Genomic DNA, 144179 nt, shown 5'->3' with positions numbered 1-144179 from the left:
TTTAAAAAAAAAGAACAAGTTAAATAAAATACATTTCTTTAGTTCACTTACCATTACTTGACCCACTCACCGACTCCCGTTTGAACAGCTTACTCTTGAACCAATCCACACACAGGAACCCATAAAATAATAAACCATAAAATAAAAAACCATAAAATAATAAACACAACAATCCACGGGTCTTCTATTTGTAATCCATCTTCATCTGTATTCTTCTTTCTTGTATCTTCTTCCGGGGTCTTCTTGTCGTCTTCGGCCACGCCCTGGACTTCTTTCTTCTCCGGAGGTCCTTCCTCCTCGGCGTCTGCCTTCAAAATGAGACGATATAGACTTTTAAAGGCTTATGACGTCACATTTTTGTCATGGTTCCCACGGCCCTGATTGGGCCGTGAAAACCATGCGTTTTTGCCGAGAAAAAAAAAATTATGACGTCATTTAAAGGCAATGAAAGCACAGACAATCAGAATGGCTTTGCTTCAATTGCCTTTAAGATGACATCATGAAAAGAAACATGGCCGGCCTCACATGGTACGGTAGCCAATCATAGCGTGGGAATTCCATCCCAACTCTGATTGGCTCCAGTACCATGTGACAGGCTTTCAAGGACGTCACATCCGTTCTCCCCCAAGCCTCTGTCACATGGTATACTAGAGCCAATCAGGCTAACCATGTGGTCTAGAGAGTTTGGATTCAGACATTGATTTGGAGTGCAGACTCTCTACTAACGGAGGCATATAGCTGTGGATGAAAGAGCTCTTCTAACACAACAGAACAAAAAGACGACACCAGCACTCCTATATACAATATCAATACGTGCAGTATAAGTAGTGAACGGTGCAGTAGGGAGAAAGAGACAAGAGGAAACTAGAAAAACTGTTAGAACAATAAACCAGAATGGGCTAATGAACAAGTAGAGCAGGGCCGCCAACAGAAATTATGGGGCCCAGGACAAATGAAAGGAGCAGCCCCCTCCCCCCAACACATAGCGCATCTGCCACGGAATTTTTTTTTTAGCGCACAACTTTTACTTAACCCCCAATATATATAAAAATACACCCCCCCCCAATAGATATAAAAATAAACCCACTCCCCCACAATATACACTGGCGACACACTTTATCGCAGTGCGGCCAGATCCGCAAGCCGGGAGATTTCCCGGCTTGCTAGTGGCCGCCCCTCGGCGTGCCGCGCGTCATAGACGCGCGGTCACGCGTCTTCGGGAGCCTGCGCCCCCTGCACACGCGTCCAGGGCTCCCCGAGGGAGCCCTGGTGTCCCGCGATCTGCGGGACGGCGGCAGGGGGTTCCGGGGGACCCGGCGGACCCGGCAGCGGGAGGGAGAGCGCCCCGATCGGAGGGCGCTCTTCCGCTGCTTCGGCGCGCGCCCGTCACACTCGGGCGCGCGCCAGGCTACTGCTGCGGCACAGAACGGGCAAATGCTCGAATAAACTGTGCCGCAGCAGTATCTAAAAATATACCCCACTCCCCCCAATACATCTAAAAATATACCCCACTCCCCCATATATCTAAAAATATACCCCACTCCCCCCATACATCTAAAAATATACCCACTCCCTCCAATACATCTAAAAATATACCCACTCCCTCCAATACATCTAAAAATATACCCCACTCCCCCAATACATCTACAAATATACCCCTTTTCCCCCAAAATACATCTACAAATATACCCCACTCCCCCCAATATATCTACAAATATATCTACTACCCCCAAAATATCTACAAATATATCCACTATCCTCAATACATCTACAAATATTCCCTACTCCCCCCAATACATCTACAAATATACCCCACTCCCCCAATACATCTACAAATATACCTCACTCCCCAATACTGTACATCTAAAAAATACCCCAATGCCCAATACATATATAAAATACCCCAAGCCCCCCAATACATATACAGTATAAAATGCCCCTGCCAATACATATATAAAATACACATCAAATACATATAAAAATCAGACTTACCTTGGGGATGATCTCAGGTCAAGCCTGTGGCTGCAGGGGGCAGTGTGCCGGTGGCTGCAGGGGAGGCAGTGTGCTGGTAGCTGCAGGGGGGTGGTATGCTGGTGGCTGCAGGGGGGGGGCAGTGTGCCAATGGCTGAAGGGGGGAGCGGTGTGCCAGTGGATGCAAGGGAGGGGGGGGACTGTGCCGGTGGCTGCAGGGGGGGAACTGGTGTGCTGGTGTCTCGAGGGGGGGGGGTGTGCCGTTGGCTGCAGGGGGGGCGGTGTGCCGGTGGCTGCAGGGGGCGGTGTGCCAATACCTGCAGTGGGGCAGGGCGGTGTGGCGGTGTGACGGTGTGACGGTGTGACGGTGTGACGGTGTGACGGTGTGACGGTGTGACGGTGTGACGGTGTGATGGTGTGACAGTGGCTGCAGGGGGGGTGTGGTGTGCCGGTGGCTCCTGTAGGAGGCGGTGTGCCCAAGACTGCAGGGGGGCAGAGTGCTGGTGGCTGTCGGGGGGGGTGATATGCCGGTGACGGATGGGGGGTGGTGTGCCGGTGGTTTCAGGGGGTGGGGGCAGTGTGCCATTGCCTGCAGGGGGGGGTGAGGTGTGCCGGTGGCTCCAGGGGGGGCGGTGTGCCCGTGGCTGCAGGGGGCAGTGTGCTGGTGGCTGTCGGGGGGGCGATGTGCCGATGGCTGCAGGGGGGGGGCAGTGTGCAGGTGGCTGCAGGGGGGTGGGGCCTGTGTCCAGTGGCTTCAGGGAGGGGGCAGTGTGCCGGTGCCTGCAGGAGGGCGGCGGTGTGCCGTGGCTACGGGGGGTAGGGGTGATACGGCGGGTGGGGAGACTGCGGAGGCCAGTGGCTGGGGGTGGCCGGGGCCCAGTGGCTAGCGGGACTGCAGGGAGCCGGTGGCTGGCGATACTGAGGGGGGAGGCAACAGGTCACAGCAATTGCCGCCGGCCCTGCCCCGCTGCAGGCACTTGTCTGTCCCATTCTGGCTGCTCACGCACATGCCGGGCCTCCCTCTTACACCTGCGTGCCGGAAGCTTAGCCTAGCTAACTTCCAGCACTGCCATCAGAGAGTCCCGGTGCCGGGTGCAGCGTTTTTTATTTTTAATTTTCTGGCCCGGACACACAGGGGGCTGCAGGGGAGGGACGGTGTGACGGTGGCTGCACGGGGGGGGGGGGGCAGTGTTCTGGTGGCTCCAGGGGGGAAGTGGTGTGCCTGTGGCTGAAGGGGGGTGGTGTGCTTGTGGCTTTCGGGGGGGGGGGGGGGCGGTGTGCCAGTGGCTTCAGGGGGGCAGTGTGCTGGTGGCTCCAGGGTGGAAGCGGTGTGCCCGTGGCTGAAGGGGGGCGGTGTGCTGGTGGCTGTCGGGGGGGGGCAGTGTGCCGGTGGCTGCCGGCGGGGCGGTGTGCTGGTGGCTGCAGGGGGTTGGGGCGGTATGCCAATTCCTGCAGGGGGGTGGGGCGGTGTACCGGTGGCTCCAGGGGGGGCAGTGTGCCCGTGGCTGCAGGGGGGGTGGTGTGCCCGTGGCTGTCGGGGGAGGGGGGGCGATGTGCCAGTGTCTGCAGGGGGGGCAGTGTGCCGGTGGCTGCTGAGGGTGGGGCCTGAGTGTCAGAGGCTCCGGGGAGGGTGGTGTGCCGGTGGCTGCTGGGGGTCAGTGTGCCGGTGCCTGCAGGAGGGCGGCGGTGTGCCGTTGGCTGGTGAGACTGCAGGGGGCCGGTGGCTGGCGTTGGTGGGGGCCCAGTGTCTGGCGGGATTGCGGGGGGGAGGCCGGTGACTGGCGGGACTGTGGGGGGCGGTGGCTGGCGGTGGCCGGGGCCCGGTTGCTGGCGTGACTGCAGGGGGCCGGTGGCTGGCAGGACTAAGGGGGGGCCAGCGACAGGTCACAGCAATTGCTGCCAGCCCTGCCCCGCTGCAGGCACCTGTCTTTCCCATGCTGGCTGCTCACGCACATGCCGAGCCTCCCTCATACACCTGCGTGCCGGAAGCTTAGCCTAGCTGACTTCCGGCACTGCCATCAGAGAGACCCGGTGCTGGGTGCAGCGTTTTTTATTTTTAATTATCTGGCCCGGACACACAGGGGGCTGCAGGGGGGGGGGCGGTGTGATGGTGGCTGCAGGGGGGGCGGTGTGCTGGTGGCTCCAGGGGGGAAGCGGTGTGCCTGTGGCTGAAGGGGGGAGGTGTGCTGGTGGCTGTCGGGGGGCGGTGTGCCGGTGGCTGCAAGGGTTGGTGGCGGGTTGCCAATGACTGCAGGGGGTGGTGTGGTGTGACGGTGACTGCAGTGGGGGCGGTGTGCTGGTGACTGTCGGGGGGGGCGATGTGCCCATGGATGCAGGGGGGTGGTGTGCTGGTGACTGTCGGGGGGGGCGATGTGCCAGTGGCTGCAGGGGGGGCAGTGTGCCAGTGGCTGCAGAGGGTGGGGCATGTATGTCAGAGGCTCCGGAGGGGGCGGTGTGACGGTGGCTGCTGGGGGGCAGTGTGCCGGTGCCTGCAGGAGGGTGGTGGTGTGCTGGTGGCTACACGGGGGTGTGGTCATGCGGTTGTTTTGTGGGCGGCGGTGATCCGGCGGCTGGCAGGACTGCAGGGGGCCAGTGGCTGGCGGTGGCAGTGCCTCAGTGGCTGGCGAGACTGCGGGGGGCCGGTGGCTGGTGTTGGTGGGGGCCCAGTGGCTGGGGGGATTGCAGGGGGGAGGCTGGTGACTGGCAGTATTGCGGGGGGCGGTGGCTGGCGGTTGCCAGGGCCCGGTTGCTGGCGGGACTGCAGGGGGTCGGTGGCTGGCAGGACTGATGGGGGGCCCGCGACAGGTCACAGCAATTGTCGCCGGCCCTGCCCCGCTGCAGGCACCTGTCTGTCCCATGCTGACTGCTCACGTGCATGCCGGACCTGCACGCCGGAAGCTTAGCCCAGCTGACTTCTGGCACTGCCATCAGAGAGATCCGGTGCCGGGAGCCGAGTTTTTTATTTTTAATTATCTGGCCTGGACGCGCAGGGGACCCGGGTGGCTGGGCCCTGTGACCCAGGGGGCTTTGGACACCAACACCGGCAGACCCCCCCTGTTGGTGGCCCTGCAGTAGAGACCCGTACATAACAGCAACAACAAAACAAAACATCCGCGATAAGCCCTGGTTCCTGGGGCGGTTGACCGCGTTCATGCTGCGCGGGGAACAGCAGAGAACTCAAAATCGGCGCCGAGATGTGTTCGAATAACGGCCGCTCCATCAGTATCATAGAATGTGGATTTTCTGAGCCTATCGTTAGTCTGTGGTTAGTTCTAAATCCACTCAGACAGGATTATGCCATGCGACTAATGTCTCTCTTTTTCAGGCATCCCAACTCTTAAAGGATCAATTGGTCTGTTAGTGGCAAAGGTTTCTTCTGTGACAGTTTTAAATAGTATTCTATTGATCTCTTGTTCTGTCAAATAAATAGTATATGCACTCTGTGACAATCTGAGAGATAAAATACAAACATTTTTCATAAATACAATATAAGTGGATCAGTAATATAGATAATTCACCAGAAAAATGGCATGACGCAGAGGAAAATAGGACAAAAAGTATATCATCATCAAGCTCTGTATTGCAAAAAATGAGTTCACTTCAAAAAATGTAGTGGAAAAATGTGTCCCTGAGGCCTCAATGTTGTGTGTACACAAAATACAAAAGAACAAGTACAGCATAATTTTTTTTAATATACTGTTTCATTAGCAGTATGTAATAATTGCATTTAATATAAGCAGAATAGGAATACTAATATAAGCAGAATAGGAAAATAAAAGATCTATATAAGTACTCGATATAAAGGAATAAAAAAATAGATGTAAATGCCAGTGTTGCTCCTGGACAGCTCCAAACGTAGAAACTGGAAGCAAGAGAGGAAAGCAAGGCACGCTGGGAGGCCGTGGAGAAGCAGGTGATGAAGGGTAACAATCTAGCCTCTCTTTTATGGATACCCACATTTAAATTATCAAACCCCTCTCATATACATACAGTCATTGTACACGTGCTGGATGTCTAGGATAATTCCGATAAAATAATTCATTTCTCCACAGGTCCCTCACTCTCCACACTTTGGAAACCGAGTTAGAGATTTTTTACATATATAGATCAAATATAACTTTTGGTCTGGAATATCTATTAATGCTAATGCATTCTTCTATCTGTACTTACAATTCAGACAAGGAAAAAACAATCAATAAACTACTTTCTGCTTTTGAAACATTTTATTGTAAATCTGAAAATAATAAATTAACCATAACTGTTCTTTCAACTACTTTCTGTAAATATTAATGGGAAAACAAAACTGTCACAGGGGACCAGTACTTTTAACACCTCTACCTTCTGGGATCAATTCACTAGGCAGGTTGTGGAATAAAATGAGGTTTATTCTGGTGAGACCAGCAGACACACAATGATACACAAAATACAAGAAATACACACTTATCTGGGTGTCTGGGGGGAGTCTCTAACCTCAACAAGGCGCAGAGTGCCTGCTTCGGAAGGCTTACCATATCCGCTCCATGTCCAGAAACTTCACGGTCCCCTTTTAAGGAAAGATACTTGGCTATACCCACTAACTGCGAGCAAGGCAAAAGCTGGAACTTGGCCGCAATCTGAGAACTTGTCCTCAGGTAAGCTAGGCTTCTTCGGCAACTCTGTGCTGAGTGCTTTGCTATTCGGAGCAAAGCACTTTTGAAAAGCCCACCAGTGCTTCACCGGACCAAGCTCAAGATCGTCTGGTTCTCTGATCGGCCAGTCCCCTTCAATAGACCTTGCTGTTCTATGTTCAACATGGAGAAGGGGCTGGCGACCAATCAGAGAACGGATCATAGATCGTCTGGCTGTACGCGTCAGAGGAGGGAATGTGTCAGGATACCGGCAAGCGGGAAATTCGAACTGCCAATAGGAATCATGCCTAGCAACAACGGATTCCCAATGCTAGCCCCATACTGCACGCTGGGTAGGCTCCACCGAGTCTGGGTGAACAAAGTGTCTTCCCTGAGGGGAGTCCTTGTTCCCAGACCCTGTACCACACCATTCCCCACTCACCAAATGTTCTGAATCCTCTTGACTTTAAGTATTTTGGTCCCCTCTCTTTTGTGGGTTTCCATGCTACAGAACTAGCACTATTTACTTCAGTGTGTGTGCGAGTAAAAGTGCTGACAAACGAAGCCGAAACGCGGCCTGATCATGGCTCTCCCACGCCAAAAGCAAGTAATTGCTTTCTAAAGGTATTAATGTAGCGGGGATCCCTGCTTCTGAATGGGACTCCCATAGAGTTAATTCTACGAGGCTGCAACCAGTCTAAGAGCTGGGCAGAGAGATAAGAGAGTAGCAGTCGCTCTCTCTTTTTTTCCCCGCACAGCTCTTACAGCATTTCAAGCTATTTGTATTATAATGTTTAGTATATTGTATTGAAGCAGGGGGTATGCAGCGCTGAACCCCATTCAATTCAGGTCCAGGGACCCCCTGGCTCCCAAGATTCAGACCTCCATAGGGGTTGCCAGTATCCTTGCAAGTTTAAATCTTCCACATCACGACCCACGTGACCAGGACATTTAAACAGACCCAAGATACTGGCACCCCTATGGAGGTCTGTATCTCAGAAAACAAAATGCTTTAATACTGTGTACTAATAATACAAATAAAAGAAAAGCTAAAAATAATAATATAACTAATATAATAATACAAAAAGATAGAATTGCGGTAAGAGTTGCTTGGGGGGACACAGAGATACTGCTTCTTTCTTATCTCTCTTCGTAGGTCTTACTGGCTGGTTGCAGCCCAGTAGGATTAATACTGCCAGAGTCCCATGCAGAAGCAGGGACCATGCTGAATTAAAAAAAGACAAAAGATTGATATCTCATTTTACTGAATATGACCTCACTTGGTCCTTCTACTAAAAAAACTAATTGATGGACTAGACAAATTATTAGATGAACTGATCATGCATTTTCTCCAAGCGGTAAATGTGTAATAGCCGTGTCTTAGCAACAAGATAAAGCACCCTCTCTTAGACAATTCGAAAAGCAAGGTGTGGGATGTGATGATCATGGAAACTTACTAGCCTACTCTGTGACACTTATTGTACCAGAGATTTATTAAAAACTAGGAACCTTCAATAAGCTATAACAGAGGGGTTGATACTATGATGGCTATTCACCTACAGTAACGTCGATAAAATCAGTGCATTGCCGATTGACTTTGCATTGTTTTATCGCGCTATAAAACATGTTGGTAAAAACGGTATTCAATGTAAAACAAGGGAAAGGGAGAGGGGGGGTAGGGGGGGTAGGGGGGAGAGAGCTCCCGCATCAGCTGAAATACAGAAATGTAGTATGAAAGTAATCAGAGATCATATCAGGTGCAAAAAGGGACAAAGGGATAATCAAACAAACAAACTAAAGATTCCCTCATGAATGCACTCGGAGATACTTAAAGGAAATGATGAAGTATATTAAAATCAATTTAATCAATAATAAAATTATAATTGTATAGAGGGGCATGGTAAGAAGGTCCAAGACCACCCCCTAATGACATACCAAAGAAACTTCCACACAAAGTCAATAGGGAAGAGAACTAGGAGAATCACTATACATAATCACACGGTATAGGGGCTACAATATATATGGATCAATTCCTGCACAAAAAAGTACTTGCATATATTGAAGCAGTACTATTATCTAAAAGACCGGCAGCCTGTTACATTATAGGGCTGCCGATACTGAGTCTGGAGGAAATTAAATCCAAATAACATAAATTGAATACCAGAGAACTGGCAGAAGTGAATTGCCAGGCTAGTCTGGTGTGATAGTGTAGGTATGTAGTCAGCGTGTAGTCACAATACAAACACACTTAAATAAATCTACATAATCAGCATAGTAAAAATGTGAGGGTAATCTAACAAAGATGTAAGACCCTAAGTAAAGCTAGCACAAAATGTGCATACATACAGTAGCGGCACAGTTTAATCTAACTCGGCCAGCAACGCATTTTAAAAAAAACGCGTGCGCCGCGCGGCTGTCTCCGGCCGAAACCTGTGTTAAATGACTCATTATGGTGACTACATCAGAGGGTCAGACATGTCCAAATAGGCAAAAATGTATATATACATAATAGTTAGCTCGTGTACAGAATTAAAGGTAAATCAACCAGGTTCATATCAATCTAATCCCTGAGTATAATACGAAAAAACCCAGGGTATGTGCTTGACGTTGGGTATAGCAGGTAGAGTATGTGGGATAAATCATCACAAAGTCGTGAACATATAAGGGGTTCAGATAAAGGGAGAGAACACAAACTCCTCATTAAGCCCCTTAGGGGTGAGTGTTTATAAAGTTTAAATCCAGCGAGACTCTCGTTTGAGAATCTCGTTGTCCCAGTCTCCCCCTCTACTGTGATTGGAAACAGCTTCAATACCAATAAACTGCAGGACAGTGGCTATGCCCTGATGATGGTTATGTACATGTACATGGTTGGCTACTGGTCGGTGATTCCGAATGTCACCGAGGTGTTCCAACACTCTATGCAGTAGTTGTTTTTTAGTTTTACCGATGTACTTTTTGTTACAGGTACATACGATCTGGTATATGACCCCAACAGTCCTGCAGTTAATAAATTGCTTTATACCAAAGCTGTGTGTATCATCCCAGATATTGAATCTTTTAGTAGGTATACAGGACGAACAGGCTCTGCAGTTATGACATTTGAAAAAGCCAATAGATCTGTTGGCCAGCCATGTACCTGCAGTTGGTCGCTGGTAGTGGCTATGGACCACAAGGTCACGAATACTAGTAGCTCTTCTGCTGACCAGAGTGGCTCTTTCGTTAATTACCTCTTTGAGGTCTTCATCGTCACGAAGAACATACCAATATTTGTTCAGAATGTTGGTTATATCTGACCATTGGTTATTGAACGTGCCGACGAAGCGTATGATCTATTTGTCACTTACGGGAGTCACTCTGTCAGCCAGGAGAGCATTCCTGTCTGTAGACCTAGCTCTTTGATAGGCCCTTTAATAGATCTATTGCTGTATCCCCTTGCTTTAAATCTGAGCTTCATGATAGAAGCTTCTTTCTCAAAGTCCTCAAAAGATGAACAGTTCCTCCTCAGGCATAGAAACTGGCCTATGGGAATACCCGTAATTTGGTGTCTAGGGTGGTGACTGTCAGCTCTGAGGAGGCTGTTAGTGGCGGTTGTTTTGCGGTGAAGGGATGTTACTAAGACGCCCTGAGGGGATCTCGTAATGGTCAGATCAAGGAACGTAATGCTTGTTTGATCAATCTCTGATGTAAGTCTGAGAATGAGAGAGTTTGTATTGTTTGTATATGTTTGTCTACAGACAGGAATACTCTCCTGGCTGACAGAGTGACTGCCGTAAGTGACAAACAGATCATACGCTTCGTCACACGTTCAATAACCAATGGTCAGATATAACCAACATTCTGAACAAATATTGGTATGTTCTTCGTGACGACGAAGACCTCAAAGAGGTACTTAACGAAAGGGCCACTCTGGTCAGCAGAAGAGCTACTAGTATTCGTGACCTTTGTGACAGAGTCACTGACTCAGTAAGCTGGAATGGAGGATGTGTGTACTTTCCAGCACTAAATCAATTAACCTACAGTTGGAGATCTGCATACACCTGCAGCCTAATTAAGCAGGAGGCCTGAGAGACTGCAGGTTTAAAAAGCAGGAAGTTTGTTACAGAAGGTGAGCTTGTTTTTCCACGTGAGAGTGGAGAGACTTCTCCCGGCTAGGAAGCCGTAGCTGCTGCTGCTGCTCTGGTCCCCCAGTCCTGCGAGGAGCTTTGCTGCTGGGACCAGCTGGGACCCCAACCCAGGGTAAAGATAAAGATACAGATTGCTGCGAGGCTGGACACAGCTTGCTCCCCGGAACCGTGTTCCTATTTGCTGTTGGAGCTGCATTACAGATAAGACTTTATTATTATGCTTATTGGTTATCCTTTGTGTAGCATCTGTTTTGGGCATGACCAGATTAGCTGGCTGTCCTGTTAGTAAGGGCTCAAGAAGTGAGTTAGTTTCCCTAACGGGAACAGGCTTTAATTTCTAGAAAGTAGTTTTAAAGGGACAGTGCACCCGTACTTTATTTTGGTTGTGGCTAATAAACCACTATAGTTGAGCGTTTCCCATCATGTCTAGCGTCTTACTGACCCCGCCGCGAGGCCGTCCTGCCACAGGTAGTGTCTAAAGTGGGATTGTTATGCCTCAGGGAGTCAGTAGATGAAGATGTGTTGAGACACTGAACTCAAGCGAAAAAAAAAAAAAAAAAATGGATTTTTGCAAAAAAGTTGCCCTAAGAAGAACCCAAAAGGTTCAAATATTGTAAAGCAACTACAACTTATGTGTGTTGTGCAAAGTCTGCCTCATCGGGTGTGAAAACCCCCCCCCCAAAAAACGGGGTTTTAAAATGGCCGCCGTCAAGTGTCAATTTTTCAATGTACATAACCATACAAAACAGTGTCCCTTCAGGCCATATGATGATTATGATGATGACGCACATGTGGCCCCGAGAAGAGAGACGTACCCGCAGATGAAAGCTGCAAAAGTGACCAGTGTATGTGTGCCCCGTACCACTGATGTCTCTGGAACTAATAAAACAAAGAGAAAAAAGAAAAATATTTTTCAAGTCACAGAGGAAGTGACCGAACCACTTGAGCCTGCGATATCAGGACAACAGGCGTCAGCAAGCCACCGAGATGTGCTGCAGACTGGAGTGATGGGCAGAATTGTCACAGGAACGGTGGCAAAGGAAAAGGAGGAGCAAAGGGAAGCTGAATCCTTGATCCAGGTAAAAGAGGCCTTCATTTCTGCACTCCAAACTGCCCACCGTGATTATGATGTCTTGCAGGAACAATTGAATAGGGAGCGAGAAGCAAACGCCGAGGTACAGAGGTGTATACTCCCAGCTATACTTGAGTATGAGGCGTTAAAAAAAACAGAGCGTCTCTTACCGAGTGAGTTGGAGGAGCTGAAGACAAGTTTGGATAAGGCCAACACCGCAATTGCTAACATGGAATCAGAGAGAACAAGTCCTGACTGGAGACTCTGCTATCAGATGTCCCAGAGAGATGTGCAAAACTTCATCAAAGACTTAGAAGTTTCTCACCAAAAAGCTAGCGCGCTCAAAACAGAGCTGGAACTCTCACACCAGGAGGGCCACTGTCTAACTACAGAGCTGGGTACTTTGAAGAAAGCCAATGAGACGGTCCTAAGGGATATAGAGACTGTGAAAATGGAGAATATAAACCTGAAAGAAAAGGTTTTAAACCTGACTGGTCAGGTCAATGATGGGACTGAGAAGCTTCACCAAGCACAGAAAGTGAAGACGCAATTGGCGCAAGAAAAATTAGAAGTACAGGCTGCTCTGCAGAATGCAGAGAAAATGCTGGAAAAAGAATGCCTCGCTCTGGAGCAGCTGACGGTCACGTTGAGCACCACAAGAGCATCGCTGGAGGCGGAGCTTAGAAGCCAGGTGACTCTGTGTGAGAGGGAACATGAGAAGGTCCAAAGACTGAAGCAAGAGCTGGAGAAGAAGAGAGGCAACGCCATCCCAATGAGTCAGTGTCACGAGAGACTCCTGTGGCGGGTAGGATCTCGGTGGCCGGAGCAGCAGGAGGCGTAGTAGGGGTCACAATCAGAGGGTCAGAGGCAGGCGGCAGACAGCACAGTCAGGAACAAGCAGAGGTCCTTAGAAACCTTAGAACCAATCATATGAAAAACTATAGATGCAAGAAAATCAAAGCATGCAGCAACAAAATAATGGGAGCACTTTTGTCTTTTGAAATGGGGACCCTGTGAACAGCAGTGGTCCAACCAGGGAAAGCAGTAAATCAAGGTAACCGTCTTAAATAGAAATGTGAGTCTGAAAATCTGCAATGGCCCACCCACAATGCAGAGACAATTCTTGTCCAGGTAATGAAAGTCTGAAAATGGCAAAAACAGGTACTGCAGGGAGGGTTTTTTTTTCTTCAGAATCCCAACTGGGATTTCAAAAAACAAAAACAAAAAAGTACTTATCTTCCTCCAAGCAGATGGGGTCTGCTGAAGCAGGAAGGCAGAGAATCTGTTCCAGCGAGATCCAGAAGTGGCCTTTGCTTTCTGTCACGAGAGACTCCTGTGGCGAGTAGGATCTCGGTGGCTGGAACAGCAGGAAACGTAGTAGGGTTCACAATCAGAGGGTCCAAGGCAGGCAGCAGACAGCACAGTCAGGAAACAAGCAGAGGTCCGAGGCAGGCGGCAGGTAGCGACGTCAGGTAACAAGCAGAGGTCCGAGGCAGGCGGCAGGTAGCGAAGTCAGGAAACAAGCAGAGGTCGGCAACAGGACAGGGGAGCAAGGACAGGTCTGGGGGCAGGGACTGAGAACAGGAACAAACAGGGACAAGCCAGATTACCAGCAAGGGCTTTTACTGTGAACAGACTTCTATGGTACAGGTACAGAAAACAGATCAGGATATCAGAAGCATGTGCATCAGGAATCTGACTTCAAGCAAAGGCAAAAGCAACAGACAGGAAGCAAGCTATAAGGACAGAGACAGGAGCAACAAGAAGACAGACAGACAGAGGAACCCAGAGCCAACAGAAGGCAGCAGCACACCCAGTGGACAAGGAAGCTATGGCTAGGCAGGAGGTCTAGGCGACCCTGACATTACTCCCCCCTCTCGAGAGCGTTCTCCGGACGTTCCTCCAGGCTCTTCCCGGAGGCCTTGATGAAAAGTGGACTCAAGGTGACCCACCTCTGGTGGTTTGTCAGCGGGCAGAGAGTACTCTACAGGTACAGACTGAAAAAGTCCATCAGAAAGCCGACAGAGGAATTCAATTCTCTCTCGGAACAGTTGAATGTCAGGATGCATCAACCCAAATGCCAGAGAATCTGTGAGCAGTAAGCTTGACTTTGCAGAGTAGGTCACAGGCTCAGCAGAGGACGCATCAGATATTCGTAGATAAACGGAAGAACGTGCGCTTGTCTTCACAGCAGGAGCAGAGGAGCCAGTAGATCCTCCTGACAACCCTCCAGGTTTAGCAAGGTGTCCCTGATGGAAGGCCGACTCACGATGGCCTTCGGACAACACTCCATGTTTTGCAAGAACATAGGGATCAGCAACAACTCCGGACAACCCTCCAGGCTCTTCAGGGAAATCTTGATGGAAGGCCAACTTAATGTGTACGTCGGTGGTTTGGGGCATGCGTCCCAATAACAGTGCTCAATCCAATTCTGAACTTCAATAATTTGAACAGTTTAAGTCCATAAGTATAGGAAGCCAGTATAACCATACAGTGAGGTATTGGACCCAGTGCTTAATTGATGCAGCAGAACAACAAACACTAACCAATGAGATAGTCCATGTGTCAGAATGAAAGAGTGAGGGTTAACATACCATTGATGTGTAGGACTGCGCCGTACAGGACCCTTATGCTGCAGCACTGTTGCCAGTCATCAAGTCTCCAAGTGAGGGAGAAAAACAATACTCACGGATATCTGCTTCCTTGGTTGCATGCATCACGCTCCATATTCAAAGTAGTGGTAGAAATCCCGGGATTCCAGCGGTGCACAGCCGAGTAGAATAGGAGACCAGCAAGGTGTAGGTTAAAAATATATATTTATTAACAAAACATGGTATGGGGGACACACTTTGACGCGTTTCGGACTAGCATAGTCCTTAACTATAGTCCTTAAACTATGCTAGTCCGAAACGCGTCCGGCCTCATAGCGCTGTGTCAGGCCAGCCACTTGACAGACGGACACCTTCTCTCTCTCCTCCTTTTTGGCAAGCTGTGTCTTGAGCTCAGCGATCTGCGCCTGCAGCGCTGTGAGCTGCTGAGATGTGTGTTCAGCTGCTAGCTTTAGCTCTTCCTCCAGCGAGACTCTGGTTATGCTCAGTGTGGCCTTCAGCTCCTCATGCTGTTCTTTGGGGACACACTGGGTACTCAAATAATCTTGCAGCATCCTTATTTTGTAGGCAGTCTGGAAACTTTCTTCCTGCAGAACTCGCTGCTTTTCTTCAGCATTCACCCAATTCTCCTTGGTGTCCTGCAGATGTGTATGCAGTTCTCGCAGCTGACTCTGCAGCATATTTTCTGCTTGTGTGCGCCGCTCCAGGGAGACACGTTCTTCTTGCAGCACTCTCTCTGCATTCTGCAGTGCTGTCTGCACGTCTAACTTTTCCTGGGCCAACTGTTTCTTCTCCTCTCCTAATTCATGGAGTTTCTTATCTCCTTCACTGACTTGGACATAGAGATTCTTGCACTCTTGGGTTACAGTTTCAAAACTGATATTTAACCCTTCGAAGATTTCTCTCATAGAACGTATCTCTGTTGTCAAGTAGCATCTCTCCTCCCGATCCACTTCCATCTCTTTTTTGAAGTAGCAAATATCCTCATGGGAGACTTTAAGCTCTGTATTAAGCCTGTCAATTTCCTTCATAGAGATTTCCAGGAATTCGTTACTTTAAAAGTGTGGCGCCGATTCTCAGCAGCATCAGCATATGCCTTCTCCAGCTCACCTGACATGACATCCAGGTCACTCTCCAACTGGTGCTTTTCTTTTTCCTGGAGAACACACTTAGCAATTGCTGAGGATAGACCGCTCTGTAGTGCAGCCTTAGCTTCTTGCGCTTTATCTAAACGTCCATGAAGACAATCAATCTCTTTTCGTGCAGCTTGAAGCGTCTGAGTAGGAGCATCTTTCTTCTCTTCCACTATTCTTGGGATACGTCTGTGAGTTGCCTTAAGCTGCAGCATATCTCTTTCATCAAATGCAGACTCTGAGGTTAAATTTTCATTCTTAATTCCTTCTGCAACTTCCACAGTAATGCCTCCCTTCTTTTTCTTCTTCTTCCTTGCTTTGAGAAGTTCTGAAGAATCAGTGGTACTGTGTTCACATTTACTGCTCAAGACTGTTTGAGTGGGAGCCATAATTAAACCACACTTCCCAAGAAACCAGTAAAGAGGAAATGTGTTTTTAAAACAGAAGCATTAGATTGAACAACAGGAATATTAGACACAGAGAGACACAAGAGAGACACAAGATAGGAGAGCTGACCCTTTGAGACTTTAGCATCAGTCACAGAGATTTATAAATGCAAGGAAAAAAAACATAGACAGAGAAACCTGTAGTTATATCTGAAACTTTAGAAATCAGGGGTAGGGATATCATACAGACAGAGAGAACCTGCAGTTACATCTGAATCGTTAGGCATCAGGCGTAGGGATATCATATAGACAAAGAAAACCTGCAGTTGAATCTGAAACTTGAAATATCAGGCATAGAAATATCATAGACAGCAGGAAACTAATACAGAGAAAACTTGTAGCTAGATCTGAAACTTTTGACATCGGACATAGGAATATCAGACAGAGAACCCTGCAGTCAAATCTGAAACCTTTGATATCAGACGTAGGGATATCATATGTTGCAGAGAAACAAACTTTAGGGGAACTTGCAGGTAAACCTGAAACCTTAGAACCAATCATATGAAAAACTATAGATGCAAGAAAATCAAAGCATGCAGCAACAAAATAATGGGAGCACTTTTGTCTTTTGAAATGGGGACTCTGTGAACAGCAGTGGTCCAACCAGGGAAAGCAGTAAATCAAGGTAACCGTCTTAAATAGAAATGTGAGTCTGAAAATCTGCAATGGCCCACCCACAATGCAGAGACAATTCTTGTCCAGGTAATGAAAGTCTGAAAATGGCAAAAACAGAGAATCTGTTCCAGCGAGATCCAGAAGTGGCCTTTGCTTTCTGTCACGAGAGACTCCTGTGGCGGGTAGGATCTCGGTGGCTGGAACAGCAGGAAGCGTAGTAGGGGTCACAATCAGAGGGTCCAAGGCAGGCAGCAGACAGCACAGTCAGGAAACAAGCAGAGGTCCGAGGCAGGCGGCAGGTAGCGACGTCAGGTAACAAGCAGAGGTCCGAGGCAGGCGGCAGGTAGCGAAGTCAGGAAACAAGCAGAGGTCGGCAACGAGGAGACTGGAACAGGACAGGGGAGCAAGGACAGGTCTGGGGGCAGGGACTGAGAACAGGAACAAACAGGGACAAGCCAGATTACCAGCAAGGGCTTTTACTGTGAACAGACTTCTATGGTACAGGTACAGAAAACAGATCAGGATATCAGAAGCATGTGCATCAGGAATCTGACTTCAAGCAAAGGCAAAAGCAACAGACAGGAAGCAAGCTATAAGGACAGAGACAGGAGCAACAAGAAGACAGACCGACAGAGGAACCCAGAGCCAACAGAAGGCAGCAGCACACACAGTGGACAAGGAAGCTATGGCTAGGCAGGAGGTCTAGGCGACCCTGACAGTCAGTATAGAAAGGAGAAAGAGGCCTGGAAAACAGAAGCAGCAGCGATCCTAGCAACAAGAACTGCAGAGCTCCAAAAGATGAAGGAGGCACTGATGCAAACCCAGAGTAAGCACCGGGAAGAGGTGAAGGCCCTGAGAGGGGACTGGCAGCATCAGATTGAAGAGTTTCAGGTGCAGATGGCTGAGCACAAGATGCAGCGCGCTAAGAGGGAGGAGGTGTCCGTCTGTCAGGTGGCCTGCCTGATGTTGCACCATGAAACCGAGATGGCTGATATCCACAAGCGGCATGACTACATGACCAATGAGGGAGCCCGGCTACAGCTGGAGATGGACAAGGTCCGGGAGGAGCACCAGCAGCTGCAGGTCCAGAATAAAGAAACAGAGACTGATTTAAGCCTTGCTCTGAGTCTGCTAGGAGACGTAGAATCGCGACTTAATTCTAACGGAGATGAACTAGCAGCCGCACTGAGTGAAAGAAGAAAGGCAGAAGGACTGCTTCAAGACCTGAGGAAGGACCTGGAGTCTGAGTGTGCTGGCCGAAAGATAGCGGAGAAACAAAAGTGTGACCTAGTCAAGGAGCTTGAGGCTCTGAAGACTGAGCAGGACGCTACGGCTGCCCAGCAGGAGGTTTCTCAGATGAAGCTGGAGGAAAAGCTTAGAACCCCAAGACAGACGTTTGGGTCACTGAAGCAGTCCAAGGAAAAGGTGGCGGTAGAGATAAAACAAGGAAGGCACTCCAGGAAGCATGACCGTGATACCGTTGCAGAACTACAGTCTACTTTCCACAAGGCACGGAATGCGAAGGCCAAATTGCGATGCACTAGCACAGTAAGAATCCAATCAAACTACAGTGCCCAGGGGACACAAAGTGGATTCCTTACCATGAGGGCAGCCACTGTGAAGAGACAGCCGTGAATGAGATGGAAGTGTGCCCGGGATCATAAGGGGAGAAAGACCGCACAGATTTTAACTTACTCTGTTGAGAGAGTCGCTGGAAAGAGTCAAGACAGAAAGGCCCAAGCCTATGAGTCTGCTGATGGTAAAAGAGAGGTGCCATGGGGTGCACTTCGGGTTAATAAGAATCCCGACTCAGTTGAAGTACTAAAGATAAATATTGTGGAACCCAACACTGAAGGTATGCTGACGGAGGAAGGTCCAAAAACCATCACTGCTAAAACAGAGTTACAGTCTTCACAAGAGAAGGCCAAACAGTCACTGGCGAGTTTATGCAATGAGCTGACCGAGGTCAAGGCTCTTCTACAGGGTTAAGGAGACTCTGGACACAAGGAGATAGTGAGGTACCAGTCCTCAGGCCCAGATGGCCTGGTAATTACCCCAAAAAGAAAATGCCTAAATTGGAAGGCAAGAAAAAAAAAAGGGGGAGGGTAGGGCCGACGTCGGACATTTTCGCCAAAGATGCTGGTGCACGGGAATGGTGCACGAGCCGCTCCACAAGACAATGTTTCGCTGGGGAGAGGGATATGTGACAGAGTCACTGACTCAGTAAGCTGGAATGGAGGATGTGTGTACTTTCCAGCACTAAACCAGTTAACCTACAGTTGGAGATCTGCATACACCTGCAGCATAATTAAGCAGGAGGCCTGAGAGACTGCAGGTTTAAAAATCAGGAAGTTGGTTACAGAAGGTGAGCTTGTTTTTCCACGTGAGGGTGGAGAGACTTCTCCCGGCTAGGAAGCCGTAGCTGCTGCTTCTGCTCTGGTCCCCCAGTCCTGCGAGGAGCTTTGCTGCTGGGACCAGCTGGGACCCCAACCCAGGGTAAAGATAAAGATACAGATTGCTGCGTTGCTGGACACAGCTTGCTCCCCGGAACCGTGTTCCTGTTTGCTGTTGGAGCTGCATTACAGATAAGACTTTATTATTATGCTTATTGGTTATCCTTTGTGTAGCATATGTTTTGGGCATGATTAGCTGGCTGTCCTGTTAGTAAGGGCTCAAGAAGTGAGTTAGTTTCCCTAACGGGAACAGGCTTTAATTTCTAGAAAGTAGTTTTAAAGGGACAGTGCACCCGTACTTTATTTTGGTTGTGGCTAATAAACCACTATAGTTGAACGTTTCCCATCATGTCTAGCGTCTTACTGACCCCGCCGTGAGGCCGTCCTTGTGGTCCATAGCCACTACCAGCGACCAACTGCAGGTACATGGCTGGCCAACAAATCTATTGGCTTTTTCAAATGTCATAACTGCAGAGCCTGTTCATCATGTATACCTACTAAAAGATTCAATAACTTGGACGATACACACAGCTTTGGTATGAAGTAATTTATTAACTGCAGGACTGTTGGGGTCATATACCAGATCGTATGTACCTGTAACAAAAAGTACATCTGTAAAACTAAAAGACAACTACGGCATAGAGTGTTGGAACACCTCGGTGACATTCGGAATCACTGCGACACTCCAGTATCCAACCATGTACATAACCATCATCAGGGTTGGCCACTGTCCTGCAGTTTATTGGTATTGAAGCTGTTTCCAATCACAGTAGAGGGGGAGACTGGGACAACGAGATTCTCAAACGAGAGGCCCGCTGGATTTACACTTTAGGAACACTCACCCCTAAGGGGCTTAATGAGGAGTTCGTGTTCTCTCCCTTTATCTTAACCCCTTATATGTTCACAGCTTTGTGATGATTTATCCCACATTCTCTGTCTACCTGCTATACCCAACGTCAAGCACATACCCTGGGTTTTTTCGTATTATACTCAGGGATTAGATTGATATGAACCTGGTTGATTTACCTTTAATTCTGTACACGAGCTAACTATTATGTATATATACATTTTTGCCTATTTGGACATGTCTGACCCTCTGATGTAGTCACCATAATGAGTCATTTAATGTCTTAATTTGTTTCTCTACACTAGGATTCATATGACTCTTTAATTTGTACTTTCCACTGTGTAGTTATCTGTTGACATGTTTCTCTTTATTATAGGGCACTTGTACACTCTCAAGTTGATTCCAAATTTGACTAGACTGTATAAGTTTGCTACCTTGACTCACCACTGCACTACTGCTAATACTTAGTAAGCTGTCCTTCAGTCCGTGTAAACACTCTACAATATACACTGACATCCTCTGGCAATGTGACACGCTACTTAGCGGCAGCGCAGGGGTTAAATTCCCCGTGCCTGCCATGACAACCATACGCTATAAATTGCACATGTCTACACCGTGCACTCACCTTTGAGAAAGCGCGTCCTCGCGCGAAACGTACGTCAGGTGACCGAACGGCGTGACGTCACTTCGCAGCACCGATCATACGGATACACGCGCCAGTTACACTGTTGCTCGAGCTCCTGTTCCCCTCCTTCCTATGGGCTGTACGATCCAGCGTCCAAGCTTCAAACGAAGCTAAGTGTATCGTTTTTGAGCTCTCTCCTGGTAACATTATGCCAGTATATGCCTTGAGGGGATATTTAGGAACTTATTGTGTCTCCGTGTTACACAGGCAGTTGCTATTCACTGAGATCACTGCAATGTGTGCTTTTTCTATACTCACTATAAGTGTTATCTGAATATAATATCTGCATATTATCAGCATCTGTATTTACACTATACTTTTATCAAGTGTTTTATTGTGAGGAATTTAATTTGATAATCACTACACCACATTTGTTTTGATCTACCATATCATCATTTATACATTTACTTTTCATACAATGGTGAGTGTTTATGAGGTTTATGGTTTAAGAGGCTATAACTGGAACAGTCGGTGAACCGTGCCTCTGGGCTATATGTATGCACATTTTGTGCTAGCCCTACTTAGGGTCTGACATCTTTGTTAGATTACCCTCACATTTTTACTATTCTGATTATGTAGATTTATTTAAGTGTGTTTGTATTGTGACTACACGCTGACTACATATCTACACTATCACACCAGACTAGCCTGGCAATTCTCTTCTGCCAGTTCTCTGGTATTCAATTTATGTTATTTGGATTTAATTTCCTCCAGACTCAGTATCGGCAGCCCTATAATGTTACAGACTGCCAGTCTTTTAGATAATAGTACTGTTTCAATATATGCAAGTACTTTTTTCTGCAAGAATTGATCCATGTATATTGTAGCCCCTATACCGTGTGATTATGTATTGTGATTCTCCTAGTTCTCTTCCCTATTGACTTTGTGTGGAAGTTTCTTTGGTATGTCATTAGGGGGTGGTCTTGGACCTTCTTACCATGCCCCTCTATACAATTATAATTTTTATTATTGATTACATTGATTTTAATATACTTCATCATTTCCATTAGATCTATCCGAGTGCATTCATGAGGGAATCTTTAGTTTGTTTGTTTGAAAAATGGTATTCACTAATGTTGCAGGGTACATGCAACTACACACGTGGGTTTCTTGACAAGGCTGTTTTATTTTTGCCTTGAAAAATATACAGCACACAAAACAGAAATAGCTCTTTTTCAGCAACAAACGAAAATGGCTTTTCCTTCAGCAAACCGAACAAAACAGTTTCTCTTTAGCTGACAGTTTATATATATATGCAGCTACCCTTTTTCTATGCAGGGGACAGACTGTTCACAGTTTCACTACTGTACTTTGCTACTCAGACCTTGTTTTCAGGAATCACGTTAGCAGCTTACTCCTCTCTCATCAACAGCAAGCTCCATGTGTCTACAACCTGGGTTTTAACACACCTTGATTAGGCAGCTGGGATCCAACTAATTGTCCTGAGGTTCCCAGCTGAAGTGTAACCTAGTCAGTGCTGCACTGCAGACTAGACATATGTTTTCCAGGCATATAACTGGTGGCTTTTATTTACCCTGTCACATTACTCCCCTGTTAGTGTGTGGCTGGGGCTACGCACGGCTGAAGCGCGACCATCCACCCCTTCTCTAGAAAAGATGTCAGCATTTGCGTTCTCTTTTTCCGGCCTATGCTGAATCTCAAATGAGAAGGGTTGGAGTGTCATATACCCCCTAGTCAATCTACCATTGGAATCCTTCATGCTATTTAACCATTTCAGTGGAGCATGATCCGTCACCAAAGTAAAATGGACTCCTGCCAGGTAATGCCTCAAAGCCTCGATTGCCCACTTTACTGCGAGGCACTCTTTCTGAATCACTGAGTAATTTTTTTTCCCCTTGGGAACAATTTCCTACTCAGGAATAGGATAGGATGTTCAACTCCCTCAAACTGTTTTGACAACACTGCCCCTAGCCCTATCTCTGATGCATCTGTTTGCACTATAAAAGGGCTGTTGAAGTCTGGGCTTCTAAGGATGGGACCCTCTGATAGACACCTTTTTATGTCCTCAAAGGCTCTCTGACAATCCCTTGACCACACCACTTGAGTAGGGGCACACTTTTTTGTGAGGTCCGTTAAAGGGGCTGCCACTTCCGAATAGTTGGGGATGAACCGCCGGTAGTACCCTGCTAAACCCAGCAGAGAGCGTACCTGCATTTTTGTTTGGGGGGTCGGAACTTCTTTCAGGGCAGCTACCTTGTCGGCTAGTGGCCATACTTTTCCACCTCCCACTGCATACCCTAAATATTTGGTTTCCGCTTTACCCAAGGCACATTTCTTAGGGTTGGCTGTGAGCCCTGCCTCTCTTAGAGATTTGAGGACCGCTTTCAGCCTATTTAGATGGGCCCGCCAGTGTTTACCATAAATGACAATGTCATCTAGGTAGGCTGCGGCATAAGTCCTATGGGGCCTCAGTACCTTATCCATGAGTCTCTGAAATGTGGCTGGGGCTCCATGCAGTCCAAATGGCTTTGTCACAAAATGGTATAAACCCATGGGAGTGGCAAAGGCTGTTTTGCATTTGGACTTTTCCTCTAAGGGTATTTGACAGTATCCTTTTGTCAAGTCCAACGTGGATATATATTCCGTGTAACCAAGGGCGTCAATTAATTCGTCCACCCTTGGCATTGGAAATGCGTCAAACTTGGATACCGCATTGACCTTTCGGAGGTCCACACAAAATCTTACCTTCCCATCGGGTTTAGGGACCATAACTAGTGGACTACACCACTCACTGCATGATTCCTCAATCACTCCTAAGTGTAACATTTCTTGTACCTCCTTCTCTACCAGAGCCCTACGACTTTCTGGCAACCTATAAGGACGGGAATGTACTTTTACCCCAGGTGCTGTCTCGATTGCATGGGAAATTAAGTTAGTTTGTCCTGGTAAGTCAGAAAAAACATCCTGGAATTGTGTAATTATTGCTAACAAGTCCCCTTTTTGTTCAGAGGACAACTGTTTACCCATTGGGATTTTATCGTCACTCACGATGTTCTCCCGTGGAGGCTGAGGACCCAAGTCCGTTTCCTCCTCCACCGGGTGGATGAATAGAGACCGCTGCATCTTCCAGGGTTTCAGCAAGTTCACATGGTAAATTTGTTTAACCTTCCTGGACCCTGGTTGAGCGATCTCGTAATCCACATCACCCGTACGGCGGAGTACTTCGAATGGGCCCTGCCATTTGGCCAGGAGTTTACTCTCGCAACTGGGTAATAATAACATCACCTGGTCTCCTGGGTGAAACACTCTCATGCGAGCATTCTGATTGTAATGTCTCTCCTGACTGTCCTGGGCTGATCTAAGATTCTCCCTGGCAAAATGGCCGACTACATCTAGGCGCTTCCTAAGGTCTAGTACATATTGCAGGGTATTCTTAGAAGGGGACTGCTGTTCCTCCCAGGACTCCTTTAGGAGGTCTAGGATACTCCGTGGTTGGCGGCCATAGAGCAATTCAAATGGAGAGAATCCCGTGGAGGCCTGGGGTACTTCCCGCACTGCAAACAGCAGAAAAGGGAGAAGTTCATCCCAGGCTCTATTCTCTGAATCTACAAATTTCCTCAGCATCCCTTTTAGAGTTCGGTTAAATCTTTCCACCAATCCGTCAGTCTGTGGATGGTAGACCGATGTCGGAACAGACATAACCTCTAGTAATTTTAAGACATCCTGCATCAGTTTAGCCATAAAAGTTGTACCTTGGTCTGTCAACATAACCTGGGGAAGTCCAACCCGTGAGAACAGTTCCAACAACTTGTTGGCTACTTGCTTCGCCATGGCTGTTCTCAGGGGGAACGCCTCAGGATACCTTGTTGCATAGTCCACTATTACAAGGATAAACTTGTGTCCTTTCGCAGAAGGTTCTAGAGATCCTACCAAGTCTACCCCAATCCTCTCAAGGGGAACTGACACCAAGGGTAGAGGAACCAAAGGGGCTGTATTTTTGTCCTTTTGGACTAGTTAGCTGGCACTCAGAACATGATGCACATAGCTTAGCAATATCACTATGCATCCCTGGCCAATAGAATCGGGATGAAATACGGTCCAATGTTTTTTCCCTGCCCAGGTGACCACCCCAAGGGACAGTATGGGCTAGAGTGAACACAGATTTAACAAACGCCTTGGGAACCAATATCTGTCTGGTGACCTCCCCTGTTTGTGTCTGCCTATTCACCCTATATAGGATATCCTTTGATAGCTCAAAATGGGGGAATATTATCACCCCGTGTGCATCTAAAATCTGTTCATCAATTTTCACCACCTTGTCATACTGTCTCGCAAGGACTGGGTCTTCCCTTTGCTTCTGGCGAAAGTCAGGGAGGTACAGGTCTGGTAAATCTCCACACTCCTGCTTGCCAGCACTGCAGCTTCAATGATGCTGCTTTCTGCTTCACTTGACTGACACTTCTTACAACCAGTGTAACTCCAAGGCACCGTGACCTTTGACCCTACGCGTTTCGTGACTGACGTCACTTCCTCAGGGAGCCCCTGAGGACCCAAACTGCTGCAGGCATCTGCCCCACTTGTCTACACATGCTTGTTATTCCAGTCCTGCTGTAAGTAGGGTTTTGGGTTTTAACCCCTTGATGACCCTCTGCAACAGACTCTGTTCTTTTTATTAAATAGTTATTTTTCTTTCAGCTTTATTGTTTTATGTTTATCTTCTGTTAAGTGTTTCATGTTGCTTGTCCCATTTTAACATTACGTATTACACTATTATTTTTCTTTGTTTCTGTCCCTATGTCACGGACCCCCGATTTGAGATTTTACAGTGATTGGAGCATTTGGATATCTTCCCTTCCATCTGTTTGGACTCTATTAGGGATGTTGGACTCTTTTTGGGTGCTGGTCTGTATATGTTCTTCACACACAATGAATTAACTGTGTGTGAGTAAAATGTACTTTGCCAACTTCTGTCTCTTAGTAATTGTTACTGTATTCTAATAAATAGACTGATTATTGTACACTAATGGTTAATGTTATCTAAATTATATATCCCATAGTAGGCCACACAAACATATCCTACATTCCCTTTAATCATTAAAAACTATAGTACAGTTTATTACTTGAAAATAACACAATCAGATTCATCTGTAGATATATATTATGGGACATATTGCATTTCAACAACATGTCTGGTGATCGGGTTATATTCAGCTCTGATAAGTATCAGAGGTATTGTATCGAGATTACCATAAATCATTATATATATATGTAGCCCTTTTTGTGAACCGGCCGACCCACCCAATCTCACATTGGCCCCTCGTGGTCTAACCGGTTCCTTTCCCCGCAACACACCTGCTCTAAGGGACTACTGGTAACTGCATAACACCTGTGGCTCCAGGAGATCTGAGCCTCCGCTAGCTGGGAGCCTGGGGAAACCCTTACCATTACCTGGTGCAGCGCCTCCACTTACCCAGGATCCCCGTTATGAAAGATAGCCCTGGGTAAGAAATACAATAACACTCATAGATAAAATACTAACACTTTACTAACATGACATGTCACACATCACATAACATAACATAACATAACCTGATGCTCTATCCGCATCACCTCAGCCCAATGTCTGGTGTTCCCACCCAGTGTCCTGTGATCCCCCACACCCAATGTCCCGTAATCCTACGGAGGTCGTGGGTGACTGCGCAGTCACTAAATTAAGCTAGGGCCCAGTTGGTGCACTTATAATACTGAAGTACCTTCCGAGCACTCCGATGCTCGGGACCGCAACACACTTCTCAAAGGGTCAGACGTCCGTCTGATCCTTTCCAGGTACTTCTGCCGTGGACCCCAACGAGGGTCCCACCGCTTCCCGGGAACAGCAACCGGATCACGGCAACACCAACCGCATGGGAACAGCAACCGCCGCTATCCCTAACTAACCCTATCAGGACAGGAACCCTAACCTAGGGCCTGTCCCTGATGAACCGCAACCTGGGATGGCTTGGGGAAAACTCCTAGGGCCTGTGGAACAATAACCTGCCCCCTCCCCTAGCTACCCAGTCCTATCTGTATCTACTAATCCTAACAGCCTGCAGCAGACACACAGCTCTCTGTCAGCCTGCAGACTTCACACACGCTGCACACACTGCGCCCAGCACATGCAGCGACACACACACACGCAGCTGCACTCACACACAGCCACCTGAATCCCGCAGCAAATCCACTGCTCGCACGCTGTGCCTATTTGCCAGTGCCCACAGCCCTCTCCGCTGTGGCACTGCCAAACCTGCACCTTCCGCACCTAAGGGTGACCTCCCTAGCTAGGGCCGTCCCTCTTCAGTTACCCCCTGCCCTTACCGGGAATTGGGGCCTGCCTGGGGATCTAGGGAGAACCCTTACCTGGTACAGGAGCCACGCGCTCCCTGCACCCTTCCTACACCTTCCTTCTCCTCTGTCTGACTCACTCTGCAAAGCCCGGGAAATGTATCTATATTCCCGGGCTGAGCTTCCTCCAGCCCTATTGGCCGCAATAGAACACCTGACCTCTGTCTCCCTAAGCCTCCTGGGGGTTGTAGTCCCCAGGGGCTGCCTAAAGCATTGGGGCCGCGTGCGCACTTGCCCTGCGCATGCGCGAACCCCTAATGACCGCCTCAATCTCCCTCTACACTTCCCTACTCTAGCTCGATCTCTCCCTATCCCTGGAGTCCTATCGCGCGCTTGCCGCCTCCTGCGCATGCGCGAACTAACGCGCAATGGCGGCGCACTCTCCTCCAGCCGCCGAGCCGGTGGCAACGCGATCGCGGCCCTAGCGACGGCTCGATCGCGTCCCCGGCAACCAGCTTCCACCGCAGGACAACGCGCTACTCCCTGCACTGGCCCCCACCCTCGCGAAGTGCCGACGGGTCCACCGCTGCCTCCGGCGGCACCCGCGACCCCAGGGCACTCGCGGAGAGAGGTCAGGGAGTTTAAATTTACCTCGGGGCTACATTATATATATATATATATATATATATATATATATATATATGTAAGGTAGTTTTCTTACTACAGTATGTAACAAATTGTGGTCACACTGTCTTGATTATTTAATGAGGGTCTATTGCTCTGTGTTAGTACTATGTGCTGATGATTTGCACATTAGATACCTTTAGGGGACACAACTTTGACATTTATATTTCTAAAAGTATTCATGTGTTTGCAGGACTCTTTACACTCTTTCTGTCTCCCCTATTCTATTCGTATTAGCCTTGGAGGGTTGTAGTTAAACGCATCTTTGACAGATACTACAGATGTAACCAAATTCAACTTCACCCTGCACCTTACTTGGAGTGGGTGGAACGGTGCCCATGTGCATACTAATCGCAGCCAAGTGCAGCGCATAGGGAAGTTACCATAAGGATTAACACAGGGGAGGTCCCTGCTACTGAGTGGTACTCCCTAATACTGTACCTTAATCTTAACGGACCCCCGCCAGTCTGGAAGAACTGTGCACAGAGAAGCATTCACTCTCTCTGTCACCCTACACAGTGCTGTTTTTATTTTTATTAAAGGGGATTTAAGCAGGGGGTCTTCAGAGATGAACCACAGTAATTTCAGGTTCCTGACCGTGACATTTCAATGTGCAGGAGATACTGGCACCTCATACTGAGGCCTGTACCTCAGGAAGCAAGTTGTCCCCGAACATGAAAGTAATGTCATTTACCTCCAAAGACCACCTGCTTCAATACTATGTAATAAAAATAAAATTAAAAAAGATTCATTACTGTAGTGGCTTGCCACTAAGGTTATGAAAGGGTTAAACATCAGTACCAGGTTTGTTGGTGATAGAGCATTCCTGTGTGTGTTTTTGGGAGTACCCCCTTTACCTCCAACACCACACACAGGAATGTGCAATAGCTGTAAATGTTGGTGCCAGTGAAGAGGATGAGGATGGCCCTTCATCCTGGCAATGGTAAGTACTACTTTTATTTACTACTGCACCGACACACTTTATTCGAGCAAATACCCAGTATGTACCTGGCAGATACCTGGAATGCGCCGCTCCTCACCTCTGACAAGCCCCGTTGCGTTTGCCTTCCCAGCCTGGGTTCATGCCTGGCTGACGGGCGACTGATCTGTTAAATGATAATGATTAGGATTTAATAGGCTGCAATGCTTCGCGTGTCTACCAGATGGCATAAATTCATGAATTGTAATGCAGTATATATATATATATACTGTGCAGTATTGCAGCCAGCGGGAATAAAATGCTTCAATCCCTGCCTGGAAAATACCTCAATGCACTCGGGCAGAAAACAGTCACAAACCTCAATACACCCGGGTATACCCGAATTCGTGGGACTAGCCGAGCTCGAATAAAGTGTGTCGCCAGTGTATATAGGTGGCTGGCTATAGATTGTTTTTGATTTGGCAAAGCGTTATTTGTATGTATGTATGTATAGAAATACAAATAAGACTGCGCCTTGTGATGTGAACCAATCCCCAGCTGAATGGTGTATCAGCCAACAAATATATAAACCAATTAATGTGGGGTGTGTTGGATACCAATCAGATGATGTGACAAGAAAGATTCCCATTGGCAAGTTCGAATTTGCCGCTTGGCAGCAGCTCTGTCATCGAGGAGCCGTCCTGAGTACTTAACCTGGCCTCATCCTCTGATTGGTGCAGCCAAACGATCCCTTGTCATCTGATTTGCTGTACCGTCATGATCCGCGCTCTAATTGGCCGCTGGCTCCTGCTCCATGTTAAGGATAGCAACCGAGGGCTATGTAAGGAGTGTGGCCAATCAGAGAACCAGTACAATGAAGAAGCAGTCACACAGTCTTAATCAAAGGAGGTTTAATATGCCATAGAGACCAACGTTTCGGCGGTCTAATACTGCCTTTCTCAAGGTGAAGGCAATCAGAGAACCAGAACATCTTTGGAGACAATCGGAGACCTGGCTGGCAGGAGATTCAAAAGTGTTCTGTGTGAAATAGCACTGAGAAAGCACTGAGAAGCCGGGGAAGAAGATGCACAGGGCAAGCCGACTGAAGTTGGCCTCTGCACCTAGTTGAGGCTAGTTTCTTGCCCCCAGTTGGTGAGTGTTTCACTGTGTTTATGTATTTTGTGTGTTTGCTGGCTTGCCAGAATACATTTTCGTTTATTCAATTATTGTGTCATGTCTGGTGATAGTGAACCCGGTGGTTTAGGTGTTAAAAGTGCTGGTCCCCCGTGACACTTGAAACTTAATTTCACTCTAGTCCTATTCAAACTAAATACATTTGCGAGTAATTAAAAAAAAAATAATATGCAGAAATTGCGACCTACATTCATCTTGTTTACATGTATGTCTAATCATTTCAAACAGTTTTTTGCTTGGAGAGATATTTTTGCCTGCAAACAAAAGATGCAAATTAGAAAAATGGGGCTTGGGACTGCTTGATAGATTACTGCAGACTACTTAAATATTATTCTAGACAGACAATACTTTCACTTGCTCTAACATTTCTGAAGAATGTAGTCTTATTACAATCGAATTTACCTCTGTCACGTGATAATAAGCATGCAATTGTTTGAAAATTATAACAATTAAACCAGAACATGTACTGTATCTTCAGCATTTGATGGGAGTTGATTATTTTCTGCTTCAAAGTTAAATGGGTGAAAGAACAAATGCAAGGATCAATCACTGACTCATTGCTGTATTTTTTAGAAATAAATTGTATCTATTGTGGAAACTTCATAAATTAAGATCTTCTTTTGATATTTACTGCAAAGAAAAATACCAGAAGATTAAAAAAGTAATCTTTCATTTTCAGACTACAGTATATGAAAAGGCAATTTGCAAACAGCTGGGCATGATTTGCAAATATTACATTATAAGCTTTTATTTTCCAGAAGAATACACTGAAAGATCAGTGATGATACAGTATGTATTCATATGTAACATCTGTACTTTCCTTCTTAAAGAAATTAGGTTAGTTGCATGCAGTATATGCTTGCTTTTTTACAACTTCCTATTTGAACAAATGAATATTATATTATTCAGACAACTTTTATTTTTAAATGTTAAAAATAAGTGTTTTTCCAAAACTGTACCAGGTTCTGAACAACAGTGGAAGGCAATCCATAAAACCTTAAAACCTTCTTAATTTTAGGTAATTACAGGGTGCTTTCAACTGGCATTTCTGGTTTACTGCATGCAAATTTTGGTTCATATTGTTTGTCTGTGGTTTGCATTAGTTCTATGCAAAGTTACTTGAGAAATAATGCAAGGCAGTATTTTAATGAGTTGCCTGTAGCTTCACGTTTCCTTACATTATACTCTCTCCCAGCCAGAGCAGTCATATTGAACATGATCCCTTACGTGTACAGTATTACTTATTACAAAAATTATTCATGCCATCGCTAGCTCATTTGTATTCAAAATCTGTTTCCCCATTTCCTATTGATGTTTTTGGCATATTGTACTGATCTCTCAATATCACTGTTAAGCAAAATGTGTTTAGATTTGTTTTTTTTAAATATTAAGCTTTGTTTTTCTTCACTAATTGCTTTGCTATATTTTTAAACTGCAAGACATACAGTATTATTTTTTATGGTTCAAATTATAAACAAATCTAAATCTGATAATGCCACCAGAATTATATCTGCACTGCATTTTTCTTAAATTACCTACTGTATTTATCAATGAGATTTGTTTCAAATTATTATACAATTAATATTTTTAGATACTGTGCATCACACTTATTTCTGATATGTTGTATGCTAAACACGAAAATTTGATTTGTCCATTGGTTATTTTATCTTTTTTAGCCGTCTCTTTCAACATTACTGCTTGCAATGTACTGTTTCTTTTTTTTAAAATATTATTCCAGACAAAGTAAGAGACTAGATCCACAGAAGTCCATAAAATGTTGCATACTAACGTGATGTTACCTAAATAGGTCATGTCTCTTAGTTTTACTCAATTTAACAGGTGCTCAAAGTTAATGATATGCGAAGTTAAAGGCCAAACTGTTTGAAATTCCGGGCATTATTGAAATCTCTGCTCTCTGATCAGAATTTCGGGCATTATTCATTCAGTAATGGCCCAGAATTGTTTGCACCTTGGCAAGTTTTCATTTAACAACCAATCAGGAATGACTGAGTGCAGCTCTCAACAAGAGAGGTTGATAGTTGAGTGGATAGGATGCAGCAGCAAGGAACTGACTCCTCCCCCTCCTGCCTGCAGAGAGCTCTGCACAGGAGACAGTGAGGAGGAAGGAGAGTTACTTTCTGTGTGAGTATAGAGCCAGGGGGGTAGGGTATGTATCTGTGTATTGTGTGCAGCGGCAGATTTGAAAATCCACCACCCCAAGGCACTTAGCTGTTGCGGATGCCTCCTTGCAGCCATCCCCCTCCTCCTTCTGAACTGCAGCGTCAAATGATGCCACGGGCATTACCAACGTGATGTCGCACGGCATGAGACATTGGTGATGGTTGGTGACGTCCGCGGCATCATTTGAAGCTGCAGTTCAGAAGGAGAAAGAGGGCAGCAGGTAAGGAGATGGTCACAACAGCTACTGTAAGTGACTTCCCATTAGGCCCGATAGGCACGAGAGAGCGGCAAATGTATAAGGCGGCGGACATTTATGCTAACCCAAAATGTTGCTGCCTGAGCCTAAAAAGCTTAATGGGAAATCCGCCACTGAGTGTAAGTGTGTGTGTGTGTGTGTGTGTATCTGTGTGAAGATAGAGGGATCTGAAGATTGTGTGTTTGTGTGTAAGGGGGGAACTGCAATGTGTGTGTGTGTGTGTTTGTGGGTATTCAGTAGGGCTATAGTGTGTTTGTGTGTATTTGTGTAGCCCTTGTACCCCTGGGGTACTATACTACTGATGCTGCTGTCACCTGTGAGGCTAACAAGAGGCCTGAGCCTCCGCCACTGGGAGCCTGGGGTATACTTACACTCGGTGCAGCGCTTCCACTGATGAGGGATCCCAACGTGGTGGGAGTGTTCCCTTATCAGGACCAACATATACAATAACCACACGCAATTGGATATAACAGTATTTACTAAGCAGAATAATAATAACCTTTGCATAACCCTTAATACTTAAACAGCATGGCATTCCTCTGCATGCACAGCATCACATCAACACACATATGTAAATGATTGCATCACTTTAGTGTCAGTCCTGGTATCACCTTTGTCCTCGGTGTACGAATGTGCCAGGGCACTTAACCTCTCAGTGTTCACCAGCTATGAAGTTAGTGTAAGTGTGAGGGACAGCGCTTCCCTGTGTTGGGGCCCGTTGGTGCACTTATTATACTACCTCCCTGATCACTGCTCATGATCAGGATAATCCTTGGAACTTAGCAACACAGCACAGTGATCCCACGCCGCACTGTGCTGCTCTCTGCAGGAATGGATACACACGCTGACTCCACAGGGGAGGGATCCCCAGCCGGATGATCCTTTGCAAACTGTCTCTGCTATGGAGTCAGATACTCTCTTAGCACTCAGGCTGCACTGGCATTCACGCAATGTCCTGCAGCATATCTCTCTCTAATGCTATATGAAAGGGTCCCTGCATTAAGGCCTTCCCTATAGCAAGCACTCAGAACACATCTACAGTGACTCAGGGGACTAACTGGGCCCTGGGGAATTAATCTCTGGCCTAGTCCCTGGAGCAGTGCTCCATGGACCAACCTGCAGCTTCAGGCTCATGGTCCTCACTGGCTGCTTCCTGTTCCAGCATGCAGTAGTCTTTCCTGCTATTCCAGCAGAATCCTGCAGCCCTACTGGCTTCCTGGTGTCAGGTGGTGTCACTGCCCCTGAGCATCATGGGGCTTGTAGTTCTGTCTGCAGCCTTTAACATAGGGAGCCTCATGCTCTCCCTCTAATGGCTGCTACTCTGCACCTTGCACTCGTGCGCCCCCTGAAATGGCCGCCGCAGAGTTGCCCTGCTCATGTGCAACGTCCCAGACACTCGGGCAGCTCCTCGCCACTTTCCCGCATGCGCAACTCTCGCGCGTGCGCATACACCAAACATGGCGGCGCCCTGCGGAGGGAACCGTCAGTGACTCAGTCACCCTGCTGCACATCTCTGAGGGTAAGGAGAGGGGGGGGGGGGAAACGAGAGCGCGGGGAGACCGGAGGGTACCTGGCTACATATGTACAGTAGAGAGGCCTGCTGCAGAGTGTGTTTGTGTGTATATATGAGGGGCTGCAGAGTGTGTATATTTGTGTGTATATAGAGGGGGTGCAGTGTATGTATATAGATAGGGGCTTAAGTGTATTTACAATTTTATTTTAGTAAACAAGTACAAACAACTAGCACAAAAAAAATGTTGAATATGTTTATAAAAATCAATATAATTATACAAGAGAGTCAATATTATTTATTTAAAAAAGCATGCAATTAGCCTATACAGGCATACCCCGGTTTACGTACACTCGCAAGTATGTACATTTATTTTTAGTTGCACCATACCCCAGTGTACATACGCATGCTTCGTGAGTAGGGATACCAGGAGGCGGCGTGCGCATGCAGCGGTGGCGGCGTGCGCTCCTCAACAATGCCGCAACTCCTTCATGCTTGTCCCTATTATGGTGCGTGTAGGAGGACATGCGCAGAGGTATGCAATGGAGACTTTTTTAAGGTGAAATTAAATAAGGCTTTTATTGCGCCTGTTTCTTTAACATAAGAAAATCATCCAATTGTAGCCATGCTGTAAAATGGTCTGCAGTTGTCTCTCCTGCTGGCAGTAAACCTGGTAAGTTACAGGGATGCCAGCAGTAATCATGGAGGTTTGCCCTCACACCCTGGTGAGGTGCCCTATGTATGGATGGGAGTGGCTACATGCTCTGAGTCCACAGTTAGTGACATCAGAGATGTGCCTGTTTCCTGAGGTATATAAGGCACAGCACTGCCCAAAGTTAGTGTGTTGGAGGGAGAGCGGTGGAGAGAGTTGAAGGAATAAGTCTGTGTTGAGACTTGGGAAATGAAGGGCTCACTAGTGCAGTAACTAGTGGCCCGTTTCTACATCAAGTAGCATCAAGCCTGACAAGGCCACACTGTGTCCAGGGACCTGGAACAGGGGTGATCTCCCTGCGGGGAGAGGGGATCACACTCCATTGGGAGGGTGTACCTTTTCAAGGGACACTACGGCGAGATGTGCGGCTGAGCTAACCGCTGCAAGGGGCAGTCTGTCCATACCATCATCAATAAAGATGCCCTGTTCAAAGACAACCCCACTGTGTGAGTGTGAAGTTACTCTCCAGAGGAAGTCAGCACCAAGAAGGAGTTCCTCATCAGACCCATCTCCCTGCGGACACAGAGATCCTGATGAGGTGGAGGCACTGCACGTGATATAGGTAGGACTCACACACACTACCTCAGCTACCTGTCTGGATTGACAATCCCCGCGTACCATCATGCGGGAGACTCAGGAGTCCTGTGGCCGACAGGTGCACCACCAGACACAACAATGTAATGGGGGCTGGATAGACGACAGGGGCCAATATGAGATTGGGTGGGTCATACTAGAGGGAATACCCGTTACACAAACATATGCAAATAAGAGGTCAAACAAAGCTTCTGTTCCACTTGGGAGTATTTCTACTGAAACCTATGCAGTCCACAACTCCCTTTAGATTAGCATGTCTCCCAGCCCCAAACATATATCTTAATATGTGCAAATATACAAAAAGTCTTATAAAGGAAAGTCTTATCTGTTTCTTGTAGTTGGAGGGGAAGTCTTCTCTGTTCCTGGGTTGCTGCCTTTTCCTCAGACTATATCAGCATTCAGGTTTAGAGGTACTTTCCCCTATGTCTTGTTGGCAGTGTGCAGGCTCAAGACATCTGTTCCTATGGTCAGTCTCACAACTTGTGAGACTCGGGAAAAATCTCACTTCCTGTCTCAAAGGCAGGCTTTTCTAACAAACCTAATCAGCAAGATAGGTGTTGGTTAATTGACTACCAGCAGTTAACCACCACACTGCTGGATTAGAGGCACATTTCCAGAACAGGGATAAATCCCCTGTTACATACCTCCCCTGTTTGTGGGAAGCTCAGGCTTGCCACGGCCAAAGCCCATCCTTCCACTCTCATTCGCGATATCTCTGTGACTTGAATGAGAGTGGATGGAGGAAGAGAACCCTCAGTCCCACTGGATTGGAGCCCTTTCTCCAGTTTTTTCGTGTCTCCTCCCGAAGGTGCTTGAGATCAGCACTACTCAGTCGCTCGAGGAGGACTTTTTCCAAGTATAGTTTTTTTAGTGCGTGCGCGGTCATGAGATTTCCCTCGCGTCGGGTGCTCGTCTTATTGTAGGCAGACTGTATGGCAACAGTTGCAGAGCGTTTTAAAACAGCCCTTTGAATTTTCCACTCTTGAAGCTGTCACACTGAACTTTTTCCACTCCATGGAGTTGCTAGTTCAGCTTATTTGGGATTGAGTTGCAATTCCACATCCACTTCCAGAGAATGTCCCATCTTTTCAGCTTCATCAGCTAAGGATTCTTCTGGTTTTGATTCAGCACGTGTACCTTCTTTTGTTGCCTGTTGAGTGGCTGAAGGTTTTGCTAGTGCTTGTTTAGGTGGTTCAAATTTTGCAACCTTGTTTTTCAGACGAGCGGTATTCCCAGCTCTCACTGTACCCTTGTCTTCATGGGTTTTTGTGGCTGTGGGATACTGATGCTTGGTCAGGGTCAATACTTGTCCTTGTAGAACTGTAATTTTATCCGCGAGAGATCCCTGTTTGTTTGAGTGCGTCTTGCAAGTCTCATCTCAGGGAATTTATCAATTGCATCAATTTTCACACTTTTCTGCATATACTCCATTCACAGCTGGTAGTCCTATGCGGTGTGGCAGCCTTTACTTGCAGAATCAGTACCGCTCGAGGTTCACCATCTGTATTCACTGCTTCAGCGAAACATTTGAAAACAACAAACACCTATCACTTTTAAGGGCTAACTTACTTCTTGAACCCTGACTACAGATGGAAGGCAAAACCCCTATTTCAATGACCATATTACACTTTATTGTGATAGGCAAGTAAGGTTTACCTGCTTCAGCAGTCTCTCTCTCTATCCTCTTGGGATTGGGGAAAAGAGTCCGTCTGTGGTTTTGTGGCTTCCCAGCCCCAAACATATATCTTGATATGCGCAAATATACAAAAAGTCTTATAAAGGAAAGTCTTATCTGTTTCTTGTAGTTGAAGGGGAAGTCTTCTCTGTTCCTGGGTTGCTGCCTTTTCCTCAGACTATATCAGCATTCAGGTTTAGAGGTACTTTCCCCTGTGTCTTGCTGGCAGCGTGCAGGCTCAAGACATCTGTTCCTATGGTCAGTCCCACAACTTGTGAGACTCGGGAAAAATCTCACTTCCTGTCTCAAAGGCAGGCTTTTCTAACAAACTTAATCAGCCAGGTGGTGTTGGTTAATTGACTACCAGCAGTTAACCACCACACTGCTGGATTAGAGGCACATTTCCAGAACAAGGATAAATCCCCTGTTACAGTGCGCCCGATCTCCCCATTCTCTCTGCCCTCCCCCTCCCATCTGTCTCCGTTCCCCCTGCACTTCCGCTCCATAAATCAGCAGCTAAACCAGTGATTCCACCCGCACTCACTGCAGCCCCTGGCTCTGCTCCCTCCGCTTTCCTCCTCTCCCCTCCTCCCCCCTCTTCCCTCCTCAGAGCTCGCTCTTGCCTGCTGCGAAAATTTGCATGTGAACTTTGGATCTACGTGTGTGTGTGTGTGTGTGTGTGTGTGTGTGTGTGTGTGTGTGTGTGTGTGTGTGTGACTGAGTGTGTGTGACTGTGTGTGTGTGACTGTGTGTGTGTGTGTGACTGACAGAGAGAAGGAGAGAGAGACTGCGAGAAGGAGAGACTGCGAGAAGGAGAGACTGCGAGAAGGAGAGAGAGAGGAGAGAGCTGCTATACTGTACTGACCCGCGTGCGCGCCTCTCACCTCCTTGCTTGCTCCCATTCATTTTATTTGAATAAAGCCTACTGTATTTATTTTGGTTACAAATGAATTATTTACATCAGTTATGCACATATATGATGTTTGCAGTACAGTACATGCATTGTAAAGTGAAAAAAAGGTAGTGCTTCACTTTAAGTACATTTTCACTTTACATACATGCTCCGGTCCCATTGCGTATGTTACAGCGGGGTATGCCTGTAATAATAATCCCCGCAGATGACGGCATTACTGGCCAATAATGGCCTGTTCTTCTGGGATTATTACTTAAACAATGGCTGTTCACAAAAACTAGCATTGTTACGTTACCTGTATCAACGGGGATTACCGTTGTGCTGAGATGCATTAAACAATACACTGCCCATGCACAGAGCAAAAATATATCATGCATTTCAATTAACGTACATGCGTTCCATTCGCGTTACACATGTGCATAGCATAGCATAATGCCCATGAGCGTGTTGCAATTTCAAATAAATACACATTACATACCGTAATGAATTACTCAGCCATATCAGATAGACAGTTAAATATTTGATATGGCTGAGCAAGCATAAACCTCTGCTGTTTTAACCAGTGCTCAGGTTTCTGATGCTGTGAATTCAGATACCTCATGTTCACTGGTGAGAAACTTGAGATTCTGATTAATGGGGTCTTCATGCTCATGCACTAGCACTTCATAAAAGCAGGGGATTTGTTGCAGGATTCTCACCAAAATCAATGCCCTGTGAAATATAGTTTGCACAGTAGACATGCTAAAAAACTGCTGGCTTTAGAAGTGGGGGTGTGGCTGGATGCTGAATAGAGCATACATGCTACTGAGCTTGGGGCCAATGTTTTATAATTTAAGCCATTCTTCCTTCCAAAAATGTTGGATCAAATTTTAAAAGTAAAATTCAGCCAATCCAATAGTAGCGGACCACCCCTGCCATGTCATTTTTTACAATGAAGGGGGGAAACTACTATTGTACCCCCCCATAACAGCAACCACGAGTTGCTGAGTTCGGGACTGCAAAAAATATAATGGTGCCGATCAGCGCCAAATCTTTAGCCTAGAATCCCTGGGGATGACGGTCATCTGAACTCATTCAAGATTCAACATTTCAGTAGATTATCTAATTCACTGCACTGTTCTTTGGTGTACCCCCCTCAGAATGCAAATGGCTTTACAACTATAATTCCCCACACTTTTTATAGTTTGCCCTTTACTTTTTTCATTGTCATCGGTCTTTCTTTTAGACCATTGCCTCCCACTCAAGTTCGTTCTTCCTACCAGTGCAGATATTTTGCAGCCCAGGGCGTACTTAGGTGGGTCCACCCAAGCAATGTTTAGAAATCAAGCTCCTCCCCCCATTCCCTAGTTACCACCTGAGCTCTAACTCATCTACCCTTTTTCCATCCTCAATATCCCATGCAGTTGTCACCATTGTTTATTAATTAAATCACCAAAGTGTCTTCAATGTGTGATACAGATGCAGCCATCAGTATTAGAACTCGTGCCTTTGGAGATTCTGGGGCAGGCTCACAGTAAAAGCCTCAACATTGCCTCAACATTTCTGTGAGATTCATAATGGCCCATCGGATTAACACAGCAGGGGTCCCTGCAGTCCCATTCAGTTTGAATGGGACCACTGTGTTAATCTGATGGGCCATTAAGAATTTCACAGAAATGTTGAGGCAATTTTGATGCATGTTGAAGCATTTATTGTGAGACTGCCCCAGAATCTCCCAGAATTTCCCAGGTGGCTACATCTGTATATTCCACTACTTTTTTTATAATATGAATGCATTAACATCTTGTTCATATATGCTATACTTTATTGAGTTGCTATCATCGTAAATTATTATAATGTCTCAAAATTCCAAGGGCCTAAATTCCTCTCAAAATAGACAAATAGCTCTATCAAAAGCTAACATGTTAATGGAAATCAAACATTATTTGGTAAAGATTATCCTTCGATTTACCATTCATCATCCCCTCCAAGAAAATTGGAGTGGCCCCAGTCTTCCAAATTTTTTTTAATTTTGTTTAAGTGAATAAAGTCAAAACCGACTCCTCAGGCAGAATTTCAATTACAGGCTCCTTAGATTCCAATAATTTCACAATTGCAAATACCTATGCCTCTAAAGATAACCGAGTCCTTGTCCCAGGAATTATCAGATTTTGTACAATCTGTACAGCACGGTCTCCTAATTCTACCCAAGGACCTAAATGCAATTACTGATCCACATTTAGATAAATCCCCCTGTCCCTCTCCATCGCAAACTATTCTCCCCTCCTCTCTGTGACGGGGCTCATCTCCGATCAGGAAGTGGACATGCAGGGCTGAGGTAGGGAAGCAAATAACCTACTAGAGCCAAGGGACAGAGTCCTGTTAGAGTATCTTTTGTCAGTAAGTAGGCAAGAGGTCAAGGCTGGTGGCAGTGGTGCAAAGTCCATGCAACACGCAAAGGGTCAGGGCAGGCGGCAGGCAATGAGGTCGGGGTCATGTCTGGGGTCAGAAACGGATTCCAAATGAACAGGCTAGCCACAGCAACAGGATAGCTTCTGGAACAGGGAAGCCACAGAGATGGCTCACGAACAAGGAAGGCTCAGCAACAGGGAAGGCTCATGGACAAGGAAGGCTCAGCTACTAGAACCCATGGTGGCCAGGATCACAGGGAAAAATATGCAATGCTCAGGCAGGGGCTGGAAGTCACTGTCTGCTATTTAAGCCCTTGAACAGGTGCAGCCATTATAGGCTCCCAGTAATTTAAATGTCCACAGCAGCCAGGTAAGGGCAGGTTCCAGCCAAAGCATGGACAGGAGCTCTTACACTCTCAAGGTTTAATCTCCTTATCACAAAAACTGATGCTTGTAAATACTTAGAGATTAATTAATACCAATTTGAAAGTTTACTTTATACTCTCATATGAGTTACTCGACTATATATTTTTTGACCACCAAATCAGTGACAATATCTGCCAAACCATCATTGCCCTTCCGCTTTGTTTGACCATTCTACAATAATAGCCAAGCTAGAGGACCTTATAATAAAACACAAAACAAGGCTGTGGTCTTTAAAGGAATATTTATTAATCAATCTCACATTAAAAAAGTTATGGTGGGTAAAAGAAAGTGACAAAAGACATCCACAATACAGTAAATAAAAATACCACGTGTTATGCATTTGCTTGTCTCAGACAGGTCTTAAACCCTGTATTTCCCCATTATTGCTTTGCAAACAGTGCTTACATTGCAGCCAGGGATTCTGAGTAATGACATGCAAATAAGCACACAGTGTCTTACTCTTTACTTCTTATCCATTTTAACATGGAAACCTATAAACTTTTCCCTACCATATTAATAAATCCCAAACCCTGCAATTAGTAGCTGAAGAGCTAACCCAATTTTTCGAGCTGAACGATTCTCCAGAGGGGTCCTTTTTCACGCTCTGGGTGGTACACAAGTCGGTGATCAGGGGCAGGCTGATTGCATTGGCATCTTGGGGGGAAAAAAGAGAAAACACAACAAATGAATACATTAATCTGGAAAATAGCCAAATTATAATCTATCCACAAACTCTGAAAAATGACAGGTAAATAATTTACAGTAAGTAACAGACAAATAGAATCTTTTGCTAGTGACATATGAAGAAAAGGCCATACGATGGACTCAATGATGAATTCTATGAAAAAAACACAAACAGAGTACTCGACTGCAAATTAAAAGAAAAACCAGTGAATGCCAAATTCATAGTATACACAAAAATGTACATATAACAAAAAATAATGCCGCTCTCCACCTATGAAAGATATTGTAGAGGATAGGGTGCATACAGGATATGAACATACATGTATAGAGGGGGATGGGGTACAAAGAGAGTAACCCAGCAAGAACCTATTTGCACTCGCTTATCTCAAACAAATGGTTAGGAATAATTTAATCCTTGGGTGGAGCCCATACACCATTTAGTAATACATATAAAACATTTTATTAACATCTATGCAAAGACACTTAACAGCTAATGGTTAAAAATGATCAGGGGGTAGGTGGGGACAGAGGATAGCGTATATGGTGCCTCCTGTGTATATATAGATACATAGATAGGTGGGATACGTTGTTAAGCTGTACCTGTGTGCGATCGAGCCTATTGTGAGCCCTCACTGTATTAGGGTTTTTCACTATATACATTGGTTGACGCAGCAGGCTGCTTATACCCGTTTGAATCGATCGTTTGTGTCAGCCGCTGAGTGCACTTAGTGCTATACTCATCTTCATACACACGTGTTACAGAACACTGGTTGATACGTTGTGAAGCAGGTCGAGTGTTTTTCTGTGCAGTATATGTATTAAGCTGCTATATACAACCCACTTAGGGAATAGATAAAGCAGTATATCGATCAGACCAATCCATTGGTGCTAGAGAAATACCTGTGTGATACTAGTATATATATACACAGGAGGCACCATATACGCTATCCTCTGTCCCCACCTACCCCTGATCATTTTTAACCATTAGCTGTTAAGTGTCTTTGCATAGATGTTAATAAAATGTTTTATATGTATTACTAAATGGTGTATGGGCTCCACCCAAGGATTAAATTATTCTAAACCATTTGTTTGAGATAAGCGAGTGCAAATAGGTTCTTGCTGGGTTACTCTCTTTGTACCCCATCCCCCTCTATATATACACAAAAATGGCCTGATCTCAACAGTAACCCCAAAACCATTTCTAACACATTCAGAGAATATTATGCATCGCTTTACAATCTACCCGGCCCAGTAGGGGAATCAGCTAAATACAAGAGAGCACAAAAACTCAGAAATTTCTTGGCAAAATGCCAACTCCCACACTGTTCATCTGTGTCGCCCCAAAGGAAGACTCTTGATGGGGCTCTCCTCTGCACAGGATCAGCGTGCTAAGGGTTAAAATGTGCTTGTACTACTGTATGTGGAAAGTCAACCCCACCAACTGGAAAGTTAATGAGCCAAGAGGGCAAACGACTTTGAATTAACAGCTGCATTCAATCTGGACCACTTCAGTGTACATCTGCTTCATCGAAAGGCACAATTAAAAAAAACAAACAGCAAAAAAACACAATTAGAAAAAGCAAACATAAAAGAAAAAACAAATTAGAAAAAGCAAGCATCTAAATAACCCAATTAGTAAAAGCAAGCATAAAAATTGAAGTTTTCACATGGTTTACTGGGGATCATTGCGTCGAGTGTCAAGAGGTTCCTGCTGTTGCTGATGTACTCGGAATTAGATACATATACAAAATACTAAATCCCCGGCGCTAGTGAGTTAAAGTCCACAGTACCATGATCCAATAGACAGTCCTTGATGGAAAAGGCAGTGCTGGCAATGGGTGGATTAACCAATAAAGTTCTGAATAGCTTGGATGATCTTCAGAATGTGATCCAGATGTTCTCTGTAATGAAACAACAAAGACACACCAATTGCGCAGTATATAAGGAACAACAGCCCTAACTAAGATGGGAAAAACCCAAACTTACAAGATAGAATCTTGTTTGTTCAAGGGAGAGAATCTGTGCTGCGCTGCTAGTTCACCTCGATATCCCCGAATCCCACGTGGTTAAACGGGGTGATTTCTCTTGTGCTTGATGGCGCCCTCACGGATCCAGCATAAGCTGCCGCAGCAAGCGTGCAGAGAAATAAAACACAGCCTAGTGTAATACGTAATTACACTTTATTACATTTAAAAACAAACATACTACCAACACTTACAATTTGCATTGGTAGAAGGTACAGCCAACGGATGCCGTCTGCAGCCTGCTTCCACTCTGGTTAAGCGAGGGAGCCACACAGTCGTGCACAACTCGCCGATTGATGACGTCAGCAGCGTGGGTCACTCACGAGCGCCGGATGGGCTCAGCAGTGAATTAGCACACACGTGGGATACTAAGCTCCTCCTTCCTATGCATTTTGTGACGTTATGTCACTTCCTCAGGGGAAGTAGGAGCTTAGTGAATGAACTATTTAAATACAAGTTATAATTGATAGACTCGCCCACTAATGGGTGTGTATGCCATGATTGACAGATCACTAAGGACACAAGCTAGCTAACGACATAACAAGAAAGCTGCTGGGGTTAGGTGTACCTCAGCTGACATACCTGTCATTAAAAATTCCATAAAACAAATAAAAAACAATAAAAAGATAATGTGGTGCTTACTAAACCCAGTATAGATGAAAAATTAAAGTATTCAAAACCAGACTACCAGACTACCCTGATTACTTTAAGGATCTTTCAAAAAAGCTACCAAATCGAAGTCTATATTGAGGCAAAGGGGAGACAGAGTTTTAAGGACATACATCCAATCACTTTCTTGCTTGGATATAATGCCAAGTCTGTCTCCCCCACGCCAATTAGACTTCGGATTGTCAATGCCCATACAGATTAGACCCTCAGGACTCTGGTTGTGTTTTAATCTAAAATTATTAGAGACGCTATGGGTCTCGAGACCCCTTTTAATATTATATATATGCTCAGCGAAATGCCATTTTAGAGGTCTCCCAGTGCGGCCAACATACTGCAACCCGCATGGGCATTGTAATAGATACACGCAGAAATCAGTCTTGCAATTAATAAAGGTCTCTATATCATAGCTGATTCCAGTGACGTTGGATTTAAATCATTTGGTTTTGACGCTATGTTTACATCCAACACACTTTGAACAAACATAATACCCCTTTAGGCCACTAAGCCAGGTGACATGGCGGTTTCTAAGATTATCAAAAGGGCAACTAGGGGACAGCCGGGATTTTAAATTCCTGGCCCGTTTGTAGACTATTTTGGGTTTGTCTGGAAGGTAATTTTTGAGAATTGGGTCCCTTTGAAGGATACCCCAATGCTTCTTAAAAACCTGTGATATGATGGGAGCCAAGCCACTGTACTGGGTGACAAACATAGGGAATTGGTCTCGTTCTTGGGGTTTAGATCTCCCTAAATCCTTGCAAACAAGAGTTTTCCTATCTATTTGTCTACCTCAGAGATAGCGAAATCTATATCTCGCTTCTTGTAATCTCGCTCTAAGAATCTGTCCCTAAGGGCATTGACCTGTTGCTTATATACCTTATCATTCGAGCAATTCCGCTTGATTCTTAGGGCTTGGCCCTTAGGAATGTTGTGTAGCCACTTGGGGTGATGGTGGCTAGACGCCAATAAATAAGTATTGGCGTCTACTTCCTAATGATAAGTTTTAGTTTGAATCATATTTTTATCAATATAGAGGGAAAGATCAAGGAAGTTAATGTTAGTTTTATCATGACTAAAGGTGAACCTCAGATTTAATTCATTATCATTAAGATAGTCCTTGAAACATTGAAGTTCCTCTGACGACCCCTTCCAGACACACAGCACGTCATCAATGTATCTTTTCTTATCTATATTGATAAAAATACGATTCAAACTAAAACTTATCAATATAGATAAGAAAAGATACATTGATGACGTGCTGTGTGTCTGGAAGGGGTCGTCAGAGGAACTTCAATGTTTCAAGGACTATCTTAATGATAATGAATTAAATCTGAGGTTCACCTTTAGTCATGATAAAACTAACATTAACTTCCTTGATCTTTCCCTCTATATTGATAAAAATATGATTCAAACTAAAACTTATCATTAGGAAGTAGACGCCAATACTTATTTATTGGTGTCTAGCCACCATCACCCCAAGTGGCTACACAACATTCCTAAGGGCCAAGCCCTAAGAATCAAGCGGAATTGCTCGAATGATAAGGTATATAAGCAACAGGTCAATGCCCTTAGGGACAGATTCTTAGAGCGAGATTACAAGAAGCGAGATATAGAGTTCGCTATCTCTGAGGTAGACAAAATAGATAGGAAAACTCTTGTTTGCAAGGATTTAGGGAGATCTAAACCCCAAGAATGAGACCAATTCCCTATGTTTGTCACCCAGTACAGTGGTTTGGCTCCCATCATATCACAGGTTTTTAAGAAGCATTGGGGTATCCTTCAAAGGGACCCAATTCTCAAAAATTAACTTCCAGACAAACCCAAAATAGTCTACAAACGGGCCAGGAATTTAAAATCCCGGCTGTCCCCTAGTTGCCCTTTTGATAATCTTAGAGACCACCATGTCACGTGGCTTAGTACTTAGTGGCCTAAAGGGGTATTATGTTTGTTCAAAGTGTGTTGGATGTAAACATAGCGTCAAAAGCAAATGATTTAAATCCAACGTCACTGGAATCAGCTATGATATAGAGACCTTTATTAATTGCAAGACTGATTTCTGCGTGTATCTATTACAATGCCCATGCGGGTTGCAGTATGTTGGCCGCACTGGGAGACCTCTAAAATGGCGTTTCGCTGAGCATATATATAATATTAAAAGGGGTCTCGAGACCCATAGCGTCTCTAATAATTTTAGATTAAAACACAACCAGAGTCCTGAGGGTCTAATCTGTATGGGCATTGACAATCCCAAGTCTAATTGGCGTGGGGGAGACAGACTTGGCATTATATCCAAGCGAGAAAGTTATTGGATATATGTCCTTAAAACTCTGTCTCCCCTTTGCCTCAATATAGACTTCGATTTGGCAGCTTTTTTGAAAGATCCTTAAAGTAATCAGGGTGTCTGGTTTTGAATACTTTAATTTTTCATCTACAGTATACTGGGTTTAGTAAGCACCACATTATCTTTCTATTGTTTTTTATTTGTTTTATGGAATTTTTAATGACAGGTATGTCAGCTGAGGTACACCTAACCCCAGCAGATTTCTTGTTATGTGTTAGCTAGCTTGTGTCCTTAGTGATCTGTCAATCATGGCATACACGCCCATTAGTGGGCGAGTCTATCAATTATACCTTGTATTTAAATAGTTCATTCACTAAGCTCCTACTTCCCTTGAGGAAGTGACATAACGTCACGAAACGCGTAGGGAGGAGGAGCTTAGTATACCACGTGTGTGCCAATCCACTGCTGAGCCCATCCGTCGCCCGTGAGTGACCCGCGCTGCTGACGTCATCAATCGGCAAGTTGTGCACGACTGTGTGGGTCCCTCGCTTAGCCAGAGTGGAAGCAGGCTGCGGACAGCATCCGTTGGCTGTACCTTCTACCAATACAAATTGTAAGTGTTGGTAGTATGTTTGTTTTTAAATGTAATAAAGTGTAATTACGTATTACACTAGGCTGTGTTTTATTTCTCTGCACGCTTGCTGCGGCAGCTTATGCTGGATCCGTGAGGGCGCCATCAAGCACAAGAGAAATCACCCCGTTTAACCACGTGGGGTTCGTGGATATCGAGGAGGACACACAGCGCAGCACAGATTCTCTCCCTTGAACAAACAAGATTCTATCTTGTAAGTTTGGGTTTTTCCCATCTTAGTTAGGGCTGCTGTTCCTTATATACAGCGCAATTGGTGTGTCTTTGTTGTTTCATTACAGAGAACATCTGGATCACATTCTGAAGATCATTTAAGCTATTCAGAACTTTATTGGTTAATCCACCCATTGCCAGGACTTCAGGGGTACATCAATTGTAAAACGGATTTTGTCATCTACCTTTTAGAGTGTCCTTGCGGTCTCCAATATTTAGGACGTACCTCAAGACCTCTAAAAGTACGGATTTTAGAGCACCTTTTAAACATTAAGAAGGGTATTTTAACACACAATGTCTCCAAACATTTTCATATGTGTCATCAATCAAATCCCAATTTGGTAACATTTAAAGGTATTGAACATGTCCCAATACACTGGAGGGGGGGCAATAGATTAAACACATTAGCAAAAAGGGAAACCTTTTGGATTCATAAGCTACAAACCCTCAGTCCAAAGGGTTTGAATGTTGACATAGACATTGGTGCCTTCTTAATATAATGGTTTGAACATACGTTCTTAATTATATTATTGTTCTTAAAATATTGTCTTTTATAATATTGTTCTTATATAATATGTGTTTTTTTACTACAATATGGTGTCTTTAGTATGGTAATTTTAATATCAAAGTTCTTAACACAATTTTTTTAAGAAAATATGATATTTGTATTTTAGAAAGTATTTGCTTCTAATTTTGTTTATCTTCCTCATCCTATTTAGAACTCCATCACTCATTGCGTCGTTCTTAATATATTTTTCATATATTCTTTTATATACTCCTTTTTACATCATCTTTTGTTTTAAATATTATGAATTAAAATTAACTGTTTTACTTGTTGTAATAGAAATTGTATTAATTGTATTAGAGAATATGAAATTCTTATATTGTATGCACTGTTTAACTGTCACACATCTCCATTACCAATGATATGCTATATTACAATCAGCTGATAGGACCCCCTGATTAGCTCTATGTCAATTTATGATGGACTATATATATAAGGGAGGACCTATGGGGTTAACCTATTCGATTCCTGAAGAAGCCACAGCGAAACGCGTAGAATCGATCCGCTGTGGGAGGTGATTGTGCTGAGGAAACCGTGAGACAACTGCTGGCAAGCTAACAGGAGACGGATACACCAGGCAGCCTCTTCCGCCCTGACCTACGATAACACAGGACGTGACGAAGGCACCAGTGACGTATGCGGAAGGGCTCCTCCGCTCCAGGAACAACCGGCGTTCTCCATCCACAGCTGTCCTCTCCCACGAACCATATTGTATTACAAAATGTGAGTGTATTACACATATATTTGTTGATTGCTGCCAATACAATTTTAGACTGTACTACTCTATCGTGTGTTCTCTCTTTCACTTTACATACCCCTGGGAGAATTATTGAACCACTCTATTACAAGCTTCCGTTATCCACACACCACTCTGAGGGATTTCCATCAAAGGGCTCCCATCAGAGAGAGAAGGGTCTCTGATACGCTTATATTTGATAGTGCAATCTGTGAGTACCACTACTACAGAGAACATTTTAATTATATTATTATTCCAATACCATCTGCACTATTGTATTTATTTTTCTTTTTCATAATCCTGAGTCACCCAGCGCTCCGCTCCAATTTGAAAATCTGCACAAGAACCATCTGGACATGAACAGTCCGTCCTAAGGGTGTAGAGCTGCTTTTTTATTTATTGTATTGCACTTTTTTATTTATATAATTTTTCACACATTGGTGAAGGTCACTAAACACAATTTGTGCACTGATTATTAATTGAATCACACTGTCACGTATATTGTATAATTATTTAATTATTTAATATTCACTTATTTTTGAGAAGCGCCCGGTTTTTATTTTTTGTTTTTGCATTGCCAGGACTGCCTTTTCCATCAAGGACTGTCTATTGGATCATGGTACTAAGAACTTTAACTCACTAGAACCGGGGATTTAGCATTTTGTATATGTATATGTTTTGTTAGATTTGGAACCGTCTATTGTTTGCTGTCCCCTTGGCAGCTGTTTTTCACCATTTGTTACACGACGCACAAAATTATTTCGTGTTAAATATCACATCACGTTCGCCTATTGGATCAAGCGCTGATAGAGAGGGTTATTAGTTAGTTTGTAGTTTACTCGGAATTAGATGGTGAAGACATCAAAAGTAAGAAAAACATTGATTGAATTTATTTTCATTGCGTTTTTTTGATGCTCGATTTTTTTAATGGTTGTTTTTGCTGCTTGCTTTTTTTAATTGTGTTTTTTCAATGCTTTCTTTTCCTAATTGTGTTTTTATCTGCTTGCTTTTTCTAATTGTGTTTTTTTGCTGCTTGCTTTCTCTAATTGTGTTTTTTTGATGGTTGGTTTTTCTAATTGTGTTCTTTTTGATGCTTGCTTTTTCTAATTGGGTTTTTTAGATGCTTGCATTTTCTTATTGGGTATTTTTATGCTTGCTATTTCTAATTGTGTTTTTTTTCTTGATTTTTTTAATTGTGTTTTTTGATTCTTGTTTTTTTCTTGTGTTTTTTGCTGATTGATTTTTGCGATTGTGTTTTTTTGTGGCAAAAAGGGGGGTGATAGACAGAACTCTGACCAGGAAACTAAGCAGGTTTGCAGGGTGCACGGAACAGGAAGGGACACTTATTCCCCTCACAAGTACTAACAAACCAAAAGTAGTACCAGCACTCTCTGTCTCTTAGCTAACGATACTACAAAATACCGATGGAGTGAATGAATATGAATAATTTTAAAAAACTGAAATTCTAACAACAGTAGCCAATATGCCAATGAAAAAATCAATATCACCATGGGAAAAGTCAAAATGTAGGGGGTAAAGGGGAAAGAAGAGAAGGGAAAAAAACAATATAAACAAAAGGAAAAAAAACACAAAATGGAAAAAGGAAAGCAAACTAGGGGGGCGACGTTTCGAGGGGTGACCTCTTCATCTGGCCCATTCCCCCTGGTCCCAAAGGGTCCCAGAGTTACTTCCCTAAGCCTTCCCTCCCCACTGTCAAAAATCCCACACTCAATAAGCACACAATACTGTATATGTCATGAACCGTGAAGCGGACCGAGTGCAAATGTAAACAACAGATATCAATCACTAAACAAGAGATCATGAATTGTGCAAAAGCAAAGTGTAAATGCAGATATCTGTTGTCAAACAGTAAATGATATAGAGCAAACCCTCTGTCCTCTGCTCCTCGTGGCCTGTGGAGTGGTTGGGGATTTTTAATGTTTTTTTGCGGATTGATTTGTTTAATTGGCTTTTTTTTTATTCCTGTTTTTTTTTTAATTGGGGTTTTTTTGGTTCGTAATTTTTTTTAATTGTGTTATGGCTGATTATTTTTTGTTATTGTTGGGTTTTATTGCTGATTGTTTTTTTTGTGTTGTATTTTTAGTGCTGGTATTATTTTTAGGTTTTCCATTGACTGCCATAGTGGCGAATCATGCCCATATTATATGGACATGATGTACAACTGTGCTAATCAATGGGTAGATTCGGGTGTAGTTGCCCTGGGGAAGGTAGTTATGCCTCCCGGGTGGGTAGTGGGAGGCGGGGTTAATCCCTTAATTACCATAGTGGTTAATAACCGCTAAGGTAATTAAGGAATAAGTGGGCAGTAGTTATTTTTTTTTTTTGGGTGCCAGAAGAAGAAGAAGACGATTAGGACTAAGACAGCCTTCAACCTGGAAGGGGTGAGTAGAACTTTAATTTACTATATGCTGCTGGTTAATGTTTTGGTTATGTTTTATTTTTTTTTATGGGAAAATGTGATATTAACCATATGGATAATAGGGATTTTGTCCATTACTGTGCTGTATGTGTCATGGAGGGGGGGGTGCTGTATTGGTGATTGTATTGTAATGTTTATTGGGTGTAGAGCCGCATGGTGGATTGTTAGGCTTCAGGTGGGTATTGGGAGTCATTAACCCCTTCATTACCATAGTGGACTATTGCTGCTGAGGTAATGAAGCTGTTCACCCCTCCCGCAACCTTTCCAGTAGGCCTAACAACCCACACTGGTACAATTACCCCCTTCACTCACCCCCTCTGCCCCAATAAACTAGGTAATGTTGTTTAACCCCTTCATTGTCTTAGCAGTTTGCCCCATGGTAATGAAGCTGCTTTTATTTTAATAATACAGTGTTGTAGCTTGGGGTCTCCATAGCTGAATTGCTTTAATTTCAGGTCCGGGGACCCCCTGCTTCCCGAGTTACGGCCCCGTTAGGGGGTGGCTGTATCCCTCTTGTTTGTTTAAATCCCACAATCATGTGGGCCGTGACGCGGGAGAATTTAAACATGGTTGCTGGGATACCGGCATCCCATAAGCCTGTAACTGGGGCAGCAGGGGGTCAACGGACCTGAAATCAATGTGGTACAGTTCCGGAGACCCCATGCTACAATACTGTTTTATTAAAGTAAAATAAAAGCCCTGCGATCGGCTGTTAGAGGCACGCAGGTAAAGTGACTTTTTCAGTCTATCTCTTACTGCGCGTCTTATTCAGACAGGTGAAACCCGGTAGGATTCACACAACGCGAGTCCCATTCAAAAGAAGGGGCCCATGCTGTGTTAATTCAATGGTCCATTACAGCCTCCTGTGGACCATCATGCTACATTTTCTCCAAATTGACCGGGGTATTGTCCCGTGATGCGGTGGACACACGTCAGTTGTATCGGTATATTTATATGTTTTTCCAATACATTTTCTGATTTCATCATCCTATCTTACTTTGGGCACTCCTTGAACTCCAGTCAAGCAATGGTTATTTCTGTAATGCTGGTGCTGCCTGCAGATCAGACCCATCCCTTATACGGAGGTGGGGACGTATATGTGCACGCACCCACAGCAGAAGAAGCGTGTCTGGAGTGTGGTGTTTTGGCATTGCCAGGCCAGGTGGGAATAGCTGTTGCAATACTTGCTGGTACCGGTAAAAGTAGAGACGTAGTCGCTGCCGTTAGCCAAGGTCTGGGAGAGGAGAGATCCGGAAGGTCGGGGTCCAAGCTGGGATCGAGGGGCGTGAGAAACAGCGAGGTCAAATGGGAGCTGGGGTCCAGAGCCAGAGAGTGAAGTCCGTCAAGTCGGGTCATAACCTGAATAAATGAAGACAAGAAGGAGAGCCAGAATAGACATTCGCAAGTAGAGACTATGTAGAGCAATGTGGGAATGGCAAGACAGGCATAAAATAGTGCGGCTGTGAATAGGAAGAGGGCGCAGACCTGGAGGAGTGCATGGAGCTGTCCTGGATAAGCTGCCTTGAGCAGAATGCAGGTGAGAAGCTTTGGGGAATGATTGTGAACTGTGTGTGAGCTGGGATCATGGCTTCACTGCAGGAGCAGTGAATAAATTAACTCCGTAACGAGGGGGGAGCACGTGCCCAGGAGAGGTAGCAGCTGCCAGAGTCCCCGCCACCCACGGAACAGCGACTGCCTGCCGGGGATGAGCGGGGAGTCCCCCAACCACGGGGATCAGATGGGACCGGCGAGGGAGACGTCCCGCAGCAGCGGGAGCAACGAGAGGTGAGGGGAGGTCACGCTGCGACCATCGTGACCCCCGAATCCTCACAGTACCCCCCCCTTCAGGGTCGGCCTCAGGACGATCCTCCCACGGTTTGGATGGGAACTTTTTTTGGAAGCGTTTGAGAAGTCCTGGTGCATGAATATCTTTAAGAGGTACCCAAGACCTTTCTTCGGGTCCAAAGCCCTTCCAATGGAACAAGAAATGGACCTTACACCTCGAGAGACGGGAATCTAGTATAGCTTCGACCTCATACTCTTCGTTGCCCTGTATGATCACTGGATTTGGTTTAAGAGCGTGGTCCGAAAAGAGGGGACTGGAGATGAACGGCTTGAGAAGTGATGTGTGAAAAACATTAGGAATTCTCATGCTTTGAGGTAACTGAAGACGGAAGGCCACCGGGTTTACCTGCTCTATGATAGGAAATGGGCCCAGAAACCTAGGAGCCAATTTAGGGGAAGGGGTTTTGAGGTGGATATTCTTGGTAGACAACCAAACCGTATCCCCTGGCTTGTAATTGGGTGCAGGTCAGCAACGACGGTGAGCCTGGATTTTCAAAGTCAGGAAGGCCTTTTGAAGTGCCAATTGAATTCTAGCCCAAGAGTTCTGTAGGAGGGAGATGTGTTCATCCACGGTTGGTACTCCAGAGGAGATATTGGAAATAGGCAGGGCGAGCTGGGTGGGATCCGTAATTAATAAAGAAAGGCATCTCACGAGTGGATTCGTTCCTGGAGGAATTAAAGGCATACTCAGCCCAAGGAAGTAATTCCGCCCAGTCATCTTGGGAGTCAGAGACGAAGCACCTAAAATACTTCTTGAGAGATTGATTAACCCTCTCGGTCTGCGTATTAGATTGAGGATGATATCCTGAAGAAAAAGAAGAAGAAATGCCCAGTCTTCTGGTGAAGGCCCTCCAGAATCTGGAAACAAATTGAGAGCTTCGATCCGATACGATGGATGTTGTAATGCCATGGATCCGGAAAATCTCTTTGGAGAAAATATCGGCTAGAGCGGGTGAGGAGAGTAATCCTTTGAGAGGAACGAAATGTGCCATCTTGGAAAACCGATCCACCACTACTAGAATGGTGTTCATGTCATTCGACCTAGTCAATTCGACAATAAAGTCTATGGATATGTGGGAGCAGGGGCGCTCCGGGATGGGTAAAGGCAAAAGAAGATCATGGGGTCTCTGATGAGGAATCTTGTTTCGTGCACAAACCGGACAGGCCCGAGTAAATTCAAGGATGGTCTTGGCCATATTGGGCCACCAGAAGGTGCAACGGATGAGGTCCAATGTTTTTTGGAATCCCGGATGTCCTGCCGAACTGGAAGCGTGCCCCCAATCCAGAATCTCAGGAATAAACGTGGGCACAAAGTATCCTTCCGTACCTCGAGATTACTAGGAAGGTGTTTTTGAGATTTGATGATTTTTTCAAGATTCTTGAATGCAGCAGCCACGAGGATCTTTTGCTTGGGAAGGATGGACTCGGTAGTTTTCTCTGGTCTCTTTTCAGAAGAATATTGTCTAGAGAGGGCATCTGCCTTGACGTTCTTGGTGCTGGGAATGTAGGACAAAATAAAATTAAACCTGGAGAAAAATAACGACCAGTGGGCTTGGCGGGGGCCTAAGCGGCAGGCATTCTCGATGTATAAAAGATTTTTTTGGTCCGTGAGAATAGTGAACGGCTCTTTTGACCCCTCCAACAGATGCCTCCATTCCTGAAGGGCCTACTTGACGGTCAAAAGTTCTCTATTGCCCACATCATAGTTCCTCTCAGCTGGGGAAAACTTCTTCGAGAAAAAACCACAAGGGTGAAGTTTATCCTGGGGAGAAAACCTTTGGAATAGGACTGCGCCGGCCCCGCAGTCCAAAGCGTCTACCTCTAGGGTAAATGGAAAAAATTTGAAAGCCGTGACTGCCTCAGATGACCAAGATGAAGGATCAGCTCCTTCTTGGGTCAGTGCCGTGATCAGAGCGATGGAAGATGGAAAAGTTGCGAATAAATTTCCGATAATAATTGGAAAACCCAAGAAACCGCTGAATAGACTTGAGGGAATCAGGTTGAGGCCAATCCACTACGGCTTTAAGTTTCTCTGGGTCCATGACCAATCCCCTGTTGGAAATAATATACCCAAGAAAGGAGGTGGTAGACTGGTGAAAAAGGCACTTCTCCACCTTGGCAAACAAGCGGTTCTCTCGGAGACAGGAGAGCACAAACTTCCTATGGATGATATGATCCTGTAGATTTTTAGAAAAGATAAGAATGTCGTCTAGATAAACAATTACAAAACAGTTAAAGACATCCTTAAAAATGTCATTGATGAAGTCCTGAAAGACCGGCTGAGCATTGCATAAGCCGAAGGGCATCACGAGATATTCGTAGTGACCGCTACGGGTATTGAAGGCGGTCTTCCATTCGTCGCCCTCCCGGATGCGAATGAGATTATATGCCCTGCGAAGGTCTAGCTTGGAAAACAGGTTAGCACCTTGAAGTCTGTCAAAGAGTTCAGAGATGAGTTGGAGTGGGTAATGGTTCTTCACCGTAATGTGGTTCAGACCCCGGTAGTCTATACACGGTCTGAGAGTACCGTCTTTCTTTTTAACGAAAAATAATCCAGCCCCCGTGGGCGAGTTGGAATGCCGTATAAAGCCCCGCTTCAAGTTTCGCGAATATATTCGTCCATGGCTTCCGTCTCAGGCAGAGAGAGGGGGCAGGATTTAGATTTGGGCAATGTATTTCCAGGTACCAAGTCAATCGGATAATCGTATCATCTATGAGGGAGTAGTAGCTCGGATTGAGTCTTGCTGAAGACATCCAGAAAATCTGCGTACGGGGCAGGTAAGTCTCCCTTAGGGTTGGATGTATTAGCCAGCAGTTGAGGTGGAAGTACAGCTGGTGGGGAAGACTCCTCTGACCTTGACCTCCAGACAATGGGATCTTGGGATGTCCAATTGATGTGCGGGTTGTGCTTCTACAACCAAGGTAAGCCAAGGGTGACCGGTGTTCCAGGAGCATGGATTACATCAAAGGCCAGGGTCTCCTTGTGGGAATGAGAAGAAAGGGTGAGGGGGCAAGTCTCCAAGGAGATGTATGCCGGGGTGAGCGGATGGCCGTCGATCCTGACCAAGGCAACGGGAGACTTCTTCCTAATGAGTGGAATCTGGTTCTGTTCAGAGAAGGTCTGGTCCATGAAATATCCTCCCGCGCCGGAATCGTTAAAAGCCGCTGTGGAGGTGCGGAAGGTAGGACCAGAGAGGGAAACGGGAATAGTCAACTTTTTGGGAAGTTCATTCCTGGAAAGGGGACAAGGAGATTTAGCACCAGGGAGAGGCCCTTCATACTCACTGGGCTTGGTCGTTTCCCGGACATAGTGGACATTCGCGGATCAGATGCTCAGAAGATCCGCAGTAGTAACATAACCCACCGGCTTGGAGAAATTGTCGTATCAGTGCCCGAGGACGCTGGACTCCGAGTTGCATTGGCTCCGGAGCCTCCAGAATGGGCAGCATGGAGACGGCAGGTCCCGTGGTTGAAGAGAACCTTGGAAAAGGGGCACAGAAAAGCACGTTGATCCACTCGAATGGCCTGGGTTTTGAGGCGAGTTCGTTCTTCACAGAATCCGTTAAGCCTCGCCAGAAGACTGAGACTAAGGCCTCTTGGTCCCATCGTGTCTCGGTTGCTATGGTCCTGAACTCCAAGGTGTACTGGGCCACGAACCGACGTCCCTGTGAAAGCTGAAGCAAAGAGTCAGAGGCAGTTTCTTGGTGTGCGGGGGTATCGAAGACCTGTCGAAAGTCTCGTCTAAAGGCAGCGTAATCTCCGGTGATTTCGGGACATAGTTCCCAAATCGGGGAGGCCCATGCCAGCGCTTTTCCCGTGAGTAGGCTGTAAACACATGCCACTTTCTTACGACCAGTGGAATACTGCTGCGGGGCCATCTCAAACTGGATCTCGCATTGATTGAGAAATCCACGACAGGCGTGCGGATCCCCCATGTACGGCTTAGGCGCTGGAATCTTCATGCCTGGGGTCGCGGCGGACACCGGTTCTACCTGCGCCGGCAGTGTGGCCACAGGTGGTGCCTGAAATGAAAGGTCCTGTACCTGTTGAGTGAGGAGAGCCATCTGATCAGTTAAGGCATGGATTTATTGATACATGGCCGTCATCATAGAGAACAAATCAGTCTGGTCTGCGTCTTGTGGACTCGACATAATGTTATGCCGGTGCTGCCCGCAGACCAGACCTGTCCCTTATACTGAGGTGGGGATGTATATGTGCATGCACCCGCAGCAGGAGTGTGTCCGGAGTGTGGTGTTTTGGCGATGCCAGGCCAGGTGGGAATAGCTGTTGCAATAATTGCCGGTACCGGTAAAAGAAGAGACATAGTCGTTGCCGTTAGCCAAGGTCTGGGAGAGGAGCGATCCAGAAGGTCGGGGTCCAGGCTGGGATCGAGGGGCATGAGAAGCAGCGAGGTCAAGTGGGAGCCGGGGTACAGAGCCAGAGAGTGAAGTCCGCCATCCGGGTCGTAACCTGAATAAACAAAGATGAGAGAGAGCCAGAATAGAACTCCGCAAGTAGAGACTATGTCGAGCGATGTTGGAATTGCAAGACAGGCATTATATAGTGCGGCTGGCGAATAGGAAGAAGGGGCAGACCTGGAGTCGTCCTGGATAGGCTGCCTTGAGGAGAATGCAGGTGAGCAGCTTTGGGGAATGATTGCAGTCTGTGCGTGAGCTGGGGGCATGGCTTCACTGCAGGAGCAGTGAATAAATTAACTTGGTCCGGCGCACACTCCGTAACGAGGGGACGCACATGCCCAGGAGAGGTAGCAGCCGCCAGAGTCCCCGCCGCCCGCGGAACAGCGACCGCCCACCGGGGACGAGGGGGGAGTCCCCCAACTATGGGGATCGGACGGGACCGGCGAGAGAGACGTCCCGCAGCAGCGGGAGCAACAAGAGGTGAGGGGAGGTCACTCTGCGACCATCATGACCCCCGAACCCTCACAATTTCTCCTTGTGATATATCCAGCCCACTGCCAGTTAATATCGTCACTGTGGTAAAGATGTCACAGACTTTTGTTTGCTCTCAAACCCATTTATTTTTGTCCCATCTATTGAATTTCTCCATACTTCTGTGAGTTTTATGAAGCTTCTAAATTGTTTTCACATTTAGGGTCCAAATTTCACATTGTTATTATTAATGTTTATTTTGAAAGTGCCAACATATTCTACAGCGCAGTGTAATTTGTGTATAGAGTGCTATAGTTACATAATCATACAGTAACATACTGTACAGTACAAATAAGGACAAACAAGCGCAAACCGATACAAAAGGGCCCTGCTCATGAGAGCTTACAATGTATATGTGAGCAAAGACAGGATACGCTGGTTGAACATTTTCCTTTTCAGTCACAGTGGAATGTTCCCTCGCAAGATTGTCTTGTCTTTTTCCATATCCACTCCATCCCATCTTCATCTTACTATTGATTTCATTTGAAAGGTTCCCATTCATTGATACTTGCTGGCACTGTAGACATATTCTTCGACCTTCTATTTCTATTCATTTTATCTCGACGTTTGCAGAGTTGACACATTTGTTAAACATAATTTTGGTCAAATTTGTTGATGGAGGTCTTTTTGTGTATTCGGTTTATGTGATTCCTTTTTTTTACCAATGAATGGGGCCTATGTCTCAAGGCAAAAGTGGCCCAATTCTGTAGCAAAACAATGCCCCCATGTGTATCAGAAAATAAAATATTCATTTTAATGGGATTTTTTTTTTTTGGTACATATGATATAGATTATTTGCTGTACATTTTCACCAGACTTTCCCCACTTGTGCTTTGATACTGTTACGCCGGTGCTGCCCGCAGACCAGACCCGTCCCTTCTACTGAGGTGAGGAACTTTTACAGTGGCGGCAGAGTTTATTTGAGCTCGGCCGTAGCCGCGGTGTGGGGTAACCGACGGCAAGCCGGCGGCTCGTTTGGGGCTTTCCCTGGTGCGTGCCGCGCATCACTCTGGCGCCGGTCACACGGTCCAGGGTTCCCCATCATCCCCGAAGGCTGCAGGGGTAAGGGGGACGCGGGGGACGCTGCGCGCAGCTTTGCGCAAGCCAATGGGAGCAGCCAGGGGTTCGGGGAAGGGGAGGGGAAGGGGAGGGGGGCATTTTAATTAAACGCGCGGGAAGGGGAAGATGCGGCAAGATGCGGCTCGCTCGCGGCTCCGTTTTGGCACCAGCCGGAATAAGCCCCGTTCATAAGGGGCACAAAACGGGCAAATGGTAGAATAAACTGTGTCGGGCCTGTATGGGCATGCACCCGCAGCAAAAGGAGCGTGTCCGGAGTGTGATGATTTAGGCGTTGCCAGGCCAGGTGACGTTTAGCTAGCAATACTTGCCGGTACCGGTGAAGAAGTGCCGTCGTCATTGCCATTTTAGCCAAGGTCAGGGATTGGAGAATTCCGGAAGGTCGTTGTCAAAGCAGGGGTCGAGAGCCAGAGATAGACGTCCGCCAAGCCAAGTCGTAACCTGAGAGAATAAGAGAGAGAATGCTAGAGTAGTATCCTAGTGGAAACTATGTCGAGCAATGAGTGAGTGGGAGGACAGGCATTATAAAGTGCGGCTGACCAATCAGAGGTGGAGGCAGACCTGGAGGAGTGCGTGGAGCTATCCTGGATAGGTCCACTTGATTGGCAGGCAGGTGAGGACTCTTATTCTGGCAGAAGGTCCTGTTAGTCTGCTGGGGGCGTGGTTTCACTGCTAGAGCAGTGAATAAATTATCTTTACCTGGTGCGCGCTGTTCACGCGCGCAGCCGGGACACATGGCAGCCACATGGGAGAGGGAAGAGCTAGCAGGAACGAGAGACCGTCTGGGATGGCGGGGAACCCCCAGAGCAGCAGGAGGTAAGTGGCGCTAGCAAGGGGCACGCACCTCGGCAGCGGGGGTTAACAAAGGTGAGGAGGGGCCAGGGCGCGGGCGCCGCAATCCCAGACTCCTCACAGTACCCCCCCCCTCCCTCAGGATCGGCCTCAGGACGATCCTTCCATGGTTTTGATGGAAACTTCTTTCGACAGCGTTTGAGGAGTCCGGGGCATGAATGTCTTTAAGGGGTACCCACGACCTCTCTTCGGGTTCAAAACCCTTCCAATGGACCAAGAAGTGGACTTTACCTCTCGAAAGGCGGGAATCCAGTAAAGCCTGGATCTCATACTCTTCGTTACCCTGTACCATCACAGGGTCTGGTTTAGAAGTGTGGTCCGGAAAGAGGCTACTGGAGATGAAGGGCTTGAGAAGCGAGGTGTGAAAGACATTCGGGATTCTCATACTTTGAGGTAGTTGGAGTCGGAAGGAAACCAGATTTACTTGCTCCATGATGGAAAAGGGACCCAGAAACCTAGGTGCCCATTTGGGGGATGGAGTCTTGAGATGGATGTTCTTGGAGGATAGCCAAACCTTGTCCCCGGGTTTGTAGTTGGGTGCCGGACGGCGGTGACGATCAGCCTGGGTTTTAGATGTCAAGGAGGCTTTTTGTAGTGCAGATTGAATTCTGGACCAAGAGTCCGGAAGGAGGGCGATATGCTCGTCCACGGCTGGTACTCCAGAGGAGTTTTTAGAAATAGGTAGGCGAGCCGGATGGAATCCGTAGTTAATAAAGAAGGGGGTCTCACGGGTACACTCATTCCTGGAAGAATTAAAGGCATACTCAGCCCAGATAAGTAATTCTGCCCAGTCATCCTGAGAGTTAGAGACGAAGCACCTTAAGTATTTCTTGAGGGATTGATTAACCCTCTCGGTCTGTCCGTTTGATTGAGGGTGATATCCAGAAGAAAAGGAACATGAGATGCCCAGTCTCTTGGTGAAATTCCTCCAGAATTTGGAGACGAATTGAGAGCCCCGATCAGATACGATGGATGTGGGAATCCCATGGATGCGGAAAATCTCTTTGGAGAAAATATCAGCTAGGGCGGGTGAGGAGGGTAAACCTTTAAGAGGGATAAAATGTGCCATCTTGGAACTACTACAAGAAGTGAGTAAAAAAACGAGTGACGCCACGGTCACGACTCCTCTAGACAGCCAAACGCATGTAGAAAAATAAAAAACTTTATTGATCAAACAAGTGAACAACAGCCATAGTCATCCTCTGACGCCTTTCGTCCGGGTCACGGACTTTATCAAAGAGTAACTCCCTATGCCTGGGATGATCTTTATATAGAGTATACTGCACTATGATTGGTCATATTGACGTGGAGGGTAAACCCCCTTCACCTGCAGAATAATGGGTATTGACTAACTCCATATACTCCCATACAAAGACCATCACCTATTAGGCACGAAACCAAGTGTAAAAATACATACAAAATCCAAAAAAAAATGGTTAAAAAACAAGAGTTAAAAACAAAGACTGCTGATTCATCCCAGTAGATATTGTATAAGGAGAAATACATGTAAGGAAAGCATATAACGTATACATGTGTGGACTTCTAATAAATGCATATAACTTTAGATATAGTCCAACTCACTACATTGAATGGTAGGTAATTCATATTAAGTAATCAGATAACATGATGATCATTAGGCTATAATAACTGTGTGGACTTCTAATAAATGCATATAACCTTAGATATAGTCCAACTCACTACATTGAATGGTAGGTAATTCATATTAAGAAATCAGATAACATGATGATCATTAGGCTATAATAACAGGGTATAAATACTATAAGTACTATCACATTAATACCATTGCTAATAGAAAAGTATACAAAAGTATACAAAATCAGAAGTTCCCTAAGCCACCCATCAGGATGAAACAGAGAGATATATATACACCCTGGAGGATATTCACAGGGATATATATGGGATTGTAAATTATGTCAGAAAATGTTTTAACTCCCATTCTTGATTTATACCAGATGGATAAAGGGTACCTAAGGAGTAGATCCAAAACATTTCACGTTTATTCAATATATTCTCTCGGTCTCCCCCTCTGATATGGCTAGGGATGTGTTCCAAAGCTGCGTATGAGAAATTAGTAATTCCCCCTCTAGGACACAAGGAAAAATGTCTAGGTACAGGATGTGCTAAATCCTTCTTTTTAATTAATCTGACATGTTCTGCAATACGTACTTTCAGAGGTCTAATCGTACGCCCGATATACCGCTGGTCACATCCACAGAACAAAATGTAAATAACAAAACTGGAATTACAGTTTATAAAGCTGTTTACATAAAAACTCTTTTTACCAGCATTCATCGATTTCATCGGTTTAACATACTTGCACATGGAGCAAACACCACAAGAGAAAAAACCCTTTGGTATTCCCTGTATATGTGCTTTTCCTGCTTGTGATTTAAACAGACTAGGCGACAGATATGTCTAGAGGAGTTGTGACCGCGGCGTCACTCGTTTTTTTACTCACCTCTTCCATTTCCGGATGGAGCACACGAGGACATCACCACACAGCAGACCGCTGGGCAACTTTCAAACCAGCATTTTGGCAGATCACAAAGGAGTCGTGAGTACTGACCGCTGGGTTTATTCCGGGACACAGGGCGTGGGTGAGGCGTCCTGCTACCGGTTCATTAGGGATTTATTTTCGGGCATTTCCCTGGACGTGCCCGCTGGTATTTCCCCCGGTCTAGGCCCCCCGCCCTGTCTTAGTCTGTACGGCTATATCCTGGTTGCCTATTGTCTTTATAATTTCATGGATGTCTACCTCTTGCTACCACGGACTTGCATAAATAGACCACCACGGTTTTGGTAGCCACGGTATTCCGAGGGGTTTACCCCCCTATATTCTGCCCACTACTACAAGAATGGTGTTCATGCCATTCGACCTAGGCAACTCCACAATAAAATCCATCGATATGTGTGACCAGGGACGTTCCGGAATAGGTAAGGGTAAGAGAAGGCCCTGAGGTTTCTGACGAGGAATCTTGTTACGTGCACATACCGGACAGGACGTGTAAATTCAAGAATGGTTTTGGCCATATTGGGCCACCAGAAGGTGCGACGGATGAGATCCAACGTTTTCTTGAATCCTGGATGCCCTGCCGAACGGGCAGCATGTCCCCAGTCCAGTACCTCAGGAACGAATTTGGGCTCTACGTACAAAGTGTCTTTCGAAACCTCAAGACCGGTCGGATGATGTTTTTGTGATTTGATGATCTTCTCAAGATTCTTGAACGCCGCAGCTGCTATGATCCTTTGTTTAGGAAGGATGGACTCGGTGGTCTTTTCCGGTCTCTCTTCAGAAGAGTATTGCCTGGAGAGGGCATCCGCCTTGACGTTTTTTGTGCCGGGAATATATGAGAGAACAAAATTAAATCTGGAGAAAAATAACGACCAGCGGGCTTGGCGAGGACCTAACCAGCGGACATTCTCAATGTAGAACAGGTTTTTATGGTCCGTGAGAATCGTGAATGGCTCTTTTGACCCCTCCAGAAGGTGCATCCATTCTTGAAGAGCCAGATTGACAGCCAAAAGTTCCCTATTGCCCACGTCATAACTTCTCTCCGCTGGAGAATTTTTTTTAGAGAAAAACCCGCAAGGGTGAAATTTGTCCTGGGGAGAAAATTTCTGAGACAGAACCGCACCAGCCCCACAGTCAGAAGCATCAACCTCTAGGGTGAATGGGAAATTAGTGTTCGGATGTCGAAGGATGGGAGCAGAGAAAGGCTTGTTTCAGCGTTTTGAAAGCCGTGACTGCCTCGGGTGACCAAGATGAAGGATCTGCACCTTTTTGGGTCAGTGCCGTGATAGGAGCGATGATGGTGGAAAAGTTACGAATAAACTTCCGGTAATAGTTGGAAAAACCTAAAAATCGCTGAACAGATTTGAGGGAATTGGGTTGCGGCCAATCCACGACGGCTTTCAGTTTCTCTGGGTCCATGGCCAAGCCTCTGTTGGAGATAATGTACCCAAGAAAGGAAGTGGTAGACTGGTGAAAAAGGCATTTCTCCATTTTAGCAAACAACCGGTTCTCTCGGAGGCGTGAAAGCACAAACTTCGTGTGGATGATATGATCCTGTAAGTTTTGGGAAAATATAAGGATGTCATCCAGGTAGACAATCACAAAGCGATTAAGGACATCCCGAAATATGTCACTGATAAAGTCCTGAAAAACTGCTGGTGCATTGCACAACCCGAAGGGCATCACTAGGTATTCGTAGTGCCCACTACGGGTGTTGAAGGCAGTTTTCCATTCATCGCCCTCTCGGATACGGATGAGGATGTATGCCCCACGGAGGTCAAGTTTGGTAAAGAGGTTGGCCCCCTGAAGATGGTGGATTGTCACGGGTACGCTGCTCAGAAGATCCGCAATGATGGAACGACTTTCCGGATGAGCGAAATTGTCGTAAGGGTGCCCGAGGTTGCTGGACTCCGAGTTGCATCGGCTCTGAGGCTTCCAGCGCAGGCAGCGGGGAGAAGACGGGTCTCCAGGTAGTAGAGAACCTGGAGAAGGGAGCAAGGAAAGGTGTAGACCGGGGTTGCTGACGCTGAGCACGGCGTACCTGAAGACGCTGGTCCATACGAATGGCCAGGGTGATGAGGTCCTCCAGCAGTCCTGGCCTGGGTTGAGAAGCAAGTTCATCCTTCAGGGAGTCCGATAGGCCTTTCCAGAAGACGTAGACTAAGGCCTCCTGACCCCAACGAGTCTCAGCTGCTATGGTCCTGAATTCCAAGGCGTATCGGGCCACAGGCCGACGTCCCTGTGTAAGCTGCAGCAGGGAATCAGAAGCAGTCTCTTGTCGTGCAGGGGTATCGAAGACCTGTCGAAAGTCTCGTCTGAAGGCTGCGTAATCTCGGGTAATATCAGGACACAGTTCCCAGATTGGAGAGGCCCATGCCAGTGCATTACCTGTGAGCAGACTGTATACATAAGCTACCTTTTTCCGGCCAGTAGAATACAGCTGCGGAGCCATCTCGAACTGGATCTCACACTGGTTGAGAAAGCCACGACAAGCGTGGGGGTCCCCTGCGTAGGGCTTCGGAGCCGGAATCTTGGATGTTGAATCTGACTGCACCAGCGGTGCAGCCGCAGGTGGTGCCTGTAGAGAAAGGTCCTGTACCTGTTGGGAGAGGAGAGTCACTTGATCCGTTAAGGCCTGGATTTGTTGGTACATGGCCGTCATCATAGAGTCCACATCAGTCTGGTCTGCATTTGTGGGCTCGACATAATGTTACGCCGGTGCTGCCCGCAGACTAGACCCGTCCCTTCTACTGAGGTGAGGAACGTATATGGGCACGCACTCGCAGCAAAAGGAGCGTGTCCGGAGTGTGGTGATTTAGGCGTTGCCAGGCCAGGTGACGTTTAGCTAGCAATACTTGCCGGTACCGGTGAAGAAGTGCCGTCGTCGTTGCCGTTTTAGCCAAGGTCAGGGATTGGAGAATTTCGGAAAGTCATTGTCAAAGCAGGGGTCGAGAGCCAGAGATAGACATCCGCCAAGCCAAGTCGTAACCTGAGAGAATAAGAGAGAGAATGCCAGAGTAGAATCCTAGTGGAAACTATGTCGAGCAATGAGTGAGTGGGAGGACAGGCATTATAAAGTGCGGCTGACCAACCAGAGGTGGAGGCAGACCTGGAGGAGTGCGTGGAGCTATCCTGGATAGGTCCACTTGATTGGCAGGCAGGTGAGGACTCTTATTCTGGCAGGAGGTCCTATTAGTCTGCTGGGGGCGTGGTTTTACTGCTAGAGCAGTGAATAAATTATCTTCACCCGGCACGCGCTGTTCACACGCGCGGCCGGGACACATGGCAGCCGCATGGGAGAGGGAAGAGCTAGCAGGAACGAGAGACCGTCGAGGACGGTGGGGAACCCCCAGAGCAGCAGGAGGTAAGTGGCACCAGCGAGGGCACGCACCTCTGCAGCGGGGGTTAACGAAGGTGAGGAGGGGCCAGGGCGCGGGCGCCGCGATCCCAGACTCCTTACAGATACATATACCCCAATGTATTAAATAAGTCTTCAAGTGTAGATGTGAAAAGCTTTGAAGACGTGGTGTCTCCCTGTCGCCATCCTGTGCTGATCCTTATCTTGCTATTGTCTTCAGGTGATCTAATGCTTGCTGTGGCAATCTCGTAAATATTCCTTAGATTATCAATGAACATTTCTTCAATATTTTTTTCTTAACGTCTTTAAGTACATGGAGACAAATGCTTTTTATAATCTATGACTCCTAATATGAGTGGTAGATCATATTCATTACTTTGGGAAATCACTTCTTGTACAACTTTGATGTTGTCCATTGTGTTGAATCCACTGCAAAATCCTGTGTGTTCTCTACGCTGCACAAACTCAATGAAAGATAAATCAGGCTACATCTGTGTGTAGTAAAGTGATAGAAATGCAAGTGACAGTTCTGGCTAATGATATGGGGGATCTACTCATATGTTTTTTTCATTCCTGTACTATTGAGGCACATGTTCTACCTACTATAACCTTATTGTGTAATGTATGTAATGTTATTTAAATAAATAAATACAATTATAGTATTTTATTAATAATATGTGTAATACTCTGCATATATTTAACTTATCTGTTGTCAGTGACGTTGTATGCCCTGAATTTTCTAGAAACAACTGCACATTTGCGGTCTTTAGCTATAGTTTTAGTTGAAATATTAATGCAATATACCGTAGTACTGCATATTCCTTTTTGTGTGTGATAAATTCAAGAAAATGTGTACACATTCTGGTTCTACCTTTCTGTGAGTACAGATAAGGTTTATTCCACACATACATTCTGAATGTCAGAATGAATACAATAAAATGTAATTTATAATAAATGAATTTCCATTAACTTCTGTACCTCTATATCAAACTGAATGGTGCAATGAATGCATTTGATTTGTTTTATCAGGTGGTGCTTCATATACTGTACCTTACATTTTTCAAATTTTTGCACATATTCATTATTTTTATGTTCTTAAAAATACAATGCAACTGCACAGTGTTTTATATTTGTAGTTTTGTAGTTAGCACAGCATCTAGAATCAATATAGCTGCATCAGTAGATTACATTTTTTAGACTCTTTACATTATATGTTAAGTTAAAAATGGTTATTTCTCAGACAGAAAATATAACACTAAGACAGAGGCTTACTGTTATCATTTCATATGATTTGCAGAAAATAAAATCTATCACCTGTTTGCAATTGCAAAAAAAAGGAAGTTTAGGATGTGTTTATTGTGAAATGCTAATTTCTTGCCAAATCTTCATTAGCAAAACAAGATGATCAAGCTCCAAGTAGACTCTTCCGGAGCACTTCAGATTGATTAAAGTACTGTATTGAAGCAAGCCACCTTTTCTTATGGGTAGAGCTGGGGAAATTATTTACCAACATTTGAATTCGACCAGACCCCAAAAATGGGTTTTGAAGGAGAGAGAGTTTATATTCCAATGAGTTACGTTTGCATATTTCCTCAGGTGTGCTCCTTTTTGTGCACAGGTGTCTCTCCGTGTGTTGTACTGTTGCGGCCACGTTTAATCTACCACTTACCCGGAATTGTTCGGGGCTGTTTTATTTTGCAGCCGAACTTGGCCGCGCGCCAGCCCATCTCCCGTTCAGAGCTAGTGGCGCTGAACAATGAAGCCGGTGCGCTGAACAATGAAGCAGGCGCGCTGAACAATGAAGCAGGCGCGCTGAAAAATGGAGCGCCTGCGGCGCCAAAACTAGCACCAAAAGTAAAAAAAAAAAAAAACCCGCGTCTGCACGCGGTTTAAAAATTCCCGCGGAGAAAGCCGCATTAGGTTAAAGGCGGCCGCCACTGTATAAAGATGTGTTTGAGGCAATTGAGACTCAAACTAATGTAAGAAGTTAAGAAGTTAGAGAGACTCTCCCTCGAATATAAACAAAAGTGTATTAAAATATTTGCTGGTTGAATTTTTAGACATTTGCCATCTCTATTTGTGGGTGCATTACAGCTCTTGCATTATGTGCAATATAAATCTAGAATCCGCAATGTAAATAGTATACTCCTACAGTATGACAATATAGAGATGGGTTAAACCTAATGCATGAAATCAGAACCTACTAGAACCTTACATTCCAAAACCAAAATTGTGCTTAATTATTCTAAGTGTTTCAGTTATATTACAAATTATTTTTACATGCATTATTGAGCTTTTTTAGCCATTTTGCAGCTTATGGTGGATTTTTTTCCATAATTAGTTAAAAATACAAAACCAAACAAATAGAATTACTCTATTATGAGAATAAGGAAATGTATGTTTTTTATTCACTCACTTACAGCAAAGAAAATTTTATGCTACTGAATATAATATACTGTAAAATGGCATAAAATGTTTTCGTATAAAATATGATAGTAAATACTGTATGTTAGTAAATCACATTCAGAATTTTTACACAGCATTAAAAAACTCAATAGTTACTGTAAAAAGATTGTATAACAAAACAAAGCTAAAAAAATCATGAGAATAGGATTCCGTAAATTAAATAGAGTTCATATTGCATCCATGGAGTGATGCTTTAAACTCAGAATTATATCTGGGAAGTGGCACAAATATAAACAAGGAAATATATTGATTTTACCATGCTTTGAGGAATGGTTTACAGAAGGCACACTGATTCCATATTTCCAAAAACTCAGTGCCTAAGGCACAACATTAAAAGCAAAAAGCTATTACTACTGTACATTTCAAGTGTAGCTAATGTTTTACCAGAAGAAAATAAATGTAGTTCATATGATTCTTAGGCCCAGATACATCAAGCTGCGATAACCTAAAAATACAGTATTATCACAAAAAATTGTGTTCTTTTTTCAGTGCAATACATCAACATTTCATTGTAACAAAAAAACACACTTTTTAACAGATCCTTCAAAAATATTTTTTGCTATTAATGGCTATTCATTATATTCTGATATTTATCAGAACAGAATGAATACAAGAAATACTGCAAACATTTTAGCACCTAAAGTACTCCAGGATGGCGTTAGCCCTATCTTTTCTATGTAAACAACGGCCAATATATTGCCCATTATATACATACTGTAGGCAAGATAAGCTAAACCAATCTGAAACAGGTGATAAAATAGTTACTAAAATACATTAAAGTAAATATTAACCCCCTTAGTAAACCAAGGATAAACTAGTCATGGGTTTCCATGACCAGCTTACCATAAAGGTCTGAAAAGGGTTTAATATATCCATAAAACTACACTACCTACCCCTCTTTGCCACCTTAGTGGCAAGTAAAGTATTGCCATGTAATCCTTTACTAATCGCTAATACAAATCGAGGGGTTTGCCCATGCTGCTACCGCCCCCTTTGGCAAGATAAAACACTCAGCATGTGGGCCACTAAACCCTTTACTTACACAAAGAAAAACAGAGAGGCACACTAAGCATAGGCAATATAAATTTATATCATAAAAATATTCCACAAATGTGGATAACAAAAGTTACAATAATCAAATATAAAGAAAAATTAACTTACAATCTAGCTAAAAGGCTGATGAGTATGTTTTTCCTCAGAAAAGAAAACTTTGTCATCTCATGCGGAAAATGGCAAATGGAGGGATTTCGATGGATAATATCGCTTTGTGTAAAAAAAACACGTACTGGAGTCAACAGTTTAGTGGCCGTTGTTATTGATTAGGATAAAAAACTGTAACTGAGAGCTTCATAGAAAACCTGAAACAGTATGCTGTTGTTTTCAGACCGTATACAATTCTTTTATATATATATATATATATATATATATATATATATATATATATATATATATATATATATATATATATATATATATATATATTTACTGTATAATAAACCCGAAATATAAAAAGTATGCATTTATTCTACATGTATTCCAGTACATATGTGTATTCTATACCCGTACAGCATGTATTGTTTTAATACTCTTGTGATGTACAGTACTGAGCATGCCTACAGTATAAAATGAGACAATGGAACAATTTAAAACAAATTAACATTTTTTTTTATTGGTGGAGTAAGTACAAAAACATTTATTTACAAATACAATTTAAAAGCATTTAAAGTGTACAGCAATTCAAAACATTAACAGGTGTATGGTTAACTGCTAGTGACAACATTTATGTACAGAAAGTTAAAACATTTACAGTAGGATGGTGTACAGTACAGTCAGTCAGGCCTGCACAACTACAGTCCTCGAGGGGTTGGAATTGTGCAGGTCTTGTGTACAGTAAGTAAAAACATTTCTTTATTAATACAAGTTAAAACACGCAACATCTCCTTTATTAAAGTACAGAAAGTCAAACCATGTACAGCACAACATTATGGTGTTACTAAAAAAAATTCTTTATTCATAAAATTTAAAACATGCAACATCTCCTTTATTAAAGTACAGAAAGTCAAAACATTTACAGTAGGATGGTGTACAGAACAGTCAGTCAGGCATGCACAAGTCCAGTCCTCGAGGGCCGCAAACAGGCCCGGTTTTAACGATAACCTTGAAAACAGGGCCTGTTTGCGGCACTCCAAGACTGGAATTGTGCAGGTCTTGTGTACAGTAAGTAAAAACATTTTCCCCCTCCAATGACAGATCGCCAGACTTCAATCCTATCGAAATGGTCTGGCATCAGCTGAAGGACCATATCCGAAAAGTCGTGAAACCCTCCAAAAAGGATGAGTTGGCGCAAGGCATAATGAGTTTTTGGTTTTTGGAACGATGTGCTCACCGTGGAACGGTGCAATAAATATATAGACCATATTGCGACTGTGTTGCCCATTGTGATCGCGCGTAATGGGCAAGCATCAGGAAGGTCGTATGGTATAGTACTGTACTATGGTAAGTACAGGCACACCAAGTACAGTACAGTATGATACAGGTAAGTATGGCACAGATTTTTTCTTTCCTGAGAGAGCAGCACTAGCCATCTGGTTATAAAGTATTCAACAGTAGTCACAGTATACAGTAGTTCCAGTATAGACTAGTTTGACAGTACTAACTGCATACTGCAGTCCAATATGGAGTAGCTATACAGTACACAATGCCATAATATGCACCTACTGTAACTGCTCAATTTTTTTCTTTCCTGAGAGAGCAGCACTAACCATCTGGTTGCAAAGTATTTAACAGAAGTTACAGTATACAGTAGTTCCAGTATAGACTAGTTTGACAGTACTATACAGCACATAATGCCATAATACAGTATGCACATAGCTGCACTAATTTTTTGTTTTCTTGTCTTTTCAGAAAAAAAAGGATGGACTGGGGGAGAGGGGGGGTATCATGTGTAAAGTTTGTGAACTGTTTGTACAGTTAAGTGTATCTAAACTGCAGTCATGATTTACACAAAGCCTCCCCTCTCTCAATGAACTACTGTACACAGAATGAGGAAGAAGATAGACGGAAAAAATGATATTATACATATATTATTTTATATATTATTAATTAATATTATTATCAATGTGCATTATTCATGATTATCCACCGGCCCTCAATTTTCAACTGACAGAAGAACTGAATAAAGACTGCATTTTGTATTATTCATGATTATTTGTATTTTTTGTTCCTGATAAATTTATATTATTTTTTCTTTAAATTCATGATAATCATAATCATTGACCCCCCCTACACCAAAGAAAAAGAAAGAATGACAAAAAGTGGTAACTTACTGCATCAAAAACATGAATCAAATTATGTTTTTTTTAACTCTCAATTTCACAGTGCTGTGCAAATCAGATTTACATATCAAATTCGAGAAGGGATTATCACAAGCGTTACCGTAAACAAAGCATCAAAGGTTTGGGGGTTTTGAGTCATGCACAGTAATCATCAACTTGCTCCCTTCCCAAAGAGGATTACAGAGAGGTGACTCAAAGCCAACAATAGGAAAATTAATGAATGGTTTTGAGGATTACCCGCAGACGCAGAGAGGTTTTTTTTTTTTAGTCACTCACTCTTGAACTTCGCAAGCAAGCAGTGGTGAAGTTATAGAAGCATGCGCAGTAATCATCAGCTATGTAGCTCCCATCCCAAAGAGGATTACACGCAGGCGCGGAGAGGTGATGCTCGGCTAGGGACGATTAAAAGCACAATGACAAGCTTTAGAAACGGAATGGTTCAGGAGAGGTGTCGATAAGAGGTTCAAATCCTTGAGCGAGACTTGTGTGTGCGCGTGGGGGAGGGGGGTAAAGGGTACAGCTGCATGAAGGATTAGTTGTACTGTAGTTCAAAGAAATTACATAATTTCAAAAGGCAGGTCATCACAATAATTTGATCCCCACACCCACCAAATACATAAAAACCACACAAATCAACCATGTGCAGTCAAACGCACAGTGTCACAGTCAAAAGCTACAGCACAGATTGAATATCGTAATATCAAGATGGTTTAGGCAGGCTTGTGAAGAAAATAAAAATAAAAAAGGACGAGAATTTTTTTTTTTTGGTCACTCACTCTTGAACTTCGCAAGCAAGCAGTGGTGAAGTTATAGACGCATGCGCAGTAATCATCAGCTAGCAAGTGGGAATGTGATTGAAACCAGAAAGACACACATTCAAAGGAATGGTGTGGGAGAGGTGTACTGTACTGTAGATAAGATAGGAAGTTGAAATAAATAAATTAGCCTGTGTGTGAGCGAGGGCGAGCGAGGGGAGAGTGCTGTATATGCCGAAATGTGATACTGTTACAGTACACGCCTATGCGTTTCAACAATGTTCAAATGAGACATACAGCACTGCACATTCATGTATAAATATGCAAATTTACAATGACTGCATGCGCACACGCAGATTGTGTACTGACGTACTGTAGGTTGAACTGCTAACGTATTAGACTTTGAAGACAACAGCTCGCGAACACCCCCCTGAGTTTTTAGACGGTTTTGCAGTATTGCTGACAGCGCTAATAAAATGCTAATATTACAAGCGCTAAAATACCGCAACATAATCCGAAAAAAAAAATGCATCTGCCCGCGGTTTATCAGAGTTGCGCCGCTACGGCCGCACTAGGATAAAAGCGGCCGCAGCTGTATGTGCTGTATGAAGTTCATGCCCACCACATCCATTCAAAATAAAATCTGGAAATATATTTGCTCATTACAAAACTGCATGTCCAGATATAGTAAGTGATAAACAGCATAAGTTCAAAAGCATTTCTACCAGGGCTTGGAAGTGACCAACCAGATGGTGAAGGGGCTCTACCCCAGTGTTTTGCACACTCAAGTTAAAGCCAGCAGGTTGACAGCCCAACTTCTTGCTGGCCATCTGGATGGGGCCTATTCCATCATTGGCTGAAAATCTCCACAATTCCATGCCCACATTCCCCAGATAAGGCCTGGGGGTGTAAGAGACAAGGGGGAAAGCGAGAGAGAGTGAGAGAGGGTGAGAGAGTGAGAGAGAGGTGGGTATAGTGTGAGCAAAGGGGGGGGGGAGTTAGAGAGAGTGAGAGAGGGGTGACAGAGAGGGAAACATTTAGAGAGAGGAGGGAGAAGAGGGAGTGAGTGACCAGGGGGTAAAGACTGATAGATAGACTGATAGATAGAAGAGGGGCATGTAGGGTAGAAGCAGGTGTAATGAAAGTATGTAATGTTGAGTAAGGGAGCATGCGAGGAAAAAGAAGGGGAGGAGGGGAGCATGTGGAATCCTGAAATATTGTTCCCACTGTCACATTGCAGTGGGACACACTGAACACACCAATAGGAGCAGACATCATTGAAAATGAATTATCCCCATACAAAAATGGTGTGAAGCTAATGCGTTATTTTATCCACTGGCACATGACAGCAGGTGCAATAACGTCTGTTACATCTGTAGTTATCCATGCAATAACTTCGTTTCCAGCTTGGGCCCATAATTGGTGAAGGAGGGGGAACGTGAGGTGGACATAAAAGGGGAGAGATGGCTGCATAGGGTTTCAATACACCAAAAATTATGAAGTTTTTCCATTGAATTTATCACCAGAGTAAACTGACACAGGAGAAAGTTGTATCACCTTGATACTTATTTACAAAATCATGGTACTATTTAGATTAATGTCGTAAAAGGATTATTTTCAATATACACATGGGACAAACATCACCTGCATGGGATATTTCACAGTTTAGAAAAGTTTATTTTACCATAGTAGACCCTGGTGATCAGTAGATGCTAATTTAATTTACATATCAATAACATTCGTAAGAGCATGTAAAAAGAGTTTATTGCATTTTCATGATTCTGAAGAAAGTATTATAGATTTTAATGGACCAACAAACAGTATCAACCATACAAGGTTTTCTTGTGTATAATTTTTCAAGACTACAGCAGTCTCTTCATTTGATGTGATATCTAAACCTGGGATAGTAGGCTTAAATACATAGCACATGAGGTTATACTTATCCTCTCAACACCTGATCCATAAATGAATACACCAGAAGACAATACCCCAGCTACAGTATGCTAATATTCTCAACACCTCATTTACAGTCCAAGACCCCTGCTGTGATGAAAATCCTGCACTGTGTATTTAAGATTCAAATTTCCAGTTTAGTGATCACATCTGATAAAGAGATCTACTGTATGCAATCTTAAAAGCTTAGTAACAAGAAAACCTTCTAATGTTGCTACCGTATGTTATTTCATAAAAAGGTATTACAACCTACTGTATTGTATGAAGTATCCCACTCCTTTTGTGACCAATATGACTATTGACTCCCACTACTTATGATTCTGGACAACTGCTAATCATGGAGCATACAACGCTTTTTGGTAAAATACAAATATTGATTTTACTAAATAATCAAAGGTTTTGTCATATTTTTGGTAAGTTTGAAAGCATATGTTTTAATTAACGTACAATAAAGAAGAATACAACATGTCTTGACATAGATGCACTTTACATTAACATGTAATAATAGGTATATGCGCATGCAGCTGGTTGATTCTATGTAAATTGTGTGCTCCACTAGGTGCCTCACTGACAGGCAGTAGTTAAGATGCTCTTTTCTTTCCCCTCTATGTCAGGAATAATAATACTGTGCTTCTTTCCAGCTTTCACTATGTATTGACAGCATTGCTGTTTTTGTGTTGTCTGGGTTTTTCTATTTTCTTCAGTTATTTATCAAATGTCATTTTTCTGATTTTTGTAATTTATTACATTTCAGGCTATGTGTGCTTAATCTTAGATTAATTTGAATAGTTATGTTTCCTGGAGGCAAACACATTTTATGGATTACACGTCTCCGAAATGTATTTAAACCACTCATTCACAATAATGTACATTTATGTACTAATCTATACAGATTTTGGTGACGCTGTATACATGGATACATGCACCTTTGTGCCATTTTTCACTTTCTGCATATCTGAACATGTATGTATATCTTTATATAGTGCCATCAATGTACATAGAGTTTTACAGAAGTAATACAAATGACATATTAGGAATAAGTGCTTCATACATTACTAAAAGGAGTAGGGAGAATATGCAGAGACAAAAGGGTATTATGGTAAGTGCATCTGCAAGGGGTTATGGTAAATACATATGGGAAGTATAGTATCAGTCAACGGAGCTACAGTATGCCAAATGCTTCATTAATGCAACATATTTCTCTAAGCTTCAATTCGGTCTGAGGTAGGTTTATTTATCTAGCAATATGGCATCAGACATAGTGTGGCCTGTTCTATTAACTTCGATAACCAACTCATCAAGGATTTTGAGCTGTTTTTGCAAAATTTTGCTAGCTATTCAGAAAGCCTCAATGATGTGGTTAATTCATGCAGGGAAAGCATTTTCTCGCGATTTCTGGCTCCTTGCCAAACACATCGTGCGTGAACCGGCGAGAAGCCCAAACTCGCAATTTTTATAAAATCATGAATCTAGTAGCCTCGATAATCTCATCAGGGCTTTAGAATTGCGATTTTATCAAAGATTCTTCTCGACAGCAAAAGCTGTCGAGAAGGGATGTGAGATAGGAACTAGGATAAAAATGCATTTTCGGATTGATGTCGGGGGTCTCAGGAGCTGATAACTTACAGAGATCATGAAGCAGCAATATGCAGCTAGTTATAACTTCACAATGAACTCTCGGTACAGTATACTACTTAAAAAAGGATGGACTGCCTTCTTCAGATTTCAGCATTATTTATGCTATAGTTTCTTTAATATTACCATGGAATTAAAATATGCATGAAGAGCTACGATACTGTGAACATCATTACCGTGGCGAAGTGAAAAACGTAATGCCATTTTACTTGATAATGTTATTCATTATATGTGTATTTGCTCAACAGTTGAGGCTTTAATTACATTTTGCCATTTGGTATCATTAGATGTACAGTACAGTATAATCTTCATAGATTTTCAATGACATCTCTAAGGAGAATATTAGCATTTTATTTTAGTTTGCATATGTAAAGAATATTAGTATAGATACAAACCAATGAAGAAATATGCATAATTAATTGAATATTTTTATTTTATTGCTACAAATGGGTTTATTTGTAATTAAAAGAAGAGTCAATTCCTACTTAATCTTCGCCTTTTCTTTATAAATATTTTCTTTAATTTCCATTTTTTCATACTTATTAATATGCAAGTACTGTACAGATACAGGTACATCTTATTATTTATTAATAGACAAATAAGGAAATTATTCAATATTATCTGATAAAACTGTTTTACTTAAACAAAAAAAAATACATACTGTATAAATTGTTAAAAAAAAGGTGTTCACATTTTTTATGGTATTTGCAGAAGAGGTGAAATGTTAACCAAATGCTAGCAATAACATTAATAGGGCAATAAAGGGTTAAAAATACTTCTTACCCCTTTAAAAGATATTTAAGAAGTCCATACACTGTGGCTATTAGTTTGCCACAAAGACAGTCAATGGGTGGGCAAACTAAAAATTAAACAACCACCACAAATACAAATACAAAATTAAATCAAAGCAATCACCAAAAGAAGCACAACAATTAAATAAACCAAGCACCAAAAATAAAACAGAATTAAAACAAGCAAACACCAAAAAAAGTGCGAATTAAGGGTGTGGGGCGCTAATGTGAATTATAATTAATGTGAAAAGTGTATAACGTACAGATGCAGCGGCCTAGATTTTACCACATCTCGTGCTCAATTTATGGCCAATTCATCAAATACCCGAGGAGATGGGCCATAGCAGACTAATGGCCCATCGGATTACCACAGCGGGGGTCCCTGCTGTGTGAATCCTACTGGGTTCTGTAAGATACGCGCAGTAATAGATAGACTGAGTCAGTCACTCTACCTGAGCGCCTCTAACAGCTGATCGCAGGGTTTTTATTTTATTATTACAGTACTGTAGCAGGGGGTCTCCGGATCTGAACTGCCGTGATTTCAGGTCCCGGGACCCCCGGCTTCCCAAGTTACAGGCCCTGTTATGGGGCGTTGGTATCCCGGCAGCCATGTTTAAATTCTCTCACGTCACAGCCCACGTGGTAGACTCACAATCCCATTGGTTGCTGTACATGTGATGACCAGAGAAGAGTGGTGAGTGCATAAAACAAAAGTAAACAGGATAAGTGTTAACCACAGATATTGCCATACACACGGGGGGATGGCAGGGTGCAATAAAACAGAAATCTAATAGCGGCTCAACTCACACGGGCATGTGTGTGCAACTCCTATCACAGTTTCTCTCAGCTCTTGCCTCCAAACGATCCCTGTTACATCTAGGATCAACTTTTGGAGGTGGAGTGGTATCAACAGCTGATTCTCACAGTTGGTCGCTCTCGTAATGTTCCAAACAAGGGGCAACATCCACAAAGGTTTATGTGAAAAACGATAGTTTATTAAGAATACAAGTAAGCATGCAAAACTAACATATGGGTACAACACTGTCAGCCTCTGTGTCCTCTATGTAAGCTCCGCCAGGAATCTCCCTGTTCATGCGTCCGGTCGCAGGGCCTGTGACGCGAGCTTTCCTCATGAACTACATTGGCCTCGAGTGTCCAAACTCAGTAGTACAGCTCCACAAACACAGGATTACGCGTTTCGCCACTGTAGTTCCTGAGGAAAGCTTGCGTCACAGGCCCTGCGACCGGGTGTGTGAACAGGAAGATTCGTGGTGGAGCTTACACAGAGTACACGGATATTTTATCAGAGTTGATCCAAGAAGGATCAGAAAGGTTCCCCATATTATTAGCACTCCATGCTGGATAATAGTAGATGGACAATAATAGCCCAACAGTACATTACTGTAGGTCAGGTCTGTTGACCCAGAAGAACCCGAATGACCAAAATAATACAATTTTATTCATTTCATTTGAAATTAAACATAATTTTAATTATTTTGCTGTTTTAGTGATAGATTAATTTTATTGAAGTGTACTACAGTATTAGGCTTTTTATTTATTTTATTGTTTGGGTGTTTAGGTGATTGCGTATACTGTATCTTTTATTATTGTTTATTTTTGGCTTTCATGATTTATTATTAGGTTGACCATTGACAGCTATAGTATTGTATTGTAATGTATGTCTTTATTTATATAGCGCCATTAATGTACATAGCGCTTCACAGTAGTAATACATGTGGTAATCGAATAAATAACAGATAATATAAATAACAGATCATGGGAATAAGTGCTTTAGACAAACATAACATTAAGGAAGAGGAGTCCCTGCCCCGAGGAGCTTACAATCTAAATGGTAGGTTGGGAGAACGTACAGAGACAGTAGGAGGGAGTTCTGGTAAGTGCGTCTGCAGGGGGCCAAGCTTTATGTATCATGTGTTCAGAATGTTCACAGTGCTATTCGTATGCTTCTTTAAGCAAGTGTGTCTTAAGGTGGGTCTTAAAGGTGGCTAGAGAGGGTGCTAGTCGGGTTCTGAGGGGAAGGGCATTCCAGAGTTGTGGGGCAGTCAGTGAAAAAGGTTTAAGGCGGGAGAGGGCTTTAGATAAAAAGGGGGTAGAAAGAAGACATCCTTGAGCAGAACGCAAGAGTCTGGGTGGTGCATAGCGAGAAATTAGGGCTGAGATGTAAGGAGGGGCAGAAGAGTGTAAAGCTTTAAAAGTGAGGAGAAGAATGGAGTGTGAGATGCGGGATTTGATCGGAAGCCAGGAGAGGGATTTCAGGAGGGGAGATGCTGAGACAGATCTAGGAAAGAGTAGAGAGAATGAGGGCCTGAGTCAGATTTTTAGCAGTCGAGCAACAGAGGAAAGGGCGTATCTTTGTTATATTGCGGAGGAAAAAGCGACAAGTTTTACAAATGTTTTGAATGTGAGGGGCGAATGTGAGAGAGTCGTCGAGTGTGACCCCTAGGCAGCGTGCTTGGGCTACTGGGTGGATGATCGTAGTTCCAACAGTAATGTGGAAGGAGGTAGTAGGGCCAGGTTTGGGAGGAAGTATGAGGAGCTCTGTTTTAGCCATGTTGAGTTTAAGGCGACGGAGGGCCATCCAGGATGATATAGCAGAGAGACATTCAGAAACTTTAGTCTGTATAGCAGGTGTAATGTCAGGTGTTGAAAAGTATATTTGTGTGTCGTCAGCATAGAGGTGATATTTAAACCCAAAAGATGTTATTAGGTCACCTAGAGAGAGTGTGTACAGAGAAAAGAGAAGAGGTCCCAGGACAGAGCCCTGGGGTACCCCCACAGAGAGATCAATAGAGGAGGAGGAGGTGTTAGCAGAAGAGACACTGAAAGTACGATGGGAGAGATAGGATGAGATCCAGGATAGAGCTTTGTTCCGAATACCAAGAGTATGGAGAATGTGAAGGAGAAGAGGGTGGTCCACGGTGTCAAATGCTGCAGAGAGGTCAAGTAATATGAGCAGAGTGTAATGACCTCTGTCTTTGGCAGCATGGAGGTCGTCATTTATTTTAGTGAGGGCTGTTTCCGTGGAGTGAGCAGTGCGGAAGCCAGATTGTAGAGGGTCTAGGAGAGAATAGGTGTTGAGAAAATTGAGCAAGCGAGAGAATACAAGACGTTCAAGGAGTTTAGAGGCAAAAGGAGACAGGTCGATAGTTAGAAAGACAGGTAGGGTCAAGCTTGCTGTTTGAGTAATGGTATGACTGTTGCATGTTTGAAGGAGGATGGAAAGGTTCCAGAGCAGAGGGATGAGTTAAAAATGTGTGTGAGCGTAGGGATTATAGTAGGAGCAAGAGGTTTTAGGAGATGGGAGGGAATGGGGTCAAGAGGGCAAGTGGCAGAGGGAGAAGTGGCGATCAACAGCGACACATCCTCCTCTGAGACAGTGGAAAAAGAGTCAAGGAAGGCAGGAGGAGAGTTAGGAAGAGGTGTAGGATGGGAAGAAGAAACAGAGGGGATGTTCTGACGTATGGATTCCACCTTTTCCTTAAAATAGTCAGCAAAGTCCTGAGCGGAGATGGAGGAAGGAGAGGCAGCCGAGGGTGGTTTGAGTAGAGTATCAAAGACAGAGAACAGTCGGCGTGGGTTAGACTTGTGCATGTTGATTAGTGCAGAAATGTAGGCTTGTTTAGCTTGTGAGAGGGCAGAGTTGAAACAGGATAGCATAAATTTGTAGTGAAGGAAGTCTGCTAGAGTGTGAGACTTCCTCCAGAGGCGTTCAGAGGAACGAGTGGAGGAACGCAGCATGCGTGTGTGGGAATTTAGCCAGGGTCTAGGGTTAGAAGGGCGAGTGCGGCAGAGAGAAAGTGGGGCATGTAGATCAAGAGAGGAGGACAAGACAGAGTTGTAGTTCCTGACCAGGTTGTCGGGGTCTGTAGCAGAGCTGAGAGAGGAGAGGGAGGAGCGTAAAGTGGACTCAAAGTCAGGTAAGTGAATAGAGCGCAGGTTTCTGCAGAACCGGGGTGTAGATGGAGGTGGAGAAAGGGAGAAGCGAGATAGAGAGAATGAGATGAGATGATGGTCAGAGAGGAAAAGGGGAAATGGAGAAATCGGAGAGAGAGAAGTTCTTAGTGAAAACCAGGTCTAAGTAGTGGCCATCCTTGTGGGTGGTGGCTGCAGTCCACTGTTGAAGGCCAAAAGAAGAGGTTAGAGAAAGAAAGCGGGAAGCCCAAGGGAGAGAGGGGTCATCAATGTGGCAATTAAAGTCCCCAAGGAGAAGAACAGGGGAGTCTGTGGAGAGGAAGAAAGAGAGCCAGGATTCAAAGTGAGAGAGAAAGGCAGAAGGGGGATGAGTAGAGGTAGGTGGGCGATAGATGACCACCACATGAACAGGGAGAGGAGGGAAAATCTGGACAGTGTGAGCCTCAAAGGAGGGAAAAGCAAGAGAGGGAGGAATAGGAAGGGTTCAGTAACGACAGAGAGAGGAGAGCAGGAGCCCCACGCCTCCACCCCTGCCATCAGTGCGCAGTGTGGGAGAAGGAAAGGCCACCGTAGGAGAGGGCAGCTTCCAGAGCAGAGTCAGACTGAGTGAGCCAGGTCTCAGTTATAGCAAAGAGAAGCAGGGAGTGAGAGAGAAAGAAGTCATGCACAGAGAGGAACTTGTTAGAGAGGGAGCGAGCATTCCAAAGGGCACAGGAGAAAGGGAGAGAGGAGGGAGGGTGGCAGGGGGTGGGTATGAGGTTGGAGGGGTTAACAGCAGAAGGAGTAGAGGTTGCAGTTGGCAGGCGAGGACGAGCGCATGTAGGAATAAGACAGGGACCAGGATTGGGAGAGATATCCCCAGAAGCAAGGAGGAGAAGCATGGTTAGAAAGATGATGTGTGAGGATGATTTATAGGGGTGTTTTTTAGTGCAGGGGATATAGCTGTGTGGTGTCAGAGGACGCAGGTAAGAAAGGAGTTCATGTGAACAGAGAAGTGGTGAAGGAAGGAGAGATGGAGATATATGAATGGAGTTAGAGACATACTGAGGCTGGTAAAAAGAAGTGCATAATTTGAGAAGAAGTGAAGTCACAGCAAATATAAATGGTAAAGGCAGCATCACAGCAGTAATGATGCAGTCTGGTATTGATGATATCCTCCTTTCCAGCGTAGTTCAAATGCAGGAATCAGGGCCAGATGGGGTGTCCACTTCTTCCTCACTTCTTTTGAACTTCCTTTTAAACTTCAGTTGTTCAGTAGTCATGCCACTTATAATGGGCCACTTGGATATGGGCTACAGGCAGACGAGCTGTTCTGACTGGGTTTATATAGGCCTAAGAAGTAACCTGACAGTGTGGTTCTGTCTGCTTAATTAGCACATCTGAGGCACATTCAAACAAATGGTTTTCTACACAGGGTGTTCCCTGCCTAGGTGGCAACACTTAAGTTGATTAGGGGTAGACAGAAAACAGCATTCAAATATGGTTTTTACCTAGCATTGGATCACTTGCATATACTATATAATACACACAGCAAAGGCTTCAATGATGATTTAGAGATAGTTTTTACCTAGCATTGGATCACTTGCATATACTATATAATACACACAGCAAAGGCTTCAATGATGATTTAGAGATGGTTTTTACCTAGCATTGGATCACTTGCATATACTATATAATACACACAGCAAAGGCTTCAATGATGATTTAGAGATGGTTTTTACCTGAGGAGAGAAGAAGGATAAGATCCATTAGGGTAAGAGTTCCTTCCTTTTAAACTTCAGTTGTTCAGTAGTCATGCCACTTATAATGGGCCACTTGGATATGGGCTGCAGTGGCTTATTATGCCCATATTATATTGGCATGATGTACCACTATGCCAATCAATGGTAGAGGGTGGGATATAGTGGGCCTAGGTTGGGTGTTTAGGCCTCCCAGGTGGGTAGCGGGGGAGGGATGGTTAACCCCTTAATTACTTTAGCGTTTATTAATCGCTAAGGTGATTAATGGGTTAGGAGCCATTAGATTGTATTTTTTCATTTATTCTTGCTAGCAATGGAGAACATGGACCGATGCCGACGAGGATGTCCTTCATGATGGCATGGGTACGTATAAAGTTTTCTTTACTTTATTTACGCTGGCTAATGTTTGATTTTATAATGAGCAAATGAGCTATTATCCATATCTGGATAATAGTAATTTTGCCCATTAATGTACTGTATGTATAGTGGGTGGTTGCTGTGGGTAGAGGAGGTGGGTATTAGTGTTGTTATGTTTTTAATGTTTATTATGGGTAGCGAGGATGGGTGAAGTTGGCATTTGGCCCTTGGTGGGTGTTTATACCTACCGGGTGAGTAGCCGGAGGAGTTAACCCCTTCCTTATTTTAGCGGTAATAAGCTTATCGCTGCTCACCCGGCGATGTGTTTTGGATGGCAGAAACATTTGGCGATTCATGCCTTTATCGCCCACCTATCGAGGCTTACTGGATAGCAGTAGGCATTTTGGCTGAAAACGCCTCGATAAATGGCTTATTGAGGTTTATAGAATAGGCCCCTAAGTGTCTATTCACTATTTCAAGTACAGACATACCCCACATTAACGTACGCAATGAGACCGGAGCATGTATGTAAAGCGAAAATGTACATAAAGTGAAGCACTACCCTTTTCCCACTTATCGATGCATGTACTGTACTGCAATCGTCATACACGTGCATAACTGATGTAAATAACGCATTTGTAACAAGCTCAATAGTCTCCCCGCTTGCGCACAGCTTTGGTACAGGTAGGGAGCCGGTATTGCTGTTCAGGACGTGCTGCCAGACGCATGCGTGAGCTGCCGTTTGCCTGTTGAGTGAGATGTACTTACTCGCGAGTGTACTTAAAGTGAGTGTACTTAAACCGGGGTATGCCTGTAGTAGAATATTTTTGCCAATTATTTAAATGCCAAAAATCACCATATTTGTATTGTATTGTATGTCTTTATTTATATAGCGCCATTAATGTACATAGCGCTTCACAGTAGTAATACATGTGGTAATCAAATAAACAGATAATATAAATAATAGATCATGGGAATAAGTGCTTTAGACATAAAAGTAGCATTAAGGAAGAGGAGTGCCTGATATTTGAATGCTACATGGTTTTCTTAACAATTGGTCATGATAATCTTATGATTTTTCATGAAAAAATATACTGGTATGAATCTCTTGAAATTTTTACATGAAAATTAATGTTTTAATTTAACTCTTTAAATTATATAAAGCTTTAAAGTAATTAGATCATGTTTTAGTATTATCCTTCTTCTATAGAGAGATGGCATAAAATCCATCTTTGGTTCACTGATATTACGAAATCAGTATATTAATACAATGCTTTTAAATTGGCCTTGATTGAATCAAGAACCATATGTACAGTTTTAAAGTAATACAGTAATTCACAAAGTGAAGAATAACTTCAACATGCATCTTCTGTTAGGTACAGTACTGTTCTTCGAATCCCCCATTTTTTTCTCCTGTTTGTATTCATTGTCACCTTTACAGAACTCTACACAGGGGAAACAACACAGTACAGATGTTTTGTCCAAAAGTGGTTGCAAATATTTGTTTTTGCAGTTATAAGGAAAATTATATGATTAATGAACATTCATGGCCATGGACAAAAACCTATATGTGGTAGTCAAATAATCAGTAGAAAGATACTGAACACTAGACAAAGGATTTGCGTACATTGGAAAATGGTTATTTTTTTTCACCGAGCTCAATGCATTTTATATGCTGCAGTCTGCAAGACTAATAATAATTAATGATGAAATGTCATGGGTAGTAGGGACCAGCTGTTAGTATAATACAGTTGTCCTAGTTTAAATCCTATCAAATCAGCTTTTCTTATAAAAATTAAAATAAAAAAGTATTTAATTGCAATTACAAGAAACACCTGGCTTCTCATATTTCGTATTTTCAACTTAAATGTTAAATGCAGTTTTTGGTCTGGACTGATTTAATTGTAATCCCTGGTCCCTCTAGTGCAAAATGATATATTTAATGGTGCTGATGGTAAAATCCACAGAGACTTCAAAGTAAAAGCAACCTATAATTGTAACCAATGTTTGCATAATATCTACAGACAATAGAATAACAGTAATCCTTGATTCTTTATGACTGTGTATTAATAGCACATATTTTAAGTCTCCAGTTAAAGAGCACAAAGGCTATGTACAGTAATGTACAATGGGGTACAAAATATGTTATATTCAATAAATCCTGTGAAATGATAAGTTGGTTTTGATCATTTTGGTGCTGTGGACCCTCAGGCACTCAAAGTGGTCAGTTTAACAGTCACATTCACTAGTTTTGGTTAAAATTAAGTTTGGCAATTTGCACACAGTTACAGAAACTAGCGTATACTAGATTAGCCAAATACTGTATCTCTTGTTGTTTAGTTTACCAAAATAACATTGTGACTAATTAACAGTAACATAAGGTTTATAGTTTTTTCTGCATTAAAGCTTTTTGTTTTACAAATGTTTAACATTTTACAATTCTTCATCAACATTTGTAACAATTGTGAATCATTGTCAAAAGATAATTTTTGGTATTTGTTGGTACATTGGGTCAGGCTCAGAGAACATGTCAAGGGAAGATTCATACCCTGTCCTTACAGATGCCTCTCCCTACAAATGTAGGGTAATTTACATTTGTGGGGGTGGCGTGAGGAGCGGTACGAGCACTTTATTGTCCACACCTCATCTGTGGCTGAGCCATGCTGACCCGCGTGGGCCTCATCCGCTGTCAGACGGAATTATTTGTGCCATTACTGCACCGACACACTTTATTCGAGCAAATACCCAGTATGTACCTGGCAGATACCTGGAATGCGCCACTCCTCACCTCTGACAAGACCCGTTGCATTTGCCTTCCCAGCCTGGGTTCATGCCTGGCTGATGGGCGGCTGATCTGTTAAATGATAATGATTAGGATTTAATAGGCTGCAATGCTTTGCGTGTCTACCAGATGGCATAAATTCATGAATTGTAATGCAGTATATATATATATACTGTGCAGTATTGCAGCCAGCGGGAATAAAATGCTTCAATCCCTGCTTGGAAAATAACTCAATGCACTCGGGCAGAAAACAGTCACAAACCTCAATACACCCGGGTATACCCGAATTCGTGGGACTAGCCAAGCTCGAATAAAGTGTGTCGCCAGTGTATTTATGTTGTTGCAGTTCAGTGCCTCACCGGCAGGTGGAGCACGGAATATCTTCACCTATGATACTCTGAATGCTACAGTACCTTGCAGGTGTCTGAATTCAACATAAAATGTACAAGGCTCTTTGTCTAATGACCTTGTACACCTCTACTGTTGCAGTTTAACACATTATTAAAAAAAAACACTATTCTTTCCTATGATCGACAGCCATTATCAACAGGCACAACCATCGAACTGGCTAACCTCATCAGTATGAAATTAGTGGGTGCTCTAACAGTCCTGAAATTATTAATTATTTTCCATAAATGAATCCTAGAGATGTGGCTTTTCTATGGAGTGGGTACACTACTAGGTGAGTTACTAGAGTAATTTCTTAAGCCTCCTGAAGGTAACAGAAAGGATGATAATACTCTCACTTCGCTGCACCTCATTGGAGACAATTGTGTAATAAAGTCCAGAAATACTCACCAAAGCTTGTAGTAATTCTTGTAGTCCATTGAGTGAAATAATTCTTCAGAATATCTTACTCACTCCTATAGCCAACTGGATTCTTTGGAGGCGTGTCTAGCTGCAGATACAGGTCCAAGCAGCAACAAGAAATGCAAAAAATGTATAGAGCAGTGCACTACCCAGGGAGATCGTGGTAAAAAATGACAAATATTTATAGTCTGACCAACATTGCAAAGAAGGAGGTGTGAAAACTCCTACACGTTTCACACAATATGGTGCTTTATCAAGGAGTATGGTACTGTGAGCACGCACGTCCCAACAGCACCATAATCTCTCGTCGGAGAACCACCCCCGCCCTCCGGTGACTATAAGAGGGTTGGGCATTGACGTCATTGGGGGCAGTGCTCCGATAGGAGATCATGGGGCTGTTGGGATGCACGTGCTCACGGGAGTGTGCATGGGCCCATGGTGAAGTCATGCACACCCATTTTTTGGCATGAAATTTGATTAATTTAAAGCTTTACTACACAGTATTTAAGGGGGTCCCAAGTACACAGTACCATACTCCTTGATAAAGCATGGTGTTGTGTGAAACACGTAGGAGGGTTCACATCTCCTTCTTTGTAATGTTGGTTAGACAATAAATATTTAAAAAAATTTACCACCTGTCTCCCTTGTCAGTGCGCTGCTCTGTGCATTTTTTTGCATTTCTTGTAACATTTGTAATATGTAGCATATACAGCTGCTACTGATCAAAGTTAAACTATTATATATAAAAAGAGTATAATTAATTATATAGTCTTACAGTAAGTACTGAGACTACAGATAATGTTATGTTAATATACTTGACAATATTAACAACTGTCTTCTCTGAAATTTACATAGTGGCCCATGCATCCCCCATCGGCAAACAGGTGGCAACACCTACATCCCAAGTGTCATCACCATTAATGGAAGGTGGGGCCATGAAGTTTGTACAATATTATGTGTCAATTTATATGCCACAACTCATACACTACCGACACACTTTATTAAAGTGTGGCCGGTACCGCAAGCCGGGAGATTTCCCGGCTTGCTAGTGGCCGCCCCTCGGCGTGCCGCGCGTCATAGACGCGCGATCACGCGTCTTCGGGAGCGTGCGCCCCCTGTACGCGCGTACAGGGGCTCCCCGAGGGAGCCCTGTGTCCCTCGATCGCGGGACAGCGGCAGGGGGTTCCGGGGGACCCGGCGGACCCGGCAGCGGTAGGGAGAGCGCCCCGATCGGAGGGCGCTCTTCCGCTGCTTCGGCGCGCGCCCGTCACTCTCGGGCGCGCGCCAGGCTACTGCTGCGGCCAAGAACGGGCAAATGCTCGAATAAACTTGGCCGCAGCAGTATGAAAATAGGAAAGTTGCAAATGTGAGTGACATCGGCAGAGTTAGTTAATAAAAGTTATCACATCTGATGTTGCAGTCACATAAATGTAGTTATTGAGTTGTCCAATCAACAGAATTATTTATTGTGGTGGTGAAGGGGTTAACCAGGTCAATACTAAAGGTATTTAAAACCAGAGACAGAACATAAAACACAGACAAAGCTCAGCTTTAGCACATCCAGTGAAACTCATACACGGTACAGTGCCTAAATATATATGTATAAATATCTATTAAGTAAAATGGTCTTTTAGTTTGACATTTTTGGCCAAAATTGTTGTAAGCCCCTGAGCCAACTTCACGGCAGACCACAATTCAGTGGTCCCTAACGCCAATATAAATTCTTAATAACCTGTGTAATAACAGGAAGAATGATTTATAGTAAATCTGTCAATATTAGTTGCAAAGTTCTAAGTCTGATTGAAGCCTTTATTAACCTGTACATTACCAGGAAAAGCACTCTGTATTAGAGTTGTCACAACCATCCTGCAAGCAAAACTAAATGTCAAACTAAAAGACCATTTTACTTAATAGATATTTATACATATATATTTAGGCACTGTACCGTGTATGAGTTTCACTGGATGTGCTAAAACTGAACTTTGTCTGTGTTTTATGTTCTGTCTCTGGTTTTAAATATATATTGCCATGCTCAGTATGCTTGGCATACTCTGTGACACTCATATGCTTATATATATGTTGTGGTTATTTTGGGGGTTCTATAGGAGCTTGTTAGGTGTCCAGTATATTTTACAAATGTGTTTCAGCTAGTCTTGGCTGATTGGAGGGTGGCAACCTCCTACTTAATTGAAGCTCACCCCCTCCCACATTTAAATGGTTAAGGGCTCACTCCATAGCATCTTCCACACAGGGGAACTTGTTTGCTTGCAGGATGGTTGTGACAACTCTAATACAGAGTGCTTTTCCTGGTAATGTACAGGTTAATAAAGGCTTCAATCAGACTTAGAACTTTGCAACTAATATTGACAGATTTACTATAAATCATTCTTCCTGTTATTACACAGGTTATTAAGAATTTATATTAGCGTTAGGGACCCCTGAATTGTGGTCTGCCGTGAAGTTGGCTCAGGGGCTTACAACAATTTTGGCCAAAAATTTCAAACTAAAAGACCATTTTACTTAATAGATATTTATACATATATATTTAGGCACTGTACCGTGTATGAGTTTCACTGGATGTGCTAAAACTGAGCTTTGTCTGTGTTTTATGTTCTGTCTCTGGTTTTAAATATATATTGCCATGCTCAGTAGCACTCCTCTGTGACACTCATATGCTTATATATATGTTGTGGTTATTTTGGGGGTTCTATAGGAGCTTGTTAGGTGTCCAGTATATTTTACAATTGTGTTTCAGCTAGTCTTGGCTGATTGGAGGGTGGCAACCTCCTACTTAATTGAAGCTCACCCCCTCCCACATTTAAATGGTTAAGGGCTCACTCCATAGCATCTTCCACACAGGGGAACTTGTTTGCTTGCAGGATGGTTGTGACAACTCTAATACAGAGTGCTTTTCCTGGTAATGTACAGGTTAATAAAGGCTTCAATCAGACTTAGAACTTTGCAACTAATATTGACAGATTTACTATAAATCATTCTTCCTGTTATTACACAGGTTATTAAGAATTTATATTAGCGTTAGGGACCCCTGAATTGTGGTCTGCCGTGAAGTTGGCTCAGGGGCTTACAACAATTTTGGCCAAAAATGTCAAACTAAAAGACCATTTTACTTAATAGATATTTATACATATATATTTAGGCACTGTACCATGTATGAGTTTCACTGGATGTGCTAAAACTGAGCTTTGTCTGTGTTTTATGTTCTGTCTCTGGTTTTAAATATATATTGCCATGCTCAGTAGCACTCCTCTGTGACACTCATATGCTAATATATATATGTTGTGGTTATTTTGGGGGTTCAATAGGAGCTTGTTAGGTGTCCAGTATATTTTACAATACTAAAGGTATTATGCCCAGCTGGTTACCCTAAACCTTGTTGGGGGTGAAGGGGTTAATTGTATGGTCATCACAATGCCATGTTGCCCCTATATATCATCTGTTATGTCCCCTTGGTCGAACTGGGAAAATCGAATGTCAGTTCTGCAGCTCGGGAACTAGCTGCAGTCCTATTAATGTATGCTGTATGTGCAAAATGTGTCCGCTACACAAGGGGGAGCTCCTAGCGCTGTACAAAGCGTTAATTGAATAAGCGTGTCTGTGGTAAGCGGCTTCATTGAATCCCTGTTTCACTTCCTAAACCGCAAACCCTTCGGGGGAGTCTTAACCACAAACTCAAGTGGATAAGTGGCTTGCGGTCTAGTTGAAGTGGCGGAATGCAACAATGTATCCTGCGTGTCTTGTTAACCAATTATGGTCAATTGGTGGAGTGCTTCTGCGGTTACCGATCCCGGCAAGCAGTGATACATTGTATGCCATGAGTCAAACTGCAAACCACATCACAGAGCCTATTCAATTAAGTAGCTAACATTTGTTAGGAGAGAGCTTGCACTCTAATTTTTGAAATTCAGATAGTTAGGAATTTATGCTACACTTGCATGTTATTGTATCACTTACCTGGGAAATTCTGGGAGATTCTGTGGCAGTCTCATAGTAAATGCCTCAACATTGTCTGAACATTGCATCAACATTTCTGTGAGATTCCTAATGGCCCATCGGATTAACACAGCAGGGGTCCTTGCAGTCCCATTCAGTTTGAATGGGACTGCAGGGACCCCCCATTGTGCAAGTGTAGGATAAATGCAAGTGTAGGATAAATTCCGATATAGCTGTAGTTCAAAAATTAGAATGCAAGCTCTCTCCTAACAAATGTTAGCTACTTAATTGAATAGGCTCTGTGATGTGGTTTGCAGTTTGACTCATGGCATACAATGTATCACTGCTTGCCGGGATCGGTAACCGCAGAAGCACTCCACCAATTGACCATAAGACTCTCCCAGAATTTCCCAGGTAAGTGTTACAATAACATGCAAGTGTAGGATAAATTCCTAACTAGCTGTAGTTCAAAAATTAATCCTACACTTACATGTTATTGTAACACTTACCTGGGAAATTTTGGGAGATTCTGGGGCAGTCTCACAGTAAATGCCTCAACATTGTCTGAACATTACATCAACATTTCTGTGAGATTCCTAATGGCATATCGGATTAACACAACGGGGGGGTCCCTGCAGTACCGTTCAAACTGAACGAGACTGCAAGGACCCCTGCTGTGTTAATCCGATGGGCCATTAGGAATCTCACAGAAATGTTGAGGCAATGTTCAGACAATGTTGCGGCATTTACTGTGAGACTGCCCCAGAACTCTCCCAGGCAAGAGTTCTAATACTCGTGGCTGCATCTGTAGATATATGATATTTCAAGCTATAGAATTTCAGGACGATAAGAGAGCTACAGTCCGTTAAATTTATGAGTATATCATACAGAAATACCCATACTACAAAGATGCAACTCATCCAAAGAATTGTAAAAATTCCATCTGCCACAACTTATCCATTCATGAATGCTTTATTCGAGTAATACCATGGCCAGGACAGAGGTACTGTTGCTGGAAAGTACTTCAATCATGTAAGCTTATGTTTGATCAGGGTACATATCTGCTTATAGTCAGTTATCCCCGTAATAATTGATGTTCACAGAGTGGTGTCACTACAGTATCACGCTATGTATTTGTATTCGTTTTTATTCCATGTCTGATAACTCACCGATTGGAGTACATCATTGGATCTGACACAGTCATCAACACTGGTTGTATATATCCTTTTTATCACGTTACTTACATGTGTAGGGCGCCAGAGATATAACATCTTTTCCACATGTCCTTCCTCTGACCTGGGGTCAAAGTTATATCACAGGCAATAATTTTCTGATTTTTGTCTTTTTGATACTTGCATCGCCGTGATGCGCATGCGCAGTGATTAGCACTGCGTGTATACGTCATGGGGATGTTTATTGCATTCAGTGGGTCTGTGATACTCTATTGCTTGCCCTTAACCAATATGGCCACACTGCCCGTGGGTCTTCTTTTGCCCTTAGAATGGCACTGGGTCGCTCTGCGCATGCGCGATGACGCGCGTAGCGTCATGACGTCATCAGGTTCCGTTTTTTGGTGCGAAACGGCCCACAGGTAAGAGGGTATTTAATGGATGTTATTACATTGCGTTTTATCCTTGAAAAAGAACGCTGTGACGTTCGAAACGCGTTGGATGGATCTCTTGTCACATTAAAGTGCCCTTTTAATCATTTTTAAGTTTTGGGTCCTTCCTGCTCCGTTTTTGCTGGTGCGCTTTTTGGTCTCCCTTTTCCTGTTATATCACAGGCAGACAGCCTTTATTCTCATTATAGAATAAAAGGTTATTGCAAATCACACTAGATACTAAAGCCACATATTTTGAGAGTTAGCGCTACCTATATTTGTTTTTCTGCCATACTACAAAGAAGCAACTCATCCAAAGAATTGTGAAAATTCCATCTGCCACAACTTATCCATTCATGAATGCTTTATTCGAGTAATACCATGGTCAGGACAGAGGTTCTGTTGCTGAAAAGTACTTCAATCGTGTAAGCTTATGTTTGATCATGGTACTGTGAGGACTCTGGGATCGCGGCACCCGCGCCCTGGTCCCTCCTCACCTTCATTAACCCCCGCTGCCGTGACGCACGCCCCTCGCTGGCGTCCCTTACTTCCGGCGGCTCTGGGGGTTCCCTGCCGTCCTCTGCGTTCTCACGCTCCTGCGGGATCTTCCTCCTTTCATGCGGCTGCCATATGTCCCTGCCGCGTGCCTGAACAGCGCGCGCCGGGTGAAGATAATTTATTCACTGCTCTAGCAGTGAAAACCCGCCCCCAGCACACTAATAGGACCTCCTGCCAAAACAAGAGTCCTCACCTGCCTGCCAATCCAGTGGACATATAATGGATGCCTCCACACACTCCACCGGGCCTGCCTCCACCTCTGATTGGTCAGCCACACTTTATAATGCCTGTCCTTCCTCTCACTCATTGCTCGACATAGTTTCCACTTGGATTACTACTCTTGCATTCTCTCTCTCTCTCATTAACTCAGGTTACGACTTGGATTGGCGGACGTCTTTCTCTGGCTCCCGACCCCTGTTTGGACAAACGACCTTCCGGAATTCTCCAATCCCTGACCTAGGCTAACGGCAACGATGACGGCACTTCTTCACCGGTACCGGCAAGTATTGCTAGCTAACATCACCTGGCCTGGCAACGCCAGAATTACCACACTCCGGACACGCTCCTTTTGCTGCGGGTGCGTGCCCTTATACGTTCCTCACATCAGTAGAAGGGACGGGTCTGGTCTGCTGGCAGTACCGGCGTAACATTATGTCGAGCCCACAAGACGCAGACCAGACTGATGTGGACTCTATGATGACGGCCATATATCAACAAATCCAGGCCTTAACGGATCAAGCGGTTCTCCTCTCCCAACAGGTACAGGACCTCTCTCTACAGGCACCACCTGCGTCTACGCCGCCGGCGCAATCCGATTCTACATCCACTTTGTCCTCAGCTCCAAAGATTCCGGCTCCGAAGCCCTACGCAGGGGATCCCCACGCTTGCCGCGGCTTTCTCAACCAGTGTAAGACCCAGTTCGAGATGGCTCCGCAGCTGTATTCTACTGGCCGGAAAAAGGTAGCTTATGTATACAGTCTGCTCACAGGTAACGCACTGGCATGGGCTTCTCCGATCTGGGAACTGCGACCTGATATTACCCGATATTACGCAGCCTTCAGGCAAGACTTTCGACAGGTCTTCGATACCCCCGCACGACAAGAAACTGCTTCTGATTCCTTGCTGCACCTTACACAGGGACGTCGGCCTGTGGCCCAATACGCCTTTGAATTCAGGACCATAGCAGCTGAGACTCGTTGGGGTCAGGAGGCTTTAGTCTCCATCTTCTGGAATGGCCTATCAGATTCCCTGAAGGATGAACTTGCTTCTCAACCCAGGCCAGAACTGCTGGAGGATCTCATCACCCTGGCCAATCGTATGGACCAGCGTCTTCAGGTACGCCGTGCTCAGCGTCAGCAATCCCGGTCTATGCCTTTCCGTACTTCCTTCTCCAGGTTTTCTACTACCTCGAGACCCGTCCTCTCTCCGCTGCCTGCGCTGGAAGCCCCAGGGCCGATGCAACTCGGAGTCCAGCAACCCCAGGCTCCCTTACAACAATTTCGCTCAACCGGAGAGTCGTGCCATCATTGCGGATCTTCCCAACAGCGTACTCACGACAATCCACCATCTTCGGGAAACAACCAAACCCAGTGAGTACGAAGGGGCGCTCCCTGGGTGCTAAATCTTCTGCCCCCCTACTCAGAAGGGAACTCCCCAAAAGATTGACCATTCCCGTTTCCCTTTCTGGTCCTACCTTCTCACCTCCACAGCTGCATTTATTGATTCCGGCGCAGGAGGGAACTTCATGGATCAGACCTTTTCTGAACAAAATCAGATTCCACTTTCCAGGAATAACTCCCCCGTTGCCTTGGTCGGGATTGATAATCGGCCTCTCACTCTGACATATATCTCCTTGGAGACCGGACCAATCACCCTTTCTACTCATTCTCATAAAGAGACCCTGGGCTTTGACGTGATTCATGCCCCGGGTACACCAATCACGCTCGGCTTGCCCTGGTTACAGAAGCACAATCCGCTCATCGATTGGGTATCCCCTAACCCCATTGACTGGAGGTCAAGATCAGCAGATTCTTCTTTGTCTGCCGAGCGACCATCCTTTCTATTAGCTAACACATCCAGTCCTCAGAGGGAGTTACCTTCCCCGTACGCAGAATTTCTGGACGTTTTCAGCAAGACACAGTCTGAGCTCCTAACCCCTCATCGTCCCTACAATTGTCCGATTGACCTGGTACCTGGATATACCTTGCCAAAGGCCAAATTTTACCCTCTCTCGTTGCCCGAGACAGAAGCCATGGACGAATATATTCGTGAGAACCTCAAGCGGGGCTTTATACGTCATTCCAACTCTCCTGCAGGGGCCGGATTCTTCTTCGTCAAGAAGAAGGATGGGACTCTCAGACCATGTATTGATTACCGGGGTCTGAACCATATTACAGTGAAGAATCGTTATCCACTCCCACTCATCTCCGAACTCTTCGACAGACTTCAGGGGGCTAACCTCTTTACCAAACTTGATCTTCGTGGGGCATACAACCTCATCCGCATCCGTGAGGGCGATGAATGGAAGACTGCCTTCAACACTCGTAGCGGGCACTACGAATACCTAGTGATGCCCTTCGGTTTGTGCAATGCACCAGCAGTTTTTCAGGACTTTATCAATTACTTTTTTCGGGACATCCTCAATCGCTTTGTCATTGTCTACCTGGATGACATTCTTATTTTCTCCCAAAACTTACAGGACCATATCATCCACACGAAGTTTGTGCTTTCACACCTCCGAGAGAACCGGTTGTTTGCTAAAATGGAGAAATGCATTTTTCACCAGTCTACCACTTCCTTTCTTGGGTATATCATCTCCAACAGAGGCTTGGCCATGGACCCAGAGAAACTGAAAGCCGTCGTGGATTGGCCGCAACCCAATTCCCTCAAATCTATTCAACGATTTTTAGGTTTTTCCAACTATTACCGGACGTTTATCCGTAACTTTTCTACTATCGTCGCTCCTATCACGGCACTGACCCAAAAAGGTGCAGATCCTTCATCTTGGTCTCCGGAGGCAGTCACGGCTTTCAAAACGCTGAAACAAGCCTTTGTCTCTGCTCCCATCCTTCGACATCCGAACACTAATTTCCCATTCACTCTAGAGGTTGATGCTTCGGACTGTGGGGCGGGTGCGGTTCTGTCTCAGAAATTTTCTTCCCAGGATAAACTTCACCCTTGCGGGTTTTTCTCCAAAAAGTTTTCTTCTGCAGAAAGAAATTATGACGTGGGCAATAGGGAACTTTTGGCCGTCAAGTTGGCTCTTCAAGAATGGAGGCATCTTCTGGAGGGGTCTAAAGAGCCATTCACTATTCTCACGGACCATAAAAACTTATTGTACATTGAGAATGCCCGTCGTTTAGGTCCTCGCCAAGCCCACTGGTCGTTATTTTTCTCCAGATTTTATTTTGTTCTCTCATATATTCCCGGCACTAAGAACGTCAAGGCGGATGCCCTCTCCAGGCAACACTCCTCTGAAGAGTGACCGGAAAAGTCCACCGAGTCCATCCTTCCTTAACAAAGAATCTTAGCGGCTGCGGCGTTCAAGAATCTTGAGAAAATCATCAAATCACAAAAACATCTTCCGACCGGTCTTGAGGTTCCAAAAGACTCTTTGTACGTAGAACCCAAATTCGTTTCTGAAATACTGGACTGGGGACATGCCGCCCGTTCGGCAGGGCATTCAGGTTTCAAGAAGACGTTGGATCTCATCCGTCGCACTTTCTGGTGGCCCAATATGGTTAAAACCATTATTAAATTTACACGATCCTGTCCGGTATGTGCGCGTAACAAGATTCCTCGTCAGAAACCTCAGGGTCTTCTCTTACCCTTACCTATTCCGGAGCGTCCCTGGTCCCACATATCGATGGATTTTATTGTGGAGTTGCCTAGGTCGAATGGCATGAACACCATTCTTGTGGTAGTAGACCGGTTTTCCAAGATGGCACATTTTATCCTTCTCAAAGGATTACCCTTCTCACCCGCCCTAGCTAATATTTTCTCCAAAGAGATTTCCCGTATTCATGGGATTCCCACTTCCATCGTATCTGATCGGGGCTCCCAATTCGTCTCCAAATTCTGGAGGAATTTCACCAAGAGACTGGGCATCTCATCTTCCTTTTCTTCTGGATATCACCCTCAATCTAACGGACAGACCGAGAGGGTTAATCAATCCCTCAAGAAATACTTAAGGTGCTTCGTCTCTAACTCTCAGGATGACTGGGCAGAATTACTTATCTGGGCTGAGTATGCCTTTAATTCTTCCAGGAATGAGTGTACCCATGAGACCCCCTTCTTTATTAACTACGGATTCCATCCGGCTCGCCTACCAATTTCTAAAGACTCCTCTGGAGTACCAGCCGTGGACGAGCATATTGCCCTCCTTCCGGACTCTTGGTCCAGAATCCAATCTGCATTACAAAAAGCATCCTTGACATCTAAAACCCAGGTTGATCGTCACCGTCGTCCGGCACCCAACTACAAACCCGGGGACAAGGTTTGGCTATCATCCAAGAACATCCATCTCAAAACTCCTTCCCTCAAATTGGCTCCTAGGTCCCTTTTCCATCATGGAGCAGGTGAATCCGGTTTCCTTCCGACTCCAACTTCCTCAAAGCATGAGAATTCCGAATGTCTTTCACACCTCGCTTCTCAAGCCATTCATCTCCAGTAGCCTTTTTCCGGACCACACTTCTAAACCAGATCCTGTGATGGTACAGGGTAACGAAGAGTACGAGATACAGGCTTTACTGGATTCCCGTCTTTCGAGAGGTAAAGTCCACCTAGCATCAGCCCTTTGAGAAAGTCGCCCTCTGGTGATGAAACGCAGTTTTATTGCGCAATTACGTCATCACGATGCTGCGCACGCGCACAAGGCAGCACTGAAGCGCGAGATTCACTTTGCGGTCATTCAATTGGAAGAGGCGATTTACGGTCTGAATCTTTGTTGGCGAACTACACCACTGGCTTCCTGTGAACAGTATCATCTCCACGCAGCCCTGAGGGAGCCAAGATCTGTGGACGTTTGAAGTGCAGAGACCGGATGGTGGTGAATTATTCACATAATGTTTTAATTGAATTTTACTCTTGTGAGTGCATTTCTTCCCCCCCCCCTTCCTTTCCCTTTTTATATTAAATCAGCAGTATTATGCTATGGGGCGTACGCTCTCTCTTCTTTTTATATATATATATATATATATATATATATATATATATATATATATATATATTAGCTGATATACCCGGCGTTGCCCGGGCATGGAAGAGCAGGGGGCATGGAGTAGAAGGGCGGGGGGGGGCGTCGAAAGGCAGGGGGAGGGGCGTCGAAGGGCAGGGGGGGGCAAGGGGCGTAGAAGGGTGGGGAGGGCAAAGGGCAGGGGGGCAAAAAGCAGGGAGGGGCGGGGGGGGCAAAGGGCAGGGAGGGGTGGGGGGGGGCAAAGGGCAGGGAGGGGCAAGTGGGGCAAAGGGCAGGGAGTGGCGGGGGGGGGTTGCAGGGAGGGGCGGGTTGGGAAGGGAGGGGCATGGAGGGGAGGGAGGAGCAGGGAAAAGGGCAGTGAGGGGCAAAGGTCAGGGAGTGGCGGGGCAAAGGGCAGGGAGGGGCAAAGGGCTGGGGGGCACGGGGCAAAGGGCTGGGGGGCAGGGGGCAAAGGGCGGGTGTTAGCAGGTGGAGGGTGGCAGGGGAAAAAGGGCAGGGGGAGGGAGGGCAGGGGGCAAAGGGCAGGAGGGCAGGGGGCAAAGGGCAGGGGGAGGGAGGGCAGGGGGCAAAGAAGCAGGGGAGGGAGGTCAGGGGGCAAAGGGCAGGGGGAGGGAGGGCAGGAGGCAAAGGGCAGGGGGAGGGAGGGCAGGGGGCAAAGGGCTGGGGGGGCAGGGGGCAAAGGACTGGAGGGCACGGGGGCACGGGGCAAAGGGCTGGGGGGGCAGGTGGAGGGTGGCAGGTGACAAAGGGCAGGGGGAGGGAGGGCAGGGGGCAAAGGGCAGGAGGGCAGGGGGCAAAGGGCAGGGGGAGGGAGGGGGCAAAGGGCAGGGGGAGGGAGGGGGCAAAGGGCAGGGGGAGGGAGGGCAGGGGGCAATGGGCAGGGGAGGGAGGGCAGGGGGCAAAGGGCAGTGGGAGGGCAGGGGGAAAAGGGCAGGGGGAGGGGAGGGGGCAGGGGGCAAAGGGCAGAGGGGTCAGGGGGCAAAGGGCTGGGGGGTAGGGGGCAAAGACCTGGGGGGGCAGGGGAATGAGGGGCAGGTGGAGGGTGGCAGGGGACAAAGGGCAGGGGGAGGGAGGTTAGGGGGCAAAGGGCAGGAGAGGGAGGGCAGGGGGCAAAGGCCAGGGGGAGGGAGGGCAGGGGGCAAATGCCAGGGGGAGGGAGGGCATGGACAAAGGCCAGGGGGAGGGAGGGCAGGGGGAGGGAGGGCAGGGGGCAAAGGGCAGGGGGATGGATGGCAGGGGGCAAAGGGCAGGGGGAGGGAGGGAAGGGGGCAAAGGGCAGAGAGGGCAGGGGGCAAAGGGCACGGTGGGCAGGGTGGGCAGGGGGCAAGGGGCAGGTGGGCAGGGGGGCAGGGAGGGTAGGGGGGGGCAGAGAGGGTAGGGGTGGGGCAAAGGGCAGGGGGAGTCAGGGAATTGGTAAATAACCCATTCCCATGCGTTTACTCACCTTGCACACGGCCACGCTCCTGTTTGTCCGGGTACCAGCCGCCCTCCTCCTCCACCTCAGGCTCCTCAGTGGAGAGGCTGAGACGCTCTGGTGAGGAGGTGCTGTGCCTCTCACTGGGAGAGGCGGAGACAGCCGGAGGAGCAGCCTCTGGGATGGGGAGCGGCCTGTGTGAGGGAAGAGCCGCAGAGAGCTCTGTGTGTGTGGGAGGCGGGATAAGCGGGGGGATAAACGGGGGGGGTGAGCGGGGGGGAGAGTGGGGGGGAGAGTGGGGGAGAGCAGGGGGAGGGGGGGGTGAGCGGGTGGGGGGTGAGGGAGAGCGCTGGGTGAGGGAGTGGCCTATGGGTGGTGAGAGCCATGGGGAGCGCTCTCGGGGATGGTCAGCTGGGGGAGCGGCCTATGTGAGGGGAGAGCCGCAGAGAGCGTGGGGGAGGGAGGGGGGGTGATGTGTGTGTGTGTGTGTGTGTCTCTCCGTCAGCCCGTCACTCCGCCTCAGGCCAATGAGAGGTGTGCGGGGGCGGGCGGGCCAAGGGAGCAATCTCATTGGCCTGGCCCAAGGTCCAATGGGATTGCCGCTAGGGACACAGGGAGGGACACAGGGAGACACATACAGACACGGAAACATATGACGCTTTCAGAAATATATAGTAAGATATATATATATATCTATATACAGTATATATTACAAGGTACTCAGAGGCAACATTACATTCTTACAAAACATTTCATATAATTAATATGATTATGTAAAATTAGAAACAATACTAGTCCTATATTTGTTAGGGAATTATTAGTAATTAGACACGGACAACAATATATAACGGATTTTTATCAAATAATTCAGTAGTAATAATTCATACTCACTCTTTTAACACTGCAACCTCTTGGTTACAAAGAAGATATTGTTTAACGTGACTTCAAACATCCTGAAAGAGAATAATTTTCACAATTTATATAGTTAAGCTTAGTTAATAATAAGCATATACAGACACTGGACAAAAATTGACATATTGTGCTATGCAAGTGACGGTGTGAAAAAATTGTGCTAAGTGCTGTACTGGATGCGCTTTCAGAGTGTTCCCTTTGCGTATGTGCATGAGTTTACTGTGAAAACTGCTCATGCGTACGCGGCATCCAATGTCAGAAAGAACAATTCAAAACAGTGTACCTCTCCCCCGCCAAGAGAACGGACACACAAGACTAATGGACAGTGACAACGCCACTAAAGTTTTAATTAAGACATTTTAATACATTATACTCAAACAATACCTATAACGGTCTATGCCCGTGTTCATCATCAGATCACAAATAGGGATTTGCATGTTCTTTTTGCCAACAAGAATGCTGCCCTTTCTCATTGAGAAGGAACATACATCTCATTAATTCTCAGTACTTTATACTGTATATAATTTAAACGTACATATGAAAATATTGTTTTTATATTGAAAGAGTTAGAAAAATATACTACAGCATGTTATCAAAACTAGATACAATGCTATACTTTTATGTCCCTAAGTTTTGTAAGATGACTTCACATATGAATTGTGAAATATGAATCATCTGAGATAAGGATCACATTAGTTTCACACATAGACAACCCAAAAAAAATCAATAACATTTGTACAGCAGAGACTGTGACTATTCTAACACAAACCAGTGGCAATCGACAAAAAGACCCTGGTACACCCAGGTACATTTTGGATACATTCCTTAAACTTGCCTTAAACTAGCCCCAGCATTTCTGCATTGATTAATGGCCCATCAGATTAGCAGCGGGGGTCCCTGGCAGTCCCATTCAAACAGAATGGGACTGCCAGGGACCCCTGCTGTGTTAATCCTATGGGTCATTAGTCAATTCAGAAATGCCTTAAACTTGCCTTAAACTAGCCCAGCACATACCCAGCACATACCCAGAATGTAACTGGGCTAGTTTAAGGGGAAGGGCAGTGGGAACAGCGCTAATGCAATAAAATTACAAAAATTAGTGACAATTAGACAACTAATATATATAAATGCACCCCTGAAATGTAGAAGTGAAGGCTGCCAGGAAAAATAGATGACACAAACCAAAGAACACAATTAAAACAAATAAACCGGCGCCTAAAAAAATTAATAAAAAATCTGACCAAATGTAGTCCAATTCAAAAGGTTGGGCTAGTTTAAGGCAAGCTTTAGAATAGTCGTGGTCTCTCTGTACATACACAACACTGTCCGCTCATGCACATATGATACACATTTTAGGCCATGTTTTTATCAAAGGTGTTTGAGCTTACCATACCATAGCCAGATGTGAATGTACACACAGTAGAACTTGTACATAGACGATGGGGACAGCCATCACTATCCTATGATGATAACATTTTAACACATGTAATTGTAAAAACAAGAAGGACTGTATATATTCATATTAATATATACTTTGTTGCTTACCTGAGAAATAAGTGGCGATCACATTCAGACGTGTCTCCAGCCCACTGGCTGTCTGCTCATTGTCCCCTACAGCATGGACAGGAGGGTCCTCCTCCAGACCCTCCCATATGTTGCCTTGAAGATTGTGACGGAGTGCAATATTATGTAGAATGCCGCAACAAATCTCTGTCAGACAACTTTTCAGGCTTGTACTGTAGAGCACCGCCTGATCTGTCCAGACATCTTAAACAACTTTTCAACAGTCCAAATGTCCGCTCTATAACAACCTAGTGGATATGTGTGCAGCATTATATCTTTCCTCTGCAGAGGTTTGAGGGTTAGCCAGTGGGGCTAAGAGCCACAGTCTGATCCCGTACACTGAATCACCTATAATACACTGTAACAAATTATTTTTATACATTTTACAATTTACTAATGTACACAAATATATATTGTTATTTGCAACAATTATGACAGATGTAAAACAAATTCTATAGATCACATGTAAGGTGTTTATCCATATATGAGAGGCTAATCAAACATGCAGATATCTGTATTTTAAACATTAGGACAAACTTGTATTGGTCAATCATAAATGTCTTGATTTGATGTTAGCTATGTTGTATGTAAATATGGATAATCATATGTTTTACATAACAGCTGCATTGTATGTAAAATGTGTTGTGTGTGTGTTTGTATATATGTGATACAATCAATACACATGGACATTTGTCTTAGCAACAATCTATTGAATATTATATCAATTAACTTCAAGTATTTATAAATAAAAATGTGAGTATATGAAAAACTAAATATGTCATAATAATAAGAATTTTCGATCAAAAATAAATACACATACATTTTTTTGATTTTACCACTTAAGTGAATTATATGTACTCACCCACCAGCCAACCATGCCCAAAATGACCCATTTCAAAATCATGGAAGACTGATGAGTTTCTCAGGATAGAGGAATCGTGGCTGGAACCTGAGAACTTCGCTACCAGATTAATAATCTTCATATTGGCATCGCATATCGCATATCACCTGCATATTTATGGAATTAAAGTGTTTGCGGTTACGGTAAGGATGATCATTCAGACTAGGTAGTATCAAGGCAACATGGGTGCAATCGATTGCACCCATCACATATGGTAGCCCGGCTATGGTATAAAAACCATTTCTAATTTCCAGCCACTCTGTTTGCTCTCTAGGAAAATGAATATAAATCCTAGCGCGTCTAGTCAGTGCACATAGAAACTGGCTATAGGCCAACGAGAATGCAGAATGTGAGACCCTGCCTACTATGCCTACAGTTGTCTAAAAAGACGCAGAAGCAAGAAAATGTAATGAACACAGCATTTTAACAAGCCCAGGGATTGCTCGACCTCTCGCTGTTATGAAATCTAAATCTTCTATTAACTCTTCATAAAGAGCTAAGATTGCTGCTGAACTCAAGCGATATCTGCTAATAACTTCATCCTCAGTAATCCCCTCCAAATGTGTGCGCTCACGATATAAAAGTGGACGGGGCACCACCTCTCTCCTCTCCCCTCTCCCTCTCGTTCGCCCTCTCCTCTCTACTCTGTCTCTCCTTCAAAGCCAGTCTTTTCTTTCTCATCATAATACAGTATATCTAATCTCCATCTCCATCTCTTCATCTGCCATCTCTTCCTTGACAGTAAATGTTCAATTTTCTCCCTTTAAGTAGCTATGTCATTATGGCAACTGACTAATAAATGAAAGGTGTTAAAAAAAAATTAAGTAATAAACTCCATGTGTGTCTACAAAAAATGAATATATGTTAATTAGCAATTCTAAATCTATGCAACAGTCAGCAATATGAGTTGCATTTTGCAGTTAAGGATAATTGGTACTAAATCATTGAAGCATGTTGACATGTAAAGCTGCATTTCAAGTCAACATTTTTAAAAGAAACAACATTTGTTTTTTCAATTCATTATGTGCATCAATACAATCTGCACAATGACACGTGATTAGCTAAGCTCAAGATCGATCCGTTCTCTTGTAATCGATTGCTTGATCAGGGTTCTTACATTCACTTATTGCACAGCATTGTGGGCAATATAGTCCTGGAATCTGATTGTGTGGAGTTACTAGATACAATTTCTGTACTGCTAGAGAGAAGGTGGTGCTTTTTTATTAGGGTGACCATTGACTGCTATGGTGGCTTATCATAACCATATTATATGGGTATGGTGTACCACTATATCAATCTATGGGTACAGGGTGGGGGTATAGTGGTCCCGGGGTGGGTGGTTAGGACTCCTGGGTGGGTAGCTTTGGAGGGTGGGTAAACCCCTTAATTACTATAGTGGTTATTAACCGCTAAGGTGATTAAGTGTTTTGGCACCATTAGATTGTATTTTTTCATGTATTCTTGCTGGCATCGGAGGACATAAATCGGCAGTATGCTGTCGAGGACGTCCTTCATGATGGCAGGGGTAAGTAGAAAGGTTTTTTTACTTTATTTATGCTGACTGGCTAATATTTTATTTTATAATGGGCAAATGCACTATTGTTTATATCGGGATAATAGTTATTTTGTCCTTTACTGTACTGTATGTATTGGGGGGGAGGGGGAACGGAATGTATTTATTTCAATGTATAGCACTTTTTTTGCCACAGGATTGGTGCCACAGTCCAGCGGGGACCCGCGGGCACCACCCGAGGACTCCTGGGCACCACCGGACACCACCTGTGGACCCCCAAACACCCACAGGGACCACCCGTGGGACCACTTGAGGGCCCCAGACAACCGCAGGGACCGTCCAAGGCCCCACAGATACCCGCTGGGACCACCTGAGGACCCCCAGACAACCCCAGGGACCACCTGAGGACCCCCAGACACCTGTGCAAACCACCTGAGGACCCCTGGATACCTAAGCAAAGGAATGGAAGCAGGCACACGGTCTTTCTAAAGGTGCAGTTTATTGTGCCACCAAAGGTCCAACGTTTCGGCAAATAGATTGCCTTTATCAAGGAGAGGGCTACAGAACATGTTAAACATACCACAATATATACACAAATGGGTACTCACCCCCCCACGATCACTGCTGCCTTGCTCCTGGATGTCAACGCCCCCCATCGTGACGTCAGGGCGCCAGCGCGACGCAGCGTGATGACGTCATGCACCACCAGGGGAGGAGGAGACAGCCTCCCCAATGCCTGTAACAGGCTAAGATGGCTGTCCTGCAGGAAGCTGGAAACTCAGGGAGCCGCCCCCTCACTGGCAGCAGAGGCTCCCCTGGTGACGTCATCACGCCCTCACGGGGGAGGAGGGGGGGGCGGGCCTCAGGCATCAGACCTGCCCTGGAGTGAAAAAAAGACAGCCTGATGCCCAAGGAGGACTGAATGATCGTGCTGGGGTGAGAGCCCTTACATAAACAATCAAGTGTAATGTGACTACAGTTTTATTAAATAAAATAATCAAATAAAGTGTACAAACTAATAGTATAACCACAGTGTCATCTAATGCAGTGTATAAAAAATGGTGGAGGCTGTATTTATGCTAGCAGCATTACATATAGAATTAGAACCTGAAAGGATACATGATACATATAGATAAATGCATATACAGCAATCCTTAGAGGAGCATAATGTACATAATGGGTCGCAGGGGTCCACGGCGAGACGCACAGAGCCTTACAGAGTCCTTCTGCTACCTCCTGTTGAGAAAGCATTTGAAATTTTGTTGTTCATTCATTACACAATCTCCCTTCTCCTGTACAGCTTACTAATGTCTGGAGCTCTAAGCAATTATCCTTTCTAGACGTCCTGATTTCCCAAGAAAATGGTGAGTTCCACACAGACCTTTACAGGAAAGATACTGGGTTTCTGCGACCCATTATGTACATTATGCTCCTCTAAGGATTGCTGTATATGCATTTATCTATATGTATCATGTATCCTTTCAGGTTCTAATTCTATATGTAATGCTGCTAGCATAAATACAGCCTCCACCATTTTTTATACACTGCATTAGATGACACTGTGGTTATACTATTAGTTTGTACACTTTATTTGATTATTTTATTTAATAAAACTGTAGTCACATTACACTTGATTGTTTATGTAAGGGCTCTCACCCCAGCACGATCATTCAGTCCTCCTTGGGCATCAGGCTGTCTTTTTTTCACTCCAGGGCAGGTCTGATGCCTGAGGCCCGCCCCCTCCTCCTCCCCCGTGAGGGCGTGATGACGTCACCAGGGGAGCCTCTGCTGCCAGTGAGGGGGCGGCTCCCTGAGTTTCCAGCTTCCTGCAGGACAGCCATCTTAGCCTGTTACAGGCATTGGGGAGGCTGTCTCCTCCTCCCCTGGTGGTGCATGACGTCATCACGCTGCGTCGCGCTGGCGCCCTGACGTCACGATGGGGGGCGTTGACATCCAGGAGCAAGGCAGCAGTGATCGTGGGGGGGTGAGTACCCATTTGTGTATATATTGTGGTATGTTTAACATGTTCTGTAGCCCTCTCCTTGATAAAGGCAATCTATTTGCCGAAACGTTGGACCTTTGGTGGCACAATAAACTGCACCTTTAGAAAGACCGTGTGCCTGCTTCCATTCCTTTGCTTAAGTACCTCTGGGATGTCTGGACCTCCCTGGATACAGTGCACCGGCAGATAAGTACCCCCCTCCAGCACCTACCAGCGGTGTGCATGTGCTTCTACATATGACCCCTGGATACCCACAGCCTCAGGCATCAATCATGTGGTGGTAGAGGAGGTGGGTATTAGTGTTGTTGTGGTTTTAATTTTTATTGTGAGTAGCAGGTGTTTTAATATAACATTTAATTCAACTGTAGATGAACAGGGGTTCTCCGGAGCAGAACCGCAGTGATTTGAGGTCCGGGGACCCCCTGCTTCCTGAGATACAGTATGTCCTATGCATTTAAATGTCCCGCATCAAGTGGTCATGGGAATAAAATGCATAGGAGATACCGGCACCTGTACCTTGGGAAGCAGGGCATCCCAAGACCTGAAATAAACACAGTTATGCTCAGGAGACCCCCTGCTCATCTACACTAGTAGAGGCGATCTTCACGTCACCGGCTACTCGCCCGTTTTTGGAATTTTGCTATCACAGGCAATCGAGGCTTTCTGAATACCGTGATAGTAGTGCTCAAAAAACAGACAAATTAAATTTCTATACTATACCTGATAATGTAACTGGTGAATGTACCCAGACCACAGTACTCTATAACATTATACGGAACTCTAAGAGTCTAAGCATATTTCTCAGGCGGATCTTGGAGCTATAAGTGGCTCATTTCGATCTATTGAATTAAATATCCCGGCGATTTTTTTTATGAATGCTTATAGCATTGCCCCCATAATCTTTATTACATTTTCCAATAGTAACTATGCATTATATTTGCATGTGGTGTTGAATTTTTGGCATTAAATAGAAAAACATGATAATGACAATAGTGGTCCTCCTGCATTATCTCCAAATACCCATACGCAAATGGATAACACACAGTAATCTGCCATAAGTTATTTTAGTGAATATATTGTTAATTTGGTTACAACTATCCTACATTGCTTCCTTTTCACACTTAGTATTATCAACAATTTAATGACCTTTAGTGTATTTTTATCTTTCTGCTGTGTTATTTGACAGGATTATACATTTTCAAGTTGTTCAGTACTGTGTTATGTAAATTTAACATGATTAAGATGTGTCATGCAAATGGTACCTACATATTAAAATGTCACAGGCACTTATTCAATATGTTGGAAAGCTGGTTCCATGTCCTGAGAATATGTTAGTCTCATTCATTTTGATCTGATCTCTTCTGCAGTGTGAGGAAGTGGCTGCACAGCATATTGAATAAGGACCATAATGTACCTTGGTGTGTGTCAGAAAATTTGCATTACCTTATGCCACAGGCTTTCCGGCTTTCTGATCATATGGTCACTAGTATATTGATCAGAAAACCAGGATTTTTCCTGACGTCAGGAAGGGAGGATGACATCCTGTTAATCTTCCATTCCAATTCTAATCTCAAGTCACTAATACCTTAGGTTGCAATTTTCCCTAGTAAAGTGAAAAACATCAATGCCAATGGGGCAATGTCAAAAGGGCCATTTAAGGGTGCCATTTAATATGATGTTACCCCAAATTCATGGGGTACTCACATGGCAACTTGTATTTAATGATTATTGATGAGCTACATTAGATTCAATTTGAATTATACTTTAACTACAGTAAATACTGTATATGAAGTTTCAAACAATATCTATGTTTGTAATTCTGATTGGTTGGTTGTCTATTTTAATAGTTCACTCTTTTTAAACTGGAATTGAACTCCCATGACACAAATACAATTGTGGCAAAAAATAAGCGATTAAAAAAAGAAAAGAAAAAAAAGACTGTTTTTAGTGCTTTTAACAATGTGACTTTAGGTATTGATTTACAGCCTGCTATAGTGCTTTCAGTGCATAGGGAACTGTGGTAATTAAGTTAGTATCTAAGCTTTCTAAAATAGTGCTGAGTTGCAACAAAAGACAGATCCTTTTTTCCACCTCTCTTTCTCTCACTGAATGTACAGTAGATACAGACAATGACTTCAAACCCATCTCTGATTTTTTAGCTCCAGCTGTTATTTTTCTCTTTTTGTCCCATTTGGATGGGGATAGACTGTGCATAAATCATGCATTTTTACATTCAAATATATTTTCGATTATCATTAAAAGACATTTAAACATAATTTATCACCACAAATATACAGTATGTAATTTATTACATGTACCAAACATTAAAGAAAAAAAAATATATATTTTGTTATTTTGTCCAGTTTTTGTTAGGAACAAAACTTGGCACTCATAGGGAGATCCCAGTTTTTGTTAGGGACGGGTACTTTCACTGGTGGTTTGGTTTTGGTTCTAAAAATATTACATCAAACTCCACTAAAATTGAGCTAATATCGCACCCTGTCAAAACCCATTAACAGCATTATTAGAGCAAGTTAGAGCTGGTATTTACTAACATTGCTGTAAGAATTTACAGGGTGCGATATTCAGGCCAAAATCACATGCGGGAATTAACGTGACCGTTAATAATGTTTTAATTATCGCATCATAATTATATTTCTATAATAAGCTTCTGTAATAATAGATATTCGAGAAGCCTATGATCAAAATAATATTAACCCATATGATTCCTGGGGTTACTAAGGTATACAACAGGCAACAAAAAGGTTAATATATATTAATAAAAATACACTACCTAATCCCATTGGCCACCTTGGCCGCTAGTAAAATATTGCCATGTAATGCTTTACTAAATGCTAAGGCTACCATGGGGTTAACCCCTCCCCCCTAACTAAGGATTAACCACCCTACCCGGGGGGAATCTACTCCTTTCACCCACCAGCCCCACCCCCCCATATAAACCAACCCCTCCTCCCCCATCTAGACTAATGCCCATTATCCCTTTGTGGCTCATAGTGGTTTGGGGCATAATCTGAAAACATTTGTAGAAGAGAAAGATCCCATATGATGCACTCGCCTCCACTAGTGATAAGATAACATTTTATTGATAATATAGAAAATACACACAAATGTAAAACCTAAATAATAGCGCTAGCCATGCTAAGCTACAGAGTTAAACTTAACTCATATAATAGGAAAACACACTGACGTAAATCCCATGTATGGTCTCTTAAGGCAGACTATACTGAAGGCATCAGTAAATTTATTTGGCCGGAAGCAGGCTTTACAGAAAATGTTCATTATAATGGCTTATTTCTGGTAGTTAGATTTGTATGATGGTGGTTACTTCGAAGTAGAATTATTTTCTCAATGGTTTGGATTTAGGAATTGAATAGTGAATTGTATAATTGATTTGGATTGTATTGTAATTGATTTAGGAAATTGATTAATCGATTGGTAAATTTATTTATGTTTACTTGCTTAGTTTCTATTTGATTTTGTGTATGGCATTGCATGTTGTTGTTCATAGTGTATTTTATTTTGAAATTGATTTTGCATAGTTTTACATGATGCACAGATTAATTGCATCATGTACACACTCCAATGCAATTGTTTGACATTTGATATATATTTGTCTAGCTGTTGGTTTGTTGGGAGAGGAGATATCATTTATTTTTAAAAGTGCTGCTGGATTAATTTTAAGATGCAATGTGCTGCTGGTTTAATTTTATTATGTGATAATTATGAGATTCAGATTTGATGTTTTTATTTATATATGTTTATGTAATCCTTAATCATTTATTTGTATATTGGTGTTATATATGTATATATATATATATAACCCACTGTACAAATGAATGGGGGCAGGGTGGATTAAACCCTTAATTACTGTCGCGGTTATTATCCGCTAAATTGATTAAGGGGTTAACTGGCATTTGCAAATATTTGCTATGGTTTTTTTTTGCCAACGGTGGCCATTTGATGACTGGATGCCCACCATTGCCAGGGGGTAAGTAGAACTCAATTTATTTATGCAGATTTATGTGTTTAATCATGGGAGAATAATAGTTATTTTGCCCATTACTGTACTGTATGTGTGTGTGTGTTGGGGGGGGGGGGGGGGGGGTGGTGTGGTATTTATTTATTTCAATGTGTAGGACAGGTTTTTTTTTTTTTACATACAGAGTTGGTTCCTTAGGTCTGTGGGGACCTCTGGAGACCACCTGAGGTCTCCTCGGACACTCACAGGTACCAGGCTGGCGTGTCCACGGGGACACCTGCGGGAAAGAACCGGTGGCCCCACATCTGCTGTTGGGGCACCGCGTACCCGCAGGGACCGCCCGAGGGCCACCAGACCCCCGTGGGAACCACCCGAGGCCCCTCAGACACCTGTGGGTCTGACCCGGGGTCCCCCAGACACCCGCGGGCTTACCTGTGGAGACCCCATTGCAGCCCACAGTTACCCACAGAGACCACCTGGTGGACCATGGCGCCTGGCGGGGACCACCCGTAGGCCTCCAGACCCTGTTTGAAACCTTTTGCTGGGCCACTGTGAGGCTTACAGACACCCGTAAGGGCCACCAGGGACTCCCGTGGGCCTGGGGTATTAACCCTGTATGTAAAAGAATAAGTCAGGTGTTTATGGTGGGGGCACAGGGTGTGGGTTATGTAGTGTTTATTTAATAGAGTGCTGTTTATTGTGGTTAACGGGGGTGTGGGAAGTGGGTATTATCCCCAAGCCAGGTTGGGTAGGCCTCCTTGTAGGTAGTGGGTGGTTAGGCCTCACGGGGTGGGTATTGGGGGAGGGCGTTTATGCCTCCCGAGTGGTGGGTGAGGGTGGGTTAACCCCTTAATGACTATAGCGGTTAATGACCGCTAAGGTGATTAAGGGGTTAGGGGACATTACATTGGCTATTTTGATTGTTTTGTATGTTTTGCAGCACCGGAGGGACATGGGCAGGATGAAGATGAGGATGAAGATGGCCTTCATCTTGGGTGCCTGGAAAAGGTAAGTGTAATATGTATTTACTGTATTTATTGTGATTTATATGTATTTTAAATGGGCAAATGCATTATTATTCTTATGTGGATAATAGTAATTTTGCCTATTACTGTATTGTATGTGTTATGGGGCGGGGGGAGGGGGGTGTATTTAGTTAGAATTATTGTTTATTTTTTTGGAGGCACAACATTGGTACCGCAGGCCCACGGGGACTCCAATAACCCCCGTGGGGACCCCGGATTGGCCGCGGGGACCCCCGGACTCCCGCGGGGACCCCGGCTTGGTGAGCCGGGGACACCCACTTCACGTTCTAAGAGCACTTTGCGCTCTTAAAATGACTTATCACAGCTTAGTGCATAGCCCCCATAGTCATTACCAAAGCCGCCAATCAACAACTTGGCTCAACAACAAAAAGACAACAGGAACATACAGGTGTGGCACCTGTAAAGCCTCTAAGTTTATGAATCACTCTAAAAAGTTTACTAACACTGATAACACCAAGCAATACACTATGAGAAACTTCATCAATTGCAAGACAGATTAAATTGTAATTTATTTGGCAACCTGTAGATGCGGTCTGAAATATGTCGGTAAGACGTCAAGAGAATTAATTCTATTAAGACTCTGAAAGACACTGCGGTTGCTAGACACATAAATAAGGTACATAGGGGTGATGCAACATATCTGTCTTTTCAGGGCATTGACTTCTTGACTTTAGGAGCACGCAAAGGGGACCTAGATGTTGCGCTACTGAAAAAAGAAACAAAATGGATCTACTGTACATTCTGGGAACCTTTTCGCCCAAGGGGTTCAATGAAGGGTTTGTTTACTCTGCCTTTGAGAATAGACGTCTAGATGTGTTATGTAATTCGGATGGTCTTACACAGCGCTACCACACCTTTATTGCTATGGAGGAAAGAGAAATATATTCAGGGATCTCCTTTATCGTTTTCCCTGTATTATAAATCTGTAGTTGCCCAGTACATGGGTCATGTCTATTACTCAATAGTCAGAATGATAGCTTTAACTCTGATTAACTCTCAGAGTTTATGGAGTTCTAGTGACAGCTCACAGGAACTAACATTATACTGGTACTTGCTACTATTGTTGCACATATGAGATATATGCAACAAGCTACAGTTGCAGAGAAATAGCTTTCACTTGTTACATTGGGGGCTATGCACTAAGCAGTGATAACTGCTTTTTAGTGAGATAAATGGCTTTTACGACTGATACTGCCTGCTGTGCGATTCACTAAGCAGTGATAACAGTGCATTATCTCCTTATACAGCATTTTTTTCACCCAAAAGGGTTTTATAAGCCTGTGACGTCACATTTGAGTACAAATGGTTCACATGCCATCTGATTGGCCTGTGAAAACCATGTGCCTTTTTTTTGGTGACGTCATGTAAAGTGAGTGAAGCCAGACAATCAAAATGACTGTGCTTCCTTTCCCTTTAACATGACGTCACAAAAATCAACATGGCTGTCCGTCACATGGTTCTTCAGCTAATCTGATTGGATAATGTCACATCCTTTCCCAAAAATTACTCTGTCATATGGTCTACTACAATAGTCAGATTGGGGATTTACATCTCCCATTTGGATTGGCTGAAGTACCATGTGACAGCAGCCATGCTGCTTTTTGTTACGTCATGTTAAAGGGAAAGGAAGCATAGCCATTCTGATTGGCTGGCTTCACTCCCTTTGCATGATGTAAGAAAAAAAGGCACATGGTTTTCTCAGGCCAATCAGATGGAGTGTGAACCATTTGCACTCAAATGTGATGTCACAGGGCTATAAAAGCCTGTGCACCCTCATTTTACAGCATAAAGATGAGGAGGGAGGACCTCGTCCACCAATATGATTACAAGGCGTTCAAGATGAAGATGAAGATGGATGAAGAAGAAGATATAGATGAAGAAGAAGAATCTAGAAAACCCCAAAAGACCCTGTAGATGGACGTTCACAGAGGTACACAATTGGAGGCTTTTATTGGGTGAAATTTTAATCAGGCTTTATTGTGCCTTTTCCTTTTTTTCAGGAAATCATCCAAACACAGGGGGGGGTGGGAACAAAGCTTCTATTCACTTGGGAGTATTTCTAGTGAAATCCTATGCAATTAATTCACATCTCCGTTAGTTAAGCATTTCTCCCAGCCCCAAACATATAGCATGAAATAAGCAGATATAAGCAGTCTCTTAATTATGAAAGTATTATCTGTTTCTTGCTGTAGAGTAAGCTTCTCTGCTCTCCTGGAACCGCACCCGTGTGTGCACAGAAAATATCAGCATCCAGGTTTAGAAGTCTTATTTGGTGTCTTGCAATCAGCTATGCTGGGCAGAGCTCAAGACCGGTCAGCTCCAGAGATGTGTGTTCTTTTGGTCAGTCTCTCCTGGGAGTCTCAAGAACACTCCTCTGTCTCTCCATAGGTCAGCTCTCATTTAGAGCTAAGGAGTCACTTCCAGTCTCAACAGACAGGCTTTTGTAAGCAAACTAGATCAGGCAGGTGGTGTTTATTAATTGACTACCAGCAGTTAACCCCCACACTGCTAGATTAAAGGCACATTACTTGAACAGGGATTACTCCCCTGTTACAGACCCCAACATGGATTACAGTTAAGAGATGAAGTTAAAGAAAGAAGAAAAGGACTTTGGATTTTACCTGTGGCCTGTTGCTATTTGGGATCGTGTTTATAGTGTTTAGCTGCTTAGGAATTTAGGTGCTCCATCACCATTAATGTCATATATATTTTTTTATGTCATTTTATGTCCCAGTATGTATGTATGTCCCTATGGATATACATACATACAGGGACACTCAATGGTTGTATTGTATTTTAATTTTTGATGTAATTGAATTGTTTTTTTATGTCCATTTCTTGTCCGTTTGTATGTATGTCTACAGTATATAGATATACATAAATACATACACGGATAATGTATGCTTGTTTTATATGATAATTTTGAATGTAATTTAATTGTTTTTATGCTCATTTTTTGCCCCTGTATGTATGTACTGTATGTATGTCTATATGGATATACATACAGGGATAATAAATGGATATTTTGCAAATGTTCGGCTGTCTTGTTTAGAACTATTTAAAATGTATTTGGCTGCTTTGTTTAGAAATGTGTGTGTAATGTAATTTTTATTTAGTTAGATGTAATTTTTGGTGGTGTTTGCAATAGTTTATTTCGGGGGGGATTGCTTTTTAATAGTGGCTTATTTTTGGTAGTTAGATTTTGGATGATGATGGTTACTTTGAACTTGAAATGTTTTCACAATGTTTTTGTTTTAGGAATTGAATAGTGAATTGTGTAATTGATTTGGATTTGATTGTAATTGATTTTGGATTGGATTAATTGATTGATGGTCATTTTTTCCTGTTTAGTTCTTGCTTTGTTTTTATTTTATTGTTTGGATGGCATTATTTCCTGTTTGTAATTGTTTCTTTTACTTTGAACATTGATTTGGCATAGTGTTACATAATGCACAGATTAATTGCATTATGTACACAGTGTACAATTTAATTGTTTGATTGGCATTTGGTATACATTTATTTGGCTAGGTGCTGTGTTTTCTTGGGAGTTGAAATTTATTTTCTTTTGCTAGATGCTGATTTTTATTTGAGATGCTTTATGCTGTTTATAATTTGAGTTGATATGTGATTTGATATTGAGATGTGCTGTTTCTTTTGTTGTATGTATATATATATATGTAACATCGCCGGAAGAAGAGATCAGTGTATCTCGAAAGCTCGCACAAATAAAAGCATTTCGTTAGCCACAGAACGGTATCGTCTATTTATTTTTTATTTTATATATATATATATATATATATATATATATATATATATATATATATATATATATATAAAATAAAAAATAAATAGACGATACCGTTCTGTGGCTAACGAAATGCTTTTATTTGTGCGAGCTTTCGAGATACACTGATCTCTTCTTCCGGCGATGTTACAATGAATGAAGCAAGCAAAGGGTATACTTAAAAACAGTGTCTCTTGGAACAATGAATGAAGCAAGCAAAGGGTATACTTAAAAACAGTGTCTCTTGGAATGTTATCTGTGCTCGTCCCTCCCCCGTGTGTGGATGTGATTTATGGCTACAGGTGTTAAATGGTTCCTGAAAGTTAGTGATGTAAGAGTGTGTGTGTGTATCTGTGTGAATATAAATGAATGGAGAGCCCACAGTGTATACAGTGCTTTACAAAAGATGTGTGTTTACCTTTTGTAAAGCACTGTATACACTGTGGGCTCTCCAATCATTTATATTCACACAGATACACACAAACACTCTTACATCACTAACTTTCAGGAACCATTTAACACCTCTAGCCATAAATCACATCCACACATGGGGGAGGGACGAGCACAGATAACATTCCAAGAGACACTGTTTTTAAGTTTACCCTTTGCTTGCTTCATTCATTGTAACATCGCCGGAAGAAGAGATCAGTGTATCTGGAAAGCTCGCACAAATAAAAGCATTTCGTTAGCCACAGAACGGTATTGTCTATTTATTTTTTGATTATTGAAGCTCGGCTAACACGGTACTGATACGTCTACATATATATATATATATATATATATATATATATATATATAATGAAGCCACTGTACAAATGAATAGGTGAAGGGTGTGGGTACTTGCCTGGGGAGGGTGGTTAGGCCTTGTGGATGGGTAGTGGTTGGGGTTAGCCCCTTAATGACTTTCGCGGTTATTAACCGCTAAAGTGATTAAGGGGTTAGGGGATATTAGAATGTATTTGCTACAGTATGTATTTTCAAGCAACAGGAGGACAGAGGGACCTTGCAGTTTCAAGAGAAGGATGACCATCATTTTTGCTATCGTCAGTAGAACTTTATTTATTAACTTTATTTATGCATGCTAATGTTGGGTTTAATAATGGGCAAATAATCTATTATCCATATCTGGATAATAGTTATTTTCCCCATTACTGTACTGTATGTGTTTGGTGTGGGGGTGTGGGGGGGATTGATTTATATAAATGTATATGAGATGTTTATTTATTTTTTAACATACAGGGTTGGTTTCTAAGGTCTGTGGGGACCTCTGGAGACCACCTGGGGACCCTAGGATCCCCACGGGTACCACCTGCAGACCAACACACGGGGGATACCTATGGGGAAGTACAGGGGGCCCCACAGCTGTGGGGCCCAGCGGACCCACAGGGACCACCCAAGGGCCCAACACCCCCATGGGAAAAACCCAAGGGTGACCAGGCACCTGTGGGGCTGACCTGGGGACCTCCAGACACCCGCGGGCCCATCCGTGGACCCCATTTGGGGACCACAGTGACCCACGGGGACAACCTTGAGGCCCATGCCCCGTGCTGGAACCACCTGAGACCCCAGACCCTGGGATACTGGTGCACTGTGGAGCCTGCGGACACCCGTCAGGAACACTGGGGACTCCCGTAGTTCTGGGTAATTAACCCTGTATGTAAAATAATAAATCATGTTCATATGGGGGGCATGGGGGTGGGTTATGTATTGTTTATTAAATATAGTAATGTTTTTTGTGGGGCTGTTTCTGTATTGTTGTTATTGTGTTTAGTGTTGGTGGGGGAAGGGGGTATTGCCCCCAAGGGTGGGTGGGTAGGCCTCTCAGGTGGGTAATGGGGGAGGGTGGTTAGGCCTCATGGGTGGATAGTGGGAGAGGTTGTTTAGGCCTCCCGAGTGAGTGGTTGGGGAGGGTGGGTTACTAACCGCTAAGGTAATTAAGGGGTTAGGGTACATTATAATGGCTGTTTTTATTCTTGTGAATGTTTAGCAGCATCGGAGAGGGACATGGACGGTGATGAGGATGCAGCCGGGCAAGGGTGAGTGCAAGATGTATTTATTTTATTTATTGTGATAAATGTATTTGAAATGGGCAAATGCATTATTATACATATGTGGATAATAGTAATTTTGCCCATTTCTGTAGTGTATGTGTTAGGGTGCGAGGGGGGGGGGGGTTATTTATTTATAAGTATTGATTTATTTTTGGAGGGCACAGAACTGGTACTGCAGGCAAACGGGGAACCCGGGCACTTGCGAGGAACAGCCGAGGGCCACCGCCGGCCTATAGTATCATTCCTGTGCATCCAAAAAATAAATATATGTACTGTATGTTAGGGGGTATATGGGTTGTTGGGAGCACAGGGGGTGGGTGGGTAGTGCATTATATATAGTAATGTTTATAGAGGGCCTAGGATGTGTAGTAGGGCTGTAGTGTGTATTTTTATTATGGGTAGCGGGGGTGGGTGAAGGGAATATTAGCCCCAAAGATGGGTGTTTAGGCCTTGCGGGTGGGTTGCAGCAGGGGTTAACCCCTTCATTACCGTAGCGATATTAACCGCTAAGGTAATGAAGGGGTTACGTCCACCCGCAACCCCCCCCCCCACAAGGCCTAAACACCCACCAAGGGCCAAATACCCCCTTCACCCACCCCCGCTAGCCACAATAAGCCTGGCATGAGTGGTTAACCCCTTCATTGTCTTAGTGGTTAGCCGCTACAGTAATGAAGTTGACTGTAAATGCATTTTTCATGCATCGGATGCATGCCGGGGGTCTCCGGTGCTGGTATTAATGGGTATCAGCTCCAGAACACCCGGCATCAATCTGAGCCAGGAGAAATGCCTGATTTTTTCAAAGTGCCGTCTTGCCACTCATCCGCTGCCTCTCCCCATCAACTTGCCAACTTTTTCTTGCGTGACGGATTGAACAATGGCTTGATCCAGCTTCCATGGATGTAAGAACTCGCTTGCTACTGCTGTTCCAGCCAAAATCCTGCGAAAGCGAATGATGCTATTAGCCATATTTGACTACTAGTGCTTTTGCCCATTTGTATGTGTGGTGATGGGGGTAGAGGGGATGGGGGTAGTTGCCAGGGGGAGGGTAATTAGGCCTCCTGGGTGAATCGCAGAAGGGGGGTTACCTCTTAATTACCATAGTGGTTAATAACCACTAAGGTGACAAAGGGGTTACAGGCCAGTTGTTCATTTTTATTTTCCTTCCAGTGCCCACTGAAGATGTTGTGGACCAGAAGGACGAGGATGGCTTTCATCCTAGCAGGGGTAAGTACAACTTTTATTTATTATATGCTGACTGGGTAATGTTTTATTTTGAATGAGCAAATGCGCTATTATCCAGACCTGGATAATAGGGCTTTTGCCCATTGCTGTACTGTATGTATTGTATGTATGTATGTCAGTTTTTGGAGTATGGAAGGGGTGGGTGAAGGGGGTAGTTGCCTCGGGGTGGGCGGTTAGGCCTATTAACCTTTTAACCTATCAATATACTTATTATTCTTAAGGTTAATACTCATTCCTATAGTTATTTACTTTATTTTAACATTTATTATTTTATTTTAGCTAGTTTTAATGTACTTTTTTGTGGAGTAGTTGCCCCAGGGTGGGTGGTTAGGCCTCTTGGATGGTTAGCGAGATGGGTTAACTGCTAAGTTAATGAAGGTGTTACACCATTCCGTAACCTTAATAGTTGGCCTAACCACCCACCCTGGGGCAACTATGGACTATCACATCGGGAGTCCCTTTCAAAATCAGAGACCCCCATTGTTTTAATTCTGAAAAACCAACTGGCTGCATCTGTACACTCTACTGATTCAACAATCCACTGGTGAATTTTTAAGAATCCGCCAATGAGTTGCTGAATCCGCAAATTGGATTCTACAAATCCATCCATGGATTACAACCAACGGCGTTTTTTTATGAATCTGTGTGGATTACATTTAACCAAATCCGTTTGGGATTTTACACCGTGAATCGGATTTTGAGGGAAAATGCACGTACATCCAGGAAAATTATTTGGGCGGATTCGCCCATCTCTAATATCAAGTAATTTTCAGGTTTCACACCAATGTAACCCAAAAGTTTTCAAAGGCATTGGTATTGAACTAGTGAATACAAATTGGAGAGGAGGAGATACTACCAGGAAAATAGCCCAGAGATAAGCATACTGGATATATACTTTAAAAAACCCTGGCCCCTCTGGGTCTTTATATTGACATAGGCCGAGTCTCATTTCTATCATTCTGTTTCTAATACATACACATTAATGGCGTCTCCTCTTCTCTACAGTATATCAACCTATGAGACCTCTAAAAAATGTAAAAATATGTGAAAATATATAGAGTAAGTGTTTGTGACCTGTATTTTTCAAGGTTGAAATTGATGTTTCTCCATTTTCAAACTACTCCTCAATACATAAACCTTACAGTATTTATTAATATATTCAATTTGGACAGCTTACCGTATAATTCTAAAATGATATAAATCCTATATGTTGGATGTAAAACTGTCGTCTGAATAAATATCACATGAAATTATTTTATTAGCATGGTCTCTATCATCTCAATGGAGTAGATATAGGTACTCCTCTCGATACTATATGAGTACCTGTATATTTCTTTTCACCATCAGAGACATTAATCTTTTGACAGATTAAAATGATGGAAATATACAAATCCTAGATCGTATGTTACAATTAATAGTCTGATTAAAAACTACTGTACATTCAGCACACATTCAATTATCTGATGATATATTCTCTATAATCTTAATGGAATAGCTATAGTTTGACGAACATATATACTGTATGTGTGAATTTTTCTCCACTAAAGAGATATTATTCTTATAAACATAGGGTTTAAATATTGTGATTCATCAATCAGGGAGCCTAACCCTGTCTATATGTATCCACTATTAAAAAGCAGATACATATTTAACATAACGTGTTAAATTATCGAAATGTAAGTAGTAATTCTTATAAAATATATCTCAGATATGTGAGGATACTTTGTAAACATTTAATGTGTCCTAGTTTCTTAAACAATTGACAAAATTACACTAAATATAGTTTAACAGGTCAGATTAACCAAATTTACTACAATATCAAAATCTACTAGTATATTGAATAATTTCTATTTCTAACCATAGATATCTCTAGATAAATCATTCCGTTTCGCTCTTGAAAGGAAACATGAATACAATTCAACTTAATACTGCCATATCTAAACTGGATTTTCTTCTTATGCAATTTATTTTAAATGCATTTATTATTTTTAAAACATATATATATATATATATATATATATATATATATATAGATCTTTTGGGTTTAATTATCACCTCTATGCTGACGACACACAAATATACTTTTCAACACCCGACCTTACACCTGCTGTACAAACCAAAGTTTCTGAATGTCTCTCTGCTATATCATCCTGGATGGCCCTCCGCCGCCTTAAACTCAACATGGCTAAAACAGAGCTCTTCATACTTCCTCCCAAACCTGGCCCTACTCCCTCCTTCCACATTACTGTTGGAACTACGATCATTCACCCAGTAGCACAAGCACGCTGCCTAGGGGTCACACTCGACTCCTCTCTCACATTCGCCCCTCACATTCAAAACATTTCTAAAACTTGTCGCTTTTTCCTCTGCAATATAACAAAGATATGTCCTTTCCTCTGTTGCTCGACTGCTAAAACTCTGACACAGGCCCTCATTCTCTCCCGTCTTGATTTCTGTAATCTCCTGCTGTCCGGCCTTCCTGCCTCTCACCTGTCTCCCCTACAATCTATCCTAAACGCTGCTGCCAGAATCACTCGACTCTTTCCTAGATCTGTCTCCGCATCTCCCCTCATGAAATCCCTCTCCTGGCTTCCGATCAAATCCCGCATCTCACACTCCATTCTTTTCCTCACGTTTAAAGCTTTACACTCTTCTGCCCCTCCTTACATCTCTTCCCTAATTTCTCGTTATGCACCATCCAGACTCTTGCGTTCTTCTCAAGGATGTCTTCTTTCTAGCCCCTTTGTATCTAAAGCCCTCTCCCGCCTTTAACCTTTTTCACTGACTGCCCCACACCTCTTGAATGCCCTTCCCCTTAGTACCCGACTAGCACCCTCTCTATCCACCTTTAAGACCCACCTTAAGACACACTTGCTTAAAGAAGCATATGAATAGCACTGTGGATATTCTGAACACATGATACATAAAGCTTCGCCCCCTGCAGACGCACTTACCAGCACTCCCTCCTACTGTCTCTGTATGTTCTCCCTACCTACCAATTAGACTGTAAGTTCCTCGTAACAAGAACTCCTCTTCCTTAATGTTACTTTTATGTCTAAAGCACTTATTCCCATGATCTGTTATTTATATTATCTGTTATTTATTTGATTACCACATGTATTATTACTGTGAAGCGCTATGTACATTAATGGCGCTATATAAATAAAGACATACAATACAATATATATATATATATATATATATATATATATATATATATATATATAAACAAAGAGCAGCCTGCTACTGACCTATGTACAGTAAATAATACAAACCTAAATCAGTAAGAAAATAAACCCTGAAATAATGGGCTACTGACGGTGCTGGGGATGGTAATGTACAGTATGTAAACAAAAATGAACAGAAAAATACAGCAAAAAGCACTCAGGTGTACAAAAAATATATAACAAATTTATTAAAGAACATGTCGCAAAAAATACAAAATTAAAACAATCTCATAATCCTCAAAAGTAGATGTGCCCTGGCATGATATAATATAATCCCTGCTAGTAAAGGCCATAACATAGGTGGGAGGCATATTTATGCTTCACCCATCTGTTGGTATAGTGTTTCTACCATATTCATTATATCTTATGTTCTGGCCTTTACTAGCAGGGATTATATTATGCCAGGGAACATCTACTTTTGAGGGTTATGAGACTGTTTTAATTTTGTATTTTTTGTGACATGTTCTTTAATAAATTTGTTATATATTTTTTGTACACCTGAGTGCTTTTTGGGGGATTTTTCTGATATATATATACATATACATATACATATACATATACATATACATATACATATACATATACATATACATATACATATATATATACATATATATATATATATATATATATATATATATATATATATATATATATATATATATATACCACAATTATTAAGGTTATGGTGGGTAAAAAATTGACAAAACCCTCCACAGGAAAGCATAAAGCAACTGTAAATATTACTGTATGTTCGTTTGCATGTCTTAGACAGGTCTGCAACCATGTCTCTCCCCATTATCGCCCAGCACACAGCATTTCCACTGCAGCAAGGGATTCTGGGAAATGACATGCAAATGAGTACACAGTGCAACCTTTTGTCTCAAGCTCATATTACACAAGCAAATCCTCAAGCCAATGCATACTGTTTTAAACACAGCTTTTAGACAAAGGCTGGGATGAGATGCAAAGCCAGTAAACCCACTCACATACATGTTTCAACCTTGATGGGTAGCATCAATGTTAGGTTGGTTACTAGATATGCTGGTTGAGACTAGACTAGGTATTCACCTCAATTATTAAGGTTATGGTGGGTAAAAAAAGTGACAAAAACCCTCCACAGTAAAGCATAAAGCAACTGTAAATATTACTGTACTGTATGTTCGTTTGCATGTCTTAGACAGGTCTGCAACCCTGTCTCTCCCCATTATCGCCCAGCACACAGCATTCTTATTTATTTTATTTATTATTTAATTTATTTTTTTGTACATTAGTACACCACGTTGACCATTGTATGTATGGGTACACTCTACCCAGTCTGGACAGTCTAGATACATAGCTAGTCTTGATCTATACACGTACTCGCTCTGCTCATTCTCACCGGTGTAATGGCTTCCACATCGGCGTCTTGCACATCCACATGATCAATAAGGAGTCGCGGATTGATTCTTAGACTTGGCGGCACGGTTTCCTTGAAGGGTAAATCAGTACGCTGATGGATCCAAGACTAGCTATGTATACAGACTGTCTTGAGTGGGTAGAGCATACCCGTATCACACTCATTACGTTATTGTACCTGGGAAAGTGTGAGTTTATTAACCCCCCCACCCCTTGTACAATTACCCTTTTAGTAAACCATGTTATGCCAGGATATTTTTGTGTTTTCTTTGTGAGGACAAATTCAGCATGAAGTCATTTCCAGGATTCATGCCCATCTGACATTGAAGTATTCATACTGGATTTACTGTGATTGCTTAATTTGTTTTTTGAGCTCTTTATTCACTATTGCTGTTTTACAACATAATTATCACTTCACTCATGTGCTCTATTTTGTACCTTTCACATTTTATGTATATGGTTCGATAGACCTGTCATAAGAGCAACACTGAGGTGTGAATCACTTAATGTAAATAGATTAATTATTTATTGTGAGTTTTGTTTGTGCTTTTTATTGTTTCTATTTCTGTAAATAACATTGTATTATATACCCTAATTCATGAGGATTTGGATTGTACAGTATCTCCAGCTGTTCTTCTAAGTCAAACACTACAAGCAATTATTTTTTTATCTCTTTTTGGTATTGCTTATGGAAAACATGACTCAAATGAAAAAGAGGTAAGTTTTCTTCTTCCATCACTTTTCATCATTTTCATTCAGCTGCACGAAGTAAACTTATACTTAGTAATTTATTTCCAGATGTGAGCAATCCCAGCTTGTCATGTAGTGCAAAATAACACCTTCTATAGCCACCTATTCTAAAATTGGAGGAGTGCCCTTGATTTGTGTGAAAGGTTTCTCTGGCTTATGTAATGTTCACATGTATGGTAGAATGCTCTAAATTAGAATTACATGACAGGATTCAAATAACAAACCCCTGGGCATTGCTAGCTTTCCAACAAATGAAGCATAACCATTTTAATTTTAAGTGGGGCTAAAGGCCACATTTCAGCCCAATAGTGTAAGTGGTTCTTTGTGTTCTATAAGTGCAGATCAGCAAAAAGAGTGATGACTTTAAACTCAAAATTAACATTTGTTTTGATTTTTTATAAACTGCAGTACACAAACAGGTCACCAAGCAATTCATGCTAACACTGTAGCATTTTTAGTCTGGAAAAAACACATCTGTAACCTCTGATCTTTCTAAAATCTGTCCAACTGAGAGGAACAAGTAAAATGTTGTTCATTCCTCAGTCACAGATTTATTTACCAAGACATCAGACTGTACTTCATAGGGTCATTTCTAGAAAGTAATAATAAAATAGCTTTTTAAAGTAGCAATTCATGGCTTATGCTTTGTTTGCATTGTTTTGTGGTCCTCCAGATGGAAACCGCATTACTGTGAGTTGCAGGGATATGTATTATGAAATCGTTTAGACAAGAATACATATCCTGGAGAAATAAAGTGACCATCAGGGTCAGCTGCAGTGATGCCGCCATAGAAGGAAATCTGCAACGTAAGGTGATGACATTGATCTAGAGCCATCAATCTCTATTAAAACTTAGTTAATATCACACCTTGGGAAATAAAAAATTGGGTCTTATTACTGCAATTTTATGACCTGTCATAAACCATTAACCATTGTGGTTAAAATTTTGCGGGTGTGATATTTTTATACTATTCGCGATGCTGTAATTACCAGATCCATTAATAACGTGTTAATTATCAGATCACAAATGTATGGGGTAGGGTATAGTAATCCTTCTACCATAGAGTTCTGTAATATCAACTATTACAGAACCCTATAGTAGAAATTAAATTAACTCCTTTAATGCCTGTGGCTACCAAGGTATGCCACAAGCATCAAGTGGGTTAATAATAGTAAAACTACACTGTTACCACATGTGACTACATTAGTGGCTATAAAATGCTTGGCCAAATCTGTGATGTAATAACTAATGGTGGCAATCACATGGTGCGCAACCAATCTGATTGGTTGCTCTACCATGTGATGCAATGATAAGTCTTCTGTGGCCCTATTCCCCCAGATAAAGGACAGGGTTCTCACAGAAGACTATAAATTGCAGCTGTGGCCACATATGGTGGCTGAAAAAGAAGAAGGAATAACACAAGGGGAACAGAAAAAGACAGAAGAAAAGAAGAATTTACCAGATAAACTTACAAATGAAGAAACTTAAAGCAATAGAGGACCAATGTTGTTGGTCAAATGAGGATCCCTCTGCCAGGCCATGGATTGTGGTGGATTATAAAGAGGCCATAGTGCCTGTAATTATTTTACTTTTTGATCTTATTTTTTGGGCTGCTTTTGTGATTTTTACATTTATTATGGTTTTTATCCAGTGTGATGTTGAAATGTTTTTTTTTTTTTTTGGGCATTGGCCTTTTTGCGGAGATTAGTTGTGGGGTGTACGCCCTGAAGATGGAGACCTTCAACTTGGATAGGGTGTCAAATATTTATTTCAGGTACTCATTGAGTGCCATTGAGACTAACCCCCACTAGCCCCACTGATACTCAATTTGTTATTTGTAACCATTTAACATAACCATTTAACATTTTTTTCAATGTGCATGTGTATATTTACCTGTATCATTACAGGAAGAATGATCGCATTGGATCTGTCGTAACCTGGCAAAATGAAACTAACCTGCCAACTTGGAGAGTGGGGTGGGGCAAGCTTAAACCTTGGGGGGGGAGGGGCCAATACCCTCACATAAGCAGCTGAGACCAGCTGCACACAGTTAACAAAATACACAGATTCCCAACACGCTCTGAGAAACCCCAACCATTACCACATAATATATATATATATACATATAAGTGTCAAAAGGAGTGCTTGTGGGCGTGGCTAAATGTATACAACAAAAAAACAAACAAAGATGCCCAAAGCTACTTCCAATGTGACAAAAATACACAGTGCAATACCTATATATCTCTTGTAAAAAGCGTCATTTAGTTTAACCCTTTGGCCAAAGCGTCTTAAGCCTGCTGCCACTTACAAGGCATGACCGAAGCAGGTCCTAAAACTCACCTGGGTTAAAATTCTTATTTACCTGTATAATTACCTGTATAATTACAGGAAGAATGATCATATTGGATCTGTCGTAACATGGTAAAATGAAATAACCTGCCTTTTACAAGAGATATATAGGTATTGTACTGTGTATTTTTGTCACATTGGAAGTAGCTTTGGGCCTTTGTTTGTTTTTTGTTGTATACATTTAGCCACGGCCACTAGCACTCCTTTTGACACATATGCATGTAGCCCTTGTTCCCCTGGGGTACTTCAACTACGCGTGCTGCTGTCACCTGTGAGGCTAACAAGAGGCCTGAGTCTCCGCCACTGGGAGCCTGGGATATACTTATACACAGTGCAACGCCTCCACTGGTGAGGAATCCCAACGTGGTGGGAGTGTTCCCTCACCAGAACCAACATACATAGTACATACACTCACAGTTGAATAAGAACAATATTTACTAAGCATAATAATAATAACCTCTTTACATAGACATCAGTGCATCATTTCCCTTGTTCATCATGGTACCACCCCACATGTCAATCATGCAATATTCTCAGTCCGTTCTGTAGCAATGTGCTTGGGCACTTAACCCCTGAGTGTCCACAAACAATAGTGTATGTGTGAGGGATAGCTCTTCCCTGTGTTGGGGCCCGGTGGTGCACTTAATATACCTCCCTGGTCATAGTCCTGATCAGGATAATCCTCAGTAATCAGCAACTCTGCAACATGGTCCCGTGGCGCGATGCGCTGCTCCTTGCAGAAATGATTCCACCGTCTGACTCCTCTGGGGAGGGATCCCCAGCCAGATGTTCCTTTGACAACAGTCTCTGCTGTTGAGTTCAGATCTCTTTTCAGCTATCAAGCTGCACTGGCATTCAGGCAATGTCCTGCAGCATATCTCTCTCTATTGCTACAGTGGAAAGAGTTGTTGTCATAAGGCCTTTCCCTATGTCAAGCACATAAAACACTTCTACAGTGGCTCAGGGAACTAACTGGGCCCTGGGGGATAACCTCTGGCCTAGTCCCTGGAGAATAAAATAAGGGGAGAGGGGGAAGGGAGGGGAAGAGAAAGGGAAAAGGGGAAAGCTCCCACATCTGCTGAAGTACATAGAGTAATAAGTAAGTAGATAGTCAGAGATCGTTTCTGGTGCAAAAGGGGACAAAGAGATATGCAAAAAAACAAACGAAAGGTTCCCCCTTGAATGCACTCAGATCGATCTAATTGATATGATGTAGCAAATTAAAATAATTTAATGTATCAATAGTAAATATAAAATAGTAGTTGTACAAGTCCAGGGCCACCCCCGAATTACATACCAAATATGTTACCGTATTACGTACATATACGGAAAGAAGGTAAGGAGAAAAACACTACACCTAAACACACTGGTATATAGCCTGAGTCTATATAGATCAACTCCTGCAGAACTAAGTGCAAACCTATAATAAGGCAGCGCTTATATCTACTGTAATAAACCGGCAGTCTCAAGTGGTGTAAAACTGTCGATACTAAATCTGGAGGAGATGATTTCTTGAAGGGTAATCTTAAAATACCGATAGGTACTGGCAGCAGTAGATAGCCAGACCAGTGAAGTGTGATGGTGTAGGTGCAGAAATCACCGTGAAATCACAGTATCAACACACCCAATTCAATCTGTATGGTCAACATGATGAAGTGGGAGAAACAACTAGCAGAAGTGTAAAGTCCTAGAAAGGGCTAGCACAAAATGTGCAAATGTATAGCCCTGAGGCACGGTTCACTGACCGTATCAAGTTATAGCCTTATAACTAGGAAATCTTTATTAGACATTAACTTTTGTATTACAAGAAATGTCTCAATAGTGATAGAATAAAATCACAACACGTATGGTATATATAGCTAGTGTCAGTTACCACATTACAGTTCTCACCCTGAAACACATAGTGAAAGTTTCATGGGAACACACATGCTGATGATAAACAGAAAGATCTACTTCGATACTGCTCCTGATTAGTATAAACACAGCACATATTGCAGCACTCTCAGTGAGCAGGAAAAAACGCTACACATATTGCATAAGTCTCAATAAGTAGCGACTGCCCAATTAATGTGTAGATACAATTAAATCCTAAGATACCCCTCATAGTGCATACTAGCAAGATCGTAGCAAGGAAAGGCTATAAACACGATATACTTAGCTTGGTTGGTAGTACTCCATGCTGGATCGTGTAGCCCATAAGGAGGAGGTAAACGGGAGCCAGCGCTACAATGTAGCTGGAGCATGTATCAGTGTGGACCGTGCTGTGGGGTGACGTCACGCTGTATGGTCACCTGACGTACGTTTCGCGCAGGTTCGCGCTTTCTCAAAGGAGAGAGCACGCTGTAAGATAACGAGTCCTAGTGCCAGAAGCTAACCGTTTGTTACACAGTGCTCTAACTACGTCCCAGCTTCTTAAAGGGGTAGAGCTGTGGGGTGGCTAAATGACCAACATACATGACCTGTTGAATCCAGAGTCAAATGTTAATGTCTACGCATCCCATACTAGAGGGATTTGGCAACTACTGATGGACAGTAGACTAAAAGTAGCTATCCTGTTATGCCAAGTCAGGAATAGTGGCATATATTGTATTATGCAGTCTCAAACCTATAGAGATTATGTATATGTCCCCTGTCTGTGGAATCACATATCAATAAGTGGCCACATAGATTAAGCTGCATATAATTGAGTCATATGGTCCCAACTTGAGAACAGTAGGTGACCACAAATTACAGAACAGAATTAAACATCTGTAATTTGTGGTCACCTACTGTTCTCAAGTCTGCAAAATGTGACGTCACTGCATCCAGAGCTGGTTCTACGGATCGTCTCCAAGACCAAAATTGGTACCAACAGAGCTCATGAATGTATTAACCTGTCATCAATTCCCTTAAATAAATAGGGCCAGTACTAGCACCTTTTGTAGTTTATATTCTCTTTTTACCTCCCATTCATATTATGAATTTTTCATTTTTTATGCATTGTGCATTCGTTATGCCTGCATTTGCCAAACATCAGTTATTATGAGCATCTACCTGGTGACATGTTATAAAACCCACTAAGGGTTGAATTGTTATTCTATATTGTCAAACACATTGTATGTAATCAATTGTGTGCAATTTCCCCATGTTCCAATGTTATGTATGTACCCATGTTTAGTACATCACTATAATCCTATCTGATTCCAATAATGACCCAACCAGTGCAATCAGGGCTAATTAATTAAGCCATTTTTAATTGATAAAATATGTATAAATAGCCACCATTAGAACACAGATCATACTCCTGACGAAGCCGAGAAACAGTTTGGTAGCTGAGGCGAAACGCGTAGAGTTTACCAGTGGACCAATTTTTGTCTTGGAGACGATCCGTAGAACCAGCTCTGGATGCAGTGACGTCACATTTTGCAGACAGGCGCGCAGAGGGAAGCTCCGGTCCAGGACGCAGAGCGGTGGAAGCCAGCAAACTGACCTGTAGGAGGCGGTGAGCTGTTTCGGGAGATCCTCCATTCACATATTGTGATACATGCTTTTAACTTTTGTGAAATTTGTAAGTGCGCATTTTTTATTATGTTTTTTCCATATAAAATATCATATTGATCGCACTATGTAGTCTTCTCCCTCTCTCTATACATACACTGCCGACGGAGAATCGCTAGGGGGGTACAGCCCATAGACATCTTCAAGGGTGGCAACCCAATTTGCCAACTGCTCAGATTATCACCTTGCTCCTGTGAGTAGATTAACCATAAGAGCCAAGACATTGCATCTATATCCATACATCACTTGACGTCTGCACTTATATGTATATATTGTTCTATTATCTTCTTATATAGTATGCAGTATGTATCATTGTGTGTATGCTTTTTCCTGTGAATAAATGTACAATTTATTCCACTTTACCTGTTTTGCTCATTGTATGATCATGGTAAAAAGGTGTAAATGCCTGGTCTCCTGTGACAGGCTTATTTACTGGTGGCAGAGTGGGATCATTGAGATTTATGTTTTAAAATCCTGAGGGCTCTTCTAACAAAGAGAAACTGAAATTATGAGATCTAAAAAAAAAAGTAGTGACTTACACACGTTACACAAAGCTAAGAAAAGCACAGGTTCTCACTATCCCCTAGTTTAGCGCCGCTAGGCAAAAATGAACAGATGGTCAAGACAGTATAGGTCCTGGAACCATCTCCAGATTATCGCCCGGTGTGAGAGTTATGGACTACTGACCGATGGTCGGGCAAAGACATTGCTGGAGGAGGATCTCGAGAAAAATGAAGCAAGTATAGCATCACCTGAGGTGTGCATAACCTCCCCTGTGGACACAGAGTCATCCACTTCAGCCAGGTGACAGGTGAATTGTCCACCCCTGGAGGAGTCAGAGTATGAGGAAGGCAAGGATAATGAGGACAGAGATGGTGAACATAATCAAGGGAGTGCAGCCATGGTAGACCCAGTGACTAATGGTCTCCCTTCTACAGGGCTTACCACTCTTTTCACTAGCTGGGTTGAGGGGGTCACTTTCGAGTAAAGGCTACAGCTTCTTGCAGCTTCTCAAGGTGTGCAGCGCCAAGACCCCGGAAGAATCCTGATGAGCCACATCTACATAAAATCGACCATTACAGTTTCAGCATGTTTGTGGATGGCATGGACAAAATAGACGGTTATCACAAGATTTTTTAAACTCTGTGTCTCCAGTACCATGTGCCCGAACAAGACTTGCGGTTGTCGTCGCTATTGTTTGGGGCTGCTCGCCATCCCGGCAATGTACAGCAACGACCAACGGCATGTAAAGACTTTGTTGATAACATAGTATGCTCTTACGCCAGATGTATACCGGGGCATGTTTAGGTCGGGGAAGAAGAACCACCGGGGAACGTACATGCAGTTTGCACTGGACTCAGACTCACAGTCTGCTGGATTTGATGTGTAAAGAACAATTTTTACAGCAGTGCTCCACAGATTTAAGAGGCAGGATCTTTGACCGAAAACCAAAGACTTGCCTGGAGGCAGCAAACATGGCTGATGAGTTTATCACCAGTCGTGCCTTGTCCTGCAAGAAATGGACTACTCATAGTGGAGCCACCCCGGCTCGGGCTGTCAACATTATCCCACAGTGGTAGCAAAAAACAGCTGCTCAGGGTGGTGCATCCAAACCCAGAGTGTTCAAGCACGAAAGGAGGTGCTATCAATGCAACAAAATGGGACATATCAAGCCTGATGGTCCAGACCTGCCAAATTCAGGTATCCCCATCAAGGGCAACGCTCTCCAGCTGCGAGGCCAGTCGCCGCCGTGCGTGTGGTACACATAGAGGAGCAGAGTGCAGCCATCCAGCCAGCCCAGCAAGGGACTGAGATGGGGGAAACTACACCTGCAGACAGTGAAATAGCATTTGAGACAGGGGGGACATCATATTGCAACTGTCGGTATGCAATCCAACAATGTCTGGCAAAAGAATTTGTGGCCAGAGACCATAGGGGATTGCCAAGCAGCCAGCTTGCTCAATTACAGGGCCACTTTCACGCTGGTCTGACCTGATATGGTGAGACCAGAGGATCTGCTCCCGAGAACAGGGATGCAGGTGACCATGCCAGATGGGGGACCTAGGTCAATCCAGGTCACCAGGGTCTTTCTTGATTAGGTGCCAGTCGAGGCATGAGGGAAGTGGGAGTTTTACCTGGGTTGGATTCTGAGGTGCTCCTTGGTAATGACCTGGAGTATCTTGTTTGTCTTTTGATGGAGAAGCTGCACCAGTTTCAGTGATTACAAGGAGCAAGAGCAGGGCACTTGCCCAGGCAGGGGAGCCTTTGCTACCCCTACCACCTAAGGATCTCGCCATCCCTATGCATTTGACGAGACCAGGCGGGTAAGCAAGACAGAGTCACGACATTGTACTGACCTACCTAACCATTTACCTGTTCCCCATCATCTGACTTAGTGACTGAGGGAGAGTGGCTGGAGCTAGGGGTGCAGTTCAGGGACTTGGTGTGATCCGATCCCAGCTTAGGGGGCATGAGACTTTGAGCATCCGAGTCTGCCTCTGAGACTGGGTGGGCTCAGTTCTTATGGCACCGAGGGCTCATGTATAGAGAGCATGATTCTACTGCTCCAGATAGAGTGTGGATGGATAGAAGAAAATTAGTGGTATCCAGGGAGTATATAGTGGACACACTCCTGATGAAGCCATACACAGCTTTCAAGGGCTGGGCGAAACGCGTTGAGTGGTGTTTTGGACTAGTGAGGGATCCGTAGCTGCACCATCCACTGAGCAGTAACGTCACACGCACCGGAGGACACACAGAGTTTGGAATCCTGGGCTGCAGACGAAGGAGATCCAGAGCCAGAGAGGAGGCGGTGGAGCAGCGGAATACCCACTTGATTCACTTTTATGTGATAAATGCGATTTTATTGCTAGCACATTGTAAGTGCACATTTTATATGTCTAATTTTTTATATAAAGTTCAATACAAGACAGATCGCGCTATGTAGTGCTGTTTTTCTCCTCCATATACTGTATATCATTGCCACACTGATGATACGAGCCTGGAGGGAATCCCACAATATACAGCATCCACTTGGGGTGACAGCACTATCTGCCAATTGCGCATATACCACTAACATCTTGTGAATAGATAGACCAATAGAGCCAAGATTTCATCATTCAGCCTAATTACTTAATCTCAACATCTGCACTTAAATTTGCACTGTTTTTGTTTCCTTTTTTCCCCACATATGCTCCTCCTGGATTGTCTGAAATATATCCAGGGAGTATAGGCAGCAGTTATTGCAGGTAGCCCACTCCATACCACTAGCAGGGCATCAGAGGGTCACCTGAACGAGAGCCCGGCTGTTGCAGTGTTTCTATTGGTCGAAGCCATCAAGGGCAGTGGCACACTTTTCTCAGTCCGGTGATGCCTGGCAGTGAGTAGGAAAGGCAGGTGATCGTGTGACGGCGCCTCTGAACCAACTACCGGTAATATGGGAACCCTTCCAGAGAGTAGCCATTGATATAGTGGGACCTCTGATGATCGCTAGCTTGTCCGGCAGCGTTACATCTTCATGGTGGTGGATTTTGCCACAAGGTACCCAGAGGCTGTCGCGCTTGCGACCATTGAGGCGAGGGCAATAGCTAAGGCATTGTTAGTTATTTTCTCTAGAGTAGGATTCCCTAGTGAAATTCTAACTGACTAAGGGTCGCAATTCATAAGTGAATTGCTGTTACGCCGGTTCTGCCCGCAGACCAGACCCGTCCCCTGAGCTGAAGAGGGAAGTGGTAATACATGCACACGCAGCAAAGGGAGCATGCCTGGAGTGTGGTATTAAGCATTGCCAGGCCAGATGTAGTAAGGTAGACAATACTTGCAGGTACCGGGTGTAGAAGTAGAATCGTGATTGCCACGCCGAGGCCAGGGAGCAGAGAGTGGAGGAAGGTCGAAGTCCAAGCCGTGTTCGAGGGGAGCCAGAGAGTGCATAATTCGAGGAGTGCCGAGGTCGGGAGCCAAAGGGGGTAGTCGTACGAGCTGTGTCAGAACCTGTGAAATCACCAAGAGTAGACAGAGTATCATCCATCCAGAGACTATGTCGAGCGAAGACTGAGAGTACAGAGAAGCTAGATAAAGCAGGGAGGTCCAATCAGGAGCTGGGGCAGGTCAGGAGGAACTGCAGGAAGATTTTCCGGACTGGTGCAGCCATTACAAGCCAGGTGAATCTTTGTACTGCAGTGAGTATGCGCGGCATGCGGGGGCGGAGCCTGAGGTCCGGAGGGCAGGAAGAAGAGTGTGCACTGTGCGCGTGCTCCGTAAGGTGCGTGTGCGCACGACCCGCTCCGGAGGAGATTGCACGCGTGCGTGTGGGGAGAAGGGAACGCGCTTGGCGCTGAGGAGGGGGAATAGCGGAAGAATCGCCGAGGGGGGTGATCCCGCGATGGCGGCAGAGATGAGGAGCCGCAGAGGCCGGTAAGGCAGGGTTGCGCCGTGCGTCCAGGGTCTCCCTGAAGGTAGAGAGTGTTCTGTGTGGGGGACACAGGGGACGCCGATTCCTAACAATTGCTACAATGTCTCTGGGATTTGTGCGGAGTGATGCACCAGCTCACGGCCTCTTACCACCCAAGACAAACGGTTTATGTGAGAGGTACCCTGAAGCAGATGCTTTGGGAGGAAAAGACTGGGAGATTCACCTGCAGAACTTGCTGTTTGCATATCGAGAGGTACCGCAAAGATCTCTTGTTTGTCATAACCCCTATCTAAGAATCTTTTAGCCACTGCCTGAAGAGCGTGCTCAACCTGTCTCGGATCACTTGTTATTCTCCTTACCCTCAGAAAGTGGGAATAGGGCAAAGCCCTCTTCAATTATACCAGATGATGGCTAGTAGTCAGGTGAATAGTGTTTGTTTATCTCATTTGGTTTATGAAATAACATGGTGACTACTAGATCTTGCTCCTTGTATACCACTGTGTCAAGGAAGGTTACTTCCGTCTTGCTGTGGCACATGGTGAATCGAATGTTTGACGGAATCTGACTAAGGTCATGATAGAATTCTACCAGTTCCATTTGGGTATCCCCCCCACCCTCCACAGCAAGAAGATATCGTAGATATATCTCATATAGCGAATAATGTGTTGTGCATATGGGGAGTCATTAAGGATGTGCGTCTGTTTGTTTACATTCTTATATACTGTAGGTTGGCATACGATGGGGCCATATTGGACTCCATCGCTGTTCCATTAACTGTAAATAGATTTTCTTCTAGAATTTAAAGAAGTTTTTATTCATCACTATTTCCATCAACAGCAGAAAAAAATCCGCTGGTGGACCACTGTATTCATAGTACCTGCTGAACTGATTCCAGACCGCCTCCATACCATCAGCATGATTGATATTCATGTAAAGGCTTGACACGTTCATAGTGACTAATATCATGTCCATCACATTGAATTCTTTATCACTAAGTTTATTTATAAAATCTGTGATGTCTCTTATGTATGATGGCATCCGAGTCACTATTGGCTGAAGATAGAAGTCTATAAACTTTGACAAGGGATGGCACAGTGACCTTCTCTCCGAGATGATCAGCCTCCCTGGAGGTGATATCGCAGATTTATGCATTTTAGGCAATGTGTAAAAGACTGGCATAACAGGATGAGTTTGAATTGGAAATTTGCCCATCTCCCACGACAAGCACATTCCTAATTCAAACTCATCCTGTTATACCATATAATATGTTAGGTAGTATGGGCATGCTTTGCCACTATAGCAATAAATGGGCAAGCTAAAAAAAACAGGCACAAAATAAAATATAACATTAAAAAAAATTAGAAATGCTAATTTACCAATTGATTAGCACCTTGTTAATCCTTGCCCAAATTATATGGGCATGCTATACCACTGTGGCAGCCAATGGGCAATCTAACAAAAAAGCCAAACATCAAAAATAATCAAGAATTAAAATAACAATCAACAAAAAAACACTTGAGTCAAACAAACCAACAAAAAAATATACTAATTAAATAAAAACAAATATTTGCCAAAAAAATCCATTGCTTGTCACTGTATTTATCTATAGTCCTAAAGAGGCATAGATAAACACATTGGCAGTCAATGGGCAACCCAATTAAAAAAAAAAAAAAAAAACTTTTAAAAATATCAGGGTTTTTTTTTTACATACAATCAATGTTTTTTTTTACCTTTTGATGTTTTCACCTTCCAATTCCAAATGCATTAGGAAGCTCTTGATCCGCAATGCAATGCTCCTCAACTTCAGGTAACTTCTTGTCTTCATTCTTCTTTCTTGAGTCTTCTCTTCTTTCATGTGATACAATCCATTGGACAGATGTTGTCTTGTCATCTTCTTAAGCTCAAATGAGACGGGGCAGGACTTATATAGGGCCTGTGACGTCACATTTGAGTGATAAATGGAAGAACAGAAAAACGAAGAAGGTAGCTCTAATATGTAAAAATAATGTGTAGCTAATAAATAGGTTAATGTGATTATGGACTAGCCTATTATTCTATAACGATATAAAGAATAAAGGCGGCTGCTTAAAATATAGCTCTGATCCCCAGGTCAGAGGAATAACATATGGAAAATATGTGATATCTCTGGCGCTCTGCACATGTAAATGATGTGATAAAAAGGATATATACAACCAGTGCTGATGACTGTGTCAGATCCAATGCTGTGCTCCAATCATTGAATTATCAGACATGGAATGAAAATAAATAAAAATACATAGCTTAATACTGATGAAGGACAGATGAGATAGAAAAAATGGGGGAGGGGAAAAAAAATGGAAAAAGAAAAAGGAAAGGAGGGGGAGAGAGGGAAGGGGGGGGGAAACCATTTATCCTATAAATAAAAAATACATAGCGTAATACTGTATAGTTAGATAACCGAAAAACATCAAGGACATAAGACACCAAAAGAAACAACAAAACAAATGCTGAGAGGTGACTACTATAAAAATGACAGATTTAATAAAACACAAAATATGGAAATAAGCATACAATTAAAAATGTAAGAATATATTGGAATAGGTCCCACTGGTGGATCTGCTGCTATGGCTGAAAAAACCACTTGCCAGAAGTAAGATGGTAACAGGCAGTCGATAATCAGAGAGTATCCCCTCTCATCTGTGGCTTGTCAGCTCTCGGCGTGTCTCCTTGGAGTCAGAGGCGTGCTGATCCTCTGTGGCTGCTTCCGGGTGGAGCGCCCCCCTGGTCTCGCGGGGACAGACCCGATCTGCTCGGGGGTGATGAACTGCAAATGCAGATTCATCAGATGCCACCCAACGGAGCGCTGGAGTGATGCCAACTGATTCGCTAGTACTCCGATTAGCAGGATTCCAACCTGAGGAAGGAAGCTGCGTCTTCTGAAACACGTAGGGTGGTCCCACTGGCTTAACTGCTGATACTATCGCTGACTGCGGACTCATTTCCCTGCTAATCCTTTATACCGCTTCTTCCACACTCTCCAACCCAGACCCGCCTACGCTAAACTATCCGCCTACCAGGCACACCTCTGCTACTGTGGGTGTGTGTTGTTATACCTTCCCACTTCACTACAGGGGTCTTGTCTTGATTGTGGGAAGCACGAGCGTTACACAAACAAGACATTGAAGACCTGTTTTTCAGGCTCCACATTATGGTGCAATCAGAGATGCAATCAGCTCTCACAGGAGTTAAAAATGATATCCCCACTCTGGGAAAGCACACACACCTCCTGGAGGAAAAGATGGATGCCACAGAGGAGGCCCTGCCAGCTACAGAGGCCAAAGTTCAACTAATGCAAAGTAGCATGGAGGACATGGCCACGAGGCAGGAAGATGCGGACAACCGTGCCAGGAGAAACAATTTAGGAATTAGGAACTTAGCAGAGTTGGTGAGAGATCCTGAGGAGTTCCTGAGCCGGTGGTTCATGTCCCTCTTGCCGGACATGCCTGTGGAACAGTTACTGATGGACTGGTGCCACAGGGCACTACGCTCCAGACCCCTACCAAATGACTTGGCAAGAGACGTGATCCTCAGGCTACACTTCTATAAGACCAAGGAAGCCCTCTTATGTGCTACCAGAGATGAGAGATCCCACACATTTGAGAAAATGTTACTTCAAAATTTTCAGGACATGGCCCCATCCACACTGGCCCAAAGGAGGAGCCTGATACGAGTGACTGAGATTCTAAGAGAAAAAGAGGTTCGGTACCGATGGGGGTTCCCATGTAAAATCCTAGTGAGCTGAGAGGGTCGCACTCATGTCCTGAGGGATCTAGAAAAATTAGACCCCTTCTTGGAAAGCCTGGGGATCACTCCTCCAAAAAGTCAACAGTTACCCATTCCACAAAGAAGCCCTGGGCTGGAATGACGCAGAGATTCCAGATAGGAAATCGGAGGGATGACCACAGTTTAAATCTTCTGGGACTAAAAAGCAAAGATCTTCTCTGGGTTCAATGTAAAAACACCCATAAGGCCCAGTTGGAGCAATGGGTGTTTGGTTCCGACAGAAATGGCACATAAATCATCACTTAGTAACCCTTAGATCTCACACAAAAGTCACAGTTTAAAAAAAAATACAGTGTACAAACCCTGGACAAGAATAAGGCACAGTGACTGTAATGTTTATTTAAATACCTGTTCAAAGAAGTAAGTCGTTGTAACAGGGGAGTAATTCCTGTTCAAGTAATGTGCCTTTAATCTAGCAGTGTGGTGGTTAACTGCTGGTAGTCAATTAATAAACACCACCTGCCTGATTTAGATTGCTTACAAAAGCCTGTCTGTTGAGACAGGAAGTGACTCCTTAGCTCACTTGTGAGCTGACCTTTGGAGACACCACATGTCTTGAGCTCTGCCAGAAGACACAGCAGAGCTGATTTCAAGACACAGGGAAAACTACTAAACCTGAAGCTGACACACCCTGAGTGAAGGTAGCTGAACCAGGAACTGAGAAGATTTTCCCTCCAAGAAACAGATAAGACTTTCATTCTTAAGAGACTTCTTATATCTGCTTATTTCATGCTATGTGTTTGGGGCTGGGAGAAATGCTTGACTAAGGGAGATGTGAATTAATTGCATAGTGTTTCACTAGAAATACTCCCAAGTGAATAGAAGCTTTGTTTCCCCCTGTGTTTGGATGATTTCCTGATGAAAAGGAAAGGCACAATAAAGCCTAATTATAATTTCACCTTATAAAAGTCTCCACTTGTGTACCTCTGTGAACGTCCATCTACATATGGTGTCTGAAGTGGGACAAGAGGTGTCTTTGAAGTTAAAAAGGACAGGAGATTTTCTACAAACAGTCTGAGCAACTTAGAAAAAAAAAAAAAAAAACCTCATGCAGCAGAGATCAGAGTTAAAGGGATACACACCACTGAAACCACACTGCACTGAAACTTACAAAAACCCAGAAGAGACTGCTGAAGTAGCTAAACCTTATTTTGCCTATCACAAAGTGTAATATGGTCATTGAAATAGGGGTTTTGCCTTCCAGCCATAGTCAGGGTTCAAGAAGTGAGTCAGCCCTTAAAAAGGGATAGGTGTTTGTTGTTTTCAAAAGTTTCGCTGAAGCAGTGAATACAGATGGTGACCCACGAGTGGTACTGATTTTGCAAATAAAGGTTGCCACACCGCATAGGGCTACCAGCTGTGAATGAAGTATATGCAGAAAAGTGTGAAAATTGATACAAGACTGTGCTGAAGCAGGGGAATTTTTAGCAAACAAATGCTGAGTGTAAAATTGCCCTATAGGGGAAAATGGGATTTCTGAACTGTGAAAAAGGTTTTTCAAAGCCAATTGCTGATTGTTGAGTCACCCTGCCGGGAATGAAAGAAATAATCCACTGCAAAGAATGTTTTTTTTTCTGCAAGTAAATGGTGTAAAGCAAACAGAAGTTTTTACCTAGCAACTACACATTCAGCATACCTAATGAGAGATTAACCTAGCAAGTAAATGGTGTAAAGCAAATAGACTTTTTTACCTAGCAACTGCACATCTTGTATACCTGATAAGAGAAAATGCATGCACAGAACTGCTGATATTGAAAAAATTACCCAAGAAAGAAAAATTCTACAGAGATGCCTGTGAGGGCGACGACCTCTACAAGCAAAAATGCCCACCTGTAGGACTACCACAATTGGGGGTTCTAGCAAATACAGTGGCAACAGCTGCAATAGCGCCTCCTAAGGTCAGGGAGAAAATTACCCCTGATAGCCTAAAAATGGAGGACAAGATGCAGCGTTCCTGTAATGAACCCTACCCCACGGAAGAGTGGCCCTTCCAGTCCAATAAAGAGGAAGATCTCTCTTACCGGGAACCCAAACCGAGTCACACCCACAAAACACCCCAAGAATGGCGGGGGTGCCTGAACTCGGCACGAACAGAAAAGACCGCTCCCTTTGATGATGAATATGATCAGCAGGAAACAGAGCGGGAGCAGGGGATCACCGAATATTTCCTTCAGCTATTACAGTTGCAAGAAAAGCCGGGTGGATCCAGTGACGCTGCTAAAATTTCAAAGGAAGATGGAGACCCCAATATCCCTGAAGGGACGGTGTCATCCAAATCAAAAAGGCGAAAAAAGAAAAAGAAAAGCGGTTCTTCACTTACCGTGGAAAGAACAGACAAGTCCGCAGATCCTGTGGAGGAAAAGGGGGACCAAGTTGCCCTGCAGCCTAGAGAAAATGGAGAATTCGTCCCGCGGTTAACCGAATATCCAGAGGGCCCAAGGCAGAAATCGTGTACCCCAAAGAAGCGTCTGTCCGGTGCCAACAGTGAGGAACCCTCAACCAGTCATCCCAGGGAAGCGGAGCCGGACCCAGTGAGTGACGATCCCTTGACCAGCCCTGAAGATGCCCTGAAAATTGCCTGGCGTGACTGTGATCTACTTTGAGAAAATTGAAACTTGAGAGAGCAGATAATGCTGAGTTACAGATGACGGTGCTTGCAATGTACTCTGAATCTGGGACAGAATTGGACGATCTCAAGACTGAGCTAGATACTGCAAATGCTACTATTTCCGCAATGGATAAAAAGCAGAGACAATCTAATAAAATGGTGGCTACGCTAAAGCGGAAGTATGAGGAGGCACTGAAGCAGATGACAGTCTTCCAGCAAGAGGTTCACACTCTTCGCATAGAGCTGAATGCCTCACAACAGGAGATCAACAGTGTCCGGATAGAAGTGGACGTATCTCAGAAAGAGGTTCAGACACTCCACAGAGCACTGAATGCCTCACATCATGAGACCAACAGCTGCCGCACAGACCTGGAAGTTTCCAGAAAGGAACTACACAGTCTCACTGAGGAGCTGGACATTGCTAAATAAACTATTGGTAATCTTGATACAGATCTCAAAGTCTCTCAGAAGGAGCTTCGGTCCCTCAACCTAGAGATGGAAGTCTCACGCCAATGAGATTGTAATTCTCAAAGCAGATGTGCGTAAATGGAAGGAGGACTGCAAAGAAGCCCTGAAGAATACAGAGACTAAAAAAGGAGAAAATTCAAGATTAAAAAGAGAAAACTTAAAACTGAAAGAAGAAAATTTTCAGTTGAGAGAAGAAGTCAAGGAAAAGTTTGAAGCAGAGCACCGACTGCAGAACCAACTGCAAGGTCTGCGCACGCACCTCGAGAAGGCAGAGGAGAAGCAGCGAACTCAGCAGTATGACAATCTGCAGGCTGTTAAAGAAATTCAAGTGCTGCAGGAACGTCTGATGACCCAGTATGTCCCGCAAAGCAGCATGAGAAACTGAAGGCTACCCTGAGCATCACCAAAGCAACGCTAAAAGCCAAGCTTAGAACCCAGGTGACGCGGCACAAAAGGGACCACAAGAAGGTCAAGAAACTGAAACAAGTAACTGTGGCCCAAGCAAAGAAGTTCATAGTGCTTCACAATGCAATAAAAATGTGGAGGCAAGCTCAGAGAAAGCAAAGCATGCAGATAAATTCCCTGAGAAGAGACTTGCAAGACGCACTCAAAAAACAGGGATCTCTTGCGGATGAGATTACAGTCCTAAAAGGACAAGTATTGACCCTGACTAAGCGTCAGTATCCCACAGCCTCAAAAACCCATGAAAACAAGGGTACAGTGAGAGCTGGGAATACTGCTCATCTGAAAGACAAGGTTGCAAAATTTGAACAACCTAAACAAGCACTAACAAAACCTTCAGCCACCCAGCAGGAAACAAAAGAAGGTACACATGCTGAATTAAAACCAGAAGAATCCTTAGCTGAAGAAGCTGAAAAGATGGGACATTCTCTGGAAGTGGGTGTGGAATTGCAACTTAATCTCAAAGAGGCTGAACTAGCAACCCCATTGAGTGGGAAAAAGGCAGAGAGGCAGCTTCAAGAGCGGAAAACTGAAAGGGCTGTTTTTAAATGCTCTGCAACTGCTGCCATACTGTATGCCTACAATAAGATGAGCACCCGACGCGAGGGAAATCTCATGACCGCGCACGTAGAAAAAAGACTCTACTTGGAAAAAGTCCTCCTCGAGCGACTGAGGGGTGCTGATCTCAAACACCTTCAGGAGGAGACACGAATAAACTGGAGAAAGGGCTCCAATCCCAGCAGGACTGAGGGTTCTCTTCCTCCATCCACTCTCATTCAAGTCACAGAGATATCTAGAATGAGAGTGGAAGGATGGGCTTTGGCCGTGGCAAGCCCGAGCTTCCCACAAACAGGGGAGGTATGTAACAGGGGAGTAATCCCTGTTCAAGTAATGTGCCTTTAATCTAGCAGTGTGGTGGTTAACTGCTGGTAGTCAATTAATAAACACCACCTGCCTGATTTAGATTGCTTACAAAAGCCTGTCTGTTGAGACAGGAAGTGACACCTTAGCTCACTTGTGAGCTGACCTTTGGAGACACCACATGTCTTGAGCTCTGCCAGAAGACACAGCAGAGCTGATTTCAAGACACAGGGAAAACTACTAAACCTGAAGCTGACACACCCTGAGTGAAGGGAGCTGAACCAGGAACTGAGAAGATTTTCCCTCCAAGCAACAGATAAGACTTTCATTCTTAATAGACTTCTTATATCTGCTTATTTCATGCTATGTGTTTGGGGCTGGGAGAAATGCTTGACTAAGGGAGATGTGAATTAATTGCATAGTGTTTCACTAGAAATACTCCCAAGTGAATAGAAGCTTTGTTTCCCCCTGTGTTTGGATGATTTCCTGATGAAAAGGAAAGGCACAATAAAGCCTTATTATAATTTCACCTTATAAAAGTCTCCACTTGTGTACCTCTGTGAAAGTCCGTCTACAGTGGTGTTCAATCTGTTCTCATGCTTCCTAGATGTGATCCTGTGATGGAACTCCTTATGCCTCTTGCAGCTACCAGTGTGTGGAGGCGCACCCCCGCTCCACAGACGTCCACCGACGGAACCTCCGGCAGCAGACCAAGCAACGAAAGAAAAGAGCACAAGAGCGCACCGAGGTCAAGGAGATGTGTATTACAAAAAGTAAGTACAAGCAGTAGGTTACATACAATGAAATAAAATGCAGTCTGTACACGTCGGGGCTTCACAATGCTGTGGCAGGCTGCTACGAAGAAGGGGAAGGAGTCTCTCTGTCAGAGTGACATGTCCCACGCTGGGACTGAGCACTCAGTAGCTACGTTGCTCCTATACTTCCGGGTATGTGCGTCACTGCAGGACACGTATGGAGCTGCCCCCCCTCTCTTTGTGCAGTCTCCGCACCAAAACTCTCCCACACAAACAGATCGATAAATCAGTCCGTGGGATGTATTGACAGTTAATCCAAGGTAGACCCTTAGTCAAAGAGCAAGTGAAGCCCAAACAGCCACAATGTTCTCCGCTACGTGTTTCGCATAATAAATATGCTTCATCAGGCAGAATGGTTAAACATACTGGACACCTAACAAGCTCCTATTAAACCCCCAAAATGACCACAACATATATATAAGCATATGAGTGTCACAGAGGAGTGCTACTGAGCATGGCAATATATATTTTAAAACCAGAGACAGAACATAAAACACAGACAAAGCTCAGTTTTTAGCACATCCAGTGAGACTCATACACGGTACAGTGCCTAAATATATATGTGTAAATATCTAATAAGTAAAATGGTCTTTTAGTTTGACATTTTTGGCCAAAATTGTTGTAAGCCCCTGAGCCAACGCCAAGGCAGACCACATATCAGGGGTCCCTAACGCTAATATAAATTCTTAATAACCTGTGTAATAACAGGAAGAATGATTTATAGTAAATCTGTCAATATTAGTTGCAAAGTTCTGAGTCTGACTGAAGCTTTTATTAACCTGTACATTACCAGGAAAAGCACTCTGTATTAGAGATGTCACAGCCAAACTGCAAGCAGAGTGGAAGATGCTATGGAGTGAGCCCATAACCATTTAAATGTGGGAGGGGGTGAGCTTAAATTAGGAAGGAGGTTGCCACCATCCAATCAGCCATGACTAGCTGGACAAGAATTGTAAAACATACTGGACACCTAACAAGCTCCTATTAAACCCCCAAAATGACCACAACATATATATAAGCATATGAGTGTCACAGAGGAGTGCTACTGAGCATGGCAATATATATTTTAAAACCAGAGACAGAACTTTGCAACTAATATTGACAGATTTACTATAAATCATTCTTCCTGTTATTACACAGCTTATTAAGAATTTATATTAGCGTTAGGGACCCCTGATATGTGGTCTGCTTTGGCGTTGGCTCAGGGGCTTACAACAATTTTGGCCAAAAATGTCAAACTAAAAGACCATTTTACTTATTAGATATTTATACATATATATTTAGGCACTGTACCGTGTATGAGTCTCACTGGATGTGCTAAAAACTGAGCTTTGTCTGTGTTTTATGTTCTGTCTCTGGTTTTAGAATGGTTAAACACCTACAAGGGGCCTTTTGTAGCACTCTTGGTGACGTCAATGAGTAATGGGTATAGTTGAGAGATGTTACTCCCAGCTGGTTGAAATATAATTAGATCTTAATAGCTCCCATCAACCACTCATATATATCCAACATATAGATCAGACGATTTCTTGCTAGAGCATCTAAGTACAGAAGGCCCCATTAGTACAGTAGGTAATAAACCCATAAAGATGAGTATAAAAATGAAATATTTCATGAACAGATATAAAAGTAATATACATCATGCTAAACCATCAATATACATGTAAAACAATAAAAAAAAAACATTACAAAAGTTACACAAATTGATGAAGGACAGATGAGATAGAAAAAATGGGGGAGGGGGAGAAAGAAATGGAAAAAGAAAAAGGAAAGGAGGGGGAGAGAGGGGGGGGGGAAAACCATTTATCCTATAAATAAAAAATACATAGCGTAATACTGTATAGTTAGATAACCGAAAAACATCAAGGACATAAGACACCAAAAGAAACAACAAAACAAATGCTGAGATAACAGGTGACTACTATAAAAATGACAGATTTAATAAAACAACACAAAATATGGAAATAAGCATACAATTAAAAATGTAAGAATATATTGGAATAGGTCCCACTGG

Source organism: Ascaphus truei, chromosome 2 (genome assembly GCF_040206685.1).
Source record: "Ascaphus truei isolate aAscTru1 chromosome 2, aAscTru1.hap1, whole genome shotgun sequence".
Lineage (NCBI taxonomy): Eukaryota > Metazoa > Chordata > Amphibia > Anura > Ascaphidae > Ascaphus > Ascaphus truei.
Note: the sequence above shows the minus strand (reverse complement) of the source record.